This window comes from Nelumbo nucifera, chromosome 7, assembly GCF_055504915.1.
Source record: "Nelumbo nucifera cultivar China Antique chromosome 7, China Antique-T2T, whole genome shotgun sequence".
Lineage (NCBI taxonomy): Eukaryota > Viridiplantae > Streptophyta > Magnoliopsida > Proteales > Nelumbonaceae > Nelumbo > Nelumbo nucifera.
In genome coordinates this window covers 15,474,621-15,579,253 of record NC_142655.1, presented here as the reverse complement: position 1 = coordinate 15,579,253, position 104,633 = coordinate 15,474,621, and the positions used below count along the sequence as shown (strand labels likewise).

Below are 104,633 nucleotides of genomic sequence, written 5' to 3'. Positions count from 1 at the left end.
ATATATGTATTTTAACTCTTACCGTCTTATTTTCCAAAATGTCACAGATTTGAATTTAGAACATGGGCAGTGTGAATTTCATTTTCACTAGAAGATGCGTATATTTAAATTGTCGTGGGGTGTAAATGCGTTTACATTTGTTTTCATGATGTAAAATTTACACTACTAGTGAATGCAAATGAGAGAAAAAAAGTACAAACCTTAGTTGCGGAGCCAGGGCTGTGGTAGTCCCCTATGCATTTGATTCACAAACAAGACCGGAATCGGAATCAGAATCATCTATTCCTGATATCTGTTTGGTTCAGTCCGATTCCTGCTGTTTGATTCAACTGAAAACCGGAATTGGAATCGGACAAAATTTCCAATTCTACCCTTGTTAAAAGAAGCCTCATTAGTCCTCGCTATCCATGTTTAACAAAAACTGGTGTAAGAGCTTCAATTGAGATGCCCAGAGTGCAATGATGGCCGAAAAAAGAACTGTTGGATTGCTTTATTAGAGAAGAGAATTTAATGTTGCGTTTGGCATCAGTGTAAAACGTCATATATCGATAATATTTTACATTGAACTATGAAAGTGATCGTTGCTTTTTGAAAAATGCAAGTGGTGAAGAGTAAGATTTTATCGATGTAGTATTTACATCGATAATCGACATAAAACTTTAAGTTTGATAGGTTTTACATCGACTATTGACATAAAACTCCACTCCATCCAAGCATACACAAAACTGAACCAGAGTGAAATTTTAGGTTGATCATGAGTACACTCTCCTTCCAAACATGGACAAAATTGAACCAGTATAATATTTTACACCGTTCTTGATTTACACTGATTCCAAATGCAGTCTAAAGAAGAAATCTGTGTAGAGGTCAAGGAGTTGCAACCAACCTCTACCTCAACAGCGATGGGGTTAGCAAGACTATGAGAGGAAAGAATCAATCAACCGAAAAGAATGAGCTAGACAAGCTGGGTTCAACCTATTTAGACTAAGCCAATCCAGAACCAACCTGAACCCGGTTCCATTCAGAATGACCCGTCCCTACTGAAAATCTCCGAAACACCGAAATGCGCCAGCCCAAGAACCCAATACAGACCTTAATTCCTTATAAAAGACTAACAAGGGCCGAAAATGCAAGCCCATTGCGATTGTGGTCTTTGTTACAATTGCGACAAAAAAAAAAATTGGGCCTGATCATCGATACAAAGCCCAACAGATTTACTTGCTACAAGTAGATGAAGATGATGATGAAGTGTTCAAAGAAAATATGCTGACTAGACCTATTCATGGGCCGGGCCAGGCTGGGCTCGGGCCGGGCTTTCACTTGTAATTAAGGGAAATATGCTAGGCTCAAGCCCGAGCCCGAGCCCGGCCCGACCAACGAGACTATAACTTGGGCCCGAGCTCGTCCTTGATAAAAAGCCCGAAGCTCGAGCCTGAGCCCAAAGCCTGACCCAATAAAAAAAACAATTTTCCCTATTCAAATTAGAATTAAAAATTCAGATAGTTTTTTTTTCCTATTTAAATGAACAATGGGCCTACAAGATGTTTTTTTCCCCTTTCTTTTATATTTTAAAACATAGTTTTACATTCCTAAATCAAAAAATTTATTCAAATGGACATGATCACATTAGTCATTTTAAGTCTAATATTTGGTCGGGCTAGGCTATTTTGACAAAACCCGAGCTCGGCTCAAATTTATTGTGGGCCGGGCTTTTTGGCTCGAATTTAAGCCCACGGGCCTATAAACACATTCAAGCCCGTCCAAGGGCCAGGCCGGCCCATTGGGCCACCCGGCCCATGAACAGGTCTAATGGTGACAGGTCGGGATTGGAAAAATCCTTATAGAAGTCCCAACACCCGAAATCGAATTACAAGCCTTAAATGGGCATTTGAGTCTACAAACCATGAGGATAATTGGGCACAAGATCTCAATACTGGTAAACAGTGGCAGTACCTTAAATGATAAAACATAGAGCACAGACTCGTTACACATGGGCCTAGAACCAAACAATCCGGTTTTACAATCATTTTAGTCAAAACTGTTTCTGGAAGAAGGTTAGACTCTTAATGGCCAATGGATCATTTTCAAACCTTGGATTCCCAGTCGTCCCCAGTATGAGTGGTAGTTTAACCAAATCAAAATTTGGGTTCAGTTACATGATATTCCTTATGAAATCATGTCTGAAGACGTAGGCAGACCCGTTTTTGAACGTATTGGTCCAAATTGTCAAGTTACTATGTTTGAGCATAAGTTTTGATTACTATTGATCAACCTCTAAAAACTGAGTGTTTTTTCAGTACCACCAATTGGGTTCTTTTCAGATACGAAGAACTTCCTGTTATTTTCTTTCTTTGTGGTAGAGTTGGTCATTTATATTTTATAGCGTTGTTGTTCCCAACCCCTCCCTTATGTCTCTGGACAATCTTATAGCGTAGGTGTTCCCAACCCCTCTCTTATGTCTTTGCACAATCTTATGACCAATTTTTCAATCAAAGAACAATGAGCCTTCCAGGTTCTTGGCTTAAAGCAGAAATTCCCATCTGTCATACCTAGACTCGCCCCTCCTTTCGTAACTTTGTCCAGTTACCCCACCCACCATCTCCAGCTCAACCTCAATCTATTGCAAATCCAGTCTCCCCATCTCCTTCCCAACCTCAATAGGATCCGTCTTCTTCTAATTCTACCCTAGCAAGAATTACTTCTTTTGGATCTATCTCTGATCCCAATTCTTCCCAACTTGCTATGGTACGAGTCTCTGCCAAAACTTTTTAGTTATCTCACCAAGCCCAAGCACACTTTTCTAATCTTTTTTCCTCTGATACTCCTGGGGCTTCCTCGTCTAGAGGTAAATGCCCCTGGTTTGAGTTTCTTGAACATCTGGAAGTGGAATATACTCCCGCTTTGCCTATTTATGTCAAACATGAAACCTCTGATCAAAGCAATCAGACTATCCAAATCATATCTATTGTACACCTTGATCAGGATAATGAATATACTCTGCACAATCACACTCGTTCATTTTCTGAACATGAAGAATTTCCTGCAAACACATCAGAAGGGGTTAGTCTTTTTGACTTTTTCTTTACTTTTTATAGGGTAGTGGTGGCTGACCCTGAACAGCCACAAGTTAATCAATATTGATCATGGGCAGTGGTGGTTGAGGGGCTTCTCGTCCCAAGGCAGTTCAAGGACTAAGAATAGTTTTGGTCAAGAAGTATAACCTAGACTTTATTTTCGGTAACCAAAAAATTCCTTCAGATAAGATGGAAAATTTAGCAAACTAGTTTCACCATACTAATTCTTATTTAATTCCTCCAAAAGGATGTGTAGGAGGATTAGATATTTTTTGGAAATTAGGTTTTCTGGTATCTACTTTTCTGACTAACTCAATGTATGTCTTTTTGAACATCTCTTCACCTCCTATTTTGGATAACTGGTTATTGGGTTTTATTTATGGACCATCAATTAAAGCACATAGAAATAAGTTCTAATTCCAACTAAATCAACAGTTATTGTCTCTAACCCAACCTGTTTTACTCATAGGCGATTTTAATGAAGCTAACTCTGTCTTGCCTCCTGATCCTACTTCATCCAATTATAGTTCTAGACTCACTTCTAGCCAATACCGTAACACGGTATTTAACATCAATCTAATTGAGATTAGCATTCAAGGAGGAAAACTTAGCTGGTCTAAAAAAAAGACAATCAAGACTTATTTCTAGAACTTTAGATAGAGCCCTTGCTACCCCAGATTAGATTTCTGGTTTCCCTCATGCTATTGTGAATTTTAGATGGGGTTTTGATAATCATTTGTTAATCATAGATACTACCCCTCCTAAACATCAGTTTTCAAAACCATTTAGATTTTATGAAATGTGTTTGATTAATAATTCTTGTAATGAAGTTATCTACCATGGCTGGGAATTACAAACTCAAGGATATGTTGCCTACAATTTGTCTCAAAAGATGAAATCAAATTAAGCCTGACCTTATTTATTAGTGAAAAGTGAAATTCAAAAATCCCAAAAAGAAGTTAAGTGAGTTGAAGCAACAAATTATCTATGTGGAGCAATCTACCCCATGGAATCAATACAACTTTCAACCTTGTATAAACTCTACGATGATACTCAATCACAAATAGAGAGTTTTTGGAGACAACTATCCCGAGAAATCTGGTTGTCATTGGGTGACAAGAACACATTTTTTTTCCATAAGAATACTTTATGCCGACAAAGGAAGAATGAAATACAAGTAGTTAAAGATAGCTGTAATTCTTCGATGACAGATCATAAAGATATCTCGGATGTTTTTTATCTCATATTTTTCAGTTATTTTCCCATCAACCTAAATCTGATTTATCTTTTTACCCCCCTCATTTCAAAGGATGAAAATAACTTTTTAACTGCCATCTCCTTTGAAGATGAAATTAAATCAGCTTTTTTTAGTATTGGTAGTCTAAAATCTCTTGGACCAGATGGAATGCCAACATTAATCTATAAATAGTACTGGGATCTAATGAACTCTAACATTGTAGCTTTTGCTCATGAGTTCTTTCAGAACAGGAGATTACTTAAAAGTCTTAATCATACTTTCCTTTGTCTAATCCCAAAGGGGTAAACTGTAGTAAAGTCTAGGATTATCGTCCCATCAGTCTATGCAATGTCTTGTATAAAATCATTTAAAAAATTTTGGCTACCAGAATCCTTATGGTGCTGGATAAATGTATTTCCTCGAACCAAGCTACTTTTGCATAATACCATTATAGCTCATGAAATGTTCCATTTATTAAAACAGCATAAATGGGGAACAGGCTATGTGGCTATCAAGTTAGATATGGCAAAAGCCTATGACAGATTGGAATGGTCTTTTCTTCTTTCAATACTAAAAGCTTTAAGTTTTTCTGAAGACTTCTATCAAATCACCGTAAAATGCATTTTCACGGTCTCCTATTCCATTCTAATCAATGGTACTTCTGAAGGGAAAATTCTTCCTATAAGAGGACTTAGATAGGGGGACCCTTTATCCCCCTATTTATTTATTCTAGCCATGGAATGTATCACCCGAATGATTGTCAAGGCTGAAAATGACCAACAACTCCAAGGTATCCAAATATCTGATAGAGCTCCCCCCAATTACCTATTTATTCTTTGTAGATGACATTCTTTTTATTTCTGAGAAGACATAGAAGGGAACTAGATAACCTTAAAACTATCCTCCAACAATTCTAGGCTGCCTCAGGACAATTGATCAATTTAGAAAATCTGGAATTTGTTTTAACGAAAACATTCATACTAGTCATCAAAGAATGATTTATTGACAACTTCATATTAAAACCCTTCCTAGAAACTCTAAATATGTTGGCCTACTAACAGGTTGTCGAAGCCCTCCAAATTAGTGCTAGTCCTACAATGAAATATTTGTAGTAAAAAGTGGTACTAGGTCGAATCCCATAGGGAGCAAATCAATATTCTCTTAGCCGAATGGGTAATGTAACTGAGTGGGAGAATTAAATACTGAAATTGAAAGAAAAGAAAATAAATAGCAACTTAAACAAACAAGAGAAATCAGTCTTTCCAAATTCTAGTTCAAGGGTTCGGTTTAGCCAATTGGCCATCGATCATAGGTATCCCTGGTAATCTTGCAATTCAAGCATTTAACCTTAGATTTATTAGGATAGTCATAATAAACCTTGTGTTTTCCTAATTCAACTGATCAAACCCAGCATTCGATCAACACTTATCACTACTCAACTGGGTACGATAGCGTTCCATATTAACCAGTGATAGCATTATAATTTGTGAAAACAGTTATACCAAAACAACAATAATTGAGATAGCTGCAATTATTGAATCTTGTTCCATCGATTCCTTTTAGGTTAAACCATGTCAAAACATTGGTCAAAGGCTGTCACGAACAATTGACCCAAAAAGATATTAACCTAATTGCTACTTGTTCCACTATTCGTGAAAATTACGAATCACCGAAATCATGGATAACAGTAGGAAAATCAACATTAATTTAGTTTGTCAGGCTAATTAACATTAATATCCAATAAAAATATGCACAAGAATCAATGGATACTTGAATTAGAAAACAAGAACTGAAATTAAATACAAAACCTCACAATGATTCAATCGAACCTCCCCCCTTGAACCAGAAAAGAGAAATTTAGTTGCTCATGATCTTCAAACCCTCCATTTGAGTGATGCTAGAGCTGGTCCGCCCCCCTCTTTATGTAGCCAAAGGAAAAGACTGTTTTCCAACTCCTTATAGGAGATCACCTTATCTTCAAGGAGTCCTGATCTTCTTTGAACTAATCCTATCCTATCTCTTATCTAATCCCCAACCTTCTTATCTTTATAAGATTACATTCAAAATTTAGATCTAATAAGACTCTCTCCCTCCTTGCAGGTTACATTCGAATTAGGACTCTAGACTCTTGCGTCCGAGTTGGGCTTCTCTGCTGACTTGGGTTGCTTCTAGGTTCTTTTGCGAGTTGGGCTTCAACTGTGAAATGGGTCTGGCTACGAACTTGCTCCGAATTCGGGCCTGGTTTCATATTCGATGCAAATCGAATCTACCAAAACCCAAAACATAAAAGTTTTGGGCCTTCCTTTGATCTTTCTAATGCTTCTTAAATTGTCCAATTCGGAGTCCGGAATTGAGAGTTATGCGCAGATTACTAACTGTCACCGAAACTGTACAAAATCACCGGATTTGCCCTGTTTGCTTCCAATTGCCTTCTTTGTTGCCCTGAATCGAAATACAAGAGTAATGAGTCCAATTAAGTGTCAAATTAATGTAAAAAGATGAAAATTGGGGGACAAAAATAGGGTTCTTTTCAATCTCATCACCTACCTCTAATTTGGGGTTATAATAAACACTCCCAACTTTCCTATATCTTGGATAATCTCAAAGCCAAACTCCATAACCAGAAAGCTATTGCAAAAGTCAAGCTATCAAAAGAGTTCTAATTCAATATGTATTTCAAGGGATTCCAACTTATACTTTGTGTGCTGTACAATTTCCCCAAAAAACTCTAACTTCTATAGAACAAATTATAAAAGATTTTTTGTGGGTTAGATTTGATTCCAATCCTCATCCTTATCGTTGGTGTTCTTAGAGTTCCTTAGCCATCCCTCAATCTTCAAGAGGATTAGGTTTTGGACACATCAAATTAATCAATATAATTCTTCTTAAAAAATTAGCCTAGAGATACCTTAATGAACAACATAAATTATGGGCTCAAATATGGAAATCAAATATCTCCCCATTCACTATTTCTTTCCTGCTAATATCCCTTCACATAGTTCTCTTTACTAATTGGTTGCCCCTAAATTACAATTACTATTTCAAGAAATAGGTTTCTTAGTTAAAACTTCTTCCTCAGAACATATTGCTCGTCTATCATGGATCCAAATAGTCGAGAAGTTTTACTTGATACCTCAGCCCATTTCCTTCCCTGTCTCTCATCTTACATTCAATGATATTATTGACCATAATTCTTGGAATACCCCCATTTTGCAATAATATTTCAATACAGATCAAGTAGATCAGATTTTACAAACCCCAAACTTCCCAATTAGTACCTCCATTTCTTGGATCTAGACTAAACATCCTTCGGGTAAATTTCCTGTTGTTGCAGTTTATAGAGACCTAGTGCAAGCTTCTCCTCTCAATGTTTCTGATCATCTTAAAGATTGTTTTAAATGGATTTGGAAGCTTCCCTGCCCTCCCTGCTATCAATTATTTATTTGGAGAATTATCAAACACTTCATACTTGTTAAATCACATATTTTCTCTTCTCAGGACCATAACTGTGTTTTTTTCCAGAACCAACCAGAAACTCTAAACCACATCTTTTTTGATCATTCTTTCACCCAATCCATCCTTTTTGCTTTGCCCTGAAATATAAATTTTTCTATTGTTCCAATTGGTTGGATTGAATTTTGCATATGCGTACTCTTTTCATTGAAAAAGATACTTTTTTTAAAAACTCTTAGTTGGTACGCAATTGCACTTTATTACATCTGGTTTGCAGGAAATGAAAAACCATTTAAAGACATTACTATTTCAAATCACTAGATTTTACGCAAAACTAATACTGTTTTTAACAATCTTTCAACTTTTCCCATTGTTCATGAACCTTTACCAATTTCAACTTCCATATTAATTATATTTGTGCAACCATATATAGATGGCATCCTTTTTACAGATGCAGGGAAGATTTCTTCTAATGAATTTTGCTTTGGAACTATCCTCCTCAACCGACAATTGGAATGTATTCAAATCTTAGGAGGTAAAAAATCTTTGAATTTAGTTGAAGTTGTGGAACTCTTTGCTATATATCAAGGTCTATTCTAAGTGCAACGGTTCAATAAGCCGCCCATGTTGGTTTTCTCAAACTCAATCAACTGTTCAAGCCTTACAAGGAAAAGCATCTGTCCATTGGTCACTATTTCTTCTTCTGAACCGAATGATCAACCTTCTTCAAGAATTCCAATCCGTGGATTGTTTTCACATAAATAGAAAATACAACGCTACAGTTCATCAGATTGCATGCAAAAGTAAAACTATCAATCAGGAGTATTTTTTGTTAGATACTTATCCTTTTGATGTATCTGTTATCTCAAACTTTGTATCTATTTCTTTAGCATAATTATGTTACTTTACCTTTCAAAAAAAAAGCTTCCATATACCAACACCATGCATTAGATATAAATTAACCATAGGGAAACTATGCTAATGGTTATAGGTTAATCAATTTGATCCTTAATTAAAAATAGGTTGAGCTATAAAATATTAGAAGACACTATTATTTTTGCTGGAAAGTTAGGGGGTAGTTCTTTTTTGGATTTTGAGAGGGGAAAAGTTGGTCAATGGGATTTTGGTTCCCATTGACCAAGAAACCCATGTTCTTTTTCAGATTTATGTAGGGATCAAGTAAACTTTATTACCTAGGTAAGTGATGCTCATTTCCTATGGTGGGTAAATAACTTTCCCAGATAGGGGGGAAGTTGTCAATACTTAAATGTGACATAAATGCTCCTTTTAATAATGGATTTTAATGGCTAAAATTGTCATTGCCTTTTACCTAGGCAATAAAAAAATATGGTTAAATGCACTAACCCAAATAAGTAACTTACCAAAAAAATGAATGGGGCCTTAAAGAAAAATATGCAAAATTTGATAGGTTTCTTACCATCTACAAGAAAAATATACTTGAAGGTAAATTCATGACTGCTTCTAACATTATTCAATGTATCAAAGAGTTGATTGGTCATCTTAGCAGTACAAAAGAAAACTCAAATGGTTGTAACATAAGTTTCCATTGCGACCTGGGTGACCATGGTTCAAATCTTGGAAACAACTTTTCTGTATGCATAAGGGTACGGCTGTGTACATCTACTCTCCCTAAACCCCTCATTGATGGGAGCCTAAATCACTAGGTTGCCCCTTTCTGTAACATAAGTTTTCACCATGTTCTTAGAGAGGCCAACTATATTGTTACTGATTGTATTGCTATTGCTAATGAAGGAGTTGATAAGGGTTTGATCACCATCAATCATCATCTTTCTCAGTTGTCCAATTGGATGAAGATGTTGATTTTTGAGGAGCCTTGACGTTTTCTTTTGTATCTCCTTTTGATGGTTTTGAGTTACCGAGGGAGTGTTTGTATTTATTCAGGCTTGGGCTTGGGGCAAGGCAGATTATGTCCTCCCATGTCATTATCTTCTTTTCGTTTGACAATGGTTAATAAAATCCACCTGAAACTCTAAATTTTAGGGTTAAAAAAATGGTAGGATAACCTGTACCAAGCAAAACATAGCCTTAATGTGTAATACTGACTGAAAAATAAAAGGAAGGTTCGGTAGGATTACACAGTGGTGGCAGGGTACACACGTGGGCTCATTGGCATTCACTACAATGAGAATCAATTGAACTAATAGGTCATTGATTGTAGTCTAGTTTTCCTGCCCACACACACTTTGCCCACGTCCCACATAACATCGCGGTCATACATGGAGAACATCTCATCCTCCTACATGGTATTGCATGATCTGTGTGTTGTGAGTTCTCATGAGTAGGTGATCCGGAGTCCCTTATTGATGGAATTGCATGATCTGTGTGGTATGGCCAATGGTGATGTGATCTGCAAGCAAAATCCCTACTCTGAAGTACAAGAATCCAGCCATACAATGTAAAACTAGGGCTGTTCATAACAAGACCCAAATTGACCAAACTGACCAATCCGGATCGATCCAACCCGAGTCAGCTGATTTTTCTTAAGCACCGGTCGGTTTTGGGTTACAAAAAAACATAAATTGATGGTCCGGTTCAGTTTTGATTTTCATGTGTGAAATATATATATATAATATATATATCAGCTTTATTTTGGAAATATACATATTATATATAAAATTTTTGATATATAAAATTTCAGCTTTAATCCATTAAATCATTTTTAATTTTTGGGCATCCAGCCTTTGCTTCTTAGACTTGAATCCTTTACCGTTCATACCGAGAGAATCATTCACAAAACCAACCGAAACCGATTCAAATCGACCAGGTCGGTTTTACTTAGTAAAGGGTCGGTTTCAGTTTCATTTCTAGGTAAATCGACCAATTCGGGTCGGTTGCAAAAACACTAGTAAACCGACCCAACCCGACCCGTGAACAGCCCTGCAAACAATTCTCTATAAAATTAACATATATGTATAGGAAATATTTCTGATAAGGTTAACGGACCTTCATCCTGCATTGTTCCTACCCTAGGGTTATTGCTAACATTGATTAACCCATTAATCGCAAGTTTGACACATAGTACCTTAACTGTATGGGAGCTAAAGTTGCCTTACATAATAGAAAAAAAGAAAGAAAAAGAAAGACACGGGACGCTGCCCTTAGATTGTTTGTATAATAACTGAAATCTGGAATTCTAGAGTATGTTTTGAATTATCAATTATGCTTTATTTCAAGTAATATTCCACACAACAGTATTCAGCAAAAGGTGATGTTTTTCTTTTGGAAATTATCAGTGGTAGGGGGGCTCTTAATACACATGCTAAATAATGGATTGAGATTAGTTGAATGTAAGGGTGTCAATGGATCAGTCAATTTGGATGGATTGGACGGATCAACAAGACATTAGATTGGATTAATTTGATCCAAAATATTTATTAGATTGGATTGGATCTGGTCTGTCCGTAACAAATTTATATTGAATTGGGTTGGATTAAGCCAATATCTGATCCATTGATATAAGATAAGAATATATGTATCAATTAACCGGGTTTGAGTTGGAACCAATTTAAATCAAAATGAATTTGAACATATTGGACGGTCCAAACATTGAATTGGATTGCTCCGAATTGATCAAAAAAATTCATTAGACTGGATTTGACCTGATCCATTTATAATGGACTCACTGGATCGGATTGGACCAAATCCAATCCAATTGACACCCCTAATTGAATGGGTATGGTCTTTATTTGCGTGTCTATCCTCATTTCACAGGAGTTTTGATTTGGTGCAAATATAAGTAACCCATCACGAATAAACACGCCACATTTGTAGCTTATATATATTCACATAAGGTACAACTTCTAATTAAGTTTACGCTGTATACAAGACAATTTTCTTGTGTATGCTATTCTTCAATGTAAGGCCATTGTCCAGATCACATTGAAACTCTTCTACACATCACAGTATCTAAAGATTAAATACTCAGTTATGGTGTCTGGGTTTGCCCCAGTTTTATAAATTGGTATTACAAAATTACAAATTATAGGGGTATTAATTAAGGGGGAGGGGAGTCAGGGGACAAAGCAAGGTGCACATAAGTCCATTGACCTTATAACGGAGAGCCTGCACTTATACAGGTTTGATCCGGGTTTGCATCCGCCCCCCACAGATTTGCCCCCCAAAATCATCCCACGGACTCACAGCGCACCGCGTGTCCTCCCACACGCGAATTAGACTCACTCGTGCGGAGGTAATCCACTTCGCCCAAAAGGTTATTCCCCCTTGGACTCTCACTCCTTTCTCTCTTTCTCGAATTTCAACTTGATTTGAACCTTCGACTTTTTGTTCTCAGAATGCCCCCTTCGAGTTCCGGCAGTCAATGCCGACGATCGTTCCGTAGATTTATTTACCGGAGGTAAGTTTCTCTCTTTATTCTCAGTTCTCATATCTGTTTTTTCTCATTTTTATACGTTGTTTTTTTTTTTTTTAATTTATTTTCTACCTTCCGTTCTTAAATCTGAAACCGGCCGGAGCTTATCCCCCTTCGAATTCCGCCAGGAGCAAGGCCTTTGGCCTTTGTAACGAGTTAACCAAAGTCTTACCCACTTGTACTATGATCCCACAGGAGCAAGGCCTTTGGCCTTTGCAGCAGCAACAAGTGCTGAAGTTGTATTGGGTGCAGAGGGAGGGACAGGTGCAGATTATGAACTATCCTGGGATACATATTGCTGTTGAAGCTGCAAGAATGTTAATCCAAACATTCTGAGGATTAAAAAGTGTCAAAGATGAGGTTAATCGGATCAGATGAGCCTGTAAGTCAATGAATAAGTGTCAAATATGACTACTGCATATATAGATATGAGAACTGAGAATAAACAGATATAAGAACGAAACTTACCTCTGGTAAACAAATCTGCCGGAACGATTGTCGGCGTCGGCTGGCGGAACTCGAAGGGGGCAAACTCCGGCGGGTTTCAGTTCTGAGAAATGGAAGGTCGAAGGTTCAGGTGAGGATGAAATTCGAGAGAGAGAGAGGAGTGAGAGTCTGAAAGGGGATGACCTTTTGGGCAAAGTGAATTAGCTCCGTACGAGAGAGTCTAATTCGCATGTGAGAGGACACGCGGCGCGCTGTGAGTCCGTGGGATATTTTCGGGGGAAAAACCTGTCGGGGGAGGATGCGAACCCGTTTGATCCCACACTTCATATTGCCACCTCTTTTTATTCTTCATTCAAATGAGTGGGTTAATACCATAACCTTCTCAAGTTACCTGCTCCTGATTAGGTCAATGGTCCAGTAGTTGAGATGGTCATTCAATATCCCTCAGAAAATGGAGGCATTGGATTGAAGTTGACCTCAATTGCGCCCTACAGTTTAAAGTCAATTTGCATGGATTAAACGGACCAACAAGATATATTGGATTGGACTAATACGGTCCAAAATATTTATTAGATTGGATTGGACCTGGTCCATCCATAATAAATTTATATTGATTTAGGTGTTAATGGATTAAGTTTGGGTTGAAACCAATCTAAATCAAAACAAATTTGAACAAATTGAATGGTTCAGACATTGAATTGGACTAATCCAAAATGGTCCAATATATTCATTAGACTGAATTGGACCTGATCCATTTATAACAGACTCACATTGGACTGGATCGAATTTGACCATGTCCAGTCCAATTGACACCCCTGCTTTGTCCCCATCCCCGAGTGCCTCACTGTAATATGTGATACCCAAAAAATGTTGAGTAGAGACAAATGATGTATGGTTTCAAGGGTTTGCTCCTGTGCTTCCATAGTTAGAGGGACGCCAAATGACCATCTTTAACTACTGGTTCATCGACTTGCACAGGTAGAATTGATTGTAAATTTGTAATTGATGAAAATGAAATAATTCAATTTACACTGTTTCTGAAGAACTTTGTCACACAGTTGTTCAGTTCATTTTTCCATATGCAATTATCAGGCAACTCTATAAACAACTAATACATTTATGCAATTGATTTAAATAAAACGGGTTTACAAGGAACAATTTCCCAACAAGCAACATGTACATTAGATAGAAACAGAAATTAAATCTAAACCTAAAAAAAAAGAGAACAGAAATTAAATCAAACCCTAACTATCAAGTGTTATTAAACCCTAGCTAGATCACATGCAGTATATGGTGACAAATTTATTATGCACAAACATTCTTCAATGCCTACAGCATGGGAAACATTATTGAACTAAAACATCTTCACTCCAACCATAACTACTGAAATATATGAATAAAGGCCAAATAACATCTTCCTTGCAGCATATTTGTTCTTCAGTCTTCATTCCAAAGTATCACAGAGATTACACTGCAGAAGGCTTCTCATATGCTGGCTGCCAAGTATGAAGCATCATAAACAGAACAAATAAGCAAGCGGATGGATTAAATTCAATGTAAATTATGATGACTTTCTGTTTATATGACAAATGAATTATGGGAATGGCAATAGATTGGTTCATGATATATAAATTGTAGCTTAGATGGAGTATTCTTGACCCATTCTCAAATAGATTTCAAACAACATAGGGCTGCTGATGACCAATTAATCCGTCCTATATATAAGTGGGACATGCTTTGGGCCCTTGGTTATTTTCCACTATATTGGTAGGGGTGTCAATTGGACTGGATTTGGTCGAATCCAATCCAGTCCAATGAATATTTTTGACCGGTCGATTCTATGTCTAGACCATTCAATCTGTTCAAATTCGTTTTGATTTAGATTGGTTTTAACCCAAATCTGGTCTATTGACACCTATATTCTTATCTTATATTAATGGACCAGACATTAGTTTAATCCAACCTAATCCAATATAATTTTTTTACGGACGGACCAGGTCCAATCCAATATAATAAATATTTTAGACCAAATTAATCAAATCCAATATGTCTTGTTAGTCCATCCAATCCGTCTAAATTGATTTTGGATTGGATGGGGTCCAATCCAAAACCGATCCATTGACACCCTTAAATATTGGAAGCCATTATCATCCATAGCTAAAATAGTAATAATGGCCAATATTGGTCTCAGGCATCTGATTTCATCATAATCAGCAAGAGTAAACCTTGTCATCAAAATCATTGGGGGTGGTCGATTACATAAATCCTGTTTTGTTGTATTGAATGGAATTAATGGAGAGGCAAAATAAGGATTACGAGGACCTACATCCTTGATCAAGTCCTAATGGATTTAATCTTTGGCCCACTAAATTATACTAAAATAGGGATAATAAGAACTGAGAATACCTACCTCATGCATCATGGATACATCTCCAATTTGAGAAGAAATAAAAACCCAAAAAGGAAAGGTTAAAAGTCAAAAAGACCCAAAAGGGTATGATTGGTCATTGGTGCACATGCTACGAAATATTAAATCCTTCTAATTTAAAATGTTGGGATAGAAAAATAAGAAAGAAAGAAGCAGAAAGTTGATGGAATGAAATTTTCTTTTAAGTTTTAACAACTTTTACCTTCACTTTCTGTTTCTCTCTCGAGCCAAACACAGCCTTAAGGACTGTATTTTTCATGGTATAAGATATAAATGATAACATATAAAGAACTCGGCCATCTCCATATTGTGTAATCCACCTTTTTTTGAAATTCCGAAAATGTTCCTATCCACTTGTTATATCTCTCCGAGCAAATATTTACCGTTGCAGATTGCATCTGAAAAGGGGGCACACATTTCAATGACTGAAAAGGCTGAACAGTGCTGAATGTCCTATTATTTTGTCTTTTAATGAATAATTAATAATGGGATTGGTTACAAATAAATTCATATTGATTGTCCTATTATTTTATTACGGACAGGCCTAATCTAAAATTCTGAATTTTACTGTAATTTTATAAATATTTAAAAGTTCAAAAACTCACACTATATGCACCTATATCTGCCCGTAATTGACATCAATTCCGAACTGACACCTACCCCAATTATACTATAAATTCTAACCTTGAGCTGAACGGTCATTCACAAAAAGACAAAAAAAGGTCATTCAGCTCGGTTCAAACATATCCATCCTTACTAAAAGGATTATTATAATTTGCAACAAAATGAATGCCCTTTCTTGTAATCTTCCCTGGTTGAGTTTTTTTCTTTTTTTTTTTAATTTCTGAGAAATGAGAATAAAGCAGAACAAATTAAAATGATGCTGAAGTATTATAATTTAGTTTTAGGGGAATGAAAATTAATTAAACTAAAAAAAAAGAATTAGTGGTGGGCACTTACCAAATTATTAGTTAGCCAGATATCAGACCAAGAGGAGCTTGCGCCTTGCACTTGCAGTATCATTTAAATCATATATCTCCCACTGTCCATCAATCCAATTCGGAAATCTAACCGATGGGACATGTGCTACTTTCGCATGATCTTCGCCATTATACCACATCTTCAGTCGAAATTCATCTGGCATATTACAAAAAAGAATTTCCTCAAGCTTTGTGAGGCGTTCAATGCCTGATGGCACTTTCTCTAGAATTCTGCAATACGTAATTTCTATGCGTTCGAGATTAGGCAGTGATCCCTCCTCCATTGTAACCATTCTCAATCCTCCTAAACTGTTAAGAATTAGATAAGTAAGCCTCTGAAAACCGCCTGATTGAAAACGTAATTGTTCTCCCTGGTAAGCATCACCGAGACTAAGCACTCTTAGGTCGGGTAAACCATTTAGGGCTTCAAGTGGATCATCCTTCAATTTAGCCCCCGCTAAGGCTATACTGCTCAAACTGCGTAATGAAGGAATCCAATGTGGTAAACTCTGTAATCGCCCAACCAACGCTAACTTTCTTAGAAAACGAGGTGGGGAAGATAGTGATTCGAGGTCAAGAATCTCGCTCTCCTCTATTGCAGTTACAGCTAGAGATTTTAGGCAGCTCATTTTTTCAATGGAGGAACACAAATGTATTCCATCCTCCCTTTTTAACATCATAATCCACAATTTTCTGAGTTGGACCAATCTCCCGAGCTCTTTAATTAAGACACTTGCAGTGTTTGCTATCATGAAACTCAGTTTTTGTAGGGATTCTAATACTCCAATTCCATTTGGTGCCTTGAATCCTAAATATTCGTCAAACGTACCAGAAGCAAAATCAGTAGTCCTGTAGTAAACAAGAAGATGTCGTAGTTTATGAAGGCTGAGGATCCCAATGGGCAACTCAGACACGTATGTTTGTTTAAGATCCAAGGTCTCCAAATTTTGGAGCTTCTTGATGGAATCTGGAATCTGTTTGATGTTGGTGTTCCTCAAGCTTAAATACTTTAAATGGAAGAGATTGGTGAATTCCTCTAGAAACTCATTCAACGGGGCATTTCGCAAATCCAACACCTTGAGCAGCTCCAGCCTTGAAAAAAATGCACCACTTCTAAATGTGTCGGATAATGTACTCACGTTAAACGTAAACAGAGAACGAAGGTGGGTGATGCTCTCCTCCTGTTGCGGTACCAATTCACAACTATGATGGAAAGATAGACGCCTGATTTTTTCATTATCTACCTTGACATCCTGGTCCTGCTTAATTATGGTGCCAAAATTCTGCTCCCTAGCTTTTGAAAGAATGATTTCTCGAATGAGGTCATGGACTCGACATTTTTTGACTCGTCCATCAAAGTCAGATGTTTCTGCTATTTGGATAAGGCTCCTATTAACTAGCTCATAGAGGTAACTCTCTCCTATCTCTTCCAAGGTCTTCCCTTCTTTCCTTTGGATAAATCCTTCTGCCATCCATATTCGAATTAATCTCGTTTTATCAATCAATTCATCTTCAGGGAACATACTTAGACACAAAAAGCAAGATTTCAAATGATATGGCAGATCATTGTAGCTCAGGGTTAGTATTTTCACCATACTCCTAAGACTGTCATCTTCATATAGCTCAGTAGCCAGGCTGCGGTCAAACATCTCCCAGTCCATCTCAGTCTTCTGCTTTGTTGATAAAACACCACCCACTGTCACAATTGCAAGTGGAAGTCCTCCACATTTCCTGACAATGCTTTGAGAGAGCTCCTCCAGATGTGTAGGACAACTATGGTCAGGGGAAGACCGAAAGGTCTTGTTGCAGAACAGAGTCCAAGACTTTTTTTGGGACAATGTTTTGAGTGTGTAAACATGAAGATGAGATTTCATGCACGATTCAGCTACAACTTTAGAACGTGTTGTGATCATTATTCTACTTCCACGATTGCTATCAGTATCAGGGAAAACATGTTCAATAGATTTCCATGCTTGTATGCTCCATATGTCATCAACAACGATTACATACCTCTTTTGCTTCAAAAATTCTTGGAGCAGTTGCTTCAGCTTGGCATCCTCCATTGTCTCGACTCCATGAGGAATTGGTTGGTGATGCTCCTCGTATATCTGCTTTGTCATGTGTATTAGCAACTCGTGAATCCTTGGTGACTCTGAAAAAGTAACCCATACATGGGATTGGAAGTGTCCCTTCACCCTTTGATCGTCGTACACTTTCCTGACCAGAGTTGTCTTGCCTAGGCCACCCATACCCACCACCGAAATTACTCCAAGGCTTGATTGACCCTCCACAAGCCACCCAGTGATTTCTTCCTTGGGCTTTTCAATCCCTACCAGATCGGTTTCATGCAACAGAAGGGCATCTTCTCGGATATCATGGAACATGGCACCTGATGAAGACCTCGAACTTGGAGCTTGTTCTAAGCTTTTGAGTTTATATCGCTTTCTCCTCTCGGATACATTCTGTATTTGGGCTTTAATGTCTTGTATCTGAGTGGCCAGTGACTGGCGTGTTTTAAAGTTCTTGATGAAGCGGCTGATCTTGTGAATATAGCTGATGATGAATCCATGTGATTGATGTTCTCCTTGTTCTGCAAAGCGAAACATGAACTCATCAAGGACATCTTCCATATCATAAGCCACTTCTCTGACATCCTTTACCCATAATTTTACAGCTTCTTCGGTTTCAGACCTTGCATCTGCATCTTTCAGGAATGCTTTCATGGTCCTCAATTCAACAACAATGCTCTTAACTTCTTTGCGCAGCCCTTTCAATAGCTTCACCTTCGCCTCTATCATGGCCAAAAGGTGGTCGAGAAGAAATGATACGGCGCTCTCTGCCATTTCTCTGCTTTGGCTCTTAGAAAATTTTATGTTTTTTGGTACAACTCTCACTCACAGGAAGTTTCATCTACCTTGATTTGTAACTTCTATTATATACACCAGTCTAGCTAGTTGATGAAAGTAATAGAATTTTGCACAGGACAAAATCCATGCAAAGAATACAAGAAAAGGATCAATTCCAAAAGGGGCAATTCTTAAACAAGACTTCGCATTTAATTTGCTTCTTATTTCATTTCTAAGTACTCATCTATCTTTAGACTGAATAAATACTATTCGAATATGGATAGGGCTCGTAGTTCAGTTCAGAATTCAGATGGTTTGTTGTAATTTCTCCTTGGAAATTTAGAATGCAGAATACACATTAATTTTATAATCTATAGATTAATTATTACAATTAAATCTAATTAAGTCAGATTAATGCATGATCTCGCCCATAATTATAGTGCATATAAATCTTGGTATTTCATTGTAGTACGCAAGTAGCTTTCATATGTAATGTGTATATATGGTCTTTAATTTACGAGAGGATAACTACATTTGGAATTTTGATTTAGATGGTGTTTGGTTCCGTTTGCATTTATTCAGTAAACATTTTGTATTTGTGTGATTGTAAAATCAAGAAACATATTTAACGAGGACGTTTATGACACGTAAGTGCCATTAGGCACCATATCAGCAAAATGCCAATAAACGTCTTATGTTTGTGCCTTGAATTCTTTGTGGTGATCTGCTTCATAAATCTGCTCCGAATTAATTTGAGAAAAACTTGAAGGAAAAATTTCATAGTGGTTTGTGGTGGATGCGTAGGGTGGTATGGACCCGACTCATATTCATCTTATAACTCCGAATCGAATACAAAGAGTCATGTATTTTGGGGGTTTTCTGTCTTGTATACAGATGTCTGAGTCTTGTGAGAGTGAGTGAGACATTGGGTGTATTTGGGGCTTAGGGTTTTCTGCGAAAGCACAACTTTGTAGTTCTTCTCCATTACCTATTGGGTGTATTTGGGACTTAGGTTTTCTGTGAGAGCACAACTCTGTATTTCTTCTTCATTACCTACTTCATAGTTGATGAGGGTAGATTTGGCCCTCCAGTGAAATTGCGACACGTGGCACCTCGTAACAACTAGGCAACACCTAGGCAACAACTACCAAGTTGGTGTCCTGCCGGGGCACCGACCTGGCCGGCCTGGCACGGCCTGGCACGCGGCCTACACGTAGCCTGCGCGCTGCCTGCGCGACCTGGCCGACCTGGATCAGCCCGGCAGATGATCCGACCTGGCCGACCAGGCAACCCATAAGACGCCCACCGATGAACCATAACGGCATACCCCGCGAGCTCGGTAGCTCACCAAGGAGCTCGCCAAGGAGCTCGGTAGCTCACCAAAGAGCTCGCCAAGGAGCTAGGCAGCTCACCAAAGAGCTCGCCAAGGAGCTAGGCAGCTCACCAAAGAGCTCGCCAAGGAGCTAGGCAGCTCTCCAAGGAGCCAGGCAGCTCGGCAAAGCTCGCCACAAGCAGCTCGGCATAGCCCAAGGAGCTCGGCATAGCTCCCTCGGGCAGCTCGCCACTTGTAGGGTAGCTCGGTACAGAAGAGTAATTTGGCGTATCGCAGGAAGATCTCCTGCCTGACAACCTGGCCCAGACACCGATCCGCCGACTGACATAGGCGCCGACCTGACAACCTGGCCCAAGCGCCGAACTGGCCGCCTGACACAAGCGTCAGCTTAACAACCTCGAGGAGTTCACCACCGTACCCCGGTTCTGACGGGATGTGACGAGTCTTACCGTTTGAAGGCTTTTCACCCACCTAACCCGCGAGGACACTACTATATAAGGACTCCGACCCCCAAAGCCAAAGGGGAGGGGAAAAAGGATGGTAACCCCTGCTCTCTAGCTCTCTCATTTCTCTCCAAGCTCTCTGTAATCAGAATGCTAACTTAGGCATCGGAGAGTCCTTGCCGGGAAAATACCCCCGGGTCCTCTGATTCAGTTCTCGTAGGTCCCTCATCTCCCGCCACCTACAAAGGAGAGGAAATCACCTCATGCAGAGGGCAGTCGGGTTGCGCTGCACCAGGGAGCTCCACCATCATCTGAGTTGCAGGCCGCCTAGGAGCAGGTCAAATGACGAATCTACCAGGTAGTTCTCCCCCAGGGAGTTCGCCACCAAGTAGCTCTCCACCAGGGAGCTCGCCACCAGGTAGTTCGCCACTAGGGAGTTCGCCACCAGGGAGTTCGCCACCAGGCAGTTCTCCACCAGGGAATTCGCCACCAAGCAGTTCGCCACCAAGTAGCTCTCCACCAGGGAGCTCACCACTAGACAGTTCTCCACCAGGGAGTTTTCCACCAAGCAGTTTGCCACCAAGTAGCTCTCAACCAGGAAGCTCGCCACCAAGCAGTTCTCCACCAGGGAGTTCGCCACCAAGTAGCTCATCACCAAGGCACGTCACCACCGGGTCAAATAACGAGGTACTTAGCCAAAAAAATTTATACTTCACAAAAAATTGGTATGTGACCAGAAACGGTTACATCAATAGTAATTTTTTGTTCCTCCTTCGCCTATGGACGTAGTTTATAAGGTGAACCATGTAAATTTGTGTATTCTCTGTGCTTGCTTTCTCTTTATCTCTGTTTTATTTTCATTGGAGTGCCATTTTCGAATATCTTTTATTGGGTTTTCCTGTAACAAAATGCCTACCCATTTCTGGAAGCTCCAAAATGAGAGTTCCTGAACGAGAGAGGCGCACAGAAACTGTTTGCAAATTTTGATACATACAAATACAATTAATGAGGCATTTGTTGACGGGGCATCTATGTGGCACCGTCAAAAAATATTACTCAATAAATTTGAACGGAACCAAACATATACTTATTCAAGAAGCAGAGACTAGATTTGGAACTGAAATACATAGACAATAACGTATATTGAATGGGTAATTCATTATCAGAAAAGCAAAGCAAAGGCGGAAATAAAAAGAAGTTACGATTTATGAACAATTCTTTTCTTCGTCATTAATTTGGGAGATCTAGGTTACATTCCATCTTCTCTGCAATAAGGCTAAAGGCATCTCTTGTGCCTTGCACATTAACAAAGTAAAGGACTGCTCCTTTCCTTTAACAAGATAAAAGAAATAACAAGAATTTTCTTCCTTTTGACCCTTTTGACTGGGCTGGAATCGAGAATAGAGATGGTCCAAAGCATTTAATTTGCTTCTTTTATAGACCAGCAGTGCAGTTGTTGGAGCAGTAGCTCCAGATTGGCTTCCTTCATTTCCTCAGCTTATTGAGAATTGATTCCTTGTGCTACTCATGTATCTGCTTTTATCTTGTCCATAAGCAATTCCCCAATCCAAAGCCTCTTTTAGTTTGCAGTGCACAATCTAATCTGGATACAAATTTTGCACCTAGTTCGTCCCCATCCGTCCGATTTAAATGGACGGCCCCTTCTGATTTAGAAAAAGATAAGTGGTTTTTGGCTCATGAGTGATTTTAGGGTCTCAGTCAATAATTTGACCAAATCAACGGTCTTTGGCTCATGAGTGATTTTAGGGTAAAATGGAATAAGCTACTTGACCAATTCCTCGGTTAACTGGTCTGTCCATCCGGTCTGGTTTGATTTTCAAAACCATAATTATGGCTACGATGACATTGTTTGTTATAGAAACCAATGGCAGAATTGAAGAGGGAAAAAAGGAAATAAAGGACTAAATGAAGGGCAATTTTGTCTATTTTGTAAAATACGGTGGCGGGGTTAAAGCTGTCACTCGACTACAGAAATCCAGAACCCTAATCTAATTAAAAATTCAGAGAAGTACGGATTTGCCCAATGCAGATTTCTGATTTCCACTGCAGAGCTATAAGCATTGAAAATGAAAAGGTCAACAACCCACACTCTATACACCAACGCCCGCCCGTGAATTGGTATCAATTCCGAGCTGGCACCTACCCTAACAGTACTTTGAACCTACAAATTCTGACCCTGACCTGAACCGTCATTCTTGGGTGAATTACATGCTCTCACAAAATACCTTGAGGTGACATAAGCCATGTAATAATGAGTGGATTGCTTATCCTCGTTTTTTGGTGTCTGCATTTGGTGCGAATTCAAGTGTGCCAACCTGGATAAACTTCCAATCACGACAGGATATGTCTGTGTTTGGGGACCGGATCTAGTAAGCACAACATAAATAAATATGTTAAACGGGCACTTGATAACTATTTTGATAACTGTCAAAAGTGGGTTTTTATGTTTTTCAAGAGTGAGGTGAGGGTATTTTAAGGGACAGATGCCAAAAACATTCTCAAATGTTCATTGAACATTTATACCTATTGATGAGGGCGGATTTGGCCCTCCAGTGAAATTATGACACATGGCACCTCATGCCAAGTAAGTGCAGCCTTTGACAACTAGACAACTCGAGCTAGCTACAGGCAGCTCACCACAGGTAACTCGCCACTTACAGGCAGCTCGACACTTATAGGCAGCTCGACACTTATAGGCAGCTCGCCACTTACAGGCAGCTCGCCTCCTATTAGGCCACGAAGACCTACCTCGGGAAGAAATACCTCAGCACATTACCGGCAGCTCGGTGAAAAGTAGCTCGGTGCAAGGTAGCTCGTTGCAGAGCAGCTCGGTGTATCGTAGGAAGATTTCCTACCTGACAACCATACTTGCCAAATCTGGAGACTTGCGGCCATGTCTCTCATCATGTCTGCCAACCCTGAGAGGTGTCCCTTGTCTGGTAGGGCCGTACTCTACAACGGTTACCTGCACCCACCAGCTCAGCCCTGGCAAGTAACGGCTGCGGAAGAGAATCAGAGACGGTTATGCCAGATTTGTTAGAACACCACTATATAAGAGCTCTGACCCCCCAGAGGGAAAGGGGAGGGGATAGAAGAAAAAGGAGAAGAAAAAAGGAAGAAAAAAAAGAGAGAAAAGGAAGAAAAAGGAGAGGAAAAATGGAGGTAACCCCTGCTCTCTAGCTCTCTCATTTCTTTAATATCATCTTCAAACTCTCTACTATCAGAGTGCTAACTTAAGCATCGGAGTGGCCTCACCGGGTAAACACCCCCGGGTCCTCTGATTCAGTTCTCGCAGGTTCCTTGGCTCCCGCTATCTACAAAGAGGAGTAGATTATCTCATGCAGAGGGCAGTCGGGCTACAATCCACCAGGGAGCTTGCCACCAAGAGCGCACCCAGCAGCTCATCAAGGTAGCTCACCACTAGGGAGCTCGCTACCAAGTAGCTCACCACCAGGCAGTTCGCCACCAGGGAGCTCCACCATCCTCTGAGTCACAGGTCACTCAAGAGCAGGTCAAATGACGAAGTACTTAGCCAAAAAATTGACACATCACAAAAAATTGGTTTATAACCGAAAATAGTTATATCAATTGGCGCTGTCTGTGGGAACGGTTCCATCAATTGACGCCGTCTGTAGAAACGGTTCCATCAATTGGTGCCGTCTGTGAAAACAGTTACATCAATTGGCGCCGTCTATGGAAATGGTCCCATCAATTGGTGCCGTCTGCCAAAAACGATCACATCACCTATCTCATCCCAACCCCTGTATTTGCACAATACTGTAAAATTGTGGAAAGGCAGAAGGGTGAAAGGCCTTGGTTCTTCAAAAATCAAAAGTCTAAATCTAGCAAATCCTTATATGGGTCTTCAAACTTAGATTGGGCCTGACACTGATTCCACGAGAAGGTTGCATGTGAAGTCCATTGAGCTTAGCATCAAAAGCCTACCGACCGGTGAGCGGGTTGTTTCTGCATGAGATGCTGAATAAGATAAGCAACTCAATTTTCATTTAGTTATGGTTTGAAGGAAAAGACATACGAGGTTTGAATAGGTTTCCTTCCCTTTCCCTACTTTTTCCTTCAAATCAAACACAGCGTTAATAATCGAGATGCTCCAACTCTATAAACAATTAATCCCACTTGCTGGTACTTAACTATATATATCAACCTTTATTATTAAACCTTAAATCACAGTATACGGTATAAATTTTCTATGCAGAAATATGTATTTTCGATGCCTACAGGCTACGCATGGTAAACATTGATGAACTAAAACATCTTCACTCCAACAATAACTACTGAACCCTGTTTTAGACATTCCAGTCTATTCAGTGTCATATCCATTGTGTGAAATCAATTAGTAGCACTTAAATCATTAATCAAGCCATAATGGATCTAAATCTATGATCTATATTATATATACAAGTGTGGATGTAGTGTGAATCTTTTTTATACTAAAATTACCATTTATTTCTTTGTTTCAGAAAATACATAAAAGTTATTTGATTATATCTTTAATGCCAGTTTTAATGGCTATTATAATGGCCATATTTGTGTATTTAATCAATTTCTAATTGTAAGATATGAAAATGTAACTTTAATTATTATTATCTAGCTCATTTAATCCCCTCTCATTAAGTCTTGTACTTGAGGTATTAAATCCCATTTTCTGTTAATAATCTCACATTTTTAAGTTATTTTCACTAATAAATGCTACTAATTAGATCTATGTCAATATTTTTAACAATATAAACTCATATATTTTAAAAGTAGCTCAAAAATAAAACCATTCTTTATTCAAGTGGTGGCTAAAAAATTCAACAATCTGAATCAAATTGATCAACCTATGAAGTCATAGTTAGGTAATAAAATTTCTAAAATATAAAGAAATATAAAAAATTACAAAAAATCAGACACATTTATGATATTTTTTATTAATCAAATTAAAAATAAGTGAGAATTATTTTTATTGATAATGAAAATGAAATGCATAATTTTGGGTTAAATGTGTTAACCTTTAATGTCATAAATAAATAATAAAATTTAAAAATACATAAATTTTGCAAAAAAAGCAATCAAGCACGTGCATAATATCATGTATATCATAGTAAACAAAAAGCAAGTGTAACATATTATAATTATTTTTACACACAAAAATACAAAAACATTATAGAAAAAAACTGAACCCATCTATAGTTCTATATTTAAACTACTATTAAAAATATGAATAAGATTGTGGAACTTTCTTTTGAAAAAATCAAGGTTTTAAAAACCGACCTAGAAATGGAACAACTTTATCTTTCAATTTTTGGGCCAATGGTTCAATTGTCCAGTTTGAATGGGTCAAAGTCCACCTTATACATATACATTATTATGAAATGGGAGTGTGGGACTTTGAGAAGGAAGTGACAGGTTAAAGCTGAGAAGTGAGAAAAAAGAAAGGGAAGAAGAATAAGAAGAGAAGGAACATCCTTGGAGATGGTTGTCACCATGTTCACCGACCATTGTTATAGAACCATTTAACTTGAGAAGAAGAAGAAAAAAAAAGGAACCACAATCGACGGCTATCTCCATGTTCGTCATCACCATCGCTACAATGTTGTTTGCTCGCTTCTTACATCTTGCTCATCTCTCTAAATCTTTCTAAAAATCCCTGATCATTTACTTCATTGGTGTAACTCAGATTTTAATATAAGATCGATGCTTAATCTATTATCTCTTGCATTGATTTTTTTATTTCTTCATTGGAATTGCGTTTTCTTTTTTTTTTTTTTTGCTGTTGCAACTTAAAAGGAATCAAGGGAATGAAAAACTCAAAATCAAAATGGAAAAACAAAAAACCCTAACTAATTTTGGCCATTGAGAATAATCAAACAAGATTATGAAATATGAAATTTTCTTTTTTCAAAATTTTCTAATTTTTTAAAATAAATACAAAATTTGGAATTAGTTTGAAAGCAACCTAATAGCCATTAACTAAGTTGAACATTTTAATGGTTAAAACGATTGGGACTGTAGTTCTCTAACCATTTCAATGGTTTTTTTTTTGTAAAATAGTGGTCCAGGGGTCAAAACAAAACTAGTGACTTGACCAGTTTCCAGGCCAAACGATTTGACCATCCATTCTAGTCTAGTTTTTGAAACATTGATTAAAATACTTTTTTGACCTCATTCAATTCCCTCTACTTTTTTTTTTGATAAATTAACAAAAGAGAAAAAAACACCAAAAAGATAAAACACTACGAAAAGAAGAGTCTAGCCAAGCAGGTAAGCTGGTCAAAGATACTTGAAACTTCACAATTTGATATGTTTATCACATATTTGAATGATGTGTTTATGTAATTGGATTTGGATTTTTTAATTTTCATCTAATTAATAATAAAAAACAAAAATAAAAAAATATATAAAGTTTATAAAAAATTTCTCAGATTGGAGCTTGTTGCTACCAATGAGGACATGATGTGACAATGACGTAGACTTCCTATAATGGGTAGTAATGCTGAAAACAAATATGGAGCACTGGTACCAAATAGAAAATGTTGTTGCTCTAGGAAACTTCTTATCTGATAGCAAAGTTTCCAAAAAGAAAGACACCATTTTCTTAGAAAACGGTGCTTCCAACCCATACATCAGAAGAGAAAATGGTGTAGTATCTATAGCATTGATGCCAAACATATACTAAGAGAATGCTTTGTTCCCCATTATATTGGAGTGGAGTGTGGTCAAGAAATGGGTTGACACCATAGCACAAAGATGGGGAATTTGGCAGATGTGGGAGTCATGGCTTAATTGGAGGAGAATTTTATGGGGTTTGACGGTAGAACAAAAGAGAATCCTTTTGAATTAAAGATGTTGATGGTGTTTTTTATGAAAATGCCATATTATGTGGGTATTTGGCATTGGATCAAAGTGTTTTACAAGTGTTCCATTTTTGCTGATGTGTAATTCATGCCACATCAGCAATTAAACTGAATCGACAAAAAAAAATCGCAGTTGGCAATTCTGTTTTTGAAAAAGATCTTTTTACAATGATTAGCTTTGGGATTTGGGAAAGGAGGGGTTTCTTAAATCATCAAATTTGACATTTTTGAATTGCCTTGATAATCTTGAATCACTAAGGTAACGTGATACATTGAAATTTAAAAAAAGTGACTCCTTTTCTGAGATGTCATTTTAAATGCACAATCAACCTGCATCATCTTTGTGTTTATCAGAAAAAGTGAAATGAAACACTTATAAATTAGGGCCCACTTGTGAAACTCCCTCATGCCAAACACCCAATATGTGAAACTATACCGTCACTTCACTTACTTAGACACCTCTTATAGTTTCACATATTTATTAAAACCTACCTGTAGTTTGCATAATCTGAAACCACCTCCTATAGTTTGTAGCTTTTGTACTTATAACTTTCATCAGGAACCATTTGTATTTTATTTTTGAGAATGGTCATGTAAATTTTTAAAATGAGTCCAAAATTTGAAAGGGGGTAAGGTTTTTTCACTTTTAAAATATCCCTACCTATTGAATCTCTTCCTGAGAGATCTAAATTGACCAGACTTTTGTAATACCCAAATCAAAGCAGCTTCGTAACCTAGCACTCAAATTGGACCTTTGAGAAATGCTTAAGTTTAAAGTCTAATCAGGGCTGTCAAATGTCAATGGATTTTGAAAGGATTCGATTAAAATCTAAGTCCAATTATTGTATATTTTATATTGATATAGTATAAAAAAATTATATAATTATATCAAAATATGATTTAAAAAATCATTAAAAATCTGGATTAAAGCCTAGGTCAGATATCCAGTCCAACATTTATTATAACTTTCTTTCTTTTATTTTGTAAGTAAACCTAAGCAAATTAAAATGATGCATGCTAATTGTTATATCTGGAAACTTTAGTCAAGAAGATTAAAAAAAAAATATTCTTGCCAGTCACTCACCAAATTAGCTGATCAGCAGAATCAAGCTACTTGTGAGCCAATTGAGCTTGCTTCACTAGAAGCTCGAACTAAAATAGTTTGAAGCTCGATTCGTGCAACTTGCCAACTAATCAACTTTATGTATAATTATTAAAATTTTTAATTGACTCACCGTCGGAATCTGAGCTGAGTTCAAACATAGGAGCTTTTGAGTTGAGCTAGTATTTCTAATTCAAATGGAGTTCGAGCTCAAATCCAAGCCTCATGCTTCTCTACTAACCCGAGCTCGAAAAGTCTAACATTTGGTTCAACTTGGCTTGTATCCACCCATAATGAGCATTTAAATCATTTCTTACTACTTCCTCTAAAGTCCTTTTCAGTTTGCCTCTATCTCCTCTAACCCCTCCAACTTGTGATTGATCTTCCACAAGACATTCAATAACTTCCTTCTTGGGCTTGCAATCCAGCTTAATTGCCCCAATGAACGGGTGTCTCTTCAAATATCATGCCACTCAGCACAAGAAGAATTTGAGCTTGAGACATGAATCTTGGCTTCTGAATTTAATCTTCTGTATCTAAGTGACTAGAGAATTGTCGGTTCAAGTTCTTGAGGAAGAGAATGATTATGTGATGTGTAGAGAGATGGTTGACTTGTGGGTTCGATTATAAAAAAGAATAAGCTTTTACCTTCAAATTTTGGGCTGTCGAAAACAAAAACGAACCAAAAAAAACGAAAGAGTATTGAGCGTTTGGCAATAGTTGTTGCCCCAAAACACAAAACCTAGGGGCCCATTTGGAAGGGTGTAAGCTTTCAGTTGCTTTTACTCGGCAGCTTTGAAGAAGCTACTCAAACAAGCTTCACCTGGAAGCCAATTTTCAGGTTTGAAGACAGCTTATTTAAGCTTTCTAAGTTATTTCTTCTAAACTTAACTTGTATATTGTTGATTTGCACAATACTATAAAAATTGTGGAAAACAAAAAGGGTGAGAGGCATTGGTTCTTCAGAAATCAAAAGTATACAACCAGCAAACCCTTATATGGGCCGTTAAACTTAGACTGGGCCTGACCCTGCCCAGCACAAATTTCGCTTTATTAATCCCACTTTGGAGTTTGGACAGAGCAGGTTGCATATGAGGTCCACTAACCTTACCATGAAAACCCTAGGGGTGAATGGGTTGATTCTGGACGTCCGTACCCTGGAAGCCAATGCAAGCTGTGTGGATGCTATTGTCAAGTAACTCTAAACAACACTAATACATTTATGTAATTGATTTTAATAAAATAAGTCAATAATAAACAACTTTATTACAAGCAAACCCAAATTATTTTACTAAGTAGACAGACCATTAATCGGACCAGCATTGGGACTGGTGCCACATGCCAGTACTTAACTATCCACCATTATTAAACCTTAGTTCACAGAATACAGAAAAATTTTCAATGCAGAAACATGTATTGATCCCTAGAGGCGACAGAATGGCAAACATTGATATAAAATACATTCACTCCAACAATAAATACTTAAATAGATGAATAAAGTATAAGCAGGATCTTCCTTTCCTTTGAAGCACATTATATATATATTTGTACTTCAGTAAACAGGATTCATGTATACTACCCTATTTGATTTGAGAAGAAATAACCCAAAAAGGTATGGTTGGAACTTGGAAGCCAAAAAGACCCAAAAGGGCATGGTCTGATAGAAAATAAAAAAGAAACAAAAAGTTGAGGGAGTGAAATTTCTCTCAAGGACTTTTACATCAACTTTATATTTCTCTCTTATTTTTTATTCAACCAAAGACAGCCTCATGTTCCGTCTCCATATTGTTTAATTCCATCTCCATATTGTTTAATTCAACCAAAGACATCCATATTGTTTTATTCAACCAAAGACAGCCTCATGAATTTCATCTGAAGAGGAAAGTGGCAGGTACTTACCAAATTTGCCCGATCAGGATTCAGGAGAGCCTTGCTGCATCGTGTATATCATATTTCGTTATTTCTCCATCAATCCAATTTAAAAAAAGAACGCATGGGACATGTGCAACTTTGTGATGATCTTCGCCATTACACGAAATCTTCAGATGAAATTCATCGGGCATGTTATGAAAGGAAAGTTCCTCAAGCTCCGTGAGGCGTTCAATGCCTGATGGCACTTCCTCTAGAATTCTACAATTTACAATATATAGCTTTTCAAGATGAGGCAGTGATCTCTCCTCCATTGTAATCACTCTCAATCCTCCTAAACTGTGAAGATATAGAACTTTAAGCTTCTGAAACCTACCTGATTGAAAATGTAATTGTTCTCCTCGGTAAGCCTCAATCAGATAAAGGGTCATTAGGTTAGATAAACCTTCTAAGGCTTCAAGTGGATCATCCTTCAATTTAGTCCCCCATAAGCATATACAGAACAAATTGTGCAATGAAGGAATCCAACGTGGCAGTTTCTCTAATCGCCCTTTCAACATTATCCGTCTTAGTAAAGGAGGTGGCGTAGAAAGTGATTCGAGGTCAAGAATCTCTTCCTCTTCTATTACATGTACACCCAGGGACTCGAGGTGTCTCATTTTGTTAATAGAGGAACACAGATGTATTCCATCTTCTCTTCTTAACTTTACAATCCCCAGTCGTCTCAGTTGGACCAATCTCTCCAGCCCCCTAATTAGCTCACTCCCCGTATTTGCTTCTATGTAGTCAAGTTTTTGCAGGGATACCAAACCTCCAATTCCACTTGGTGCCTTGAATCCTGAATATTGAGGAAGGTGACTAGAGAAATCCAATTCCTTGCGGTAAACAAGAAGATGTCGTAGTTTATCAAGGTTGAGAATCCCCGTGGGCAATTCAGTCACATATGTCTGTTTAAGATCCAAGGTCTCAAGGTTTTGGAGCTTCTTGATGGAATCTGGAATCTCTTTGATGTCGGTGTTCCTCAAGCTTAAATATCTTAAATGGAAGAGATTGGTGAATTCCTCTAGAAATTCACTCAATGGGGCATCTCTCAAATCCAACACCTTGAGCAGCTTAAGCTTTGAAAAAATTTCACCACCTGTAAATGTGTTGGATAATGTATTCACGTTAAACGTAAACAGAGAACGAAGGTGGGTGGTGCTCTTCTCCTGTTGCGGTACCATTTCACAAAAATGATGGAAGGATAGACGCCTGATTTTTTCATTTTCTAACATTACATCCTGCTTAATTATGGCTCCAAAATTCTGGTCCCTAGCTTTTGAAAGAATGATTTCTCGAATGAGGTCATGGACTCGACAAGCTTCGACTCGTCCATCATCGTCATCTGTTTTTGCTATTTGGAGGAGGCTCCTATTAATTAGCTCATGGAAATAACTCTCTCCAACCTCTTCTAAGGTCTTTCCTTCTTTTCTTCGGATAAATCCTTCTGCCATCCATATACGAATCAGTCTCATTTTTTCAATCAATTCATCTTCAGGGAACATAAACAGAGACAAAAAACAAAACTTCAGATGGTATGGCAAATCATTGTAACTCAAAGTTAGTATTTTCATCATGCCCTTAAGTCTGTCATCATCAAACAAATCGGTACCCAAGCTGTGATTGAACATCTCCCATTCTGTTGTGGTCTTCTGTTTGGTTGATAAAACACCGCCCACTGTCACAATTGCAAGTGGAAGTCCTCCACATTTTTTCACAATGCTTTGAGATGGCACCTCCAATTCTGGAGGACAAATCTGCTCTGGGGAGAACGAAAAAGTCTTTTTGCAAAACAGAGTCCAGGACTCTTCTTGGGACAACGGTTTAAGATTATAAACTCGAAAATAAGATTTTATGCATGATGAAGCTACATCATTAGAGCGTGTTGAAATAATTATTCTGCTTCCAAAATTGTTATTAGGGAAGACATTTTTAACAGAATCCCATGCTGGTATGGTCCATATGTCATCAAGAACGACTACATACCTCTTCTTCTTCAGAAATTCTTGGAGCCTCTGCTTCAGTTGGACGTCTTTCATTTCTGCAACATCTTGAGGAATTGGTTGCTTTTGCTCTGCATATACTAATTGCTTTATCATTTCTATTAGCAACTCGTGTATCTCAGGTGACTCTGAAAATGTAACCCATGCTTGGGTTTGGAAGTGTCTCTTCACCCTTTGGTCGTCATACACCTTCTTGACCAGAGTTGTCTTGCCCAAACCACCCATGCCAACCACAGAAATCACTCCAAGCCTTGATTCATCCTCCACAATCCACCCAATTATTTCTTCCTTGGGCTTGCCAATCCCTACCAGCTCAGCTTCATCCAACAGAAGGGCATCTTCTCGAATATCATGCCACTTAACACCTGTAGAATTTGAACCTGCTGAAGCTTGTTCTAGGCTTCTCAATTTGTATCGATCTCTTCTAGTTGATATGTCATGTACTCTGTCTTTAATCTCCTTTATTTGAGTGGCTAGTGAATGGCGGATTTTGAAGGTCTCGAGGAAGCAGATGGTTTTCTGAAGATAGCTTATGAATCTATGCAAGCAATGTTGCCGCTGTTGTTGTCCCCGTTGTGCAAATCGAAGCATGAATTCATCAAGAACGTCTTCTATGTCGTAAGCCACATTCCTCACTTGCGCCACCCAATCTTTTACAGTGTCATTGGTTTCACTCTGTGTATCAGCATCTCTTAAAAAGGCTTGGATGCTTTTCAATTCATCTGTGATGCTCTTGACATCTTTATCCACATCCTTCAATAACTTCACCTTTTCTTCTATCAAGGATGTAAGATGTTCGAGTAGAAAGCCTACAGCGCTCTCTGCCATTTCTCTTCTTTCTCTTCCAAGAAATTTGCTCTTGGTACCTTGGTATTCAAATTCTGTGATACTCAATTGAGGAAATATTGATGCTTCTCTAGTGTTTATAACACCTCTCTTGAAGGATGGGTTGGATTTTTGAGTTTTGGAATTGGGTAGTGTGGATAAATAAAACCCGTTTTTTCCATTTAATTTTGCACCACCCATTGATTTGTTGATAAGAGTAAGTAGTTGAGATATTTTGAAAAACTATTATATTGACCCTCTGTAGTCTGGTCGTTGCTTTTGTTCTATTTTCCTTAAATTTCAATATATACCAGCTGTGATGTAACATGTAAATAATTTACGCAGAATTGTCAAAACAAGAAAAGGAAGTGACTGACATTTAAAGACTGGAATTTTTGGTTCTTTCTTCTCTGGAGATGCCAATGCAAATTAATGGTTGAGATTGGTTTACAAGCATGGCATATAAGTCAATTAATGGTTATTGCATAAGAAGATAGGAAGAAAGAAAAGAAATCGTTTGGTTTGTGGATTGCAGTGTAGTTCTGAGTAAATATCTATATCGAACATATTTTTTTCTTCATTCTTCTGCAAATTTTTATTGGTCTGTTAAGAAAAAAAGAAAAGCTCTATTGACGACCTTGGAGTGTGGTCAAGAAATAAGAAATGGGTTGGCATTAGGATTGGGGAATTATATATGTGGATGAAGAAGCCATGACGTGGAGAATTAATTCATGAATTGTGACTTTAGAAAAATGGAAAGCTTTATGTATGAAAGATGCTGATGGTGTTTTTGATGAAAATGGCATATTATGTATTATGATTTGCAATTACTGCTTTATTTATACCACCTTTGCTTAGGAACCATTTGTATTTCTATTTGGGAATAGTCATGGGACTTTTAAATGAATAGAAAATGTGAAAAAAGGCATGGGTTTAGGGTATTTTTATTTTGAAGATAGTCCTATTAAATGAACCTCTTCTGGAGAGATCCTTATTGACCAGACTTTTGTAATACCCAGAAAGGCAAAAGGAAAAAAAAAATAATAATAACAATAAATGAAAAGCAAAGCAGCTTCATATGAAGCCAAACCTATCTCCCAAACTGGTCCTTTGAGAAATACCAATTAAAATCTAAGTTTAATTAGGGCTATCAATGGGTTTCGAAAGTCTGATACCAGATTTGACATTTGATCCTATATATTAATTAATCTATAATATAGTTATATTAAACCATAATATACATTTCCATTAAAAAGTATTTTTTTTTAAATTCCCTTCTATATTTTAAAAATTATGAAGTGGCAATGGGATTATGATTTAAGAGTTCATTAGATCATATTTGGATGTTGTTCGGTCCGATCTAAATCTGACCCAATTACAGCTTAGGTCTGATATCCAGTCTACCAACATTTTTGTAAGAAGTTTCTATTTGTCATCTAAACTAAAAAAAAAAAAAAAAAAAGAATGCTGCCAGGCACTCACTAAATTAGCCTAATCAGCAGATCCTGTTTCACTTTCACCATTCCGCACCCAAGACATTTTCAGTTAGTCCCTATCTCTTTTAACCCCTCCAGCTTGTCGTAGATCAGTTTTTTTGGCAGGTTTTGTAGCTGTTTGGTTCTGTGGGTGTTTATTGAAAAAACACCGTCACATCAGTACTACATAGGTGTGGTGTTTATTGCATATGAAGTTATATGAAACAATTTTTTGGTTTCACCGTTTATCAAATAAATGGTAGAAAACTAAAATGCTTTGATTTTTTGTGAATGAGGCATTTGGGGAAGCACCAAATTCTTACTTCCCCCAACGCCTCAGCATTTCTTGAAACTAAATGCTAGTATGACACACTTTAATAGGTATTAATCTGAGGTAAAAAGTAAAAAACGTTTTAGCTATGTTTGGTTTGAAGGAAAAAGTAGGGAAAGGAAAGGAAAGATAGAGAAACCTTAACAAACCTTGTATAGGTTTCCTTACCTTTCCCTACCTTTTCCCTCAAACCAAACATAGCCTTAAAGTGATGCTCAACCAAATAATAAAAACAGAAAACACTTAAAAGTGAAAATGTACAAATAAATAACCATCCATAAACATTCATGAAACCAAACACATACTACATCCCTTAGGAAAATAAAAGAAAAATCAAGCAAAGGGAGGGAGTTAGTTGAAACCAGCTTTGATCCAAGTTTTCTAGCCAATCAACTGCTTGGTTAGCCTATCAAAAAGGGTGGGTTGGATTTTTGAGTTATGGAATTGGTAGCTAGTGTGGATTCAAAAAACACCCATTTTTTATGTTAAATTTTACACCACGCATTGATTTGTTGATAAAGAATACGTAGTTGAGATATTTTGGAAGACTTATATTTATTGACCTCTGGTCGTTGCTTTTATTCTATTTTATTTAAATTTCAACATACACAGGCTGTTATGTACCATATAATTTATGCAGAATTTTCAAAACAATAAAAGAGACTGACATTGAAAGACTGGAATTTATGGTTTTTGCTTCTCAGGATATGCCCATGCAAATTAATGGTTGAGACTGCTTTACAAGCTTGACTTAGAAGTCAACTAAGGGTTAGGATTTGGATTTAAGAGTTTATTAGTCGGACCAGATCCGGATGTTGTTCAATCCGATCCGAATCTAGCCTAGGTCTAATATCCAATCCACCAACATTTGTAATCAGTTTCTATTTTTTCATTTTGTAGGTAAACCTGAGCAAATTAAACTGCTAACTGTTATATCTATATACTTTGGTCAAGAAAATGAAAAAGAAAAAAAAGAAAGAATGCACTCACAAATTAGCTTGATCAGTATATCCTATTTAACCATTCCACCCAAGTCCTTTTCAGTCTGCCCCTATCTCTTTTAACACCTCCAAATTGTGATAGATCACATTTTCTAATGGGTGTTGTAGGTGTTCATCTCCCTTTCATGATACCTTGAGACTGCATCTTCATCATAATTAAGTCTTTAATTGACCTTCCACAAGCCACCCAATAAGTTTTTTCTTGGGCTTCTCAATCTCCACCAGCTTTGCTTCCTTCCAAAATAAGGATGTTTATTCCAATATCATTGTTGGAAGGGTTAGAATCCATCTTATGGATGGCCGAAATATGTTTGATGGTTAGACGAAATTTCAAAAAAATTTTAACCCTTCTATGAACAGGTTTTCTAGTGTTCTGAAAAATTGTATCTTTTTTTGGATTGGTCTTGCACTGAACCAGATCAGATTTGAAACCAAATCAAAAAAAGGAAATTATACCTGATACGGATATCACAAGCGTAGATCCTAAGGTGGAATTTCATGCCTAAATCAGTTCTAAAACCAACCTCCATTGAAGATGGCACAGTGTATAGGTGAAGTCGGTTCAACAACATTGTTTTCAGCAAAACCGCTATCCAACTTGATTGGATCAAATGGGGTGAGCGAGCTTGATATTCTTCAACATTTTTTTCTTGCAAAAACTAGAAGAAAAAATGATAAAAATTAGTTCTTGAAAGCTTAGGTCGAAATTAGGGTTTCTTAGAAGACAAGAGAACAAGAGAGAACAAGAGAGTGAAGTGTTCTAGCCAAGTTCGCCCTCTTCTCTTTTATCTCTTGTGGATTACTCTCCTAATCTAGCCAAGACTGCCCCAAAGAGGCCAACTGAGCTGCTTCAGCCCCCGAAGGGCAAGAGGCTGGCTAAAGAGGACTACCAAGCTGAGGGCGGTGAGAAGGGCATGAGCATCCCAAGGGAGCGCCCAGTTGAGGGGCCTCACACGTCATCCAAGCTGAGGGACGATATGCCATTGATGATGTGGCATACTTTCCATTCCTATTGGAACGTGAAGGATGCGGACTCCATCAACACCCCAGGGGTTGGTCGAGCCTTGATCGCTGGGATGGTCCCATAGATTGATAGGCTCGCCATGATGAAGAAGGGAGCACAGGGGGTATGGAACGCCCTTATGGATCACATGGCCGAGGTAAGTAATGGTTACCTTGTCACTTTGCTAAAATTTTGCTTCTTGGTTTTGTGTTGCTGACAAAGGCATTTCTGTTGTAGGCGTCTTGCTATGCCATCGACCTGTGCAACAAAATGGAGTTTCTTCTTGCACAACTAAAGGCCTCCGAGGAGAAGAGGTAGCAACTCAAGGTCCAGGTTGCCGAGGCAGAAAGTGGCTGAGAGTCGATCGTCTTGGCCATGCATGAGGAATGGGACTTAAGGAAGGTTCTGGATGCCAAGATCATGGCCGAGAAGGATCTGGTGAAGACCATTAAGGACGCGTTGAAGGCTGCTAGCAAGAATGTTATGGCATTTGAGGAGCGAAAGATCCTAGCGAAGGAGAGGCTCGGGGATGCCGAGAAGCGGGTAGAGGAGGTCGTGGAGGCCTTCAAGGCATCGGCCAAGAATGACAAGGCGCTTGTTGATTATGTGGCTGCATCGTACTTGGAGGGAATTGGGGACACCAAGATCCAGGTGCTTGCTTTGATGCCTGACTTCGATGTCAACAAACTAGGATTCTTTCCTATGTCGGAACCTGAAGTCCCTATGCCAAATGAGACAGCAGAGGAGAATGCTTGAGTTGCACTTTCTTCACCTTTTTCTTTTCTGTTTATAATTTTGTAAGGGCTCGGCCTCCCCCATCTGAAACCATTTTCTGTAAAGCATACAAATGAAATCAATAGAAACACTTTTTTTGCATATCTTGTGCCTTCTTTACTTGCGTTGTTTGTTGTTTTTTGTTGTGTTAGGGCTGATTCCCCCTTCCGAGAGTCCACAAATTATGAATAAAGAGTAGTGGCATGTTACTTAGACGTTCGCTTAGGAAAATAAGTTAACGGAGTTCAACTGAAGCCAAGCTATGCCGCCGAGGGCTCATGGCCCCTTTCCTTAGCGGGAAGGAAAGATAGGCGAATGCTTTTAGCTCTCCTAGCTTGTTCTCCACCGCTATCAAAGTTGCTAGGATGATGATGAACTATGCCATTGAGAGCTCGGGGCCCCTTTCTTTAGTGGAAAGAAAAGGAAAGGGAGGTGAATGCCTTAACTTTTTCAACGTGTTTTCTATCCTCATCAAGGCAACTAGGGAAAGGCCACATTGTGTCGCCAAGGGGTCGGGCGAGGCGCATTCCTTAGCCTACCTAGGTTAACTTTCCTTGGGGATTTTGGGGTGTGAGCCTGCAGGCAACCAAGACGTTGAGAACGTGCCTGGATGAGGTCATGAAGCGCTTCCTATTTTAGCAAAGTACTTAGTCGAATTTAGGGTGTTTGTTCATGGTGGGCCGAAATCTTGGGTCAATGCCATAGTTGAGGTCCCCATAGTTTCTTGCTTTTAGCACACTGGGAGACACGTGCTTTGGCCGTCGTCCAGTCCAAGTGTATAATCTTGGAGAAGGTTGTGTGCTTCGGCTAGTCACGCATCCGAGGAGTCCTAGCAATTGTGCGCAATTAGAATGTATACGCCAAAGTTGAAGCTGAGGGGGAGGAACTTTACACTTTTCCATTAATAAGCCTTCAAAATTTACAAGTCATTGGTAATAAATCTAGAGATTTTTAGAGTTCCAAGTGCAAGGAACCAATCTTCCATTCAAATACTCAAGCCAAAAGGTGCCGAGGCCGACGACCTGTTTGATTCTGTAGGGACCTTCCCAATTGGGAAGAAGCTTTTCAACACCGGGCTTAGGCACCATGACTTTTCTGAGTACGAGATCTCCTTCCTTGTAATGCCTTTCCTTCACACGAGAGTTGTAGTAGCGGACTACTCTCTGCTGATAGGCCACAATCCTGAGTTGATCCTACTCCTAAACACCTTCCAACAGACCCAAGTTGACTTTCAATTCTTCATCATTCTCGGCTTCATTGTACACCTCGGTTTGAAGCATCTGCTGGCCGATCTCTGCTAGAATGATAGTCTCGGTGCTATAAGTTAGGTTGAATGGGGTATCTCCTGTAACGGTCTGAGGTGTCGTCCGCTAGGCCCATAGGACATTGTATAACTCATCGACCCAAAGGCCTTTGGCTCTATCAAATCTTGTTTTCAACCCGTCCACAATTGTCCTGTTGGTGACCTTGGTTAGGTCGTTGGCTTGAGGGTAGCCTATCGAGGTGTACTACTGCATAATGTCGAGGCTGGCACACCATTCTCTAAACTTGGCATCGTCGAATTGCTTGCCATTGTCAGTGACGAGCATGTTAGGGATGCCGAAACGACAAATTATGTTCTTCCAAAAGAAGTGTTGGATCATCTTGGACGTGATGGTGGTCAAGGACTCCGCTTCGACCAACTTGGTGAAGTAATCAATGGTGACAACGAGGTATTTTTTGACTTTCTATTCCTAGTGGCTTGAGGGAAGGGGCCGAGGAGATCCATTCCCCATTTGGCGAAGGGCCATAGACTACTGCGGGCCGAGAGAGTTGTGGCTAGCTGATGGAAGATGTTGGAGTGTCTCTGGCATCGGTCACACTTCTGCACAAGCTCGGCTACATCCTTTTGTACTGTTGACCAAAAATACCCTTGCCTTAGAGTTTTTTGGGCTAAGGCTCTACCTCTGAGGTGGTTACCTTAGATGCCTTCAAGGTTCTCTTAGAGCACATACTCACCCTTCTCCCGATGAAGGCACCGGAGGTAGGGCAAGGTGAAAGATCTTCTATACAACTTCCCTTCAAGTAGAGTGTAGTGAGATGCCTACTGTTGGACTCATCTTGTTTCATTCCTATCAATGACAATTTCTCATGTTGCAGGTAGGTGAGGATGGTGTCCATCCAACAAGGGTCAACTTGCACGGGGAGCACCTAGATTTCTTTGATGTTGGGTTGCGCTTGCTTCTCAACAGGAACAGTGTGGCCGAGGGCTAGACCCGATGTGTTTGGCAATTTGGATAGGGCATCCGCCCTCATGTTCTTGGCCCACAGGACTTGCATCAAAGCAATGCGTTAGAATTGGTGGGCCAGTTATTGCACTTTGGCTAAATACTTGGCCATGTTGTGTTCTCCAGCCTCATGCTCGTTGTTCACTTAGTTCACCATTAGTTAGGAGTTGTTGTAGACTTCAATGTGTCAGGCACTGAGGTCTTTGGAAAGATGCAACCTGGCGAGTAGGGCCTCGTACTTAGCTTCATTGTTGGAGGCCGAGAAGTCAAATCTCAACGCATACTTCACTACATTGTCATCCTAGGTAAGGAATATGAGGCCTGATCTGCTTCCCTTAGCATTGGAAGATCTATCCACAAACAATTTCCATGTTGGCTGAGGTCGATCATCATCTATGAGAGTCGAGCTGATGGCTCTGCTGAAGGTGCACTCTACCAAGAAATCAGTTAGGGCTTGTGCTTTGGTTGTAGGCCTCAATTGGTACTGTAGGTTGAACTCAGAAAGCTCGGTAGCCCATTTAGTCAACTAACCTGAGGTCTCAAGTTTGGAGAGAACAAACTTGAAGGGTTGGCTGGTCAAGTTTGTGATGTTGTGGGCTTGAAAGTAAGGCCTGAGTTTCTTGGCCGAGACTACCAAGGTGAAGGCGAACTTCTCCACCTTGGGGTAGCGGGTCTTGGCGTCGTAGAGGACCTTGTTGACATAGTAAATAGGTCTCTACATTCCATCTTCTTCCCACACCAAAACAGAACTGATGGCCTCGTCCCCGGCCTAGAGGTACAGGTACAACATGCATGTCTCGTGGAAGTAGCCGAGTGAGCAGAGGGGGCGAGGCGACGTAAGACTTCAGCTCGTCAAAGGAACACTAGCAATCTTCAATCCATAGAAGTCCTTCAGTTTCTTGATGGTTCAAAAGAAAGGTAGACAGTGGTCAACCAACTTTGACATGAATCGGTTGAAGGCAGCCACCCAACCGGTGAGTCTCTGAGCTTCTTTGATCAACCAAGGTGGTGCCATGTCCAGTATGGCTTGAATCTTCTCTGGGTTGCCCTCAATACCCTACTACATTACGACAAACTCAAGAATTTGCCCAAGGTGACACCAAAGGCAGACTTGCTGGGATTAAGCTTCATATTGCACTTCAATAGAGTGGAAAAGGTCTCAGCTAGGTCCTAGGTGTGTTGGTTGGCCTTTAGGCTCTTCACAATCATGTCATCTATGTAGGTTTTGACATTTTTCCCCATCTGGTAGGTGGCTCTAGCATTCTTGAGCCCAAAGGGCATGACTTTGTAGTAATAGGTGCCATGCTCAGTGATGAATGAGGTCTTCTCCACATCCTTGGCATGCATCTTGATCTGATTGTATCCGGAGAAGGCATCCATGAAACTTAGTAGGTCATACCCTGTGGTGGCGTCGACGAGGTGGTCGATCCTCGACAAAGGAAAGTTGTCTTTGGGGCAAGCTCAGTTGAGATTTGTGAAGTCAATATAGATTTGCCATTTCCTATTAGCCTTCTTTACCATGACCACATTGAACAACCAATTAGGGTAATGTACCTCTCGGATGAAGTCGACATCAAGTAGCATGTCAACTTCCTCTTCGATGGTTTTCTAATGCTCTAGTGCAACGTTCCTCTTTTTCTACCGAAATGGCCTATAGCTTGGCTAGAGGTGGAAGTGGTTAACTACACTCTCTAAATAAGGGATATTTTTTAAACCATTCTATTTTACTGCAAAATAAGCAATTATAAATTTCACAATTGCAGAAGGCATGTCTCACACTTTCATTTTCTGCCATTCCATTTTTACAACAAGAAACTGAAAATCTAGAAATAGGTCATACAAATTAATTAATTAAATAAGAACATAAATCATCAATTAAAAAGTAAGCCCAATTTAACTTATCAAATTAATAATTAAATAAGAAACATAAATAAAATTTCCACATAAGTATTAGTGAATCTCAAAACAATAATGGCATGTTAGATAAAATGGTTTGAGGCCCATTCTTTTAGATAAAATGGACAGTTAATTACAAATAAAACCCAATATAATCTTTTAAATCAATAAACAAACTTGACCCGTACTAAGTACGGTTGTCAAACAAAATAGATCAAATTAATGGCCCTAAACACGACTACTTATAAAGAAAAAGTATTCACCACAAAATATCTAGGCCCATTATCTTTCTATTTTTTTAATTTGAATAAAAAAATCTCAAAGTTATAGGTTCCATTTTTTTTGTCTGAAATATATTGTCAATTACAAATTAAACATTAAATAATAAACTTAAAGTAGATATTCCAAATAAATAGTAAATTTTAAACAAAATTACACCCTATACTTAATATGATGTGTCAAACAAACTTTATCAAAATACATGAATAAAAAAGATCAAAATACTAGCTAGCCTCGTAATAATTATAGGGTCATTCTCTTGTTTATAATTAAAATACAAATATATGTATTTGTTTTGGTTAATTTGTGACACAGCGTGGAAGCAATAAAATTGGGCTGGCTATGCAAGCACCGGGCGAACACTCGCTTCTAGTGAAGCAACACAAATTCTCTAGAGGAGAGAGAAAAGGTGGCGAAAATTGAAGATTAAATCTGAAGTGTGTATTAACTGGAAAATAGCAGTATTTATAGTACATCTGTAAATTGTAAAAGAACTAGGAAAGAACAACTAAGATAGATATCAAAACATCTAATCTGCTAGGATTGAATTCTTCTTGATCTTGGTCTTGATAGGATCGAATTCTTTGGCTTGATCTTCACCGTCCGATCTCCCTGGATCTTATCCATGCATGGGCTATCCTAATCTTGGTATGAATCTTGGATTATCTTGAATTCTTGAATTCTTGATGGGTCATGGATTTTTGAATTCTTGATGGTTCTTGAATTCTTGAATTATCTTGGACTCTTGAATTCTTGATGTATCTTGAATTCCTGAATTATCTTGGATTCTTTGAGTTCTTTGGCTTATCTTGAATTCTTCCCATGAGCTGTCGCCTATATGATGAGATGGGCCTCCATCATTCTCCCCCACTTGGAAAGGACTCGACCCTGAGTCGTGCCTAGGATATGCGAGGGTCGTCTTTGGTAGGTAGCGATGAAGGTCAGCAAGTATTAAAGCACTAGGAAATTGTGTAGTAGCTTCCCTTGAGAAATTGTTAACATAGATTGCAAATGCTCTCTTATCACATATACGGTAGGCTGACCAACATGGATGAAGTGTTTTGGCCACTTGCTCAACATCAATTCCCTTCCTCGATTCTGTCATCCAATAAAGGGCTTGTTTCTGATACGGCCTTAGACCACACATGAGTGTTTTGGGAGGATCCATTTCCTCCAAATTGTACGTATCTGCAGTACCGACAAGCTTATTTAAAGCTGACTCTGAGATAACTTGTTCATTGTTACTTTTCTCAGGATGTTGGCCCCCTTTCTTCGTTTCAAAAGAGGCAAGAGTGCTGCAGTTTCATCCGAATCACCCTCTAAGTTTAAGGAATGTTTTCGCTTGTCAAGATCCTCCGGGGTAACTTTTGCCTTCTGATATGGCTTAATTTTCAGCAATTTGAAAAGTGCCGGAAGAGGATCGAAGTATGAAGGAAATTCTAACTTCCATGAAGAATTTACAAGGGGAATTATGATTCTAGCCCAATTCGTTGGCAGCCTCCCTGTCACAGCGTACAAAATTACGATTCTAGCACCAAGAACAAAATCAATGTGATGTTGTATATCTCGCATGTGTGGGAGTTCATTTGGTAACTCATCTGGAACTACATCATGGAACTCATCAAGTAGTCCTTGCATTTCTCCTAGAATTTTATTTTCCTCTAGTGTTTCATTCATATTTTCTCCCTTCAACAAATGTACATCGCGGGTATCCTTACATTCTTTTACAAATTCATCATGATGATGGGTAATAGTAAGGAAATTTTTCTCATTTGTTTTTGGGGCCTTTGGAACATTCTTTTCAGCCATGGGTAGCAAAGTGTAGTGTATACCCTCTTTTTCAAGTTGGTAGGTATTTTTCCTCCCCATGTGCCTTGCATCTGTATCAAATTGCCAAGGCCTACCTAACAGAATATGGCAATCATCCATGTCTACAATATCACAATAGACTTCATCATGGTACTTACCAATAGAAAAGGGTACTTTGTAGCGTTCCTCCACCCGGCGGTAATTATCACTACGGGCCTTTTCTTGGAACATCAATTCTGCTTTCAAGACTAGGTTCCTTGCTTCCTGCACACTAAGAACCATCTGTACACCAATTTTGTCTCTGATAGACGGTCTTAAACCGCTCAGATAACGGGATGCCTGCTGGTTATCACTTTCAGATAATTGGTTTCTTTCAGCTAATCTTAAAGATTCTTATGTATATTCATTAACACTACGGGAACCCTACGCACACCGCTGGTAAGATTTAAACATGTACTGTTCATAATCTGGGGGTAAAAATCTACCTCTGATTAACTGTTTCATGCGCCTCCAGGTTTGAACAGGACCCCTTCCTTCTCTGATTCGGGTCTCTCTTAGGCATTCCCACCAAACAGATGCGCCTCCCTTTAACCGGAAAGCTACCAATTTTACCCTCCGTTCTTCTGGTATCTCCATGTACTTGAAGAAACGATCGACTTCTGTGATCCAGTCTGGAAGTCCTTCTATGACAACAGCCCCATTAAAAGTAGGAATATCTACTTTGAGTTTAAATTCATCATTACTCCTACGGGGGTTGAAATTACCTTGATTGCGTCAATTTCTGCCGTTTCTGTCGTCTCTAGGAAAAACTGGAGCACCACCAAATTCTAACTCATCATCACTGTCGTCGTCAAGAACTAGGCGCCGGAATACATGTCTGTCGTGGTCGTCTCCTTTAATTGGGTATGGATTCTCCCAGTTCCGTGGAACATCCTCCCGTAACAAGGTTCGCAGTTGTCCAGCAATCTCTACCAATTGTTGTTCGATGTTACGTGTGGCTGTGCGCTGTTCTTCAATCGCTCTCCAAACAACTTGTAACCCCTGATCTCCGTCACGGGGTGGGTTGTGACTGCTACCGTCTTGGTTGGCCATCTGACTGGGCAAATTCCTTGCTCTGATACCACTTGACGCAGCGTGGAAGCAATAAAACCGAGTTGGCTATGCAAGCACCGGGCGAACACTCGCTTCTAGCGAAGCAAACACGAATTCTCTAGAGGAGAGAGAAAAGGTGGCGGAAATTGAAGATTAAATCTAAAGTGTGTATTAACTGGAAAATAGCAGTATTTATAGTACATCTGGAAATTGTAAAAGAACTAGGAAAGAACAACTAAGATAGATATCAAAACATCTAATCTGCTAGGATCGAATTCTTTGGCTTGATCTTCACCGTCCAATCTCCCTGAATCTTATCCATGCATGGGCTATCCTAATCTTGGTATGAATCTTGGATTATCTTGAACTCTTGGTTTATTGGATTATCTTGAATTCTTGAATTCTTGATGGGTCTTGGATTCTTGAATTCTTGATGGTTCTTGAATTCTTGAATTTTCTTGAGATAATCTTGAATTCTTGAATTATCTTGGACTCTTGAATTCTTGATGTATCTTGAATTCCTGAATTATCTTGGATTCTTTGAGTTCTTTGGCTTATCTTGAATTCTTCCCATGAGTTGTCGCCCATATGATGAGATGGGCCTCTATCAATTTGGTTTTCAGTTTGATTCAATTGAAATATTTTTTTAAACCTAATTGAAAATTGAAAACCGATATCTTTAAAATTACCAAACCGAAAACCAAACAAACCAAAATGAGTTAGCTTATTTAGTTTGGTTTGGTATCCAAATTTGAACACCCCTACTATTCAGTGTGATATATCTAATGTTATCCAAATTTGAACAAACCAAAATGACAAAAAATTAACAGTCTCAAATCCTTGCCTCTTCAATTCAATATGGTTGGGGTCACCAGAATGTCCACTCAAACGTGACCCCAACTTTCTTGAATGGAAAAGGCAAAGATTTGGGACTGTTAATTTTTTATCAACATTTAGATGGTTGATAAAGAAAATTAAATAACACTTGAAGGGCATTTGTGTCCTTTTAAAATGCCATTTAACGGCTGATTAACAGTTAGTTAACAACAAATACTAGATTGTCACATTTTAAAAGTTTAAATACTAAATTATTATATTTTTAAAGTTCGGAGATCAAAATAACTCTAGGCCCAAAATACAGTGTACTACTCCGAAATATTCCCTTACAATTATTACTAGGCCTTCATCTTGTATTATTAACGTGTTGCCATTTATTGTACCTCAAGAACATAGAAGCCCTCATAGAGGAGAAGCTGATTATTTCAAATCCTAAATCCCTGTATCCATTCACTTGGTGATGCAGGTTATGCTAGATGCCCTGTATCCCTCCACTTTTAAGGTTTCAAGGTTGGAAGGATGGAGGCTTCCTGATCTTTGTGGCCTGTTCAAAGGCATAAGCAATCTTAATCAATCGTTGGCTCAGACCTTTTAATGCCCCAAAGCAGAGGCCAAATGGCACGCCTGTATGCAGGCACACTGATTGTTGGGTAGCCCCCAATTTCAATTTCAAGCACATGAGCAAAATCTGCACCAGGAGAATTATCACATAAACTGTTGTAGATCAATATTTAAATTGAACATGCTGAAGTACCCAATCTTCAGTCATCAACCATACGAGCATATTCACGATGCAAATCACTCTTCGTCCTCTACATCGGTTCTAAACTGATAGAAGTATGACAGTATCGTCCAGATGCTATCAATAAGTTACAACTTCACCACCTATACAGCTTCCTGTAACCTATACAGATTATAAATCCCAACAATTTGCCTTAGCTGAGAATCAAAACAGACACATGCCACTTTGGCATTTTCCATTTTAGCATATTCGGCTTAAAACTTGAGCCCAGACCAAACCCAAAGTCAAGCCCAATCTCTCTAATCTGGGCCCAATTCACACTAAATTTTGATGCATTTAGGTTGGGCTGGGATCATTTTGATCAATCAGCCCCCCACTGAACTTTAACACACACACATCCGGGTCCATCCTGAAAAATAGAAAAATGTAACTTTTTAAACCACTCGGAATTTTCTATTCACTTTTCCTACCCATTCTCTACCCACCGTGAATTAGAATCATACATTTCTCTTATGAACCGCGAGATTTGTGGCTGATTCACGGCGGGTAGAGAGTGAGTAGAAAAAGTGAATAGAAAATGTGGGCTCCTTTTAAACCCAAACCCAACCTGCACAAAATTGTGAGCTGGGTCAATTTGGGCTTGGATTGGACCACCCAAATCGCACCCGTAGTGCCTAGTAGTTGAATTGAAGTAATACTCTTCAGCTTTCATATACACTGTCTAAAGTACTTCTTAACGCAGTAGTTCAATTCATTTTCCAAGAAACCATACAAATAAATGCAACTGATTTTAATAAACAAGTTCATAAGATACAATGTAACTTTGAGACAAGCAACACATTGAACCCAACAAGACAGACCATTACCAGGACCAGCATTGGCACTGATGCCATATTAAACCCCAAACCACAATATATATAGTGATTCCCTGCTGAAACATGCGTGTCTTCAGTTTCGACATCTTCACTCCAACAATAAATACTGAAATTAATGGATGAATGAACAAACACAGGCCAAACAATTCTGAAACAATACTTTGACTATCAACTGTAATTAAACCCGAGGTCACAGTATGCATGCAGTGATAAAATTTCTAAGCTGAAACATGTCTTCAATGTCTTCACTCTTCATTTCACTCCAACAATTAATATATAAACGTTGAAATAGATGAACAAACACTGACAAAACAAGACCTTCCCCGAAGCATGTGCTCCTGCCAATCATAAAAAACAGAACAAGTAAGTTAGTAGCAATGGATTCAAGGCAAGTATCAGCATCATAGAGCTCATAGGGGAAAAGATTAACGCTCGATTATCGATGCCATGACTCAACCAATGACCGAGGCCAGTGAGAATTAATACCTATAAAAATTTTGGGGAGTGAAAATGAAAAATTAAAACTAAAAGAAAAAAAGGAAAAATGTTGGTTAATTAGGCACTTACCAAATGAACCTGATCAGCAGATGCAGAACCTTCCCATGCAATTTAAGTACGAACACCCTCCCACCGTCCATATTCTTGATACCAAAAATCAACGACTGGGATATGTGCAACTCTCCAAGAATCTTCGCCTTGAGTCCCTATCTTCATCATAAATTCTTCTGACAAATTATCAAATAAAACGTATCGAAGCTTGGAGAGGTGTTCAATGCCTAATGGCACCTTCTCTAGAACTCTGCAATGTTGAATATGTAGATTTTCGAGATTAGGTAATGCTCCTTCCTCTACACTCACCCTTCTCAATCCTTGTAAATTGTTAAGGTTTAGGTAGTTAAGCCTCTGAAACCCTCCTCGCCGAAAACATAATTTTTTTCCATCGTAAGTATCGATAAGAAGCATCGTCGTTAGGTTGGGCAAAGCTTGAAGGTCTCCAAGTGGATCATCCTTGAATTTGCACCACCTCAAGTCTATCGTGGTCAAATTGTGCAACGAACCAATCCAGTCTGGTAATTTCTCCAAACGCCCCGTCAACAATAACCGTCGAAGAAAAGGTGGGGGCGAAAATAGATGTTGTAGGTCCAGAATCTCCTCCTCGTGTAATGCAGCTATCGTTAACGAATGAAGGCAGCTCATTTTCTCAATGGAGGAGCATAGATGTCTTCCATCTTCTGTTTTTAATTTCCTAATCTCCAATCGCTTCAGCTGGACCAACTTCCCAAGCTCTGTAATTAGGTCACTCCCGGTGTTTGCTTCTACGCAGCAGAGCTTTTGAAGGGATATCATATCCCCAATTCCACTTGGTGCCTTAAATCCTGGTTGATGAAATGTATAATAAAGAGGTCCATAGTTGTAACGGTAAACAATAAGATGCCGTAGTTTATGAAGGTTGAGGATCCCAACAGGCAACTCAGACACATACGTATACTTGAGATTCAAGGTTTCAAGGTTTTGAAGCTTCTTGATAGAATTTGGAACCATTTTGACCTTGGTGTTTCTCAAGCATAAGTACCTTAAATGGAAGAGATCTGTGAACTCCTCCAGAAATACATCCAAGGGAGCATGTCTCAAATCCAAAACCTTGAGCAGCTTAAGCCTGGAAAAGAATGCAGTACTGCATCTAGATATGTTGAATGTCGCATCTTGCCTGAACATGAACAAAGAACGAAGGTGGGTGAATTTCTCGTTTTCTACTCCCCATTGACAACTACCATGGATTGATAAATGCCTGATTTTTCCATCTACCATTACATCCTGCCCATCAGCATTACTTATGGCCCCAAAACTCTGGTCCCTTGCTTTTGAAAGGATGAATTCTCGAATAAGGTCATGGATTCGACAGTCTATGACTCTTCCATCATCATCTGCTTTATTTGCTACCTGGATGAGGCTCCTATTAACGAGTTCACTGAAATAACTCTCCCCAGCCTCTTCTAAGGTCTTTCCTTGAATTCTTTGGATAAACCCTTCTGCCATCCATATGCGAATCAGTCTCATCCTATCAATCAATTCATCTTCAGGAAACATACTCAAGCACAAGAAGCAAGACTTCAGATGGTATGGCAGATCATTATAGCTCAAAGACAGTATTTTCATCATACCCTTAAGTCTGTCATCCAAATTTAACTCAGCACCTAGGCTACGATTGAACATCTCCCATTCTGTTGTAATCTTCGGCTTTGTCGATAGAACACCACCTACTGTCACAATTGCAAGTGGAAGTCCTCCACATTTTTTCACAATGCTTTGAGATGGCACCTCCAATTCTGGAGGACAAATCTGCTCTGGGGAGAACGAAAAAGTCTTTTTGCAAAACAGAGTCCAGGACTCTTCTTGGGACAACGGTTGAAGATTATAAACTCGAAAACAAGATTTTATGCATGATGAAGCTACATCATTAGAGCGTGTTGTAATAATTATTCTGCTTCCAAAATTGTTATTAGGGAAGACATTTTTAACAGAATCCCATGCTGGTATGCTCCATATGTCATCAAGAACGACTACATACCTCTTTTGCTTTAGAAATTCTTGGAGTAGCTGCTTCAGTTGGGCGTCTTTCATTTCTGCAACATCTTGAGGAATTGGTTGCTTTTGCTCTGCATATACTAATTGCTTTATCATTTCTATTAGCAACTCGTGGATCCCAGGTGACTCTGAAAATGTAACCCATGCTTGGGTTTGGAAGTGTCTCTTCACCCTTTGGTCATCATACACCTTCTTGACCAGAGTCGTCTTGCCCAAACCACCCATGCCAACCACAGAAATCACTCCAAGCTTTGATTCATCCTCCACAATCCACCCAATTATTTCTTCCTTGGGCTTGCCAATCCCTACCAGCTCAGCTTCATCCAACAGAAGGGCATCTTCTCGAATATCATGCCACTTAACACCTGTAGAATTTGAACCTTCTGAAGCTTGTTCTAGGTTTCTGATCAATTCATATCGATCCCTTCTACTTGATATGTCATGTACTCTGGCTTTAATCTCCTTTATTTGAGTGGCTAGTGAACGGCGCGATCTTAAGTTCTTGACGGAGCGGGTGGTTTTGTGAAGATATCTAGTGAATCTATGCGACTGATCTTGTCCTTGTTGTGCAAAGCGAAACTTGAACTCATCGAGAACGTCTTCAATGTCATAAGCCACATCCCTCACTTGTTTCACCCATGCCTTTATGCCTTCGCTTGTTTCTCCCTTTGCATCAGCATCTCTTAGAAGGGCTCGAATGCTTTCCAGTTCATCTCTGATATCCACCACATCTGTATGCACATTCTTCAATAACTTCACGTCTTCCTCTATCAAGGATGTAAGCTGTCCGAGTAGAAAGCTTACAGCGCTCTCTGCCATTTCTTTTCTCTTACTAGAAAATTGATCATACTCTCTTCATATTCAGATCTAGGAAGGTTTGGAAATTGATCATCTAACCGATTTTTCTCTATAAAATTAATCCTGCACCTAACCAGTGCTTCCACGCATTGATTTTATCTATTTTCTTTAATTTTCGACGTATATCAGCTGTCCTGTCATGTACCATGTCATTAAATCAGAATCGTCACATTGAAGACCGGGGCACGTGAATTCATGGTCTTGCATTTGTGGAACTAGAGATATGCAGATGCGAATTCATCGTTGTCGGTTGAGATTGGTTTACCAGCTTGACTTACAAGTCAATTAAAAGTGGCTATTTTATCAGACAAAAATTATTCGACTTTTTTTGTCTTCATTCTTCATTAGTTCTGCAACATTTTATACCAAGAAAAAGCTCTGGGGACTGGGGATATGAATTTAGAAGCATCACCGGTTCTATAAAATTGAAAATATTTTTTTTTTTTTCTCGATAGATATGAATTTTTTTATTAATAACCACTGGGAAAGAGAATATACTAGAACAAAAACAAGGCTTTGTCCACAAGGCCGTTTTAAATAACTCAAAAATACAACTGGTATAACAATTAAAATATAACCAATAGAAAACCATAATAAATTATTGCAAGCCTGGCGTTTCAGAATATATATAGTTTAACTATCATTAATTACAACCAAGTGGGAGCAATAGATCAAATCACCAAATTAATTAAGATTGAATTGATGACAAAGATGCATGCCCATGTTTTAAAATTTGTATCTCTAAATTGCCATTGGTGCATATTCAAGGTGCTCTAATTTGTAATTCCTCCCATCTTATCATCTTAGGCTGCAATTGGCATTCCTTCAAAATTCAGTATTCATTGGAGCAGTCGTCCTTAACCAGTTTTGAATCCTATTTCTTCTGTTGTAGGAATTATATTCCGGGATGACCATGGATCCTTGGTATATACTCGAGTTGTACCTTTTAATGTTCACCCAGCTCTCAGCCATGAGAGAAAGTTCTGTTTGAAAAAGCCTTCAATTTGCTTCGTCTATCGGTATCTCTCAAACTATTTTTTAAGGTGATTTCAAAAGCCTTACGAGGACCAATATTTGTTCAGGTATCACAAGCCATTACTCAACTATCAACTATATTTGAGTCCCAACTTTCTATGTGTAACATGTCTTCCTTGAATTCCTTAATTCTTGCAGATATTATTGCAAAACGCTTCTCACGTGTCAATCAATTAGCAAGCATAAAAATTAAACCAAATAACTAGATGGAGCATATATGTTGTGTCAAACCGAAGATCCAAAATTGGCAAATAGAGAAACATATAAAAACTATAAATGTGCTTCATGTTGTTGCCTACATCCACTAGAGGAGAAAAAATCCACTATATTAGGAATTGGATTATAAAACTTGGGCAACCTCTTATAAACCCCAGTACCCTATACATACAAAACTCCCCCAAACTCTCTCTTGATCTATCATTGTTGGGATTGAAGCAGCCGATAATCTATATTTGCATAAAGGAATGGAAACGGAAATAGCAAAAGCCAAAGAGAGACAACACCGAATTTAACGTGGTTTGGCCAAATTGTCTACATCTACAGGTAGCAGCTCAAAGTTTCTTCTTTGAATGAAGGGGAAATTTATCATATGTATGGCCAAACCATGCGGGATGGTAGGGCCAAACTGTCTACATCTACAGGCAGCAGCTCAAAGTTTCTTCTTTGAATGAAGGGAAAATCTATCATATGGATGGACAAACCATGCGGGATGGTAGGGCGAAATTTCAAAAATTTCTTTTACCCTTTCGAGAATCGCATTCCCTAGTTTTAGAAAAATTACATTTTTCAATGATTGTTGTTGAACCAAACCAGACTAGATCTGGAACCAAAAGAAAGGGAAAGGAATACTTTATACGGAATTCATACGTGTAGTTCCCAAAATAGGTGTTCACGCCCAAAGAGGGTACCAAAACCCACTTCCGCTGAAGATGGCGCAGCTTAGGACGAAGTAGGTTCAGCAATGTCGTCCTTCAGCAAGAACTCTGCAACCCAACAACTGATACGGAATCCACACGTGTAGTTCCCAAAGTAGGTGTTCATGCCCAAAGAGGGTACCAAAACCCGCTTCCACTGAAAATGGCGCAGCTGAAGATGAAGCAGGCTCAGCAATGCAATCCTTCAACAAGAACTGCAATCCAATAGCTTTGATCGAGCAAGGGAGTATGAGCACAAAATTTGATATGATTTTCTTGCAAAAACAGAGGTAGGAACTGATCTCTATTAGTTCAAAAGGTGGAGAACAAATTGGGTAGAGCGGTAAGAGCAGAAGGAGAGAAAACTGAGCACAATTGAGTGATCTGGAGCAATTCGCCCTCCTTCTTTTTATAAGCCTTAAAGATGATCTCTCATAATCCTATTAGGAGTCTTTGATCCAAATCTTTATTTTGATCTGGACTCTTAAGTGGATAAGACTTATCCTCTTATCCTATTGTTGATCCAAACTCATATCCATACCCATATCCGCCCCATGTCACATGAATGCTTTAAGCTGTTATGTGACACCCTGATTAATCTAATTAAGAAGTGGCTCACGTCCCCTCTTAGTTGCTAACTAATTTGTCTCTCTTTGTATGGCATGGGACCCTAATAATGACCTCACAAATGCCCATATGGGTTCAACCTAGCTTCTGTGACAAAGCCTAACCGAATTCACCACTAAACACAGTAAACCCCTAAGTCCATCAGCATGGGCTCTTAATGGACCCAACATTTACACTAAATGGTCCTTGAGTCCAGCCATCCTATGAAGGCCCAAGGACAATAGACTTAAGTGAGATATAGCCCATTAGGTATAACAACCCTAAATAGTCTTACACTTAACCTCTCAACCTTTAATGATCAAACACTACTCAACAAGAGATGACCTCTCTCTCGGCTGCAAGGTACAGTGTTGCATTCTCTGCTCGGATGGATTCTAGGAATTAAAACATTTTGCAAACATTTTTCTTAAAACATAATATATATATATATTTCATATAAATATATTTTGCAAAATAAATCTCAAAAAAATTTGAAATCGACTGCAGGCAGTTTTGGTTTCTTTAAGAGAGAGTGCAGTCCCTGATCATTCACTTTGTCCGACAAAGGGGCTGATCCTGTTACTATGATCATCCACTCAAGTGAATTCTCAGACTGCCCAACATACCCAGGTTTTGACCTTAAAGGATCTCATTGATTGGCATATCAAAGACAACCCAATTTGACACCCAGTACAGTACCATAATTAAGTCTAGGGGTTAGGTGTAACTTTTCAGTTTTGCCCATTAGTCTCCAAGGTCTAGGGCATAATTGGAAAATGGTCTGGGTTTAGTGTTTCAAACAAACGCACACTACATGTGCTTTGGGTCTAACCCAGGTAGCTGAGACAAACTACCCCAACCGACTTGGTAGCACATTAGTGTCAGCTTTGGCAGGATAGACTTCCCCAAGTCTATCCAACGACTGGGAACATTTTAAACTAGCACAAGTCTCATAAGTGTCTAGTTTAAGGGTAATTTCACAGAAACACACCATACATAACATGAATCAATTATGTACTTTTATTCATTTACAATAAATGTTTATGTACATCAATCTGATTGGAATTAAGGGCATACACTGTCTAACATTCTTCACTATAGAAACAAGAGAAATTACATTAGAACATCACTACAATTACTTAGCACACACCCATACACCCTTGTTGAGAAACTCGTACCGGATACCCAAAACCCACTCTCATACAAGAGAATAAACAAGAATGAATGGGATGAGTTACAAGGATATGGACCACCCTTATTCATGGTAAACAAGAGGGATAAAATGGGCATTTTAGAAAAATCTTGCACCCTTTGATTTGACACCCAAATGGATAGCTAGGATTAAATCCCCCTTTCAATCCATAGTAAATATCCTTTGGTTTTGTCAAAACAAGGGGTGAGAAAGGGTTTTCACCTCAACTTCTTGTTATTGGGTGGATCATCCCATTATAAAACTATGGTTGCAACTTGGGCCGGACTAGCCCTAACCCAACCAAAAAGGTCAGATTGGGTTGGGTCGATTGGTGCTCGGGTTAGGGTTAGGGTTGAAATTTATAAACCCGACTTTACATCGAATTGGGTTAGGGTTGACCCCTTGGGTAACCCGACCCAACCCGAACCCAACTCTATAGTACATATTATATATAAATATATGTTATATATATGATCATACATTGATTTGTTTAGATGCATGATAGTTATATTGCCACTACCACATAATCCTAATTGGAAATATTAAAACCTTGATAACATATTTTATGTTTTTTGAATATTTTATTCTTTATCTCCTCTCTATTGTTGTTTGCCAGCCATAGCTTGTTGCCCATAAAAGATCTATTATAAGTAATCATAATAAACTATAGTCATTTCAAACTCTTTTTTCTGAATTTTGTACTTATAAAAACATCAACAAAAAAATACTAATAAAACATAGGATTAGTATATGTAATGAAAGTTGAGTTAAGATCTAAGATTAAGAAGTTCTACGAGATTTTAAGGGATGGGAAGGTCGGGTTGGGCCCAATCCAAGCCCAGTCCAACCCGAAGTTGACTTTGGGTTGGGTTGGGTTGGGTTAGGGTTGAAGGAATTTAGTTAGGGTTAGGGTTAGGGTTAGGGTTGGGTAGGTCGGATTAAAGGTCGGGTTGGGTTAGGGTTAGGGTTGGGGGTTTAGAACTTAGGGTTGGGCTAGGGTTGGCCTCAACCCAACCTAACATGGCCAACTTGCAGCCCTATGTAAAACTTGCTGTATTCGGTGGGCCAGTCAATGAGGACTGACACCACCTTAACATTCTCCCACTTGAAAACATTTCTCTTTATAGTGCGAAAAACACTCTTGAGAATAGCTGCCAATTATCATTATCTTGTCAAGTGACTTCAAGCTCAAGAGAAATTCTGCACCAGTTAAACTTCTTTTTTTGTCATAGGTTTCGTCAACATATTTGCAATGTTTTTCTTGGTATGGATCTTCTTTAATGAGATTTTCCCATCTTCAACTACTTTACAAACAAAGCATTATTGTACATCACTGTGCTTAGTCAATGCATGAAATACTGGATTTTGTGCTAAGTGTAATGCGCTTTAACTATCACAGGGAATTATCACCACTTTCTGCTTAATATTGAACTCTTCAAGCAGCCTCTTCAGCCAAATACCTTCTTTACATGCTTGTGTAGCTGACATATACTCTACTTCTATTGTAGACAAAGCCACTACACACTCCAACTTCGATGCCCAACTCATTGCACCACCAGCTAAAGAGAACATGTAGCTAGTAGTTGACTTTCTATTTTCACGACCTCCTACATAGTCTGCATCCACATAACCAACTAACTTCAAACTTTGGCCACTATGATAAATAGAAGCCTTAGAAGTACCCTTCAAGTAACAAAGGATTTTCTTTACTGCAGTCCAACGATCTCTTCTTAGATTTTCCATGAACTTATTGACTGCTCCTATTGCTTGGGTGATGTCCACTCTAGTATACACCATGGAAAACATAAGGCTGCCTACTATTGATGAATATGGTATATGGGACATCTTTACCTTTTCTGCTTCGGTGTTAGGAGATCGATCTAAAGACCACTTGAAACCAACAAGAAATGGAATACTAACTTGTTAGGATTCTTGCATATTAAAGTGGCACAAGATCCTTTGGACATAACTCCTCTGATTTATCCAGAATGTCCTATTCTTCTTGTCCCTATATATTGTCATCCCAAGAATTTGATTGGCCGTCCCTAAATCCTTCATGTCAAACTCCCTAGCTAGATGAGTTTTTAGTGTTGTGATACTCACTTTGTTAGTACTTGCAACTAGCATGCCATCAACATATAATAGTAAAGTGATGAAATGATCATCACCAATGTATGTATAGGCACAATGATTTGCTTCACATTTACTAAAACCCAAGCTCATGATGAAGGAATCAAATTTCTTATACCAACACCTTGGCTCTTGTTTTAGGCCGTAAAGTGACTTGGTCGATCGACAAAATAAATCCTTCTTGTCCTTTTTGATAAAGCCTTCAGGTTGAGTCATATAAATTTCTTTTTTCAAGATTACCATGCAGAAAGACAGTTTTGACATCTATCTGTTCCAACTCCTAGTCAAGTACTACAGCCATACTTAATACAATACGAATAGTATTTAATTGAACAGCAAGAGAGAATATTTTGTTGAAGTCGATACCTAATTTCTGAGCATATCCTTTAACAAAAAGTCGACCTTTATATCTTTTGATATTCCCACTAGTGTCATTTTTGAGCTTGTACACCCATCTGCAACCAATGGTCTTTCGGTTCTTGGGCAGTTTGATACCTCCCAACTTTTGTTTTTCTTTAGAGCTTCCATTTCCTCTTCCATAGCCATTTGTTAATGACGAACATCTGGACTTTCACAAGCTTCTTGATATGGTCAAGGCTCACGCTCTTCTGTAGTGCAAATATAAGTTGTTACATAATCCTAAAGTCATACAGTAGGTCTTGTAGTTGTCCCTAATCGACTTTGATCTTCATGAGTTTCACTCTCAAGAGTTTCATCGTTATTTTCAACAACTGTCTCATTAGCTTGTTGCTTTTGAATTTTTGAAAAGATTCCACTTCAACGTTTTATGTTGTCTCCAGTCCTAGCTGCATACTTTCTTTCTGCATTGAATCTTCATTGAAGACAACATCTTGGCTAATAACTATTTTGTGGTTAATAGAATCTCACAATCTGAACCCCTTTGTTCCTTTTGCATAGCCAAGAAAAATACACTTTTTGGACTGTGCATCTAGCTTGATCCTCTGCTCATTAGGAATCAATACATAAGCTTCACAACCAAAGGTACGAAGGGAAGAATATCAACAGGGTTTCCCAACTATACATTTTCTAGAATTTTGCAATCAAGTGTTGTAGTGGGAGAGAGGTTTATTAGGCCATAGGAAAAATCCATATATTATTGTTGTAAGCATCAACAAAAATCAATTAATAGTGAAACCATGTCTTGTAGAGACAGGGGCTGGTCCCCAAACATCAGAAAATAAAAGTTCTAATGGATACTTCACAACAAAAGTACTATTAGAAAATGGCAAGGTATGACTCTTGCCCAGTGGACAGGATGGACAAAAAGAGATGTCCTTATTTGAAACTGGAAGCTGAAATGAAGATAAGATGTGGGCAACTACTCACTTGTTGGGATGTCCTAGCTGTTGATGCCATACGAAAACCGATACTTTCTCACCAAGGAATGCTGATGGAGCTTTAGTTGTGCAATTTGTCTTCAGTTGATAGAGCCCTCCCTTAATCGGCCCTTGGAGGAGAATTTTCCTAGTTGCTTTGTCCTTAACAGAGAATCCAGTAGCATCAAAAATAAAGGTTGCCTTATTATCCTTACAAAACTGGCTAACAAAGAGTAAGTTCTTAGATGTATTAGGAACTCTGAGAATATTATTCAAGATAATAGACCCATAATCAATATTCAAAACAGAAGAGCCAATATGAGATATGTCTAGACTCGTACCATTGCCGACTAGGATATGATTTGTTCCATGATAATCATCATAAAGAGAGAGATTCCCAAGATCTGAAGTCATGATTGGTTGCTCCAGAATCAGGGTACCAATTATCATCACGAGCTGAACGCGAAGATGAGGCTGTATGAGTTTGCTTGGTATTCTTATTGGCAGTGAGTTCCAAATAACAGCGACAAGTAGTTGTTGTATGGCCAAGATACCTACAGAGTTGTCAAACTATTGTGGCATTCTTGGAATTGGATTTGCTTCGATTATTGTTATTATAGGAAGTTTTCTTGGAACTGTCAGAACCACCATCATTATTAAATTGTTGAGGCTTATAAGAAGAGGATTGGTTAAGATTGAAGTTTTTCTTCTTATTGGTCAAATTAGCAGAGGGAGAGTTAAGCACAGATTGTGAAGAGTGACGCTCTAACTACTTTTCAAAAGTAAGTAACAGACTTTGAATTTCAGAAAATGATAAACTATCTAGTCTAGTAGTCACAGAGAGCACAAAGGTATCATATTCAGTAGGTAAATCACCAAGAAGACTATGAATTTGATCAACATCAATTAGAAAGTGTCCAGAGGCAGCTTAATGCATCAGATAAACTTTTAATTTTCTGAACATAATCAGTGATAGTGAGAGTACCCTTCTTTAGATAGGCTAACTCTAATTTCAAATCATGGATTCGAGTCTGACTTGTAGAAGAAAAAAGAACATAAAGTCGATCCCATACCTCTTTGGATGTCTTACAGCCAACTACTTGAGCCAAAACTGGCTCTGTTAATGAAGATAATAACCAACTTATGATCAACTGGTCTTGTTCGATCCATGCCGCATGATCCGGGTTGTTGCGGCTAAATCCTTGGATACTTACATCTTCCAAGAGGAGTGGAGGACAAGGAAAAGATCCGTCAACATAGCCATATAAACATTGCCCTCTGAGAGCTGGTGTAGTTTGAGAGCTCCAAAGCAAGAAGTTAGTACGGTCCAGTTTTACTGAAACTACATTCATAAAACTGGAAAGGGAGACCACCATAATAGTTTGACCATCTGTCGATCCAGGTTGCATTTGTCTCTGGACAACAGGAGCAGTGGTGCTTGTCTCTGAAGCCACGACGTTTGTCAAATGGCTCTGATACCATATAAGAGCAATACCAGAATAATGAGAAGGGAATGACTTAGTCGAGAATTGACTTGGTCTCTTTAGTCATTTAAATAGAGAACTGGTTACAAGAGGATAACTATGTACAAAAGATAACAATTATAATGTTAGAGTTTATCTAGGAAATTATCAGAGGATAAGCTACATGATAATGAGATAAGGTGATCAGTTATCTAGGATAGCTATTAGAGATAACGATCCTAGTTACGAGTCTATCATAACTACTAAGATACTCTAACAACTAGAGATATGCATATGCAAATTCATGGTTGTCGGTTGAGATTGGTTTACAAGTTTGACTTATAAGTCAATTAAAAGTGGCGAGTTTACATAAAGAGAGGAAAAGAAATAGACAAAAATTAAAAGTTGTTTTGTTTTCTGCCGACGCATTATACAAGTAGAACCTGCAATGTATTTGATGTGTGGTGTAAAATCATGTTGGTAAGGGTTGGAATATGTTTTGTTGGCAAGTGATCTGGACTCCGCATTTTTGTTTGCAGTCTTATCAAACATTTTATTAGACTGTTAAGAAAAGGTCTGTTCTGAATTCCTATTCCATATGGGGAGATGTTTCCAATACAAGGTCGAGATGTGCTGTAGGGCAATGTGGGGCGCCCCTTTATTGGAGTGTGGTAAAGAAATGGATTGGCACTACGATGGAGAATTAGTCGGATGAAGAGTCATGATTCAATGAGAGGAAACAATAGAGAAACCTAATGAATTAAAGATGTTGATGGTGTTTTTTATGAAAATGGCATATCATGTTAAACTATAATGTAACTTACTTGGACACGCTTATAGTTAGGGGTGATCATTTCAGCCCGGCCCGGCCCAACTCGGAATTTCTAGGTTTGGGTGTGGGTTTTGTGTTCAGGCCCAGCCCGGGCTCGGGCCCACATCAAGCTCGCAAATTTTTGGGTCGGGCTTGGATTTAATACTTTAAGCCCAGCTTTGGCCCGGCTCAACCCGCATATATTTAAACTTACACATTTTATATATAATGTATACATATGCATACATGTTATTTTACATTATTTTATATATTTTATATAAATGTTATAACATGACATGTATACTTTATATTATATGTAATATTTAATTATATAATGTATAAAATAAGTTTATATGCATGTTATGTCATTTAATATATAGACATGTAATGTTTTATATATGAGTGATATTGGCCCGATCCATATAGACCTAGGCTAGGGCTTATGTTTCAAGCCTGGAACCCCGACCTGGGGCCGGGCCTAAGCTATAGCCCTTATCATAACTGCAAAGCCCAGCCCAAGCCTGGCCCATGATCACCCCTACTTATTTCATATATTTATTAAAAGTTATCCTCTAGTTTGCATAGCATGGAACCATCTCCTATAGTTAGCAACTGTTTTACTTAATACTCTTTCATCGGTAACAATTTGTATTTCTATTCGGGAAAGTTCATATGATTGCTAAAAATAATTTGAAAAATATAAAATAGGAGTAGAGTTTCTTATTTTGAAAATACCCCTATCGAGTATCACCTCTTCTAGAAAGATTTAGCATATGTTTGGTTCCATGGGCGTTTATTGAAAAAATGCTACCACATCAGCATCACATATATAGGTGTTGGTGTTTATTGCATATGAAACCATTGTTTGGTTTCACTGTTTATCAATTAAACACTAAAAATATGAAACTCTTTGATTTATGTGCATGGGGCATCTGGGGAAATATATCCACACCAGTAACCAAAAATACAGGAGTATTAAATTATGTACGATTGTTCGGGCCCGATCCAGCCCGTACATAGGCCTAATAAGTAATAATATATGTCCACACCAGTAACCACAAACACAGGATGGGAAAGAGAGAATAATTAAAAATAATAATAAGTAATAAAAGTAATAAATAGTTATTATTAGACTTTTATTTATAAAAATTAATGACTTCTTAAAAAATACTATTTATATAATTAATAAATAATAAAAATACAGATATAAATAAAAATAAAAGGTACTTGTATTTAGTAAATAACTATAATTTAAATAATAAAAAATTTAAAATAATAATTTACTAAAAATAACTTTGTAATAGTAAAAAATAAATAACAGAAATAATATGAATTTGAAATACATTATTTTTTTCCAAGAGTAATACATTCTCACTTACGTTAATTTGAAATCCATTATTTTTTACTTCCATTAATTTATGATTTTTTGCACTTTTTCTTAGGAAAATGATGTAAAGTTTACATTTCCTTTTAATCGCTTCTATCATCATAGTTGATATTCCCGCTAGTATATAACACCGAAAAATTAAAAAAAAAAAGGCTCAATAGGATTATTGTACTGCATGATCTCTGTAGAATGGCCAATGGTGATTGAATCAATTCGTATAAGCAAAATTTGTTGTTAATTAATTAAAAGTATTCAAAGTTATTGTTAATATTTAAAATTTTAATAATTGTATTTTTCATTTAATGTTGATTTACAAAAAATAACTAATGTTAATTTAATATGAATAAATATTTTTTTAATAAATTTAGTTTTATTAATAATTGTTGCTGGAAGAGGTTGGTCGTCGCCGGAGGAGGTTGGTCGTCACCAGAAGAGGCTTGTTTCTAGACTTTTTTTTCCTCTATGTAAACTCGTTTTCTTTGTGTAAACTCGTCGCTGGAAGTTTTTCCTCTGTGTAAACTTGTTTCTAGACTTTGTTTTATGCAAAAAACAAACAAAACTGATGTTTGTGAGATAACTATTTTTCTGCTTGAATACTTTTACCATTCCTCCATTATTTCTAAGCCTCAACATGCGTCTTTATTGGTGCTCCTTTCCTTCAGTAAATGTTACTCCTACAATGCAACACGAAGAAAATTATCTTCGATTGCTAAAGAACATCTTGATCCAAAGTTTTCCTGATCCCTTTCACTTCTATTGGCATTGCTTGGATGATATTGAATATAGCCTAGTCCTTCTATGTGATAAATGAGAAATGTTCTATTTACATAATCAAGGATAGTATTGAATATAGCCTTTAGGTTAATGTCATATAGAAAGCAAATTAGATGGTGTAGTTTTGTTGTAATCTCTCCCTCTCTCTCTCTCTCTCTCTCTCTCTCTCTCTCTCTCTCTCTCTCTCGCTGAAGAGGCCGAATTAAAAATGAAGAAGTCTGGCAAAGCCTGATGAAGGTAATTTGCCTTAAACCCTTTCATTTACTTTTGATTTATAATGGTATAAAACCTAACCAATTCCTTATATTGTGTAGATCCACTGTTGGGCACAATCATTTAGGACACAAGTTTATCGTCATTGGGATGAGTTAGAATACATTTTCGAAGGAACACAGGCAACTGTGGACATGGGATACTCTCTTGAAATGGGTCTTGATGATCATGTCCCAATTTCAGATAGCCCACTACCAGTTGTCATGTTAGGTGATCAAGGGACACCAGCAACTGGGGAATCTCTTGCTAGTCCATACACTATTGTCCCCACCGATGATGTATTAGAGATGCCAGACTGTAAGAGGAGAGTCGGCAACTCACCCACTAGCATGAAGAAAGGGAAGAATTAGTGTCTTCCACCTAGACTTGATTTAATGATTAATTCATGGATAGAGTCCAACAAGAACAAACTTGAACTAATAGAAAGGGAAAGCTCACATGAAATCAAAAAGCAGCAGGAAATGGAAATGGAGAAGGAGATTGTAGTACAGAGGGAAAGATTGATAGAATTAGAGAGGTAAAAGATTCGAGAAATGGAGAATGAAAGAAATCTAGGAGGAAATAGAGGAATGCATTGAAATCCTTAATTCCATATTTCATGTTGAAAAATTATCTCCAACATGGTATTTCAGGACAACTAAGTTGTTTATGGAAAAGAAATGGAAGAACACTTTCCTTGCTAATGCCTACAAATGTTAGGAGTTTTTAGCTCTATGGATTGAACAATGAGCCATCAAATCCATGATTTCCAAAAGACTTTTTATTTCTTGATGTGCTTGGTTGAATCTGAATACTTTTTGGAATGATGGGTTTTTTTTTTGGTAATGGGTGATGACCTCTAATGCTTATATGGACTCCCATTTGGACTGATGGAACTTTTTGTTATATGCTAGTATTTACATGATTATATGCTAGTTATAACCATGGTGTCTAATGTTTATTTTGATTTTATTATAATGTTGTAGTTTGTCATATAACAATATTCTATAGATCCTTATTAGTATCAATGAAAAAGATGATCCATTGATTCAGATGATGAAGAGGAAATGATAAACTTCATTATGACTTCCTGCATACTATACTTGTATTGTCCACAAACTAGAAGGCAGTGTTGCATGATTTCTTCTTTGACTAAACATACTTATGTGTGGACAAAAGTCCTCAATGACTTAAAACATGCAGATAGATGCTACAATTCATTTAGGATGGAACAACATGCCTTCAAAAACCTAGCCTCTCTATTTACGGTGAGAGGAGTTTTGAAGAACACTAGGAATATCACTGTCAAGGAGTCACTTGCTTTCTTCCTCCTCACAATTGGTCATAATGAGAGGAACCGCCTGATGGGTGAGCAATTCTAGCATTCTTCATGGACCATCATACACATATATGGAAAGTTGTGTATGTAGTTGAAAAATAGAGAAGGAGTTCATAAGGCCACCTGCATTCACTGAAGTGTAACCATTTATTAAGAAATTTAAGAGATATTACCCATGTATGGAAAGTTGTGCCACCATCACACACATCCGTTGGATATGATGCCATCATTCATGCTGACGTTATTGATCTATTCCAACAACATTTTCAACCGTTGGATTTAAAATTTTAGGCCAGATATTATAAAACAATCATCCAATTAATATGTACCATTTAATAAGCATCACTATATAATTTGGTATGATATTAGCATGCATCATCTTATGGGGTAATGTGTGCACATACATTAAAAACAATGATGAAAATCACCTTACCAAATAGCATAGTGTTGCTTACTGCCTATGTGGTAGAAACACTCCCAAACAAAATCAATGCGTTTTTTTGTTAAAAACGGGTCTAACAAGCATGGGCAATTTTTTTTTGAAAATTGGTCCCAAAAAAAGCTCACGCTTCCAAACACCACCAAAGCAATTGGGGCTAATGCAGAATCATCAAATCAAGCATGGTAGTGGTTGATAACAAACACAAGAATTGGCTTAGCTTTTCGACCAGCAAGAATGGAAAGCCAGTAAGTCTACCTTCCCAAACGCTTTTAAGCCCCAAAGCACAAAGCAATTGGGACTAATGCAGAATCGTCAAATCAAGAATCGTAGTGACTAATTATGAAAGACAAACATAGGAATTGGCAAAGCTTTTCAACCAGCAAGAACAGCAAGTGAGCAAGTCTACCTTCCCAACCACATAAAGCAATTGGGATTTTGTGCATTAGAATGAAGTTGTGAGCTTTTCTCATTGACCGTTGAGACAACAAAAAAGGGAAAAATTCCTGATTAGTACCATGTATTTTGTGCCTAGAGCCACTTTGGTCCTCAAATTTTAAAATGCGACAATTCAATATCCGAACTTTCAAAACGTGACAATCCAGTACCTTCCATTAATCAATAGTTAACCTACTATTAAGTGACATTTGAAAAGAACACAAATTCCCTTCAAATGTCATTTAATTTTCTTTATCAACCATCTAAATGTTGATACAAAATTAACGGTCTCAAATCCTTGCTTCTTCCATTCAAGAAAGTTGGGGTTACATTTGAATGGGCATTCTGGTGATCCCAATTTTTCTTGAATAGAAGAGGCAAGGATTTGGAACTATTAATTATTTTTTTTTGTCAATGTTTGGAAAGTTGATAAAGAAAATTAGATGACACTCGAAAGGTATTTGTGTCTTTTTTAAATGTCCCTTAACGGCTGATTAACAACTAGTTAACTGCAGGTACTGGATTGTCACGTTTTGAAAGTTTGGGTACTGAATTATCGTTTAAAGTTTGGGAACCAAAGTGACATTAGACCCAAAGTACCGAATACTAATCGAGAATTTTCCCAAAAAGAAAAAAATAAACTTTCGAACTCTTGTCTGACTTTGATCTCAGGTGCAATTTTCATGAAGTCCAATATTTGATAAAAAAGAACCATTGACTTAGTCAAATCCCATTTGACAGGCAGTTGAATCATTGACTTGTTCAACTGTATGTATATGCAAACTTTTGCAATCACCAACTTTGCACTGAAGTGATCTTTATGTTGATTTGGGTAGCTTTTCAAGATCTCTATTACAAGAGGCAAAAGTTGCCTTGCCCCACTTTTTTTCTTTTTTGTGTAAAAAATTACCCTTTATGCATCAAATTCTAATTCTTGAATTTTTTATAAATAAAATTAAAAACTGAAATAAAAAACTGCTGAACTGAGCTGCTTGCTGTTTTGTTTTTAAAATACTTAAAATATTCAAGGGCGTACGTAATTATCTATTATACTTAGGTATCAAAAAATCAATTATCTACTATACTTAAGCTTCAGCCATTAAGGAGCCCACAAACCTCCTTGAAAACTTGTTCACTAAATGACAAAACAATAAGCTTTTCAATTAATCCGCTTTATGCCTCCTTAGACCACTCGGTCCAGAAATGAGTTGACACTAGGTTTGGAATCTAGGTGGATAAAGAAACTATTGATATTATCGGAAGAGAATTCTATGGGTTGGGACTCCAGGACTGAGGAGTAATCTCATGTATAGAGGATTCTCTTGAAGAAAATGCAAAATGAAGACTAAAACAAGAAAATCGTTATGCCATTTACTCATCATGAATGGTTTATTAATTAGTATCTTGTCCATGGGACTAACAATGAAGAATATTGGGTTAGGTTCCGATAACTCCATCTACTAGGAGGGCTTGAGTTATTATTAACTTATGACCATTTGGAATGACCCAAGTACATCCATAACCTTGAAGGAGGAGGATTTTTACGATGCTGGTATCCATTCACTAGGTTTCATTTATAATATTATCCAAGTGGTGTAGGTACAGACATGCCCTTAGAGAGGGCTGACCTTGTATTATAAATGAAAGAAGGTTTCATGGATGGAAACGATGGAGGTTTACTTTACTGATCTTTGTGTCCTGATCAAAGGTATAAGCAATCTCAATCAGCTTCAGCTTAGAACCCTTCAATCCCGCAAAGCAGAGGCCAAATGGCACACCTGTATGTCCATATCCTGCAGGAAAACTGATTGCTGGGTAGTCTCCATAATTTCAATCACAGGAAGAAAATCTGCACCAGGAGTCACCAGAGCATCAAATTTGTTATCAACTATCAACTTGTCAAATCCATCACTTGGTAGCTTTTGCAGATTCAATAATGCTGCCTCTTCTACATGACCTATACCCTTTGATCTCTCAATTACCAAGTAAATGCCTTGACCATATTTTTCAGTTCTTTCTGTGAACAGATCCAAGTGACTTGCTCATCTAGCAATTAGTAATTTCATCACTTAATGCGAGGAATAGAAGGCCGCAAATAATACTTACTAAGTCACAAAATTTTTTGCTTCTTCTAACACTAAACATTTCTGCAAGAAATCATTTTCTATCAAACATCTCTTCATGACTCCACAGTTTCATTCTAATTACATTTTTACACAGTTTTGAAATCCATAATTTAATTAAAAAATGCACGCTATCTAATCTTTTAATATTTCCCTCTTCTATTTTTCCCAATATTTTCCAAATAACACAAGAAAGAAAACAATTAGAGTCCTTGTAGTTATTTTGACCTTTGCTCTTTCCTTGGAATGGTAGATCTTCTTGGATACATTTCTTCTGCCAATAACTTTCTTGATAATTGATTAACCAAAGGATAAGATCACCAAAACCTCCCATGAATTTAGTAAAAAACATATCCTCAACAATGAGAGATGTAAATTCAGCAAGAGAGAGATCAGAGAGAGAGATATGACTTGACGCTTCCAAAAAAATAATTTGCCATAAAAATCAATATAGAAAAGGAACAGTTGTGAGAAAAGAGAAAAAAAAAAAAGGAAAACAAGAAGGTAAAGTGTAAACCATAATATACCTAGAAAAATTTCCTCTCTTCAAGCCACTGCTTTACAGGCATAACTTTGTAATTGGCATCTTTCCATTCGTTTGCAACTACAATTGCAACTCAATTTGCATAGCCTTCCCACAAGCTAGTTTCCGATCATGAGTTTCCCTCTCTGCCTCATCAAGAATTTTTTAGTTATGTTACTCACATTTAGGATAGATATATATTGTTTGAAAGAAATGTGCATTTAAGAGAAAGAAATCTCACATTTGATCTCCTGCACTTGTTGTTCGTAGTGTCACAGCATTTGCAGCAGCCTCCTCCAGCTCACAGACGGTTTGCCTTAGCTTTAACCTCTGTAACCTTTTTCTTTGCATATTGTTCAAATTCTTATTCTCCTCCTGATAGACAAAACCATAAATATTACAACCAATCATACATGCAACTAGAAGATGGTCACTGACATACCAATAGAACCATACAATTGGCCATCATATACCAAAATAATTTGTTAAATATCAAACAGGAAAATAAATAAATAAATAAAAACCTAGCAATTTTCAATCTGCTTCCTGAACTCCTGGTTCTTGTTTTGAAGATCTTCAACCAACGATGCTTTTGCCAAGGAATTCTGTACAGTTCTCTCAGCATCAAGTAGAGCAGCTACCTTTGATTTAGTAATCTAATTTATTGCTTTATTATCATCCTGTAGCTTTGCAACCTGACAAATTAAAACAGAATAATACAAAGAGAAAATACAGTACCCAAATGGGCAAATTTTTTATGCCCATGTTAATAATTTGAGTCCATTCACCAGCACAACTAAGAACCAAATGCATGTGTACCATGAGTATTATTAATATGCATGTTACAATAAACTATGTTAGTGGTCATTTCCAACAGTATAACATTAATTAAAACTTAAACATACCTCAAGCTTAGCAAGTTTTAACTCTGCCTCAAGTGGATGATGATGGCCTCAATAGGAGGCAGTCATCATCCTCTTGAGCAGCATGGACTCTCCAAAGTGTGGCTTCTGATGCAAATTGTGTAGTAAGAGCTGATCTTTTCTCATCATTTATCTTCTTGATCTCAAGGTTCTATAGAAAAAGACAGACAGGCTATTTCAGAATCTACTTGTTTAAAGGGGAAACTAATTTTCTCAAAATAAAAAGAGATAAATTTCACCATACTCCCAAGTCTGCTGACGTTATTTAACTCACCGCCCAGGCTGCAATATGAACATCTCCCATTCTGTTGTGGTCTTCTTCTTTGTTGAAAGAACACCACCAACTGTCACAATTGCATGTTGTAGTCCTTCATATTTTCTCACATTGCTTCGAGAAAACTCCAAATCTGGAGGACAACTATGGTCAGGGAAGGACCAAAATGTCTTCTTGCAAAACAGAGTCCAGAACTCTTCTTGGGACAATGGCTGAAATTTATAGACTTCAATATAATAATTTATGCATGATGAGGCTACATCATCAGAACATGTTGTGACAATTATTCTACTTACAGAATTGATATTGGGAAAGGAATACTGAACTAATTGCCATGCTTTTATGCTCCATATGTCATCAACTAATTCAGCTTGGCCTCTTTCATTTCTTGAACTCCTTGAGGAGTTGATTTCTTATGCTCCTCAGATATCTGCTTTATCATGTCTATAAGTAACTCCCCAATCCTAAAAGGCTCGGAAAAAGCAACCCAGGCATGGAATTGGTAGTGTGTCTCTTCACCATTTGATTGCCATACACTCTCTTAACCAGAGTTGTCTTGCCTAAGCCACCTATTCCGACCACCAAAGTTACACAAAGGCTTAAATGACCCTCCACAAGCCACCCAATGATATACTCATTGGGCTCTCAGCTTCCTCCAATAAAAGTGTGTCTGCATGGATATCATTCCACTCAGCACCTGAAGAGTTTGAACTTGAAGCTAGTTCTAGGCTTCTGAATTCATATCAATTTCTTCTACTTATTATGTCATATACAGCAAAAATTAAATCAAACCCAAAATACTTTGTAAGTAGACAGACCATTACCAGGATCACATTGCCACTGGTGCCAGATGCCAGTAGTACACTATAAATATGATTAAACCCCAGATCACAGTATATGGTGACAATTTTCTATGTAAAATAAAATTGTTCTAAAACATCTTCACTCCCATAATAAATATAAATATAGATGAACAAACAAAGGTTAAATAAGATCTTCCTTGAAACATGTGTTCTTGCATTCCTTATGTAGATTTATTTGCAGAGAGCTTCCCATATGCCTCCCAAGTATCAAGCATCATAAAAAGAAAAAATATGCAAGTAGATGGATTAAATTCAACCTATATCAAGATTTCCTGGAGTCTATAACAAATTCATTATGAAAGTGGCAATGGATTGGAACATGCTAAATTGTATCTTGGATGGAGTATTTTTGACCCATTCTCATCTAGATTTCAAGCAACAAAGGACTGACCAATCAAGCCTATTAGAGGGGCATGTTTTGGTTTCTTGGATATTTTCCACAATATGCACTGCCATTATCATTCATTACTGCCCAGCCATCTGGGTCCTTGGGAAGAGTGAAATGGATATCACCATGAACATATAAACCTTGTTCCAACCATATGGGATCAGCTACATGAATCCTATATTCAGCGACATATCCATTGTCAAATTATGTCTGCTTAAATCGTTAGTTGATCCCATATGGACCTTAATCTTTGAAATTTCTTTCTTTGCACAAAATGACTGCTCTCCAGATAGAACTTGTGTTCTCACGCTTGTCAGAATTTGCCTGCAATGGGATACTAAAATAGAGACCAAAGGAACAGATAATACCTGATCATGGATACATCACCACCCTTTGGCTGGATGCTACAAAATATTAAATTCTTCTAATTTAACTTTATGCTATATGTGGTTTAATGGAAAATAAGAAAGAAACGGAAAGTTGAGTGAGTGAAATTCCTTTAAGAATTTTCCCCCAAATTCCTATTTCTCTCTTATTTCCCATCAAACCAAACACAGAGTCAGACTTAAGTATTGTATTTTCCAAACTATTTGATATAGAAAGGATAAGATGTAATAAACATATCCATTTCCATCTATTTATCCAACAAACTCAAAAAAAAAGTTACATTATTATTCTTTTATCCTCTGTTCATATAAACCCTTCTCCATTTTCTATTCCTCCATCATCAATCCCTATCTGTTGCTTGAAATATGGTGCGTGATGGCACTGTTTATTCCAAAAACCATCCCATAATCTTTTTAGAAGGTATTTTGTAAATAATGTGCCTAACCATTTGTTGTATCCTCAAAGAAAATATTTACCATTGCAGATTGCCTTACAAAAGAGAAATATTTTAGTAGCAGCAGAAGAAACTGAACTGAATGGCTAATTATTTGTCTTCTAGTCAATAAGCTGTAACAAAGTTGATTACTATAAACTCAACTTAATTGTGTTACCCACTAAAACGAGATCTCTGGATGGTTCTAGCAGAGACTTGGGATTGAATCCTTCCTTCACCAGGGTTGGGGGGTCATAGGTTTGGGGGATGGGCTAGACCTTGTTATGTAACACCATGGAACAAAAAGTCATTCAGTTCAGTCACTTCAGCTGTTATTATAAGGATTACCATAATTTGCAGCATCATGGATGCCTTTTAAGTTAACTTTCCCTGATACTTTAATATATTTTTCTTGGAAAGAAGTCTGAACCTTGCATTGTTGCTACTGCTACAAGGAGAATGAAAAAGAAATAATGGAAAGCACTTACCAAATTAGCTTGATCAGGAAAACCTTGCAGGACCATTTAAATCATAAATCGCCCATTTTCCTTCTATCCAATGCCAAAAACGAACCAATGCAACATGTGCAACTTTCCAATGATCTTCGCCTTGAGACTGTATCTTCCTCTCAAATTTATCAGGCATATTCATAAATGAAAGGTGTTTAAGCTTGGTGAGGCTTTCAATGCCTGATGGCACCTTCTCTAGAAATCTACAATTTTCAATCTCTAGTTTTTCAAGATGAGGCAGTGCTCCCACCACACTAACCATTCTCAATCCTTCTAAACTGTTAAGGCATAGAAACTTAAGCTTGTGAAACCCACCTGACTGAAAACATAATTGTTCTCCTTGGTAAGCATCAACAAGAGCAAGCACCACTAAGTTAGGAAAATCTTTCAGGGCTTCAAGTGGATCATCCTTCAATTTAGTCCACCTTAAATCTATAGTGCACAAATTTTGCAACAAGGGAATCCAGTGTGGTAATTTCTCCAACCGCCCTGTCAACAATAAATGTCTAAGAAAAGGAGGCGGTGAAGATAATGATTCAAGGTCAAGAATCTCCCCCTCTTCTATTGCAGCTAGAGTTAGAAATTGAAGGCGGATCATTTTCTCAATGGAGGAACATAGATGTGTTCCATCTTCTCTTTTTAACTTCCTAATCCCCAATCGTTTCAATTGGACTAATCTCCCGAGCCCTCTGATCAGGTCAATGTCATTGTTTGCTTCTATGCAGCTAAGCTTTTGTAGGGATGCCAAATCTCCAATTCCACTTGGTGCCTTGAACCCTGACTGATGAAATGTAAAATAAGAATGTCCATATTTGTAGCAGTAAACAAGAAGATGTCGTAGCTTATGGAGGTTGAGGATCCCAACGGGCAACTCAGACACATAGGTATGTTTAAGATCCAAGGTCTCAAGGTAGTGGAGCTTCTTGATAGAATCTGGAATCTCTTTGACTTTGGTGTTTCTCAAGTTTAAATACCTTAAATGGAAGAAATTGGTGAGTTCCTCTGGAAACTCCTCCAATGGGAGACTTCTCAAATCCAACACCTTGAGCAGCTTAAGCCTAGAAAAGAATTCACCACCACTAAATCTGTTGGAAAATGTACCCACCTAAACATGAATAAAGAACGAAGGTGAGTGAAGCACTTCTCTTGTGCTACTTTTTCACAACCATCATGAATTGATAGATGCCTGATTTTTTCATTATCAACCATTACATCCTGCTTTTCAGCATTAATTATGGCTCCAAAATTCTACTCATTTTATTTCGAAAGAATGATCTCATGAATGAGGTCATGGACTCAACATGTTTGGACTCGTCCATCATCAATTGCTGTTTTTACTATTTGGAGGAGGCTCCTATTAACCAGTTCATAGAAATAACTCTCTCCAACCTCTTCTAAGGTCTTTCCTTCTTTTCTTTGGATAAATCCTTCAGCCATCCATATCCAAATTAGTTTCATTCTGTCAATCAATTCATCCTCAGGAAACATACTCAAACACAAGATACAATATTTTAGATGGTATGGCAAATCATTGTAACTTAAAGATAGTATTTTCATCATAATCCTAAGTCTGTTGTCGCTTTGCAACTCACCACCCAGGCTGCGATTGAACATCTCCCATTCTATTGTAGTCTTCTGCTTTGATAGAACACCACCTACTGTCACAACTGCAAGCGGTAGTCCTCCACATTTTCTTACAATGCTTCGAGCGAGATCCTCCAATTCTGGAGGACAACCATGCTCAGGGGAGGAGCAAAAAGCTTTCTTACAAAACAAAGTCCAGGACTCTTGTTGAGACAATGGCTGAAGGTTATAGACTTGAAAATGAGATTTTTATGCATGATGAAGCTATATCATTAGAACGAGTTGTAATCATTATTCTACTTCCACATTTGTTACTGGGGAAAACATTTTTAACAGATTCCCATGCTTGTATGCTTCATATGTCATCAAGAACAATCACATTCCTATTTTGCTTAAGAAATTCTTGGAGTAGCTGCTTCAGTCTGGCCTCTTTCATTTCCCCAACTCCTTGAGGAATTGGTTGCTTTTGCTCATACAACTGCTTTATCATATCTATTAACAACTCATGAATCCTAGGTGATTCTGAAAAAGTAATCCATGCATGAGATTGGTAGTGTCTCTTCACCCTTTGATCCTCGTACACTTTCTTCACCAGAGTTGTCTTGCCTAAGCCACCCATACCAACCACTGAAATTACTCCAACGCTTGATTGACCCTCCACAAGCCATCCAATGACTTCTTGCTTGGGTTTGTCAATCCCCACTAGCTCAGCTTCCTCCAGGAGAAGGGCGTCTGTTCGAATATCATGCCAGTCCGCACCGAAGAATCTGAACTTGAGGCTTGTTCTTGGTTTCTGAATCCATATCGATCTCTTCTATTTGATACTTCATATACTCTCGATTTAATCTGCTGTATCTGAGTGGCTAGAGAATGACGAGATTTCAAGTTATGGAGGGAGTGCATGATTTTGTGAAGACAGCCAATGAATCTGTTCGACTGATGTCGTCTTCGTTGTGCAAACTGAAGCATGAAATCATCAAGAACATCTTCCATGTCATAAGCCACATCCCTCACTTGGTTCACCCATGCTTTTACACTTGCATCGGCTTCGACCCTTGCATCGGCATCTCTCAGAAGGGCTCTCATGCTTTCTAATTCATCTCTGATGTCTTCGACTTCTTTATGCACTTTCTTCAATAACTGCACTTCTTCCTCTATCTAGGGCGTAAGCTTGTTTAGTAGAAAGCTTACAGCACTCTGCCATTTATCTTCTTTCTCTTACCGGAAAATTGCTCTGGGTACCGTTATATTCGAACTCTGTAACACTCTACAAGTGATCAATTGATGACGCTTCTCTAGTCTCCCTCTCAAGTCAAGACCTCCAGTGGTTTTGGCTAGAAGTACCGAAAAAAACAAGACCCACTTTTTTATTTGTTAAAATTTGCACCTTCAAGTTCGTTTGTAGCAACAGATCTGTATGATCACGAATGCCCACTTCTTTCTCTGAAAAAAAAATAAAAATAAAAAAGAAAATTTGAAGCATCCGATCACCCCATTCACACCTAGTCAGGTTGAACGTTAGGTTGATGTGTCCATCAGTGAGCTTAGAAACAAAATTGAGAAATTTAGAGCACCTCAGTAACTTTTATTAGTTTTTCAATTTTATTTACATTATGGTGGTACGTGTACGTCTACGTTCAAGGGGTGGAAATGAACTCTGTTTTCTCTAGAGATGCAAAAAAACAAGATTATTGAAGTACAAATTGCAAAGGTTAATTGGTTTTATATTGAACGTCAATTGTCACATCTTCTCTTCATTCTTCCTCGTCATTTCAACTTGGATATAAAAATCTACAGGGGAGGTTGTTAATAAAAAGTTGCATACGTTTTCTGCTACATTGGAGAGGATGGGTTAATATGATGTTTAGAAAACAGTTCTGGAGGCTGAACCGTTTTTCCCTCAGGGTTATGAATCATTGATTAAATCATCTGTGTGGGTAAAGTTTTAAAAGGTTATTCAAAAAAAAATATCCCAATGGATGTAATGTTATAGCCTTTTAAAAGTTGAAAGAAAAGAAAAAGATAAATTATATAAAAACCAAACGATTTAATGAAACCAAGACCAAGACCAGTTCAGTTCCCCAGTTGAAACGGCGGATTGATCAGTTTTTACCGATTTTGTTACCACCGATTTTAGAGCTTAACCATACCAGTCAGACCAGCTGGTCTGGTCCGGTTCTGTAAATATTGGTTTAATACTAGACTTGGAGTTTAGGTGGACGAAGAACAAAACAAGCCATAACTCGATAACGGAATTCTATACAGAATTAAACAATTTCATATCATATGGATGCTCTTGCGATTTTTTATAAAAATGCGAGTCGGTATCTGTACCATTCATAAAAATGAGGATGGTGACAACATTTTGTCAAAAAACTTCATTTTTACTTTGCATTTTTACCTTTTATTGTGTGTTTAATTTTAAAGTCTGATTTTCACTTTCCATATTTACCTTTTATTCTGTTTTTTATTTTTCTAATTTTATTTAATTAACGATAACACTTGTAATTGGATTGGATAAATCAAATAAAATAATAATAAAACTGCTGTTGAACTTACTTCTTTCTCCCCTTAGGCCTTACCTGATCTTCTCCCGAAGCATCTATTTGATGACATCTTCACTGATTAGATTCAACACGTGTCAAGTATTGAATGGTTTGCCCAAACCATGAATTAGAATTGAAGGGAGGAATGAATTTTTTTTACCTCTCTATTTTCATCATGGAACAATCAATTAGATGATTAAATGAAGATTTTATTTTTTGTTTTCTCCCTATTTTTTAGGTATTTTTCTCATTTTCCCTCTATTTTGATTGTATTTGTTAACATAATAAGTTGTATTTGATCAGGACATGCCTTCAAATTCATTATATTGATTTGTTTTAGGGTGTTTTTTCTCGACGATCATCAGGCCAGTTCGGTAATTTGACACCCTTCCAACTAGGGGTTTGGTACTTGGTAAGGCTATAGGGATTTGGAATGTATTTTGTTGGCAGGAGATCCAATCTCTTTTATATAAATAAGACGGATGTTTAATTCAAATCCGAATATAAAACGAATCAGGATCAACCTATATCTAGACGCTAGCCATTAGATATGCAGATAATAGTCCTATCATTGACGAGCAGAATGACAAGAGACAAAAGGCCAAATGTCATCGTTCACACATGAAGTGAAGACAAATTCTAAAACCCCAATTCTCTCCTTTAAACCACTCTCTGTGTAGTGTATATTTTATCCATTCCCCCCTACTTCGCAATAGGAATGAGGAAGCAGAAATGGCATCTCTCTTACATACATACCATACTAAAAAAAATGAAGAAAAAAACAATATAAATTACAAAAAAGACAAAATTACAAAAAATATAGAAAATCATAAAAAATTCTATACCATACTAAAAAAAGTGAGAATGTTGCAATTGGTTTGGTCAAAACATCCTAATTTTACTTTTCAACTTTACCCTCAACTTTCTATTTTTTTCCCATTATATATATTGCCATTGCAAAATAATTATGAAAAACATAAAATGAAAAAAATATATATAAATTACAAAAAAATAAAGAAATACATAGAAAATTTACAAAAAATATAGCAAATCATATAAATTTCTATACCATACTAAAAAAATGAGAATGTTGCAATTGGTTTGGTGAAAACACCCTGATTTTACTTTCCAACTTTACCCTTAACTTTCTATTTTTCCCATTGTATATATGACATTGCAAAATAATTATGAAAAAAACATATAAAATGAAGAAAATAATATAAATTAAAAAAAGAAACATAGAGAAAATTTACAAAAAATATAAAAAATCATAAAAATTGAAGAAAGAAACATAAATTACAAAAAGCAAAGAAAAACCATAAATGAAAAAAATGAAAAAAGTTTTAGAATAAAATAAAATTTTATATCTACTACCATATATAAACAATGAGAATGATTCAATTAGTGTGGTTGAAAGACCCTGATTTTTCATACTAATTCTACCTCTTAGTTTTTTTTGTTATTTCGACATATCCCAATTCTATGAGAGGGTGCATGATAGTTGTTGGCAAAAAAAAACATTGTCTTTTATAAAAAGCCATTGGGTGGGTTAGATACTTAGGTTTGGGTTGAGCTTCAACCCAATCCACCTGACCCATTAACCCATTAATGACTCATTCTGGATTCAACCCAAACCCACCATAACCCAATCAAATCTGCACAACCCATTAATTTTTCACATAATACATAAATTCTAGAAAAATTATATCTATAAAAAATACACAATATATAAATAAAGATAGAAAATGTAGAAAATAACATAAATTAAAGAAAAAATACAAATTACAAAATAATTATAAAAAAACACAGAAAATTATGAAAACAGTATAAATAACAAAATAATTCTATCTAATTGGGTCATTGATAGGTTGGCAGGTTAGATGGATTGGGTTGAAACTCAACCCAAACCAAACCCAACCCAACCCATCCAACTGCCACCTCTAGGCACAAGTAGTAGGGGAAAATATATAGAACCTACTATTCTCTTTGCTAGGCAACGAAGTTCGTTATACGGTGATTCAGAATTGTCCATAGACTTCTACACCAAGGAACATCAAATAGTTTTATAGAAGATTGCATCTTGGTGTCGGTTTCATTGAGCATTCTACCATTGAGGATGTCAAGTGACAACAAGCTCGATTTACCAGGAAAAGCAGTCCCGATTTAGATGTTGAGTTGAACAAACGTAGTTATTAATTAACCAAACTACATGTTATGTGCTTGATTTAACATCACATTGCAAGAAACATCCACTTATCACTTGATGAACATGTAGATTGTAGTGGTCAATTAGACGCCAGAGAGTAAGGAATCCTAACAGATGGGAAGTCTTTGTCCAATAACATCTCCCAACAAAGGAGGTATTAAGTCCATTTTGAAATGATAGGGGAAGACTTAGTATTAAGCACAAATATTAGGGGAGGTATAAATCTTTTACCCTTTCATATACCTTACAGGAGATTAAGGGGGTGGGGACAGGGCAGGGTCCATGTGAGGTCCATTGACCTTGCCATGAAGAGCTGCAGTTACGCAGGTTTGATCTCACTATATGCCAAGTGACCATCTCGACTACAAATTTGCATCAGTGTCCCCGCACAGCCCATCTGAGACATGTATTGGGAACATCTCCCCATGACAAGTACAGGAGATGTTCGTAAGATGTGCATGTAGGGCGCCTGTGGGACACGCTCTGTGGGGTGCCAATCCGATCTCCTCAACTACTGGGTCATCAACAATTTCAAGAATGAAGAACAGTGGGTTCTATACTTCTATTAGGTTCCAATCACTCCATCTTTTCATTATCAAAGATATACGCCATTCTTATTACTACTATAGGGCCTTCACCTTGTATATTAGTATTATTAATTTATTACCATTTATTGTGTCCCAAGAACATTGTAGCCCTTAGAGAGGTGAAGCGTATTATATATTACAATCCTTAATTTGTATTACAAATAACACTAAGGTTTCAGGGTTGGAAGGATGGAGGCTTCCTGATCTTTGTGGCTTGTTCAAAGGCATAAGCAATCTCAATCAACTTTGGCTCAGAACCCTTCAATCCCCCAAAGCAGAGGCCAAATGGCACGCCTGAGCAAAATCTGCACCAGGAGTCACCACAGCATCCAGCTCGTTATCAATCATCAACTTCTCAAATCCATCTCTTGATAGCTTTTGCAGATTCAACAATGCTGCCTTTTCTACAGGACCAATACCCTTTGTTCTCTCAGCTACCAGGAAAATGCCTTGCCCATATTCTTCAAGTGATTTGGTCATCTAAGCAATTACTAAATATTTCATCACTTAATGTGAGGATTAGAAGGCCCCAAGTAACACTTACCAAGTCTGAAAACTTTTTGTTGAAGGCTATAACTTCTGCCAATGATCTAACAGGGGAAACGACTAGATCTTTCAGGTAAGAGTTCAAGGCTAGCTTCAACTCAGCCACCAATGCAGTTGCTTCACCACTTTGGTTGACATTCAGGATGACATGGATGTTGTTGATTTCCAGATTGCACCCATTTGTCTTTTCATGGGTGAATGGGATAGTATATATATATAGAACTCAATTAAAAGGAATCATATTTGGACTACTTGGGTTCATTTCTAATTTTCTATGCTAGTGACATGGCAATCAGTCTTTTAGGTAGGTTATTTAGACCATTCTCTTCCATCTGTAACCCATTTGAGAGGCCTGAGCTGAACATTCAGCTAAGCTGGTTCAGCTGCTTACAATTTCAAATGCCCCGAGATAAGCTATTCAAAGAAGCTGGAGCGGGCAGCCCTTCAAATTACTGATTGACGGCTGATTTGGGCCATCTCACTCGCTATCTAGACATTTCATCAAACGTATTGGCTGTCCCTGTCCACGTATGGGACCCGCCTCCAAAAGCCAGAAGCTGCTGCTCTTCAGCCCTCCCCAAATGTAATATATGTTGTTTGTAGACAACACATAAGTCAAATATCTTGTGTCATTACAAGTTTCAAATTTTGAAAAAAGCCTGACCGGAGCCCACCTAAGTCGCACTCCTAAGGAGTAAGGAATAGGTTTTTAATCGATAAGTGATTTATAAGGTTTCTTTCCCTTTCTTTTTCTTTTCTTTTCTTTTTTAGGTGTGTATGAAGTTGGGGGTGGGGAACTGGGGATGATTGAAGGAATACCTCGTTGTTTTCAGATGATCCTCAAAGACGTTGGGGACAACTGACCCACTTGGGTAATTCAAGAATGGAATTCTAGTAATGCCCAGCCTCTTTCCTTTAAGACCGTCTGGCTTCAGAAACTGCTTGTAGCCACCATGAGGGATGAACTTTGATGCTTGTTTAGTTGCTTCAGCATCGTTCTCATCGAAGCCTACTATTGCCTCTAGTACATAAACTGCATCAGACACTGTGCGGCAAATTGGCCTGTCCTCTCCATCATTTACGTGATGGTAGCTTTTGTTAGATATAAAACTAGGATTCGGAATAGGATATCACAGGAAGCAAATAGCTTATGTTATCAATGATAATATATTAATGTAATAATCAGCACCATCATCTAAGCCTTATTCCAACTATATGGGGTTGGCTACATCCAAATGAATTCTGTTTGGCCATTCCATTATATTCTGTTTAGAAATTAATTATGAGAATCCATTGTACGTTCTTGCTTTCTCTATTAATAATTGTGTCTCCAAAGTCAAAGAGGGGGATTAGTTATACATCTCTCTAATCTTCAATCTAATTTCATAGCGAAGATGGGCTATAATAATATGCTACTATAGAGATGAACATGCACTGTCAATAACATAAACTGAGATCTATGCAGCTCAGGTCATAGACTGGTTTGAGAATAGGCTTATAAATAGCCTAAAAGTTGAATCGGCTTAGAGCCCGTTTAGAGGGACGAAGCTTTGGCTGAACTGCTTTCACTAAATAGCTAACAGAGTTCAAGAATTTGATGAATAACTTGTGTTCTATTCATTCACTTTACTGTATGAATATTATGTATAGATATGGTTGAACAAGAATTCAAAATCCAAATGAAAGATAAAGATTACAATGTGTGAGAGAGAGAGGAGCGATAAGCATTATCCTTTGACAGTCGTGTAGGTCCATGTAAGGTTCAAACAACTAACCTGATAAGCATTATTCTTAGCAATTGCTTTGGATAAGCCGCTGAAAGAAGAAGATTTTAATTTGTTTCATTCAAGCTTGTGGTGTCTCGTGTCTAAGTTAGAGCTTTAATGGGTGGAGGCGTTATGTTCAAAATTTGAAGCCTAAAAGCAAATTTTAAGGTTTGAAGTTCAACATGGTTTAAAGAAATTATGAAACTTATAATTACTTCTATTTGTTTCCTCATTTTTCTGAAGTGAACAAGATATAAATAACTTAAGATATTCAGAAGTTTTCTGTTTGCATAAATCCATGCTTTGATTACTAAATAAACTTTAGAACAGTTAGTTCTTGGTTTGGTACCCGATTGAATCCTGTCTTAGAGAGATTGGGATGATCCCAGCTCGGCTGGTGAGTCCGACGGTGGGTTTGATTGCCACAACCGAATTGGCATTAGCAGGACAGATCATTGAAGCTCGGGTCTCAGTCCCCAGTGACACTGCTACCATATTCGCTGCCACTGAAATTGCTGACCCACTGCTCGATCCACATGGACTGGCCGATAGAACATATGGATTCTGCATCAACCACACCAAAGCTTCATATTCCAAATATGGTAGGAGTAACCGAGTAACAACCCATTAATGGGTATCAAATTAATTATTGATTGGCCCAATAACCTGCAGGCCCACAAATATTTGGAAAACCAGATTGCCCAATGAACCGAAAAGGCAAAAATGTGTATTTTTTTAGGGGTTTTTACAGTTTAGTCCACCCGTAGAAATCTAGAGCTCCCCTCTAGGGGTGGACTGAATCCTGACCGTGAATTGATGTCAAATTCATAGGCAGGATGTGGTTTATAGGGGGGTTACTAGTAGACTAGGAGAGGGTTGCAAATCAGATTTCTGACGAGGATTGCAGTCCAAAAATCATTTTTTTTAAGCCTAAGATGTGTTTGATTTGTGTTTAACCGATATCGATTTTGTCTTTCTCACAAAACTTGTAGCCATGCATTAAGAACATCTCAATATTTGTATATTTTTATTCATGGGATGATATTCTTAATGCACTATTAGAAGTGAAAGGGATGTGAGGATAGTGTGAGGATGAAATCGAAATTATAAAACTCTGATCTGTACAGTTTAGAGAGATCACATCTCCGCCCCACAGGACATTCCCACCGTGTATTGGGAGCATCTCCCGATGATAATATCAATCCTGATGATGTCATCATTGGAGATGCTCCTAATACACAGCGGGAATGTGCTGTGGGGCGTTATGGGGCGGCTCGTTGTGGGGCGGAGATGTGAACTCCGGTCTAAATTGATATAAATAGAATGGAGAGGACTTTGGCTCCTATTAAATTGTAGGTACAGTTTAGGCTGTGAGGATAATGGAACCAATCACATGTCTAGTCAATATTTTCAACCCGTTGTTAACCCAAATAGTCAGACCAACCGCTCAATTAGGTTTCTCGGTCCATTTAGCCACTGAACCATTTACTCACAAAAACAAGAATATTCTTGACTGAGTCAACTACCAGATAATCTAGTCATATTGTAAACCATTTGACTCAACAAGTGGGACATCAAATCTCCTTTTTTTATTTTTTTATTTTTTAAGATTAATAACAATAATTCTCATTTGTCATAAATATTTTTCTTTAATATGATAAATATAGTAGAAACATGCCCAATTTTTATTATAAATTTATTATATTATTTTGTATTTTAGTTATTTTGTATATTTTTACAATATGATTTAACGAGATCACAGTTGAATCGCTGACCTGCCAACCAGAGGAAAAAGCAGTTTTATTTCTATATCCTATTTCAAAGCATTGCTATAGACCAATCTACTCTGCATTTTATATCATCAATGGTATCCCACCCACTTCCTTATCCCAAACCCCATTCCTGACGTCTCCTCAGCTGGTAATAAAATGAAAAGATCTAGATCCATGTGCAAGGCAAGTGAGGTTCCAAAGCACTTAGGCCCCATTTGGTTCGTTCGTAGGAATAAGGGTCTGGAATTGGAATGGGTTATTTCGATTTCAATTGTTTGGTTAAATGGAATTAAAATCTTATTCCCATTTCTGCTAGAATAACAATCCTCATTTGAGGGAATGTCCATTCTCTGTCTTTCCTTTGGGAATATCTCATTCCTGCTGATTCCAATTTTCATTCTCATTCTTGTTTGAACTAAATAGACTATGGAAATTGGTTATTCCAAATCCGATTACAAAGGATTTTGATTCCAATTCTGACTGTGAATCAAATAGACCCTTAATCATTCAATGTGATGTGGGTATTACTATGTCTATCAATTGACCAGATATTAGTCCAATCCAATCCAGTCTAATACGACTTCATTATAGATGGACCAAGTCCCATCCAATCTGTTAAATACTTTGAATCATTTTGGATTGGACCAATTCAATGTCTAAACCATCCAAATCGTTTAAATTGATTTTAATTTAGATTGGCCCAACTCAAGCTTGATCCATTTGCACCCATATTTTTATCTTACATCAATGGAGTGGATATTGGTTTAATCCAACCTAGTCCAACAAAAACTTAAACCCAACCTAAAATCCCTAAACCTGACCCAAGCCGATCCAACCCATAATTTACTTCAGATTGGGTTGGGTTCTTCTTGGGCCCAACCTGACATTTTTTTTCATCTTAAAATATCATTAAATCTCTTGATTCTCTTAATCTTTGACTAAAGAAACCTCTCATTAATTTATGGCCAATATATTAATTATATTTTTTATTCCTATTTGTTTGTTTGATGTTTTTATTAGTTTGTTTTAATATAAAAATAAAAAAATATATATTTCAAATTATTAGAGTCTCTAAAAGCATGAAATTAGCAGTTATTAAATATAAAATCATGGTATGATAATCACTAATGATAACTTATCATTTAAATTTAGATTAGAGCTTAAGAGATTATATATATATATATATAGAACCTAGAGAATGAGAACTACAGTAGACATGCATAATAGTATTAGTAATAGCGTTGTTGGGTTCGGTTTGTGGCCTTTGGGCTGAGTTGTTCGAGGGGTCAATCTTAACCGAACCCAAATCCCAAAGTGAAGTCAGATTGAAAAGTGTGAACCCTGATTCGATTGTAAACTTGATCATAGTTTTAAAAATCTATCTTGAAAGTAAATCATTTTTGTTGGATTTTGATCTCATAAGAGATTAAATTCAATGGATTTGATTGGTCAATTACATGAGAAATTGCATCTACACATTTGATTTAAAAATCAGTTTTTCTCTTATAAAAAACTCAGTTTTGAACTTGTCCCACATTGGAAAATTATAAGTTTTATTTTCAGTATTTCAATAGGAGCTCATTTACACTCTTTAGAATTAGTAGAGGAGAGTATGGGGATTTGATACCACACAACGCGTGCACACGCGTGCGCGCGTGTGTGGCACAATGAGGCGCTTTAAAGGCGCACTTTGCTCACACTCGCGTGGCTCGCGATGAGTGGCTCTGGTTTTGGTGCGTTGATGACCGTTGATCACCATTGATGAGATCAACTGTCATGATTCGATTGGGTGTGATCAAGAGGCACATTTCAAAGTTAATGGTCACAAACTGTTAACAACTTTTTAAACAGTCACAATTTTTGAAATTGTGACTGTTCAATGTGACTTCTCTAAACCAACACCTACATTTTCTTCATACCTCTTCACAAATTATTTAAGGAGCATGAATCGAACTCCAAAACACACAATTTCGAAATTCACTCTATCTCTCTCTCTCAGTCCGGTCTGCTACAGTCTCACAGAAGGTTTCTTTGGAGATTCAACTTTGCTGGTTGCAACTGTAAACTCAATAAAACTGAGTGAGGGGCAAATAACGTTCTAAAAACAGTGTTTTCAGACGTGCCTCAGAGCTTCTCCTCCAAAATTATAGTGACCCCATCTTCTCCAACCCACCGATTTCTGGGTCAAAAGTCCGACCACACGATCTAAACCCGTCAGACAATTTTAGGGTCCAAAAACGGACCTGGAGCCATAACCATTTCTAGGTCAACCTGTCCGACCATCCGATCTAATCGGTTTTCAGAGCCACGAAAGCCCAACTCAACTTTTTCGGGTTGGGTTCGGACTTCGGACTAGCGGACTGAAGTTGCAGCCCTTTAAAGTTTAAACGTTTTCTATCTTCCACAACTCACCAGTCCCGGACCACCTCTTGCGCTCCACCCATCAGGTAGAGTGAGAGAACGGGAATCCGACCATTCGGTGAGGCTGGCCTTCCCTAAGATCACGACTCCGGCATCTCTGAGCCTCTTCACAACGCCAGCATCACGAGGAACAACCGAGCCCAGCAACGCAGAAGACCCTGCCGTGGTGTTGAGCTTGTCCTTGGTCGCGATGTTGTCCTTCACCAAAACCGGGATTCCATGCAGCTCAGACAACCACCCAGGTGCCTTGGCCTTTCGCTCACCATCGGCCTTGTCCGCCTGGTACAGCGCATCCGGGTTCACCTCGATCACGCCATGGACGAGCGGGTTAAGCCTACTAATCTCCCCGAGATAGAACTCGACCAGTTGTCTTGATGTTAGCTTGTTTTGCTGGAAGGCCAGCTGCAGGTCGTCCACATTGGCTTCCTTGATGGAGAAACCGTGGACTGTCACCCTGGTGCTAATTAGACCTGAAAAGATCAGAATCAACAACGCATGCGAGAGAACGAGCTGGAGAAGAATCTGGCAGTGGAACGCCATTGAAGCACTGGACGTATAATCGAGAGTTTGATGACAAGTTCGCTGACCTAAAATTGGTGCAGTTTCACCTGAAGATGATATTTTATAATATAGGCAAATTAAAAAGCTTTTTCAACTAGCCTTCAAAATTCAAAGTTTATGGGTTGTGTTGATTTGTTGCATTCGAAGATGACAACAGCCCAACTTCGGATTGAGATCATTCGATCTGGGTCATCGTAATCTGGCTGTTGTGATCCTGGCCAATGAGAATTCTTAAATGCTTGATTTCAATTCGACCCAGTAGTTATTTACTCTCATAAGCAATTATATACTAATGGTGTCACAATATTATATTGAGATCTTAATGGAAGTCTATGTTTTTTGAATTGTTTTTTATTAAACGAGTTGATAATTCTCCTGGTCAAGACGTCATTAGGGCTTCTAATTAAGCTTTGTTAACTTGTAAAGTTTTAGGAGCCCATCAATGGAAAACGTGTTAGGATTCACACAATGTAAATTTCTTAAACTACCCTTATAACTAATTGACTAAGTGTACAATGCTACCTTTATTGTTTCTCTGATAATTGACTAACTCTACCCTTAACGTTAACATCCGTTAATATTCCATCAAAATCCATAAACACGTGACACCACGTGACGTTTAAAAATTTTTAAAACCCAATGTTACCCTTATCCCCTTCCTCTCGACCCGGCACACCCTTCCTCCTCCGACCTCTCTCTCTTCCATCTATCTTCCTCCCACAGTCTCCATCAGCACTATCACCTTCCTCCTCCGACCTCTCTCTCTCTTCCCTCTATCTTCCTCCCACAATCTCCATCAACACCAGATCACCTTCCTCTTTCAACCTCTTTCTTCCCTCTATCTTCCTCTCACAATCTCCATCACACCAGATCATCGGAGATAAGTACACCATACCCGCATTGTATAAAAGAACTAAAAAAACCAAAAAAAAAGTAAAGCATTTGTCGATCTCTTCACGGTCAAGAACAAAAAAAGAATAAAAGAAAATTAAAGCAGAGAACGAGTGAACCGGCACACCCTTCATCCTCTTTCTTCTTCAACAGTGGGGGTGCTCTATTGAAGAGTAGAGAACGAGTGAACCGAATAGGGGCGGCAGCAGCGGCAACTGAAGTGGTATGAGCGAACTGAACAGGGGCAACGGCGGCAGCAACTCCCTCTGAAGTCTGATCTTTCTCTCTCTCTCTTCTAACTTTGGGCGACAACAGTGGCAACCCCCTCTGAACTCCCATCTCTCTTTCTCTCTCTCTTCTTCCTCTAGGCAACGGCGACGGCAGCGACAACCCCCTCTGAAGTCCCATCTCTCTTTCTCTCTCTCTTCTTCCTCTGAAGTCCCCTCCTTCGACTTCTTTTTCATAGGGTTGCAAACTGTTTGTCCAAGTTTGAATTTGAATTCATTCTGAGGATGATCAAATATGAATCCACCATATATAATTAAATCAAATATGAATCCACCATTATGGGATGTGACTCGATTTAAATATATATCAGCTTGTATATACTTAAAAGTTATATTGTATTTATATGGATAATTAATGTTGGTTTGAATGCTTGTAAATTTTCTAAGGATTAAAGAGTCATAGGTTCAAGTTTAAGTGATATTTTGATGAGGGCGGATCTTAGTGCAATGGTTGGGTTGTTCCATTGTGATCTGTGATGTGGATGACCAGGGTTTAAATTTTGAAAACAGCACCTCTATATGTGCAGGGGAGGTTGTGTAAATCTGTCCCTCCCCAGACCCTACATTGTACAGAAGCCTCGGGCATTCGCGGCTGCCCTTTATTCATTATCAGATTATTAATGCTATTCATTATGGACATATTAGATTCGATTGGAACGATCTGCTTGCAGCTCTACTTCTCATATCATTATTATCCTGTATTTAGTGTGCAAGTTGCAACATGTGACACCTTCGGAGAATACAAGATGACCAAACCAAGAAAAAGAGATCGGTCATGAGAACAAGTTGTGTCCAAGGTGAAGTAATCTATAGCAACTGCCCAACTGTAAAAGAGTTTGTCTAGGAAATTGCATAGAAGAGCGGAACAGGGTATCTGGCAAGTAATTGCTAATTTGCTACTATTATTTATCGACCAATTTGGCTGTGCACGTGTTTGGTTTGAAAGAAAAGGTAGGAAAAGAAAGGGAAAAGGTAGGGAAGCCTATATTCTTTCAAACCAAACACAGTCTTTATGGAAAATTTGCTGAATTACCACAGGGAGTGCGGGAACCAACTGCAACTGGTTATTGGCCATAAACTATAAAGACCCCATTAATTATCTCAAATTGGGTCTGACTGAACACCAGCAGGATAAATAAAAAAAGTTGCAGACCCAATTTGGTTTGCATGACACAACACAGACTGTAAAGTTAGACTTGCTGCCCATTGGATAGGCAAATTGGGAGCAGATGAATGTTAATACCTCTTGAATCAGCATCCCACATTTAAATTATGGAAACAAAAGCTGTCATTGTTTCTCTCCCTATAATGATGAGAATGTGAAGTGCTTTTTCTTATCTTGTCCTTGTCCATTAGCTAAAGGCAACCACTTTGTCCCTCTCTTCGGTGCTATTTGAAACTTTTTTAACTCTAATCTTCTTCCTCATGACTCTAAACATATAGAAATATATAGGCGTGACAAATTGATAAGTTGGGTTGGATGCGGGTTGAAGACAATTCATCCATGGATCACCCATACCCATTGATAACCCATAATTATCCAACCTAACTCACACCCATCTTCATCCACTTGAAATTTAAAACCATATAAACAAATCTTTATTGAGAAAAAAGAAAATTTTGGATTTCTCCTATAATGCCACATGTCCTTGATTGATTCACCCAAACATAAAAAAATTGGACTTTCATTAGAAGAAATAGAAAGGGGGAGAAAAGTGAGAACCAAGAGAAAGAATCTAAAAGAGAGATAATAGAAAGGGAGAAAGAATAAAGAGGAATAAGAAACATAGGAGAGAGAGAGAGAGAGAGAGATGAAGATAGGAGGGAGAGGAGACAGAAAGACGAAAGAGAGATGAACGAGATGGGAAGGCAAGGTTCAAGGCATTGATACATATCGCATACATTGGTTTTCAAGGTCAGCGATACAGTAAATACTTAGAATCAGGGCCTTTCAATGGCTGAGTATTAATATCAGTCCTACTATATTTTTAATGAAATGTCAGGATGATAAAACAAATGAAACAATTAGTATCGACCTTTCAAGCTTCAACATGCTCAATACTCAAAAATAACATATCGATATTTCATTTTTTAACCATGACGGGAGGGAAGAGAGAAAAAACAGGCTATGTAGAAGAGGAGAGAAAAAAGAGAGGAAGAATAGGGAGAGAGAGAAGTTGTGGGAAGAGAGAAGAGAGAAAAATAAATTAAAAGAAAAAAGAGAGAATTATATATTTCTTTCATGTGGTTAATGGCTAGTACCCCCAAAAAAGCTTCTTTTGTGTAATTGACCCAAATAGAAGCCCACTACCCTATCTTACACAAGTACACAACCCGATGGGGTTACTAGACCCGTGTTCAATCCTCACCTTAAAAATATCAGAACAGTCATGTAGATCAATCCGGATCTCCTATAGCTGTATATTGAGAGCATCTCCCCATGAAGATACAGAAGATCCGAGCTCCATGTAGATGCCACCAAGCTGTAGCCCAGGTACTTCCGAGATCCACCACCAGAGAGATTGGTTCAATTGAGTCCGGACCACGCCTCACACCATGTCCTGGCCACACATCGGAAACATCTCCCATGCTTGTATTTATCATTCATGGGAGATGTTCCCAATACAGGGTGGAATGTGGCTGTAAGGTCGGTGGCGCAATCTGTGAGGAACAGATCCCAATTCCAGTTTTGGTTATCACCTGAAGGGCTTGGCCATGGGCCCACGGAACCACCTAGAGCCTGTTGGGGGACAAGGCTTAGACGATGATGATTTATTTGAAGGAAACTCCTTGAAAACCTGTTCTCCCTTGTACAAGGTCCTGAGATTGCTTATACCTTGGGTTCCAGAAAGCATAGCTCCTAGGCTGTTGCTAAGGCATTCAATAGAAGCAAAAGCCAATCACCCTCGAAAACAGCCCATCCAAACAGGTTCCGTGTTCAGCCAATGAATTGGTTGACATGCAGGAGTTGGAAGATGCTCTTGTACGGACGAGGCCCTAGTTCAGCCAAGTGGCCACTTGTATGCATTTTACTTCTATTTGAACCGTCTCTGGCTGTTAGTAGTGTATCTTGCTCCTGAAGACTGTCCAAAAGAAAGGGTTCAGCACAAAAAAGAGGTTTTTCATTCACACTTTGTTTTGGTTTGATTGTTGAGGTTCATTCCCATTTAGCTCATCAATCATCATTAACAAAGAAGCTCTGATCGTGTATTGCTGACCAAAAATTTGAAATATATATAATATAATATTGATTTCCATCTGCAACAAATAGTATCTCAATCAATCTTCTTGTTGGAGCGTCAAATCATCATGTTGCATTTACAAGTCTTGAACTTCCTCCTATCAGAAATTCTATGCACAAATTGGAATTACTCTATTATTGCTACAAAAATATACAACAGGATGACGCTCTCCCAAAACCCATAGTCAGTTCTTTACATATATAGATTGGCTGGTAGAGGCACGAGGAAAAAAACAGAAAAAAAAAAAAAGAAAAACAACCAACACACATTCATCTCTGACACAGCCCCCATCAACCTCAAAAGACAGCCAACGATACCCAATGGCCCCCAATCACTCAGCTTTTGAAATGTGGGAGCAATATCAGGCCAGATGAATATATAAAATTAGGGAAAAAACAGAACAATTAAAACATGATAAAATCATATGAACCTATTGACTGGAGAACTCGAAGTGCAAAAAATCGTCCCGATCCAGTCATTGTGTGCATTCAAACTGAGATGGCACTATGAGTGTCGCATATTCCTGGAAAGAAAAAACAATATCCCATCAGTAATCATACTTGTCTCCAACAAACTACATAGAAAAAGAGAGAAGCTAAAGTACTACTGAAACAGTAATCCATTTCAAAAATATAGAAAATTTAATCAAATTGCTATATTGTATTTTAGATCTTATGAAAATACCCCTCATTCAAAGCTAGACCTGAGCTCAGGGTAGACCAAAAAGGACATGGGTAGTAGTAAGAAATGATTTAAGCACCAATAATTTAACAGTGGATACAGCTTTAAAAAGAACGAATTGGAAAAATAGGATTCATGTAGCCGACCCCATATAGTTGGGATAAGGCATGGATGATGATGATTCAAAGCTATAGACCCATACAGATAGTAATAGCATCTTTTATTTGAGAAGGAAATCACAAGTGCCAGTTTGACCAATATGTTTCTCAACTTTGAAATGAAGAAATATCAAACAGAACAGAAGCCACATATGTTACTTATTAAAAGCTCTCCCTATGCATACAATGCAGAGAATGTATGCAAGAAAAGAAAAGAATCTTTGTCAAGGTACTTAGCTATGTTACCCAGAAACCACAAGGAAACAGCTGGACAAGATGTTGGATACAAAAATTAGACTAAAATTGAGGTATCCTACATGATACAACAACTTTGTGCATGTATCCAGGCCTCACAGGATACTAGATGTGATTCATAAAAGAATCCATTTTATATTAAATATAGAAATAAAGAAATAAAGACTCTACCTAGCAGAAAGCAACTGAGAACTATTGACAGCCCCCCTGGGAGCACTAAGGCGCCGTGCCCTTGGATCATTGTTAGCCCGCATAGCTGCTACTTCCTTTTCCATGGCAGCTACTTCTCTTCGCATCTTTTTGGCCTCAACTTCCATTGCTTTATTCAAGGTATCAACCTTCTTTGCGAGCATCTAGTAGAAATAATTAAACTTAGATTCAAGAACAGATGATTGGGAAAACAGAAAGGTAAAAAGGAATTGTAAGATTTATATACAGAAGATAGTAATACTGAACCTCTATTGCATCATCCTTGTCCTTGAGGCTCTGATCCTTTTCATGGCAAGCTTTCCTCAAGATAATGACCTCCTTTTGTAGTATATCGTACAAAAGTCCAGACACATATTCCTCATGACCTGCTTTTGTGTTCTCACTTGGTTTCCCATCTGAAGTGTCCTTGCATGTAGTAGTTGTCTCAGTATTTTGCATGCCATCAGTGACTTTGTTGGGTGTAGTAACTTTTCCAGTACCACCTGATGTGACTTTATTTCTGTCAACCGATCTGCTACCGCCATCAAATGATCTTGATGAACACTTGGCCTGCTTTAACAATACACTTGCACTGTTTGAAGCCACAGATCCAAGTTGTGAATTTGACGACCGCCTTGATGAAAAGCCATTGGAAGATGGCCTGGATAGGTTTTCTGCCCCACCAAGGGACTGCCGCCTGGAAGGCCCATTGCTTATGCTTCTTCCTTCCAATGTGGTACGGCCATTTACACTAGGGGGGTGTCTCAATCCTTCTTCAAGAACTTTGAGTCGCAATTGATATTTTTCCTAAAATCCAGATCAATCAATAGAAAAAAAAACATTTAGATGAGGTTAAATTATTAAATAAGCCCTGGATAGTCACTATAATTGGTAATTTTGCTCACCTTCAACTGGGCTTCTGCTCTTGCAGCTCGCTCTGCTACTGCCAGTTTGTCTCGAAGTTGTTGCATTTCTCCCTGCATATAGTATATCAGGCAATATTAAGTCAAATCTCCAAAACATACAAAAGAAAATTTTTTGTTTATTCTATAACCAGACATTTTTGCAAGAAACCAATTTCTATCAAATATGTCCTCATGACTCCAAAGTATCATTCTACTTAGCCTTACACAGTTTTGAAATCCATAATTTAATTAGAAAATGCTAGCTATCTAAGCTTTTTAACATTTCCCTCTTGTAATTTTCTCAAGATTTTCCAAATAACCCAAGAAAGAAAATAACTAGTGCCCTTGTAGATTTTTGGCCTTTGCTCTTTCCTTGAAAAGATGTTCTTGGACACATTTCTTCTGAATAAATTTCAATGCATTTGATTAACCAAGGAGAAGATGACAAAGACCCCTCATGAACTTATTGAGAAACATATCTTCAAGATGAGAAATGTGACTTTGACACTTCCATTATAATAATTTCCATACAAATCAATATAGAAAAGGAACAGTTATAGCAAAAAATAGTAAGGAGTGAAGGGCAAACTATAACATGCCTGGAAAAATCTTCTCTCTTCAAGCCACTGCTTCACAGGCATAACCTTGTCGTTGGCATCTTTCCATTCGTTTGCAACTACAACTGCAACTCGATTTGCAGTAACCTTTGCACGAGCTAGTTCCCGATCAAGAGTTTTCCTCTCCTCCTAATCAAGGATTTTAAGTTGAATTTTGCTTACATTCAGGATAGATATCGTTTTTTTTTTTTTTTTTGAGAGAGAAAAAAAAAAGATATCCATCTATTATTTTGAAACAAATTATAGATATCTATTACTTAAAAGAAATAATCATGTAAAAGAGAAGAAACTCACATTCATCTCCTGCACTTTTCGTTGGTAATCACGCACAGCATTTGCAGCAGCTCCACCAGCAAGAACAGCCTCCTCTAGCTCACGGACAGTTTGGCTTAGCTTTTCGACCTCTGCAACCTTTTGCCTATGCATTTTGTCTAAGATCTTATTCTCCTCCTGATACACAAAGCCAATAAATATTAGAACTAATCATTCATACAAATGGTAGATGGTTACTAACATGCCAACAGAACCATACAATTGGCTATATACAAAAGTAATTAGTTAAATATCAAACAAGAAAAAAAATAAAAATAAAAACCTGGCAAATTTCAATCTGCTTCATTAACTCCTGGTTCTTATTTTGAACATCCTCAACCAGCGATGCTTTTGCCAAGGCAATCTGTACAGTTCTCTCGGCTTCAAGTAGAGCAGCTTCCTTTGATTTAGTAAGCCGATCTAGTGCCCTATTATCATCCTGTAGCTTTGCAACCTGATAAATCAAAACCCAATTTCAAATACACACATAGATAAAACATATCCTTGTTGCTCTTCCTTATCTTTACTATATAATGCCAATACTTGCATTGGCTTCACATCCAAGCCATAAAAGTTAAATCTGAAAATTTTAATGGCCCCATATAATGTCAATGATAGCAAACAATAGTTGTCTAAATATTTTAATTTTTAAATCCACTCACTGAGTTAAGATATTTTAAGTATCATAAAAAAATTCAAAACCTAAATGTCTTTTTGTCTTTTCACTCTTTTATTTTTACTTAAATACGCGCATGGCATGTGCCTGCCACTAAAACTTGAGCCCATTCACAAGCAGTCGTCCAAGAATCAAATGCATGTATATCATGAATATTATTAATATGCATGTTACAAGAAACTATGGCAGCGATCATACACAGTAAAACTTGAACATACCTCAAGCTTAGCAAGTTTTAGCTCTGCCTCCAGTGGAGTGATGATGGCCTCAATTGGGGGCATGTCATCATCCTTTTGAGCAGCGTGGACTCTACGAAGTGTGGCTTCTGCTGCAAATTGTGCAGCAAGAGCTGCTTTTTTCTCATCATTTATCTTCTTGATCTCAAGGTTCTATAGAAAAAGACGGACAGGCTATGTCAGAATATACTTGTTGAATGTGGAAAATAACTTTCTCAAATTAAATAGAGACAACATCCAGAAAGCAAAAAGCAAAAACAATACATTATACCTTGTTCTCTAAAAGAACTTCAGTTGCCTTTAGCTTTCCATCCACTTTTTTCAGTTCATCAGTTAGCTGGTGGCATTGACCAAAATGGTAATGAGACATGACTGAATTAAATAAAAAAAAAAATCAACAGGAGCTATTATCCATAAAGGCACTTATAACTTGCAAATGAATTAAACAACAAATTAAATTAATTTTTTGACCAAAAGTCAGAATCCCCAGATGATACAGAGGTTGTAGATGTCACTTCTCTTGTTCTTCATTTATTAAAGTTCGGGATAAATTCCCCAAAAAGCACAGGTTTTTCTAATTGAAGTTGTATGGTTGAATCCTACTCCACAAAAAATTAAGAGTTTTTATGTCACTGGGACATTGAAAACCAGTACCTGCAAGATGCTAAAATGCTTCTATCCCCAGATATTCTTTTATGCAAAGCTTGTGGTGAGACTGTTTCTCATTCATGTAACTCATTTGAATGTGTAATTGAGATTTGCAACCAGGGAAATTTTCTTCACACCTTCACACACACACACACACACACACAGGGAAATTTCCTTGCCTATACAATATACAAGACTAGCTTCTTAACTCTTCACTCTATGAGTGCAAGGTCATGTGAAGGAGCACTTGTGCTGCAATCCCACAACATATTTGGGAAAAGAGAGATTTTCTCCAACAAATTCCTACCTGTCAGGCTAATCATCAATCAAATCACCATAGGACTAGCAAATTGGATACTGAAAAGTGAAGCTTTTGAAGGGATATCAGTGGATGTGGTGGATTAGGGGCTGCCAGATGATTATTAGTTAATTATTCCAAAGATAGTTTGTTATTGATTCTTTTTTTTGGTAAGTAACTTCAAACTTTATTAAATATGAAACAAAATATGTACATACAATCAGGTATCCCTTGGAGAGGTACAAGCTAAGCTACTACCTCTCCTATCAGTTGAACATCAAATTACAATTGAGCCCAATATGATCCCTATAAATCGCTTGTTTTTCTAGTTTATCAGCCAACCCATTAGCCGGCCTTTGGAGCCATTTGTACCTTTGTAAACATGTTTCTTGTTAGTCATGTCATTTAAACTTTTTGGTTTCATCCTTGTAAGCCTATACCACTGTCTCCGCATTCCTTGGCCAACCCACCACCACCTTAGAATCACCTTCGATAATCAATTTGTCCACATTCATGTTTCTCGCCATTTGCACTCATTGAAGTACAACAAAGAATTCAACAAATTACCATGAAGTTCAATTCCGGTGGGCAATTCCTTGGAAACTCAGGCCAGTGACAGTTGAGAGAGCTTTCAAATGTCATGGAAGCAAGGTCATAATGTCATATTGGTCATTTAGATCCAATTGGTATAGACAGTGTGCTCAGAGTAGAGAGTTTAGTTTTTCCTTCTCTAGAGGCTAAGTTTCAAGTACTCCTTAGGTATTGAAAAAAATGAGATTGAGAGAACACATCAATATGGGTGGATCCGGTGGGTTGATGGGATACTGACATTATATCAAGGAGATAACAGCCCTTGCATCCAGAGAGAACAGATCATTCAGATAAAATCATAGATTGCCCAACTCAATAGTGCACAATCTTCCCAGAGAAATATTGATTATCCAAACAAAAAACTTTCCAGGGAAATATTATCAAGGTGGCATGGGTTGATGGGGGCTTATGTGCTAATTAGGTGATGGTATTTGACAAATGATAACTTATTGGATATAATCCAAGTTGATATATGCCATATTTTCAAGTTTTTATTATTTTGTATGGAAAAATAATAAAAGAAAGCAATAAAACATATTATTGCTTAGTTACTTTTATTTTTAAAGTCATAACTCAATTTCAAGGAAGAGGACACATTCTGGAAAAAAAAAAACTTTCTTGCTCTGTAGGTAGTTCTCTACTCTCCTTCAGCTCATTTGCTTATTTCTTAAGTACCTGTTCACCAGGTTGATTGTGAATTTGTGATTGAATTTCTAGCATCCAGGTCAATCCATCATATACATTTTCTTATGCTTCTTTGCTTTCTAAAAAAACCATCTCAGTGAGTCAGCGTTTACCAAAAGAAGATGGGGATACATGCTGTCTCATTATAATCTTGACTATAAGACAACAATTTATGACTATCCTGTGGCAGAAACTTAACAATTACAATCCTTAGGATGTCTCATTAGATTTGCAGTAATGTGAAAACCCATATTGACCAAGTATTGAGAACCAGGCTAATGGTCAATTGAATTAATGTCACCTCGACATTAACATAAAACAACTCATGAAAAATAATCAATATGGGAGACATCAATTAGAATCACATTCTATGAGATTTTATTGATCCAAAATTCAAAGAATAACAGCATTTCATATTTCTCATTAAGGAAGAACAATTCTAGGTTTTGACATTTAGTGATCACTGCTCGATGCAATGGTAAAATCTCAGGCTGACAAGCACAAGAATGCAAATTCAACTTTAAGTGGCCTTTTATTTCAAAAGTGCTGGAGACTAGGTCTCCAGCAGTCCACCCCTCCCAACACCCCAGAAAGTCAGGACCAGCATTGGGTAATGGCCTTTTGACATTTCCAAATATTTTGTAGGCAGCTGGCATCTTGATATTTCATGTAGTTACCTCTTCGACAGCCTTTTCTTTAAGACGCTCGGAGTACTTTAGTGCCTTGATCTCAGCTTGCGCCTCTCCCAATTCCCTCTCCTTATCTGCAAATACAGGATAAAAGGTAATTATCCAGTCAGAGTTGAATACCTACTTCTGACCTCTGACTTAATTTTACTCATAGCTATGTGTCAGACAGTCAAAATTTAACACATGTTTGGGTGTTTGGTTCAGTAAGATGAAAAACATGGATATGGGGGCCACATGCAAGATAAGTATTTAGTATTGAAAATTTTGTATAGAATTTTATCATCCAAAGATACATGTACCTAAAGAAGATGGAATAAGTATATGCAAAAGTTTATCCTTGTTACTTATAACCATTCTATAAAAAAAATAAAAAAAAGAACATGGAAATCGTTATGTATATTAGATGATCATTCATATCAATTAAGAAAAGAGAAGAGAAAACTACAGAAAAAGAGAAAAAAAAAAAAAAGCATATCTATAAGTGCCTCCTCAACCATCCATGGAGTGTCAGAATCCAACATGTCCAATGAACACACTTCATTCATTTAGCAGAATTCATGTAACACTGCCTTTATTTTTTCTATGTAATTAAATTCCTAAATGCCCATAGGCAGTTAGGCGATATTGCAAGTCAAATTATCCTGCATGAACTAATGACGCAGACCATTCTACCAAGAGAGAAGGACCAGAATCCACCGGAAAAAAAAAAAAAAAGAAAATTGAAAACACATGAAGTTACAAACAATCCCAGGAATAGAAATCAACAACTCTGAAGATAATGATAACTACAAGAAGTCTCCTTTATTATTCATCAAAAAAAAAAAACTATAAGAAGTCCCCTTTTGTCCTTCCCTCTGTTGAAGGAACTGAAGCTAATGAAAAGAAACCATGTTTTTGAGTTAAGAAGTTTCTGAGATGATTGAACAAAATTAAAATGGTGAAAATGCATTTGAGGTTTTAACTTCCTATAATAGGCTTACAGTAGGTGTTTGTTCAATTAAAGCATTTATCAGTCGCTTCACTTGCTTATCAGGAAAACAACGAAAGATTTCGACACTTTTCAATAAAAAATACAAATATCATGAACGACTGTTACCACCTAAAAACAACATTACTTAACAAAATTAAATTAATTGAAAAAAAAAAGAGAAAATCCAACAAACACAAATCAAGCATTTGAACAACTAAAAATAAGGAAAAATCTAAAAAAGAAAAGCCAAAAATAAGGAGCACCCTTGACGTCTTCTTTTTCTGAACGGTGCACAGAAACTCCAGGATAACAACAAAATGGTATTTTAATACCCACTTAAGGTGCATTATCGGCACATGAAATGACAAAAACACTGAGCTTCTGTGGGTTTTTTTATTTTTTATTTTTTGGCTGCAAAGCTTCTGTGGGTTTCTGTACATTCACTTAGAAATATCGAGATTTGAACAACCAAAACGAGACATTAAAAGAGAGAACTAAACTCCAAAAACCCTAACGGACAACAGTGGCAAGAACAGAAATAAAAACATCTCATTTTTCCTTAAAATTAATTAATCACCAACTAAGTGAATCCAGCTAAGACATCCGATCAACGAATAAGCGAAAATTCTAAGAAAAAGTTGGAACCCCTCACCTCTAGCTTCATTTTCGAGACGATTGAGCTCGACTTTGACTGGATCGGAACCGTGCAAGAGGTTGATGAAGTCGTCGACCTCAGAACCCACCCGAGAGATAGAGCTCTTCTTCCTGGACTTGAACGAAGCCGACGTGCAAAGAACCACTGATTTAGCAGAATCCGAGCTCGGAGTTAGCTCGCCGTTTCCAATGTGAGTATCCGCCATTAGAGATCTGGTTCTGCTCAGGCATGAAAAACTGAAACCCTAGAAATCCACTCCGAAAGAGAGCGAGAGAGGGCTGTTGGGCTTTATTTTCCTGGAAAAAAAAAAAAAAAAAAAAAAAACGAGAGGAAAAGGAGAAGAGAGAGAGAGAGACTATTTTTAAGTTGTAATTAAGGGAGTATTTAGCAGTTTAGCAGCGTTTAATGAAAGAGACGGAGAGATTTAACTAAAATAAATGTGGAACTTTATGCAATGTTTCACTCTGTGTTTCTCATTTTGTTGCAGATTTGATTCCTACACTGGGCCCACATATCTGGTGTGCATGGGAAGGAATTGATGTGGGACCCAGTCTGTATTCGATTTTGATAAGAAGAACTTTTGTCCATCTTTGAGAAAAGTTATTACACGTGAAAAAAGAATTGTTCTGATCGGACGGTCAAGATCTTTTTATCGTGGATAACTATCATCATACACATACTCCATGTAGCACTGGATCTCTACGCCTCAGTTGTTACGATGCAGTCAACAGTCAAGTGACTGGTTGCAGCGCGGTTGACGCCGTGACGGAAATCTGGAATGAGATTCGGGTCGGTTCAACTTTAGAAAGACCCACGCTCAATTAGACCAGGAGAGCCAGCGGGTTGGTGGGTTCGGGGTCAATAAATGCGCTAGTTATGAATTCACTTATCCATATTTCTCATGTGGCACATGAGAGGTTCCTGAGATTTGTTTATATGGGGCATGGATCTAATGGATTGAACCGTATGTTTCTAAATCTGGGATATTCGAACCGTTCACAACACGAGTAGAAACCGGATCTTAAAAGCCAACCATCAAGAAATAAACCTGGATGTGGAATTCTTTTTGTTAATGGACCGGATCCGGGTCCAACATATATGAATTATTGAATAATACGATTTTTATCATTGGTTTTGGATGTAATCAGGTCAGAGTTCATGGTAGGGGTGCAAGTCGGACCGGATTATATTGGGTTGAAATTAATCCTAACTCAACCTAGGTTATTAAACCCTAACCCTAATCCTATTAAAATTAGGTTTGGCCAGTTTTTTTCATTTCTTTTTGCTATAATCTACTTATTCCTTAGATTTAAGATTTCCGGTTTAACGTACAAGTACTAGCTGTATTGCTTTAGCAGTATTATATACTTACCTTATACTAAAAGAATTGCCTTTAAAATACAAAATTATTGATAGGGCTGTCAATGGGTCAGATCTAGTTCCGTTATTTTGTATATATTAATAATTGGGCCGATTTATGGTTCTTGTTTGTTCTAAATCAATTCACACCTGAACCAATTATTTTGTTAATAATATATAAAGGTTTCTAGTTTTTTTTTTATAAATTTTATCGAAAAGGTTTAATTTGATAAATAATAAATAAGACAATTTTGGTTAATTAAAATACTTAATTTATCAACATATAAATAACTTACATTTTACTGTCATTTTTATTAAAAATGTTATATTACCAAAAATCAAGTTTTAAGTTTGTTATTTATATAAATAATTGTAGATGTCAAAATAATCAGGTCTAATCGAGTCAGACCCATTTATCCTAATTAATAATCAAACAATAGTTGATAGTTGATACAAAGACAGAGATACATAAATTCATGGGTGCATATATAATCATTTATTTACTAATAAAAAAATAGTGGCATATATAGTCATATTCTACGTGGTTATATAACATACAAATTATGAATTAATTTTACTTGGGAGCAAGTTGGGTGTGCTTGAATTGATTATATAAACTATGAATTTATATGGTCAATTTGCACCCTAAATTGGTGCAAAGTTCAAAATATCTCAATGTATAATATATCCTTCCCATAGCATCCCAATATGCTAAATCACACATGTTTCAACATTTGACCACTTTTAGGGGGTAGCCAAGCCAAGATTGATTCCCAGTAAAATTTTGAAAAAAATAAAAATAAAAACTAAAAAAGGGGGGCATATCTACCAAACACTTGATATACAAGTCCGTACATATCGGCTGCATGGGTGTCTCGATATTTTGAACCTTGGTTGGGTGAACTTTAAATTAGTTGCACAACATCCCTCAAGGTGTAGGATTATTGAATTTATATATCTACAAGCTCTTTGTGACGTAGGGTCGAACCTGTCTATCGCCACCATGTCCCTGCTAAACTTCACTTCTGTGTATTGATTCAACTATTTTTATACCAAAAATTAAGAAAAGGAAAGAAAAGAAACTTAATTGACCAACCCATCAAAATCCAGGTATGGGTAAAACATGTCACAGCCAATTAATAGAAACCATTCTCATACTCTGATGCCCCATAACCATATATAATATGGGCAGTTAAGCATTAGATGAGTGTGGTTTTATTATGTCATGAGACCCACCATCCATGTGATAAGCTTTAGAAGTCTTTGGGTTGGAGCTTTCTAATCAAAGTATTTGATTTATGATGGAAGGACATATGAGCTACCTTCCTTATTTGAATTAGGAAACAATGCACTTTCAAATATATAGATTGTCAGATTGGGATCCATATTTACTTTACATATATTTTTATCTTGAGTTGGAATTTATTTAGTCCCACAACACAACCTTCGTGCATTGGGAATATCTCTCCATACATCATACTATATAGATGATGAAATGTTCCTCATGTGTAGCTGCGATATCATATGGGTAGATGTAGGCAGAGTTCTTATGAACAAGGGATCCGAACTGTTCAAAGAAGTCCTAGAATTTTATTTTTCCACCACAACTATAATATCAGAAACGCATGCATGATACCTAAAAAAATGGGTAATCAATCAATTGGCATGGCAAAAATGGTAACCGATCATTATTATTACCGATGATTCAATAGCTGAGATGGTCACTCAGAGTCCCTCTTAAAATTGATTGGAGGTGTGGAATCAAGCCGTCACAACTGTAGGCTAAGGTCAATGGGTCGATCTGATATAAGCACCTGCTGTCACCTAGGAATGGCAACGGGGCGGGGACTACATTCCCCATCCCCGACCTCGACCTCGACCCCCAAATCGCCCCCATCCCCATCCCCAATCCTCGGCGGGGAAAGGAATCCCCCCCCCCATCCCCATCCCCAATCCCCGTCAGAGACCCGAATCCCCAACAAACTGGAGACTGAGTTTGAGTCTCTGAGAGACTGAGAATGAGAGTCAAAGAGAGAAAGAGAGACAGAGAGAAAAAGAGAGAGAGAGAGGACCGTTGCGAGAGCTGAGGTCAGCGATGAGAGAAAATCTGAAGGGCGAGGCAATGGCAACGGCGGTCGATGACGATGACGAAGGTTGAAGGAAGATTAAAGAGCTGAAACTCTTCTTTGAGTATCTCTTCTTTGTCCTCTGTTGAGACTCAAGTATCTGATCTGTCCTCTGTCCGATGTCCAACAACGACAGGCGAGTGGTGGTAGTCAGCGATGGTGGTCGATAGTCGGCGAATCGGCGACGAAGATGAACTAACAAAGGAAGAGAAACCTAGGGTTCTGTCGAAGATGAAGACGAAGATGAACTGGCAAGCCTTTTACTGTTTAAGTGTTTTTTAAGTTTTAATCTTTTAAAAAACGAATAATAATTATTATAATATATAATATATAATATAATATTATAATATATTATATATATAATATATAATTATATATATTAATCAGGGACAGGTCCGAGCGGGGATTGCATTTCTCGTCCCCGTCCTCGTTCTCGTCCCCGATCGGGGATTCAGGGGTAGCCCCATCCCCGACCCCGACCCTGCCAAGGTACCCCCCATCCCCAACCCCGTTGGGTCGAGGAGCCCGGGTACTTGTCGGGGACGAGGAAAATTGCCAGCCCTACTGTCACCATCCCTTAATCCCTATGTAATGTGTTAAAATAGCCTTTAGGCTATGTTTGGTTGCAGTGCAATTTTATTTGCACTAGCACAAATGTATGCGAGTGCAAATGATAAAAAAATGCAAATTATTTTGCATCAGTACAAATTTGTTTGCATTGCAACCAATTCATTTCATTCATCAATTAAAGCAGTGTGCAAAGAGTTTGCATCCTTAGGTTCATTTCATTCATCCGTGCAATTTTATTTTATTCTGCTTCATGTCTTAATTTACTTCATTTGTATTCAATCAAACAAAATAAGCTAAAATTTGAAAAAAAAAAAAAGCAAATCAATTGTACTGCCATAGTTTTGCATCAATAAAAATTTGTTTACATCCTCCATTAACAATAACAAGTTTTCAATGCAATTTGAAGGGTTCAACAAGGTCTGCAAAATTAATTAACTTCATAGATACTTGAGCTTGACTGTGACCCACGTTATAGAAGGATTCAAAAGTCTGAATGAAGGAGGTCTCTAAACTCAACAACAGTTTGACAGATGCGCCAAGCAGAAGAGAGAATTCTCGAATACTTCCAGTGAGTCTCCTTCAAAGATAAGGAGATTCAGCTGAAGCTTAGATGCTAGCAGAATGCCTTCTTTGAAAGCCAATGCCTCTGCTTCAGGAGGCAAATATTAATTTGATGGGGGGTTTGGTCTAAGTTGCAATATAGGTACCTTGATAATCATATACACCACCCCAGGCCCAAAACCAGTAGGCATTGGATGCACCCTCAACATTAATCTTGTAGAAACTGTCACCATGGTTGCCTTTTTTATTTAGATTCCACACTTATTGGTCAAAATTTTTCTAGTATCATAGAAGTCTTATAAGGGTGAAAGGGAAAGTAATAGGAGTTTAATTTAGGAATCGAAAGCAAATCATGCAGTAGAGAATGAGAAGAACAAATCATGAAGAAGGAGATAGAAGTGCACATGAGCTAATTTGCAAATCAATGTTTTAAAAATTGACTCGGAATTCGAACTGTTGTGGCAACCGGTTTTTGGGTTGATGGTTTGATCGTTCGGTTTGAATGAATGATTCATTCTGATAAAAAATAAAAAATAATTAAAATAAAAACAGTTAAAATCCGTTGGACGGATCAATGTTGATCACCTAGGTCAATGGATCATTGACCAATTCAATGATTTTTTGCCAGGGACCGAATTTAGGATAAAATAGAACTGGTTGCCTGAACGATTCTCAGGCCGAATGGTCCAACCATCCGGATCAACGGTGGTTCGAAAAACATTGGTGCAAATTGAATTTTACAAATTATTTTTAAAAGAACATAAAAATCATAGGAAGCCACATAAAACCATCACATAATTTACTTAATTTTCATTGGTTTATATTTCACAAGGTACATTTATCATTAAAAACTTAAATCATGTTAAAGATGTAACTTTGGTGTATTATTTTATGATCACCTTGAATTATATTGCAGTAATTTCCATACAATGCGCAGATTTTGCCAAAATTGAATCACACTTCCTAATTATTCTACTTTTGTTTTTATTGATAATGAGAAAACACTCATTGGATTAGAAATCTAGACATCTTGTTTAGTCTTTCATGGAGTGGATAGTAGTGATCCAAATAACACGTTATCATTGAGTAATGCTGATGAGTATCAGGTACCACCAATTCAGAGTATTCACAATCTTATGAACACTCTAAATTAGTCACATCATCCCTCCACATCATAGAAATGGGATAGTTAGTTTTTACATGATTTGCCACCTGGCAACATTGACTTGATATTCTACAGGACTCCCATGACGTACCATTTGCATGATAGAACAGGTTGGAATTTTCAGAAAATGTGGGTAGGCTTTAAGT

The 104,633-nt window shown here is 37.7% G+C and overlaps 4 protein-coding genes and 2 pseudogenes across 9 annotated transcripts; all 6 read right to left on the bottom strand.

The window, feature by feature from the left end:
• Window positions 1-13,714: 13,714 nt before the first annotated feature.
• On the bottom strand, window positions 13,715-18,874 carry LOC104607877 (disease resistance protein RPM1-like). 3 transcript variants are annotated; one of them, XR_016078825.1, is made up of 3 exons: window positions 16,011-18,874; window positions 15,033-15,448; window positions 13,716-14,118 (listed from the first exon to the last, which is right to left on the bottom strand). XR_016078825.1 is itself a non-coding variant. In XM_010273633.3 (2 exons), the coding sequence occupies exon 1, from the start codon at window positions 18,871-18,873 to the stop codon at window positions 16,033-16,035; it is 2,841 nt and encodes a 946-aa protein (XP_010271935.2). In that variant the 5' UTR covers window position 18,874; the 3' UTR covers window positions 13,715-14,118; window positions 16,011-16,032. The 3 variants fall into 3 exon arrangements, 1 of the variants encoding a protein (XP_010271935.2); XR_016078824.1 differs by having other exon boundaries at window positions 15,253-15,448; XM_010273633.3 differs by lacking the exon at window positions 15,033-15,448 and having other exon boundaries at window positions 13,715-14,118.
• Window positions 18,495-33,539, bottom strand: LOC109113888 (disease resistance protein RPM1-like). Of its 3 annotated transcripts, none has more exons than XM_088892205.1 (2): window positions 30,532-33,539; window positions 18,495-18,620 (listed from the first exon to the last, which is right to left on the bottom strand). In XM_088892205.1, exon 1 carries the CDS (start codon window positions 33,369-33,371, stop codon window positions 30,552-30,554), a length of 2,820 nt encoding a protein of 939 aa, XP_088748331.1. In that variant the 5' UTR covers window positions 33,372-33,539; the 3' UTR covers window positions 18,495-18,620; window positions 30,532-30,551. The 3 variants fall into 3 exon arrangements, with proteins under 3 accessions (XP_088748331.1, XP_019055037.1, XP_088748332.1); XM_019199492.2 differs by lacking the exon at window positions 18,495-18,620 and adding an exon at window positions 24,506-24,639; XM_088892206.1 differs by lacking the exon at window positions 18,495-18,620 and adding an exon at window positions 24,731-24,748.
• A 14,089-nt stretch (window positions 33,540-47,628) lies between these two features.
• LOC104607772 (disease resistance protein RPM1-like) lies at window positions 47,629-51,371 on the bottom strand. Its single transcript, XM_010273466.3, has 2 exons — window positions 48,317-51,371; window positions 47,629-48,087 (listed from the first exon to the last, which is right to left on the bottom strand). The coding sequence occupies exon 1, from the start codon at window positions 51,152-51,154 to the stop codon at window positions 48,359-48,361; it is 2,796 nt and encodes a 931-aa protein (XP_010271768.1). The 5' UTR covers window positions 51,155-51,371; the 3' UTR covers window positions 47,629-48,087; window positions 48,317-48,358.
• Window positions 51,372-66,834: 15,463 nt separating this feature from the next.
• LOC104607771 (disease resistance protein RPM1-like) lies at window positions 66,835-75,933 on the bottom strand (annotated as a pseudogene). Its single transcript, XR_016078589.1, has 8 exons — window positions 75,900-75,933; window positions 74,705-74,760; window positions 71,713-74,514; window positions 69,154-69,823; window positions 68,481-69,030; window positions 68,198-68,331; window positions 67,961-68,102; window positions 66,835-67,159 (listed from the first exon to the last, which is right to left on the bottom strand). The product of XR_016078589.1 is annotated as a disease resistance protein RPM1-like (transcript).
• Window positions 66,835-86,018, bottom strand: LOC104607875 (putative amidase At4g34880; annotated as a pseudogene).
• Window positions 86,019-90,124: 4,106 nt separating this feature from the next.
• Window positions 90,125-99,037, bottom strand: LOC104607769 (microtubule-associated protein 70-1-like). The gene is made up of 11 exons (XM_010273463.3): window positions 98,704-99,037; window positions 97,070-97,155; window positions 94,443-94,508; window positions 94,154-94,324; window positions 93,543-93,713; window positions 93,242-93,397; window positions 92,930-93,076; window positions 92,331-92,402; window positions 91,693-92,232; window positions 91,408-91,589; window positions 90,125-90,665 (listed from the first exon to the last, which is right to left on the bottom strand). Exons 1-11 carry the CDS (start codon window positions 98,909-98,911, stop codon window positions 90,647-90,649), a joined length of 1,818 nt encoding a protein of 605 aa, XP_010271765.1. The 5' UTR covers window positions 98,912-99,037; the 3' UTR covers window positions 90,125-90,646.
• Between the last annotated feature and the right edge of the window lie 5,596 nt (window positions 99,038-104,633).

Coding starts and splice junctions, on each gene's coding strand:
- LOC104607877 (XM_010273633.3), bottom strand. CDS start 18,873: ATGGCAGAGAGCGCCGTATCATTTCTTCTCGACCACCTTTTGGCCATG.
- LOC109113888 (XM_088892205.1), bottom strand. CDS start 33,371: ATGGCAGAGAGCGCTGTAGGCTTTCTACTCGAACATCTTACATCCTTG.
- LOC104607772 (XM_010273466.3), bottom strand. CDS start 51,154: ATGGCAGAGAGCGCTGTAAGCTTTCTACTCGGACAGCTTACATCCTTG.
- LOC104607769 (XM_010273463.3), bottom strand. CDS start 98,911: ATGGCGGATACTCACATTGGAAACGGCGAGCTAACTCCGAGCTCGGAT. Junction 94,325..94,442: donor AAGTTCTTTTAGAGAACAAG/GTATAATGTATT, acceptor CTTTTTCTATAG/AACCTTGAGATCAAGAAGAT. Junction 93,398..93,542: donor AGCAGATTGAAATTTGCCAG/GTTTTTATTTTT, acceptor TTTGTGTATCAG/GAGGAGAATAAGATCTTAGA.